The sequence below is a fragment of the Uloborus diversus genome, chromosome 3 (genome assembly GCF_026930045.1).
Source record: "Uloborus diversus isolate 005 chromosome 3, Udiv.v.3.1, whole genome shotgun sequence".
In the NCBI taxonomy this organism is placed as follows: domain Eukaryota; kingdom Metazoa; phylum Arthropoda; class Arachnida; order Araneae; family Uloboridae; genus Uloborus; species Uloborus diversus.
The window spans coordinates 146,027,447-146,171,625 of NC_072733.1; the positions used below are offsets into that span (position 1 = coordinate 146,027,447).

Sequence of the window (144,179 nt, forward strand, 5' to 3'; positions counted from 1 at the left end):
CACATAAATTATCCAAGTATCTTTCTTTCTTTTGTACTTGATTCCAAAACTTCCTCAATAAATTTCAAAGGAAAACTCATTAGTTACGGATATTGCGCCCCCTAGGGGAACGCGCCCCGCTCTCCACAGATTGAGAACTGGTGAATAAACCAAATAACTTTTCTGAATGTCTTTCTTCTAAACTCAATTTCAAAACTTCCCCCTAAATTTGGAGGGAAACTTTTTAAGTTGTGAATATTGCGCTCCTAAGAGGAGCGTGGAAGCGCCCTACTTGAAATTGGTTTAGAATCGGTAAATGAGACAAATACATTTTCTAATTATATTTCTTTCTTTTGTCCTAATTCCAAAACTCCCCCCCCCCTATATTTAGAAGGAAAATTCATTATTTGCAGATATTGTGCCCCAGGGGACGTCCCCTATTCCCCACACATTGAGAACTGGTGAATAAACCAAATAAATTTTCCAAATGTCTTTCTTTTGTACCCAATTCCAAAATTTTCTTACCAAATTCAGAAAGAAAGCTCATAACTGGCCAATATTGTCCCCCGCCCCCCAGAGAGGCAGGGAAGCGCCCCACTTTACACAGGTTGAGAACTGGTGAATGAGACAAATAAAATTTCCAACTATCTTTCGTTCTTTCTTTTTGGTATTTAAATATTCGTTCGGGGACGCCTTCGGCGCCCCCTTCCTACTGGCGCCCTTAATTTTCCCAGGGAGGGGCAATTGCCCCCATTGCCCCCCCCCCTTTGGATCCGCGCCTGATTCAGCTTGAATGAGATGATTTCCGTATGTTGCCTGTACTTCTGCCTTAGCCCTGGCTAAAAGGTGGTAAACTGCTTTATACCCATGCTTTGCTTTCAATTGACGAGTTGAACTGCACCATTGCTGGGGACTCTCGCTGGTGTGTTAATTTTAATTTAGCTACCAGTCTGTTGCACTCTAAACATCAATGAGATGACATCTGCCTCCAGCTTAGTTATTGACTGTTCCAGACTGATGAGTCCATAACAATGACGAAACTGTAGTCTCTGGATGTCATAACCAGGCTGTCGGTATATTGCATATCTACCTTAGCCCAGGATAACTTACTGCTGAATTGTTCCATACATGTTTTTCTACAACAATGTAATTGTCTTTAAAAGTTGTGCTGTAATTAAAGTCACTGAAATAAAGTACTTTTTGAATACATATCTGTGCATGAAAAACTTTTCAAAAACTAATTAAAAAGTGTGGCAAAAATCAAATTATCTTAGGATTCTGATTTTGCTTCATTAGTTTTTTAAAACGAAAACGTGGACACTTTAACAACTTTAATTTGGTTTTAAAAAAGTGGTTCATTATCTACATAGTTTAAAATTAATATGAAGTGTTGATGTTCAATATTTTTCACGGATCATTCTTTTTGAAGACCCTGCATTATGATTAATTAATTTTGTTTATTTAAGGGTGTATTCAGGGGGCTTGTCATTGCTAATCTCCAGCTTTTGGAAATATCGATTTTGAATTTTTTCTCTATAAAATGCAATGGTATGTACCATCCTTCCTGGAGGAACCTTTACTTTCTAAATTCTCACTGCAGGTTTAGTTCAGGGTCATATCTAATGAGTGGGTTTTTGGTGTTTTAAACTCACTCAGAAATTCTTTCTAATACTATTTCAAAACTTGCTTTATTACATTTTTTCTATTTTTTTTTTTTTTCTGCAGAAAAATTAAATTACAATAAACTCTCTATCACCCGCAAGTCATTTAACAAACAGGAACGTGTTTTTGCAGTAAGAAGCAGAAACAACGACTGTTTTTTGTCTAAAAATTGTAAATAAACTCATTTATCTTTGTTTCATTTATTTATTGTACTGTCCGACCATCACGAGAAAAGCCAAAGCCGAAATGTCTGCGCCTGTCTACTGCCCTAGTAACGAGGCGCGTCTCATTTTCCCAAGGGAAGCTTAATGTAGGGAAAACACGTATGACAGCATAAAGACGAGAAGACGAGAGGCGAAATGGCCCCAGAAAGCTTTCCTGCTAACTCTTACAGAAAATGAACTAAGTCTGATTCTATATCAGTAGACGGGCTCAGACTTGACGGTGGGAGCTTTTCTCGTGAAAGACAGACAATACTTTCTACATAGTACATACACTTGTTCTTTATTTATGCAAGTTCTGTTGTGCAAAAATACTAAACTTTTTTACTTTACTGTATAAATTTTCAGTTTGAAGAAAGTATTGACGCATCAATGCAACTATATTTTTGTGGGAGGACAATTTTTACCTTATTGTCCCTCATTTTAGCCTTCTTGGGGTTTATCCGCGATTTTATTATCAGCGGCACTTGTGACAACCGACCCGCTGATAATCAGAAGTTTACTGTATTATTTTTGAAGAATTGTACCACCTCAGTGCTTTAACTGCAGTATTTATTTTTATTGTAGTTATTGCAAACATCATTTATTTCAAAACAATACAGAGTTCCCTACAGATTTTAAATACCTATCACATACAAAATTTTTGAATTTGAAAGTACCAGACTTTTGTAAAACATTTTAAAGGTGTCAAAAAATATTAATTTAATAGGTGCATATATTTGAATGTGCATGCATGAGTACACTCATCTATTCTTTTGATTTTGCTGGGGTATATTACCAATTGGTTTTTTTTTAATTTAATAAATGTCATTTTTTACATTTGCTCATGAGGAGGAGCACTTAAAGCGCAACTTTCTCAATTAAATTAACTATCATTAGAATATACTAGTCGGACCCGTGCGGAACTCCGCACTGTGCTTCGAATCGTTTCATAAGGTATTTCGCTCTTTAAGAATTTCAAAGGAAGAACATTATGAAGAAGAACCGAAAAAAAAGTAAGCGCAGAAGAGAAGGCATGTAATTTAAAGACATCAGTAACAAAACCTCGTTAAATACAATGTTGTGATAATTTGATCATCGCTAACCTTTTGGTAGTACATATTTTCAATTCAAACATAAATATCATTAAAAGTGTGACTGAGTAGTGACTCGTGAAAAAGCAATAATTGTGCATGTAAAAAAACAGGTTGTGGCAAATACAGTCCTGCCCATGTGAGCATCTGACGGGAAAAAAAGAAAAATTAAAGAGATATTTATTGGCACGGATTCGAATTGGCGCCATTCTGATTAACAGCCCGACACCCCAACAAACCTAGCAATTGCGCCTTCCTTTTCGAAAGCTATTCATTGAAGGAATGCGTAGTAAAAAACAGCAAAAAAGCTTTTTGCCAAAAAAAAAAAAAAAATACTAATAATAATAATAATATCATGCTTCTATGTTTTGTCATTAACCAGCATGATACGATTTAAAATTATTCGCAAAACATGGAATTTGATTAAAGAATGACGAAGATCTCACGTAGCGATTGAAATGAACATTCTAGAGAAGTAATAAATTAGATTGAAAATAAGTGTTTTTATCTTTGAATATTGAACTATTTCACATAGAAGGTTGCTTTAACCGTTACGGCTTAAATGCCTGCACATGTTTCTCTTTTAATCGAACACTTAAAATTCAAAACCAAAACCAGTTGAACTGAGTCCGTTTTTTAAGTGCAATTTTTCGAACGTAGACAAAAAATATTTTTTTTCAGCAGAAAGCAGAGGAGTAGAAAAAGATTTCTTGCTAATGAAGTTGATAATAATTTTAATGCTTTATATCGTATTCGCGCGAATAAAAAATTAAAGGTTTACTGGGTAAAACTCGTAGTTTTAATTTGGCGTAGTATTTTTTCATTTGTACAAAAGGTCGAATACTGCTATTAGAAACATCTACATTTCAGCATACAATGAAAATGTTTTTCTGCACAAAAAGGATTTCCTTTAGGTAAATCTAATACCTTTTTATGCTTAAAATATGCTTAGTGGTCTGGATGTAGTCAAAGCCTAAAAAAACGAAAGAACACCCTTCGATTAACAGTCAACTTATCCGAATGATAACTGTAGCCTGCATAAAGGAGTCGAAACACCAAGTAGCATTCCCACTGCATTTATTTTATTACATTTGTATGTTATGAGTACAAGTAATGCGTAATACTAATATAAATTTGATATTATATCGGACAGCCTAAACTTGCCCGAAGTTCAAATAGTTTATAGTCGAACGCTCTATCGAAAAAAACTTATCAATTTAACCGGACAACTAAGTCCAGTGCTTTTAAGCTTTATTAAAATATGAACACACACACAGGCTATTTTTTTTTTTTTTTTTTTTTTTTGCCGAAAGCGACGTAAAAAATGGAAAACTACATTAGAACTTTGCTTTTAAAAAATGCATAAGAACTACAAGCAGCATCAAGGTTTTGAAACAGCAAGGGGCGTTTTCGAAAACTTGATTTTTCGACCGTAAGTCTATTTTTCTTCATTAGCCAGCCTGATAAGTTTTAAAATGAGAAGGGAATAATATATAAGATAAGGTATTGAAAAAACATTTTTTTATTCTTGAAAATTTTTACAATTTGTTACCGCAGGCTGCTTGAACCGTTATGACTTAGATGGCAGCACGTGTTCATCATTTATCCTATTCAGAGTCACAACTGACTACAACTGTATTTATGTCGAGGACTGCATACTAAGTGCCTTGCCTCCATTATTTTATATACCGATAGATGACAGCACCATCACCGGATCGAACAGTTAATGAGAATTTAGAACTAGTCTGGGAGCTAATAACTACCTAGTGCTAGCACCCCCAGAGGTATCGTTTCACTTGGAGAACATTGAGACCACGAGCATATTTAACGTCGCCCAGTCCCCTTTAATGACGACGGTGGATCTTCGACCATCGAGGTTCGAACCCAGGCCCCGAGTCCGACACTCTACCGATCGGGCTACCACGGCCCCATTCATCATTTAACTGCACGGTTAAAATACAAAATAAATTGAACTATGCTCTTCTTTAAGCGTAGCTTTTCGAATGTAGTAAAAACGTGATAAGCTATTTGTTTTTTTTTTTTGCAAAAAGAAGAAAAAATATATATTTTACCCTTCAAATTGAGATAGTAATTTTTTTATTTGTACAAAGAGTCAAAAACTCATTAGATGAATATATATTTCAATATATGATTTATTATTTTTTTCTGAACAAAAAACAATTCTATTGTAGTCTGAAATCTTAAACCTGTTACTTATATTTTCGCTTACATTATGCTTTAATTTTCTTACCAGAGCCAAAGCTTTAAAAAAAAAAAAACGTACAATTCAGAAGTAATTTAGCACAAAGTCGTTTCAAGTTTTCATATCAGCAAGGAGCGTTTCCTTCTCATTTATTCTATTTCTTCATAGTTGTTATACACTTAATTAAGTGTTCATGTAATTCGCGATATTTCTCTAATTTTTTGTTGCAGATCGTCCGGACGTGGGCTCGAACACGCATTCTCCTGGTTACGAAGAGAACGCTCTGCCGATCAAGCTATTCAGCTCTGTCGGTCATAGCGCAAATTAAAGTTATAAGTTTAACCGAAAACCTCATTCTGGTTCTTTAAAACAGGTTTTTCGGCTGAAAAAAACAATTTTTAGACGGTGGGTCTATTTTTCGTCAGTAGCCAGCACCATTAGCTTTAAAATAAGGCGTAAATCAAAGAAATCGATCAAGAATTGAGGAAAATCTGGCGTAGAAACCAAAAACAGGCTACAGAAATAATATATAAGGATGAATGATCTAGAATTTTATTCATTATTTAGATTTCACTAGATATACGTTTGGTAAAACTTTTCCCAAAACAAAAGTCTCGTTACAACACACTTTTGCAAAAGGAATGACTTTTTTTATGGAGAGTTTGCAAAAGGGAAGTGTTCTTGATGCTGTGTTACTTCCATGGCAGTTTCAACTTAACAAAAGACCATTAACTTTCCCTTTTCAATGAACTCCCAAAGCAGAAGTATACTGCCGTGGGCAAGTTATGGATAGCATCTGAAGATTTTTAATGTTTTTGTATTTTTGTCACCTATTGTAGGTTAGCTTTAATTTACAAGCTTGCTTATTTGTTTCATGCTGAGAAAAAGTGCAAAAAAAACGTCTTATTCCAACATTTCCCTATTGTTTGTATTGAATACAAAACAAGTTGCTTCAAATATCTCGAAAACTACTTTCTGCAGATACTGCCAATTACTTGCCCACTGCAGTATAAATGTTTGAAGGTGCACTGAATTTTACTAGTGCTAAACTCATCAGTAAAAACTTGAAATTGAAACAACCATCAATCGATTAATTTTTAGAAATACCTTGTTTTTTTATGTTTATTTTTGAAAGGGGACACGTCTAATATTCTCGATACCATTTGGATGTGTCCAAGTCTTTATGCACAATATTTAGTATTATGTAGCAAAATTCTGAAAAGAGGCCTAAATTTTATGCATAAGGATAACATTAGAAACACTATCACCTCACTACAACCCTTGATTACAAAAGCTTTAGTTTGTAGAAAACCACAATCCAATTTTATTTATTAAATTTATATAGGTCTTGCATATTTATATCCTGATGGCATTGAAACTTCATTGACTCAACAGGCCTTTGTGAGCCCAAGAATCTTTTTTGTACAAAAATATTCTTATTTTCCTATGTCTTATACAAAAAGTGTACATTTTAAGTTGAAAATTTTGACAACTCATTATGCCCTTTTTCAAAATTAATAAATTTGATTCAATTATAATTAGGTTGCCAATGATATAAAATAAGACCCAGATTTCAATTTAAATGGCATGAATTTTTACTATTTAAATTCTGGGACCTTTGGGAGTCACTGTAGACCCCTTGTCAGCTAGGGCTTGCCAGCCCTCCATAAATATATCACTTAGATTCCAAGCTAGGCCCACTATAGTTGGGGCAAACCTAACCTGGGAATATTGTGAAGGCTACGCAAATCCTAATCACAGCATTACAGAGCTGCCGGTTAGGTTTACACCAGGCAGACATGGCCTCTTGTTGACCCCGTCGAAATTTAAACTTCCTATAAGCAGGCCTGTCATTTAGGAGGGTCAATTTCCTCACCCCTAGCTTTGAGAAATTAATGTTACATATAAGGGGTTGCAGTTCCTGCAATAAAATTTGCATTGAGTAAACACCCTCTCCCACCCCTCAAACCCTGGAAAAATTCGAAATGACAAGCCTGCTTATACGAAGTATTAGCAGTTCAGGAATACTAAGAAATTAAGAATTTCTGTACTTATTCATGTCTTGAGCAAACCAATAATGTTATTTTAGCCAATTGTAATAATTACTGTGAATAAGAAACAATTACCTTTTCACAGATTATAGGTGTTCAAGTATTTGGTAAATATTCACTTCAAATTACTTCAGAGTTACCAGAAGATTAGTTTTCAGTGGCTGATTTATGGGTTTAAGAGGCCCATTGAAATATATTTTTGGGGATCCCTTTGTCTGTAATTATCATCATAATTGGCTGGATAGCCGATTGCGAGCCTTGGCCTTTTTCAGGAGATCCCGCCAGGCTGTCCTCCTCTTTGTCGTTGACCTCCAGTTTTTGATTTTAATGAAATCAAAATCAGAGTCCACACAGTCGACCTATCTTGTTTTTGGTCTACCCATTGGTCGCTGTCCAAATGGGACCGCACTAAAGACCGTCAACGCAGCTCTGTCATTTTCCATTCTTGAGAAATGACCAGCCCATCTCATTGTTTAGTTTGGTAAAGTTCAAAGTATTGATAGTTCTAAAAAGTTTATTAAGTCTTTGTCTATCATAGAACTAAGTAAAAAAAAAATTTAAAAAAAGGCTGCAATTTTGAATAATCTTTATAGCCTTATGGTCCTGGGAGCCCCTTACAATTGCAACATGGTAGATCTGCCATTCCATCTTTAGATTTTTTTTTTTTACTTGTCTTGATGCTGTCCTATATATTTTGGTCTAATCACGGATTTTTTTAATGCAAAACCAAAATACATCATAGCTTCAGAACAACAGTAACATACCTAATCACAGATATATTACTAAGATATCTTACTGTTGCTTTGAGGGGACAATATAGGTAAAAGGTAATTTTATATTATATATTATAGGTAATTTTAAAGAAAGACAACTGAGATTTTATTAGTATTTAAAATAAATTGATATGATATTCCGTTATCATTCTTTATTTTCAACTTTAACTTTTTAATCACCAATAGGATTGCAGGAAAGGTAAGAAAAATTCTTAATATTTTTTGACTGTTTCACAACCCAACTAGTTTTTAACTCATAAGTAAAATGCATTTTAATATTTTTCGGAAAATATAAAAGGAATATCGTCTGCAATTTGAATTATGCGTAACTTCAACACACAAAAGAATCAAACGGAAGTATATTTACGAATTAAAATACATTGAATCAATACTGAATTAAAAGAAATGTCAAATATATCCTAAAAAATTCATATATTTTTTACATTATATTAATCAACAACATAACTTTTTAGCAACGCTAACAAAATTCGTGGTTGTTTCACAAAATAAGATTGTATGTGACAAAACATAAGTTTCAAGGATTTTAAATATAATACGAGTTAAAATATGAAAGCCATAACGTATGAAGATGAAGCCAAGCTTTCACGACTGCACAAGTAGCGTTTGTAAACAAAATTTATAAGTCTCAATACAAAATTTAACTAGCGTAATATCCATACACGACTTGCAACATTTAAAAACTTGATACATATTGTGTTCAAATAATTGTTTAATTAGACCAAGATTATCGTTCAGAGTTTTAAAAATACAGAACTTTATGACAATCGCGGTAGAATTACGGTAACCGGGTCGCGGCGATAAATATTTCATTCTGGCAACCCGCTACCTTACCTTGGCGACGGAGCAATTTTGGTAACCCTACACCAAAGCTGATTTGCTATTCGTTTGGCCAATCAGCCATTTCAGAATACGCCTTTACAAAATTGTAATTTATTTGTCCAATACATCTTTCTTTCTTTTTTTTTTTAATTCCATTTAATAATATTTTAAATTTTCTCAAATGTGATTTTTTTCTGAAAATTGGCAACATATTGTATTTTTTCAATTTTTAGATCTTCGAAACATTTTATGAAATTTTACATCGCGAAATGTTTGTCACTTTTAACTTTTTTAAGTTATAGATTTAAAAAGTAGTTATTCGTACCTTTTGGATACGTTTTTGGAATGTGTTCGCAGTAAGTTATTTCCTTTCATGTTTTATTGTTATATCTTAAATTTAAAATTTATTAATTATCGTAATTACTTATTCAGTAAGTTAGAATTATAATTTTAGTTAGGATAACGTTCTCTGAATGGATATTTTGATACGATTAAACTTCTTTAATAGATCGTTTTAAGTCTTAATTAAACAATAAGTATTTTTAATGGCTTTTTCTGAGATTATTTCGGATTAATGTCGTGTTCTACCCAATTTTTACGGTTGTTAAATTTCGGTAAAAATGTATGTCTCATTTTAATGTTCCTTAGGAAATTAAACATGTTGATAGAAAGTGTAACACCATATACGTTATGAAACTTTTCGTTCACATGCATCATATTTTATTTCTTTTCCTATAGAAAAAAAAATGAGTTCAATATTACTGCAATGGGAACGTAAAGAGCAGTATCGGCAAATTTTTATTGAAGTTTTTTTTTCGCATTTTCATCATGGGTTGTACTTCAGCTTTCTTGTACAAGCTTGCTTACTTACTTTCTATTGAAAAAACAAAAAGGTCAAATTCCATCATTTCGCTATTGTTAGTATCGAATCCAAAACACGTTTCTTTTTATGTCTCAAATATTCATCTTTGTAGATACTGCACTTTACCTTCCCACGTTTAAGTTAACGTCTTGAAAAAAGTTACCTCTTATTTGTCTTTTCTGCAAACTTTATTTCAAAGTAAGAAAAATAATATAAGTAGTTCTATGTATAAAAAAAAAAGCTTAATCATTTGTTTCTTTCCATATTTTGCAATATTTTAAAAAGGAAAAAAGAATTTTAATGCTTTTTTTTCTTTCCGGTTGCAATCAGAAAAAGAAAATGGTTAATAAACAGTTGTAGTTACCTAGGTAGTAGTTTGAGCAATCCGAAGCTCCGCCCTTTGTCTTTGGGTCAACTCTCATTTGATAATTTCTTTTGTTTACATTGTAGTACTTTGTTTACATTGAGTCGTAGGTGCCAAATTTGGCAGCTTTTGAAAAAATACGCCAACGTGACCCGGTTACCGTAATTCTACCACAATCGCGACTATTACAATGAACTTAGTTTTCAAACACAGGTTGCCAGCAGAGGCGCTTGAGCAGAGCATAAGCAGCATTGCGCTCCGCAAAGAGCAGCACTGCGAAATTATCGCCAACTATTTTGGGCAGCTTCCGAATTTCGCCAATGCACTGTAATTGAGAGGGTTTCAAAATTCGCTTGCCGGCGTCCAAAGTTCCCGGCGCCTAAAATGCTCGGCACCCAAAATGTTCGGCGCCCAAAGTTCCCGGCGCCCAAAGTGCTCGGCGCCCAAAGTTCCCGGCGCCCAAAACGCTCGGCGCCCAAAGTTCCCGGCGCCCAAAACGCTCGGCGCCCAAAGTTCCCGGCGCCCAAAGTGCTCGGCGCCCAATGTTCCCGGCGCCCAATATGCGGCGCCCAATCTTCCCATTCCGTGTTCGACACCCCGTCCCTACTAGCAAAATTTCTTGCATCAAACTAGACAGATCTTGATATTATACTGACGGCGTTAGTGGCGTAGCCAGGATTCTGATTCAGGGGGGGGGGGGGGCAGGCGATTTTATCAATGTACTACCAAATTAACTATTTTTCGTTAAATCGCGAATTACGTTATTAAAAATAGATTTCATCATGCATTATGTGCATTATAAATGATTATATGGATATTTTCGATGATAAATAACATCAAGATTAATGCACCAGTAATATGCTAAAAAATGTAAATGCTTTTAATTTGTAATCAAAATAATGAAATGTATTTACCATAATGTTAATTAGCTATTTAAAAGTACATAAAAATTATCTTGTATTAAAAATTTAGTCGTCTTTTATTTTTAAAAATTCTTCCGCTATTTCTTCATCTGAAATTTTGAGTTCTCTGTGTATTGACATCAGTGCAAGTCCATTTAGACGTTCTTCGCCAGTAGTGCTCCTTAGATAGGTTTTTACTCTTTTAAGGATCGAAAATGTCCTTTCTACTGCTGCCGTAGAGACGGGAACAGTGGGCAGTATTAAAAGAAGAATATGGACGTTTGGGAAAACTGTTTTCTCACAGTGTGCTAGTGCCTCCACCAGGGCTGTGAAGTCGGAGTCGGACTGATTTTGGGGTAAAGGAGTCGGAGTCGGAGTCTTTAGAAAACATGCCGACTCCGGGCTTCTTTTTATCTTTCCTTTTCACTGACTCTCCTTGCATTTTTTAAAAACTGACTACCAATTGGTTCGATTACATGTATAAAAAGATACCAATGAGAAAATAACTGCCATTATGGCATTCAGCTAGCTTGAATGCTTATCGCTGTAGCCGTACACTAGTTTGCTTGCTTTTTAACTTTACTAATAGCAACTGTCAGCAAACGGTTTTGTTGCCTAACATTTTCAAGTAATCACTTTCAAATAAAAATAGAAATATAGTGTTTTGTTCGATCTCAGTTATAAAATAGTAAAAGAAACGTAACAAATTAGTAAGTCGAGGCCCGTAGCTAAGGTTGAAACGTTTGAGGGTGATCGGCAAATTCAAAGTTCTGGCGCGAAAGCACGAATCCAAAAGATTCGATGAAATAATCTAATGTTTTTATCTTTATTAAGACTATTTCCATAAGCTTGGTTCTCACTAAAAAGTATGGAACAAAATAAGTGTAAATGATTTCTTGTTTACACCAGTCAATAATTGCAGTTAATCTTAAAATCTTCATATTAAGGTTAATTCTAAAGCAGTCAATAAAATTTAAATTAAAAATTTAGTGAACAAGAAATATAGGTATAGTAAAAGCTATTAGTGCAAATTTGTGTGCCGCCCCATTTTGTGTAAAATTAGCTCCTGACGTATATGTGCCCTATTTTCAACGAAATTCAATTTATGAAATACTAGCAGTACCCGCAAAGCGATGCCCACGCTAAAAATTTAATGGTAGTCCGTTGAATAAAAAAAAATGACGCCCCCTCCCCATCTGATGTGAAATGATCGTTTTTCTTTGTATAAAATGCATACACACCTTTTCAAAAAAAAAAAAAAACTATTTAAGTTTCTTTGTAATTTAAAACTTTTCGTCAAATCATTAAATTAGATTTACAGTTGCTTTAAAACTCTATTTAGCGAGTGAAGCGGTTTTTACTGCAATTTAAAATATTTCGCCAAATAAACAAAAAAAAAAAAAAAAGATATCAAATAATATGTTTCAAATGTGAAAATAAAATGGTTGACAACCTGAATCAAAATGACATATTTCGAAACTGATTTAAAAACGCTTGTAACTTTTTTTCCTTTGAAGATAGAAGCTAATTTTTTCGACCATCGGTCGAGATGTTTCTGGAGTAAAAAATGCCGCTTTTTTCAATGGTGTCAAAAAGAAAACTGTGGGACAATTCCTTCACTTTTTATTGATAGATTTAATGAAGAAATTAGTGCCTAAATTTCAGCTAAGCCTAAAAAAGTTCGAGCTAAAAACACATATTGCTCCCGTCGTAATGAAGTTAGAGCATAGAAACAAATTGCTTAGAACGCGGAAAATTCTACCCCTTTCAACGATATATAATATTAATATGTGCAAGTAATTTTTCACCCCCTTTAATAGCCAATAATAAGCAATTTACGTGAAATTTGGGCCTACATTGGTATATAAAAAGAACTATTTATCTGTTTTTTTTTTTCGAATTATAGCCTATGTTACTCATTAAGAAAGTACCTTTCATACATTGAAAGAATTTTTCAAATTGGTGCAGTGGTTCCGGAGATTACCTCGAACATATAAACACACAAAAATCCGTCCTTTCTCTTTATAATATTAGTAAAGATAATTTAAAATATAGTCGCGAAAATTTTCAGAATTAAAATATTTATATTTTTTATAAACTCTGAAATTAATTTTGAGTGTCATCTATCAGATGGGTGTAACCCGGGGCAAACCACCCCCTCTCAAGAACTTGGATTTAGAAAAAAAGCTTTTTTTCCTCTCAAGTTACAGCTTTCAAAAATTTAAAGTACACGATTTGATCAATATCTATCTGTTAAACATTAAAGGGGGGAAAAATTACAGATAATCCTTTTCAAATTTTTTAAAAGGGATTTTTTAAGTCATCTCACTTTTTAACTCGTAACTATTGGAAAATTTGATTTTTAAATTGAATTTCCAACGATGTATGCTTCTTGGGTTTACAATAATAAAAAAAAAAAATTCGAAATTTTCATAAAAAGGAATTAATATTTCCATCTCTGTTTAGAGGTTTTTCCCCCTTTCCCTGAAAGGGGAGAGTGGGTTGAAAAAATACAATTTAAAAAAATTTAAAAAAATTCGGAGTCGGAGTCGGGCGTTTCAAAATCCAGGAGTCGGGGTCGGAGTCGGCCATTTTCCTTCCGACTCCGCAGCCCTGGCCTCCACGGCATATATATATATATATATATATATATATATATATATAGATAGATAGATAGATAGATAGATAGATAGATAGATAGATAGATAGATAGATAGATAGATAGATAGATAGATAGATAGATAGATAGATAGATATAGATATAGATATAGATAGATAGATAGATAGATATAGATAGATAGATAGATAGATAGATAGATAGATAGATAGATAGATATAGATAGATAGATAGATATAGATAGATATAGATAGATAGATATAGATAGATAGATATAGATAGATAGATATATATATTGTGTGTGTGTGTTCCATAAAATTGTTTAAAATCATTTTTCATGATTAGTATGTACCCTTGATCAATTGAAACAAGATTCGGATCAAAATTAAATAGTTTAGTTTACTAAGGAAATATCAAGAAGGCTTCATTCAGAAGTTCATTTTTTTTTTTAAAATTATATATATATATATATATATATATATATATATATATATATATATATATATATATATATATATATATATATATATATATATTATATATATATATATATATATATATATATATATATATATATAGTCTTAGAATCCCGTAAGAGATCTAAAGGAAACTTTAGATTTGATATCTAAATTGAAATCTAAAGAAACTAATCTTTTTAATTATCTCATTAGTTAGAAGAGAGCTGATGAAGAAGGAAGCTACGTAAAATAATATTTGTTTAAAAACTAAAATAAACAGAACAGGAGCTATTATGTACCATTAATTACTTCACTGTTAGTGTAGAATTGGTAAAATATATTTCGAAGAATTTTATGATGCTTAAGAAAAATATTTAGACGATTTTAAATAAAATTTAGGGAAAAGAAACTCACATTTAAACTGAATTATAAGTATTATGTAATACGTTAATGAATTCTTTTGTTCGTCACTACATTGTTTTGTCTGAAGTTTTCTCACTCCACTTCCCCAGTAAAACAAATAACTGTTTGGTCAAATGTGCAGCTCTATTCATTTTTATTTGAATTGTCGTATGGTTTGTAAAAAAAAAAAAAAAATTCTATTTGTTTTTAAATCTGAAAGGTAATTCAATTATTGAATAGTAAAGCTAACTAGAATTATTAGCTAAACCTAATTTTCATTTTTGTTACGTTAAACTATTGTATGGCTTCACATCTGCCAGAAAATACATTTTGTGTCAATCAACCATTTTTTTTTTTACTTATTCTTTTTTTTTTTTTTAATTTACATAAATTTCGAATAATGCTGTATCGGCAGTAGCAAAATTCGTTACTTGTTAAAACGATACTTAAAAAAAAAAAAGTCATTTCGTCGACTATTTGCAAATAAGGAGTACAAAAATTGGGAACTTAGAGGGACAAAACCAAACTCTCATTCTTAAGTATGAAATATCATAAAATAATTAAATTCAAAATAAATAAATAAAAAGCTTAATAATTATAAACAGTCGTTTTTTTTTTTTAAATTAAAGAATCTCTTTCCTTATCCTCAAGCATAAGTACAAAATGTTTTATTCGTGACAATCTTGATGGGATATGCATTTTTCAATGTAAAATTAGCTAAAACAATAAATCTCCTCTCGAAATTTAACATATGATTTTTTCTTGAAACCAAATCCCCCCTACCCCCTTCTCTTTTAAGAATAACAGCAATGAAATCTATACATATAATAAAATAAGATGTGTGTGTGTGTGTGTGTGTGTGTGTGTGTGGCGCGCATCCCGGGAAAACGGTAAGGCCTAGAAAGATGAAATTTGGTATACTGGTGCAGTTTTTTTCGTGTTGATAGCTTTTATTTTCGGATAAAATTTGACAGAACTTACTTACACTTCGCGTTCCGAAATTCGTTCACGTCAAGTCAATTTCTTTGACGAACAAAGTGTACCGAAAAGTACCAACAGAGAAATTGATGAATTTAAATATGACACCAAAGTCCCCCTGCTGGAACCATTCGGGTTTATTCTTCTGTTCTTGCCCTTTTCCAGTTTATAATAAATATAGATACTTAATCAAAATAGGTTACTGATTTTATTTTTAGAGTGTGCGCAAAATGCATTATATATTTTATTTATTAAAACATTGAACTCTATTACATGATTATTCCATTTCATGATTATTCCATTTCATATATATGAGAGTCCCCCCACACCATAAGAGTGATGCTGCACCCATAAAATGATATAAAGCGCCCCCCCCCCCCCCCTTAAAAAAGCAACCCTTGAAAATGTCAATGGCACAGTCTGCGTGGTGAACGCCCCTCGTCTTCTCCCCATATGTGCATTGCATATTTATAACGTAGTATTTAAAAAATGATCACTTTTAAAACGATGACATGAAATAATATTACTTTTTATTTCGGCATGTTAGTGCAGCTGTTCCATTTTTGCCATTGACTCATTCCTCCTGACTGTCCTACATTAAACTAGTATATCCACGAAGGAAATGTTATTTTCGGAACAACTAATGTCAAGGAATTTTTTTTATTGTTAACCACATTTAAAAAAATGAATAAGCAGCTGAATTAATTGCATAACTATGTTCTTACTAATATAACATGGTCATTTTCTAATGGTATAAATATTTTTAAATGAATGAATAAATTATAATAAAAAAAGATAAATAATACTGGCACATTTTTTGTGAAGCATATTACAATACTAGAAAATATTTGCATTATCATATTTTTAATGAATTAAACAATTGATTTTTTTTTTCTTTTTGAACCAAAATGTATGTACATCCAAGTATTTCGAAATAACTTTTCTGTGATTGCTTCTCAAATAGAAATCTTATTTCTTTTGCGTAATTATTCAGTTTCAGTTAGTTACAACAAATAGTACACCGCGCACATAGGTATGTAGGATAACTTTAAATTAATTCGATAAACCCAAAAATAGTTACAATTGGAGCCTCATCAAATGCAAATCAACAAAAATATAAATGTACATAACAACATGTTTTAAAATATTCATTAATACTTACAAGTGAACATGAGCGGAAGAAAATCTAAGTACCTCCATTACAACTGAATAAGTAATCCAAAGGGTTTCGTTTCATTAAGTATAAACACGGGTGTTGAAACTATTCACGCTTGAACACACAATATATATCTAATTATGGTCTCACTGGAAATTGTAAAGAAGCAAATGGTTATTTACTAACTTAATACATGCTGCGTACATCGTCTAAAAATCAAGGGCAGTCCAAAATGCAAAGGCGTAAAATTATTTTCGACACATTTTACTACTCTCTAGACATGAAATAACAAGCAATCCAATGCTAAACAGTTGCTGACTGCAGCAACCATAGATAAGAAAAAAATAAGTTCTCGTTATTTCCGACTCATTGGCGCCCATGTTGGAAGGATGAAATAGGTTTCGAAGCGTTGCGTCATCACTTCCGCTTCTAGATTTCTTGAAATAACAAAAAGCTTTCTGAATAATGAGGAGTTCGCTATTGGATGAAGGATTCCTACTACTTCGGAAACGTTTCCGATATATCCAGAAACGTTTCCGAAATTTGTTACAGTGTACATTAATAAACATGATAGCTTTAGACAGCGCATAGGGGACACAATTATAAAATTGAATCATCAATAAAAAATTCACAGCAAAGTGAAGAAATACATAGGGTGCCGAAATGATAAAAAAAATTAAAATAGAGAGAAAGATTTTATTACAACACAAAGTCCCATTGGTATGTATTTTAAGTGTTTGATTTTGAAACGAACTTCTGAATACACATTTTTCACCATTTCCCCTTTTTCTAGGCTGACGGGTAAAAACCAGGGTTGGCCGGATTGGATCCAATTGGGTTGGACCCAGTGGGTTTTTTTGAAAAAACCCATTTAAAAAAACCATTATTTAGCCCACTTTTGGGTTTTTTAAAATTTTCCGAGAAGTTTTTTTAAAAATTAATTAATTTAAATACTTTCACAATTTAAACTTCTTTTTTATTTGTTCTTCACCACAGACAATGGATATAAAAATGAATTTTGAACTTTAATAGTATTTCTTAACTCTTAACAGCACTAAAAAAAAACTCTTCAAAGATTTTAAATAAATATATTTAACTTTTTTCTTTAACTGGTCAATAAATAACTCAAATTATCTTGACTGAGTCCTGTCACGTCTGGTTTTCTCAATATTTGTAGACTATACAGAGGAAACTACTCTAGCTAGCTAAAAGGCTTTCATGTGAATTATTTTCTGAAAACCAACAAGTCACAAATCTCGAATAAACAATGTATATTTTTTAGAAATTAACAGGTTTTCAAACGGTCGGACAGAAAACAGAAAAGGATGTACAGTATTTTCATTATCTTACGAAAAAGTTTAATATTTGTTACTCTGTACACAGAAATAGAAAAACAGGCAACATAAAATTCAAAGAAATGTCTTGATTAAGCTGGAATTCAGTAAAAAGGGATTTAAACTACTTGAGGTTCTACAGTAGTTTTGCATAACAAAATGAAATACAATAAAGTAAAATGCAAAAAAAAAAGTAGTAATTACAAACGAACAATAGATTTTATCACTCGAGAAGTAACTCTGCCTTAACTGTTGATAATCCATGGAAACTAAAAAAATCAGAAACTTCGCCATTCTTGGGTTTTGTTGTCTTTTTTACTTTTCTTCAGAAAACGCTGAATTTTCCAGCTTTTTTTACCCCAAGACAATTTTTGTGCTTTGTCCATATAGTTACGATACAATATGCTACTACCCCACATTTTCCCTAAAAAAAGACAAAAAAAACCCACATTTCTTTTTAAAAACCCAGCTTTAGTTGGGTTTTTTGGGTTTTATTGAAAAAAACCCAAAAAACCATGGGTCCATGGGCTTTTTTAAAAAAACCCGGGTTTTTGCCAACCCTGGTAAAAACCAAAATAATATTCTACTCGCAGGGGTTATGCCTATTTGTCGACCACACAAGTTTATTGTGTAACTAAAGCAAGACATTTGTCCACCAATTGTAACACTCAGAAATGCCGTCGTGGAGAAGGCGGGGGGTAATCGGGTGCAGGGGTGACATTAGAAACGTCACTGTTAAAAACCTTTCTCTGGAATCTGGAACTAGGAGCTCGAGGAAAAATTAGAGAAGAGTTGGATCAACTGTTGTTGTGTGCTTAGGACGGTCTGTCCGGCCCCTGCTGTGTGAACGTTCTGCCTGAAGAAGGAAAAAGAAGGTTATTGGCGTTGGAGCCTTGAAGAGATAACAAGTGCATTGAGTTTGTCCGGCTCCCGAGTTTGGCAGAAGACTTGAGTGACTATCTTGCATAGTTATGTTATTCATTATGAATTCCAAAAAAAGTCTAGTTAAAGTTTTGAACTTTATTCGCACGTGAATGAACAATAATTCTCATTGTGGCAAGTAAGGAAAAATCTGAAAAAGCATTTTATTTGAATTTGAGGAGGAAAAAAAAAAAAAACGATTATTAAAATGCAGCAGAAAAGGTATGATTATTTTAACGTAATATTTTCAAAGCATTATTTTAATCTTTCTCCATTTATATAAATATATATATCTTCCGTTAAATATTGAAACATAAAAGTTCTAAGTAAGTTCCTGGGATGAAAAAATCGGTGTGAAAAGTTTCAAAAAAGAAAAGAAAAGGAAGGGGGGGGGGGGGGGGGGAATGAATGTTTTTTTTACTGTAAAATTTTAGAAGAAAATGCAATCTTAAAATATTATTTAGGAACATTCAAACATGTACATCATTAAAATTACCATTTACCAAACCAAAGACAGCTGGAATACGTTTCAAACATTTTTTTAACCAATAGAGAAAAAAAAAAAAATAGTCAGAGTGTTATAGAATTACATAACAAGTTTCAATTAAAAAAAAAAAAAAAACTATAGGTAAGAAAACATGATAGCTTCCTAGGGCACACCCGTACAAAAGTAAGGAAAATAAGTTTCAAATAGAGGAAAAGATTCAAAATCATGTCTAGAAAAGTCACATTAGTAACTTTAATGAGTGTTTAAAAAATGAGTTATAAAAAATTAACGTAAAATGAAAGTTATCAAGGAATTCAGGATTCCCCATATTTAAATAAAATAAAAAAAGTTATGTTATTAGGTATCACTAAAAAATACCACCTGTATTCAAAAAATGTTAAACGTTTAACCCTACCTCAATCTAAAATATAAAAGCTTTAAATTATCTTAGTCTGTAAGTTCAAAATGTTAACAGATTGTGTCAAGGTTGCATAATTTTGTACTTTAAACAATTAAAAACATTAGAGTGAAAATTGAAAATTTCGTCGTGAAAAACTAAAACAGCTAAAATGTTTTTTAAAAAGAAAATCTGGAGGAGGATCTCCTACCTTTTTTTTTTTAAATAAATAAAATGATTTAGGGAAGTAACTTAGGAGGGAGGGACGGAGGAATCGCAGAACCTAACCATTTCCTTTTATCTTATAGTAATGAAATGTAATCTAAGTTGCGTTTTTAGAAACTTACTGCAGGAGGGCCCTATGACATCAACGAAGATCGTCTGAAACTTCGTTTTTTGGCATTCAATTTCAGAAAGTTGTCTAGAGAGAGATCCTCTGAACCTCGTTTACCACAAATGGCCTACAATGACACTTTTAAGACCTCAATTTTCAAAACGTTTTCGAGCGAAATCACTTCGTATCACCTTCTCCTAACATCACCAATAGTCGTTTAATGTTTAAAACTATATGTTTAGAACTACAATTCAAAAAACGCTTGGGGAAACACTCCGATCCTCCTTTTTTAAACCCTGTGGTGTAGCAAAGATTCTGTTTCGGAAGAGGCCCAGTTTCTTAGGTTCTTACCTCAAGGAGATTATGAAATTAATTATTTTTCATTGAATTGCTAAATTGGATTCATTATAGATAATGCTAATTATTTATATCTGCTAATTATTAATTCATAGTTGTTTAAAACACCAATACACTCCTATTTGTTAAGTCTGGGTATTTTAAAAAATGATAAATAAACTCAAAATTTTTGCATGAGTTATATTGTTAACTAGAGGATAGAAATGCTGACATGTTTTCTCCTTCAGTATTTCTGAATGTGGTGTTTGGGAGCTGACCCTGCTCAGAACATTGTAAAAGCTATGTTTTGCTAAGTTGGATGAGGGGGAGGAGTGGAAGGTCTTACCTGAAATTGTTTAAAACTTAAGACCCAAGAACCGCATTTTTGAAAACATTACGGAACTGTTTGGGAATCGGGGGCTCGCCCCCGAAAATCTTCCGCAATTAAAAGTCGAAAAACAAGGTTTTAGGCTCCCTTTGATCTCCAAGAAGGATTATGCCCTCGGTCCCTCTTCCTGTGTGCTGGGCCCCTCCCCTGGCTACGCCGCTACCCAAATCCATCAAAGTTGTCTAGAGATTTTTTTTTTCAAGACATACGTTCTTAAAATTTTTCCAGGGGGCAGCCCCCGAACATCATCGCAGATTGCGTAAAAATAGTTTTCGAACATCATTCGCAGAAAATTTCCGGGGAGAGTCTATGAACCCCACTCTTTCCCACAACACTAAAAATATGTCATTCCCCTCTCCTTTCCTTAATATCCCCAATGGTGGTGGTCTATGATTGTCTTTCTGGAACTTTAACTTCACAAAATCGCCTAGGGAGTGCCCCTGAGCCCCAGCGGAACCAAACATGACTTACTATCACCTGTTTAAGTCTTTAGTTTCGAAAAATGTCCTGAGTCTGCTCTCCCCCTAACATCGTCAAAAGTTTCATTTTTAGAATTTTCAGGGGCAGAAACCTCCGAATACCACTTTTTCTAGCCTAATATTACTAGCGTGATATAACTCATTTTGCAAACTATTTCTCCCATACATAGCAATTAATTCTTCCGATTTGTTTAATTAAAATTCCTATTTGTGCGACATGGAAATGTTCAATCAGAATCAGGGTACTCAAAGATATCAAAACGACTGATTACCATGAGGGTCCCCCCCCCAAAAAAAAAAATATATACAACATAATTAATTTACCATTGTATTACAAAACTTTTTGAGTAGAAAATGTTCTTATGTGTTAAATTTGATATGGATAAAATACGTTTTCTTTTTCTTTTTTCCGAATTTCCTCAGAATGTCTCCTCCAAAATTCCTTGTAATTCCTCATTGCCGTTTTCTCTAGCTAATCTGCCACTGTTCACTGTACATCTGTAAATACCTACATTCAGTGCCAGATTTAAGGGGAGGAGGAGACGGGGGTTGCCAAGGGCGGCGACTTCTAGAAGGTGGCGAATTCATACTATTTGTATGTTTTTTTCGTTGAAACTCAATTTTAAAACTTGAAAGATGGATAGGGGCGGCAGTTTCGATATTTGCCCCGCCTCGGAAAAAATGTAGATCCGTTACTGCCTACCCTCTCCCCTAAAGTATCCTTAAATAGCCTAAAACTGTGTTTTTAAAACTTTAATTTCGAAAAAACCTTCGGAGGAGGGCCCCCGAACCCCCTATCCCTTCCTTCGCGTCAATAAAGATGGCATAAAATCTTTGTTTTTAGAAATTTCTATAGAAGAACTCCCGAAAACCACCTTTTCTAGAAAAAGGCCCCAAGACTCCAGCGAAAAAGATGAGAATGAATCCACGATCCTAAATGGTCGACCACTGAGTTGCTAACCGCTGCGTGATCAGTAGATGTCACGTGATCGATTAACCGGTAGCTACCAGTTGAGCTCGGCGAACGCAAGCATTCCTTTCGTTCGACGAACCTCACCGGTCGACCGGTTACTAACCGCAGCGTTCTATGATCAACCGGGTACCATTCTAAGCAGTTGATTGGAGCAGGTGATCATTAGCTCTCACGTGATTAACTAACCGGTAGCTACCGTAACGTAAGCATTGAGAGCGTTTCAAAATTCGCCGCCGGGAACATTGGGCGCCGAGTATTTTGGACGCCGGAAACATTGGGCGCGGAGCATTTTGGACGCCGGAAACATTGGGCGCCGAGCATTTTAGGCGCCGGGAACTTTGGGCGCCGAGCATATTGTGCCCAGTATTCCCGGGGCCTAAAATGCTCGGCGCCCAATGTTTCCGGCGTCCAAAATGCTCGGCGCCCAATGTTCCTGGCGGCGAATTTTGAATGCTTTCAATGCTTACGTTACGGTAGCTACCGGTTAGTTAATCACGTGACAGCTAATGATCACGTGCTCTAATCAACTGCTTAGAATGGTAACCGATTGATCATAGAACGCTGCGGTTAGTAACCGGTCGACCGGTGAGGTTCGTCGAAAGCAAGGAATGCTTGCGTTCGACGAGCTCAACTGGTAGCTACCGGTGATTCGATCACGTGACATCTAATGATCACGTGCTTTAATCAACTAATCAACATATTAATACGGTAACCGGTTCATGATAGAACGCAGCGGTTAGCCACCGGTTACTTAGTGGTCGACCGGTTAGGATCGCCGAACAAAACCAATTACAGTACATTGGCGTAATGAGAAATAAAAACGAGCGCGTTCTATTAAACAGCATGGTAACCTGGATACATTAAAGCAACCCCGAGTAAAATGTAAACAGAGCCGCCCCTTTAAATTGTGAGGTAGAAATTGCAATGCGAAATATTGCTGTTTAAAGTTTTAGTTCGTTTTAATTTCACGATTTACTGTTTTTTGTGTTGTGAAATATTTCCGTTTTCGAAGGGTTTCTTCTGAATCTTAATTTACATCTGTATTGTTGTTATGTTTGGAAAATTCTGCTCGCTGTAAACATTCGCAATAAACTCACATTGAAAGAGACGCAGAACAGATTTTAACATGATAGATATTACATGCTGTTTCAAAATGAGTTTCTTTGACTGTTTTTTTTTTTTTATATTCTTGAGAATAGTAACTGAAATACGATGTGAGTGTGCTACTCTTATGTTGTTGATGTTTTAATTTATTGGTTTTCTCTGAACAATATATTGAAGATTCTGGTTAGTTCATAAAGTTTTTTAACAATAAAAATGTCGTGAGAAAATCTGTAAAAAATACTACCATTTAATGATCTAAGAAATACATTTTATCTCAGGAATATAATCCTTTTCATTTAATTTGTAATTTTACCTTCATCTGTCTCAGTTTTTAGTTTTATAAAAAAAATAAAAAGGGAAAAGGATGGGTGGGAAGATGTTGAGCCACTGCTCCTATGCTCTGTGGGGCTCCTGAGAATTTGGGCGACCTGTGTCAGCCCTTGCACACTCCCCCCCCCCCCATTTCCTAGAAAAAATTGAAATGACACGTTTGGCTACCACCAACTACTCGCAATATGTAGTCATTGGCTCCAGGAACTGTAAGCTGTTCTATTTCGATTGTTTTATGCTCTGCGCTTGTGTCACTCCTTAACTGTACTAAATCATTATAGTCTAATAGGTGTGAGTTCATTTGTATGCTAATGATAATAATATATTCAGAGCTCTAAAAAATTTTTTTTTTTTTTTGACCTTGTTAATTTTGCCTGAATGAACTGATAATTGATAACAATTTGCAGATTGCACCAAAATCTTAATTATATTAAAATGTTCCCTATCAAACGAGTTTACAGCAAATATTGTATAATTGACCTTGAATTCATAGCACCTGTGATAGTTAAGGTAGAGGGGGGGAGGGGAGCCAAAGTGAGTGCCCTTGGCTAGTGCATTCTTGCACCCTTTGAACTTGTTCGTTTCCGTTTTTTCCCTTACATTCATGGCATGTGAAGCAATCCGGAAAACTTGCAGAAGGGGTTGCTATTCGTATTGTATTGTAATTAACTCTGAATTTGGAGTGCTTCATAAGTGATTGGTAGTCGGGGGAAAGGGGGGTAGGCTCTTGAGCCAAAGTAAGCATCCTACAACTTGTGAGCCACCCATGTTTTTCTTTTTTAGGTTCAAAGCAATCCATATAAGTTTGCAGAAGGAGCTTGCAGTTAATTATTCTTGCATTATAATTAATTTTGAATTCATGGCACTGTGGAAGTGGAAGGAAAATTGGGGGAAGGGCCAGATCTGAAGCCTAAGTGAGCACAAGATATGGCACGCTTCTCCATGACATTCAATCGTCTTCTCAACTTCATACTTTGTGCAGAATAGGGAGCTGAATAAGATTCAGTGCAAAGGGTTGTGAGAGCCCATGGTGCCCCTACCAATCCTTACGCCCTTATGAATGAAGAACCTTTCAACAGAAGACATTTTGACAAAACCTTATTCTTTTCAAAGGCAAAGAGTCGGAGTCATTTTTCCTCCAATTCCTCAGCCTTAGTTACCACCTGCTTTCTCGACACTAGCTGGCTTTTTAGTAATGGCAGATAAAATCAATTAAATTACCTGTCTTATTGGTAAAACTTGCTGCTAGTAAGTGTATTTCATTTAATGATAGTTGCTTTGAAATAAAAACTTTTTGCAATTGCTAATTAACAGTGAAATAAGAATCAAACAGATCAAAGTGATATGGCATCAAAAAAAAAAAAAAAAAAAAAACTGAGAAAACTACAAGAAAAGCCCGCATATCTTTCAAGATTCAAGACAGGAACTTAACATTTTGTTTGATTGCTGCTTCCAATTTGAAAGTTAATGATGATTATGAGCAAGATTTGAAGAAAAACATTTTTTTACACATTTGTCAATTATGCATGATGACATCCAGAGACTGCAATTTCATCCTTGTTATGGACTCATCAGTCTGGAATGGCCAATCACCAAGCTGAAGGCAGATGTCATCTCATTGAAGCTAAGAGTGCCAACAAACCGATAACTAAATTTAATTGAGCAAATCACAAGGGTTCACAGCAGGTGTGTGCTTCAACTAAACAATCGATAAGGCAATGCATGGGTATAAAGCAGAAAGTTACCGTCCTTAAGACTGGGCTAGGGCAGAACTACATGCAATATACTGACGTCCCAGTCATGATATCCAGAGACTGCAGTTTCATACTTGTTATGGGCTCATCAGTCTGAAATATTCAAGAACCGAGCTTGAGAGGCAGATACGAGACTCATTCAGCTTGAATGAGATAATTTCCGTATGTTGCCTGTAGTTCTACCTTAGCCCTGGCTAAAAGGTGGTAAACTGCTTTATACCCATGGTTTGCTTTCAATTGACGAGTTGAACTGCACCATTGCTGGGGACTCTCGCTGGTGTGTTAATTTTAATTTAGCTACCAGTCTGTTGGCACTCTAAGCATCAATGAGATGGCATCTGCCTCCAGCTTAGTTATTGACTGTTCCAGACTGATGAGTCCATAACCATGACGAAACTGTAGTCTCTGGATGTCATAACCAGGCTGTCGGTATATTGCATATCTACCTTAGCCCTGGATAACTTACTGCTGAATTGTTCCATACATGTTTTTCTACAACAATGTAATTTTCTTTAAAAGTTGGGAGTCACTGTAGACCCCTAGGCAGCTAGGGCTTGCCAGCCCTCCATAAATATATCACTTGGATTCCAAGCTAGGCCCACTATAACTCGGGCAAACCTAATCTGGGAATATTGTGAAGGCTACGCAAATCCTAATCACAGCATTACAGAGCTGCCGGTTAGGTTTACACCAGGCAGACATGGCCTCTTGTTGACCCCGTCGAAATTTAAACTTCCTATAAGCAGGCCTGTCATTTAGGAGGGTCAATTGTCTCACCCCTAGCTTTGAGAAATTAATGTTACATATAAGGGGTTCAGGGTTCGCGTTTACGCGCTATAGCGGGTTTTTTACGCAAATTCGCGGGAAAGGGACGCAACTTCCGCGAAAAAATCGGGTCCCAGGGACCCAGAAAACCCAAAAGATAAGAACCAGGAAAAAAATGGGAGAAAATGCTAAAGATCTATTTAGTAAATGCTTTTAAGCTTCAAAATGACCAGGAGAATCAACAGAAAGGGACTAAAATGACCCTATCTGTTTATCAGCTATTCAAACACACCCCAATTGTGGACCAGTCAATGGAATTTTAGTGATAAGACTGGAGCTTACAGTGACCTCCTGGGCAGAGCTCAGGGAGCAAGTTCACAAATAGCCCATTGTACTGTATTCTAAGAATAAGCTTTCCCTCAACTTTTATCTTGAGGAAATTCCTAAAAACAGAAATGAAGACTAAAAATGAGAGAGGTTTTCAATGCAATCTTCAGGATTAATATAAGACAATTGTACAGTAAAAATATTGCAATTTGGCATTCATGTAACCAGAATTACTTTTGAAAATCATCATTTTGCATCCCCAATAAAAAGAGGGGAGAAAAAAATGGCGAACATTTTCCATATCGCGCTAAAAACAAAGAGTTCGGAACTTTACATTTTTCTTGTTAAATTGCTTATGAATACTTGAATTTTATACAAAAGCACTTTAACCTTGTTCTTTTTCTAATAATTCATCTCTTTCTGATGGGTTATTTTTATTTGGACTTGCAAAAGTCGGGTATTAATCGATCGCGCCATTTTCAAAATGGCACGATTTTAAAAATACAATAAAAATCAAAACAGATATTTTGAACAAGTCAAAATAAAGTCAAATATACTGATTTAAGATTGCAAATGAGCAATTTTCACACTCATATGAGAAAATGTTTCGTTTTTGCGATCGCGATTTTTGCGTTGGGTTCATTCGCTTGCGATTTATTATTATTATGTAATTGCCAATGATAATTGGGAAGGGGGGGGGGGTCTGTTTGCTTTTTTCACTAAGAAAAATTTCCAGGAAAACAAAAGTTAAGGGAGTGCTTTTTGCTTGATCAATCAGAGGCACTTGTTTTATATTTTATGGTAAAACCCATTTTTAAAGTAAATTTTGAGTTAATCTCATTGTAACTGACCAAATAGTTTCTCACATAACTGAGTCTTGCAAGTGTATTATTTGAAAATAATTTTACAATGATAAAATCACAAAAAAATTAGGGCAAAAATAACCAATTTATTTTATTTCATGCCTCCCCCCCCCCCCAAGTATAAATATTTTTATATTATTCATTTACACACTAAGATTTTCTGTTTAAAATTTAAGGGACTCATTTTTTCCACCAAAGGACCCAAATCTATTTCATTAATGGGTCCCTGGGACCCATGTTACGGATAGTTGAGCGCAAACACTGGGGGTTGTAGTTCCTGCAATAAAATTTGCATTGAGTAAACACCCTCTCCCACCCCTCAAACCCTGGAAGAATTCGAAATGACAAGCCTGCTTATACGAAGTATTAGCAGTTCAGGAATACTAAGAAATTAAGAATTTCTGTACTTATTCATGTCTTGAGCAAACCAATGCGATTTTAGCCAATTTTAATAATTACTGTGAATAAGAAACAATCACCTTTTCACAGATTATAGGTAGTTCAAGTATTTGGTAAATACTCACTTCAAATTACTTCAGAGTTACCAGAAGATTAGTTTTCAGTGGCTGATTTATGGGTTTAAGAGGCCCATTGAAATATATTTTTGGGGACCCCTTTGTCTGTAATTATCATCATAATTGCCTGAATCGCCCATTGCGAGCCTTGGCCTTTTTCAGGAGATCCCGCCAGGCTGTCCTCCTCTTTGTCGTTGACCTCCAGTTTTTGATTTTAAAATGAAATCAAAATCAGAGTCCACACAGTCGACCTATCTTGTTTTTTGGTCTACCCATTGGTCGCTGTCCAAATGGGACCGCTCTAAAGACCGTCAACGCAGCTCTGTCATTTTCCATTCTTGAGAAATGACCAGCCCATCTCATTGTTTAGTTTGGTAAATTTCAAAATATTGATATTTCTAAAAACTTTAAGTCTTTGTCTATCATAGAACTAAGTAAAAAAAATATAAAAAAAGGCAGCAATTTTGAATAATCTTTATAGCCTTATCCCAGACAACCACCTATCTTTAAAAGTTATCTACAAGAGATCCACTAGCCATAGAACTGGATATGAGCCAAATACAAAACATGTGCATGGGATGTCCGAATGTCTAATTGAATATCCACCAGTGGTCGAAAGGTTGAAAATTTTTAACTTCCAGTGACATCCAAAATATCCAGACGTTCTGCGGCGATCTCAGAGATATGAAGGGGATATTCTGGATAGCTCATGCACATGTAGAGGATATTTCTTTCCTATTCATAGGATGTAATGTCCAGAAAGCTTTTGGATGTCTTTATAACTGCTTATAGATATGGATTTTTGATCATATAGATGTATAGGAGATATTAGAATCAATGTTTTATAGATTTCATGTTTTTAAATATATTTTAAAGCTGGAAACAAATTTACAGGTTTAAAACACGCAACTTTTTGTGTATTAAAAAATAAGTTATTTGGAAAATATCTTAAATTTGCTTTCGCAATGCAGTGACGATCCTTTTTACTGATAAATATGAAGTAAAGTGTTATATTTGCAAATAACTTATTTATTGATACACAAAAATTGTGATTTTGAAACCTGTAAACTTGTCTACAGCTTTAAAATATATTTCAGAAAAATTAGTAATAAGTTTTAAATAAAGTTTTCAGTCATAAAAGTCATTTATAAACTTTTCTTCTTTTTTTTCAATCTTCAAAGGATGAATTTTCATTCTATACCTACCTATAAAATATTTTTTTTTGCATACTGTTCTAGATTTTTTTCACCGATTGTCATGAATATAAGTGTTATATTTGCAAATAAATTAATTTATTGATATAAAAAATTGTAATTTTTAAACCTGTAATCTGTTTACAGCTTTAAAATATATTCCACAAAATTTAGTAATAAATGAAGTCTAGATTCATAAGTTATTTACAGACTTTTCATTTTTCAATAATCATCAAAGGATGAGTTTTCATCCTGTGGGTACCTATAAAAGGAGTTTTTACTTTTTTGCATACTGTTTCAGACTTTCCAAGTAATTTGCTTTAACCAATTTTACAAGTTAAAAAGTAGCAACTCTTTGGTGTCGATGAATAAATCACCTAAATTTAGCATCTCTGCTAATAATAATTCGGAAAAATGTTAATAACTGTAGTTAAGTGCGAAAGCTTTAATACTTTAAGTAACTTATTTGGCACCATGAGTAAGATCTGTTCCTGATACTTATGAATAATAGTGTTAATATTTGTAAATAACTTATTTGCTGATAAAAAAAAAAAACAATCTTAAAACGTGTAAGTTTGTCTATAGATTTAAAGTATATACCACAAAAATTTTAATAAAAATAACATTCTATTTACAGGCTTGTTCTATTGACTTGATGATCCTCAAAGGATGAGTTCTTATCACTTGTGCACTATAAAATGTTTTATTGCACAGTGTTACGATTTTTTCCAAATACAGTCAAGCTCGCCTAATGGAATAGCCAGTCTTCCACAAAAATTACTCTAACATGCCGTATATTCTATTAAACAGAATTAAAATAGACATAAATGGTTCTGTACATTGAAAATGTGTTGCATTAAGCAGGATATACAGTTAACCGATATTCTAATAGGCGGGCTCGACTGTATTTCCCCCTCCTTTCTGCAAAACGGTTCCTATTTCCTCTAAAAAATGAATTAAATTTAATCTTAGTTTGCAAATTCTAGTTTTCTGAATTTTGAAATATCATTTTCTTTTTGGAAGTTTTATACTTAATAAAGCATAATACTTAATAAAGTTTAGTTTATTTGATAAGTGTTCAAAAAGAATTAACTATAACACTAAAATATTATGATGCATTGTGATTAATGCATGTATAATCTGGAAAAAAATAATAGACAAATATGAAAATATTTATTTTGTTTCATATCTCTTAAAAGATGTCGAATTTCAAATCTGAAAACTGAACTTCAATAAAATTTTGATATTCCTAGGCAAAATGACCTACCTTTATATGCTCCTTCCTTTACATGAGTTACACGAAGCAATCTCTACTTTTTTTAAGTAATTCTACGTAGTGAAAAAAGCTTTAAGGTCATCAAAATTACTGTAAAATGTTTTTATTGACTAACATTTAAAAAAATGCATACAAACAAAACATCACAATTGCATGAAAATTTGACAGGGACAAAACATCTATGTTTGTTTTCAGCAATCAGGAATTGCTTCTTGTTTTCACTTCACCGGTGAATGATGTTAGTCCTTTGATTTTTGAAAAGGAGCCTCGGGAGTACCACCGTTGACTGGCTCAGGTCCTGCTTCTCCAGCAAGCACGGTCTCCATCAGCAGCACTGACCACCAGAATCCGCTCCTGCTGTGCGGTTGCTTCTGTATCCTACACACACACCTTCAAACATACACACGTCTTTACGCACACACACGCCTTCAAACATTCACATATCTTTACAAATACACACACACAAAAACACACGCACCAGTACATGCACACTCATGATTGCAAAAAGCTTAATTTTAATTCAAGATGTCAAAAATTCAGGTTTATTATTATTATTTATTTAATTTTATCTAGTCAGGTTTTGATGTGCCGCAACTAATTTTTAACCACAACTTTCATGGCAGAACCTGTTGCCCTAATTTTGATTAATACTGGGAGAAAACCAATTTATAAAAATACTTATTTTGGCAATGCCAATGCAACATCTGGAACTTTGTTAATACATATTACAGCAGAAAAAAATACTTAGAATTTAATGCAAAAATTTAGAATTTTAATTATAATAACATCATGACATTTGGAACTATACTTGCCTGCAACTTAAGTGGACAGTGACATCATCACGACACACAGAAGAAAAACCGTGTTAACAGATAAAACGTCACACTTACTAGCTTCCTCACCCTACCTGCTTCACAAATAAGAGGAGATCACCACCTGTGTATGAGCTGCTACTGGCTGGCGTGTTTGATTCAAATGGTTTTAATGTTCCGCGCTGCTTCGCTCGTAAAATTGAAAATATTTAAAGATTGACAGAAATTATGACTAAAAAAGGTAGTATGCATGGGTTTAACGAACAAATCTGATTTCTAAACGGTAGAGCGTAATTTCACCCGAATATCGGAAAAGACACAATGAACTATTTCCTTCATTTGGTCTCATCTTATTTCTCCATTGTCAAGTAAGCTTGCAGTCGAGTATAGAATACTCAAGAAAATTGCAGCCATAACCACAATTGCAGATGTAACTGGCGTGAAGACCTTTTCACCAAAAAGTCCAAACTGTTCCAAAATATTTGAATTAAACATCTCCCTTTTCTAATTTTTGTTCTGAAAAACAGCCAAGAAAACTTTTTAATTCAAAAAATGAGAAAATTGCAAAAATAATGGACTGATGCTGCATAAAGCATGTGTTTTCACATTTGGAATTATTAAATTATAAGATATACTTACCTTATATGTTTGAGTGTTAAAGGATATAATTTTAAAAGATGTCGAAAACACAGAAAACAAACATAAAAGAGAAACTACATTAATTTAAATAGTTCCTCCTGAATGTTTTTCTCCGTAATTTTTCCGCTTGGTTTTTTTCTTCTCTGCTAAAATAAAGAAATAAATATTTGCTATCTTGTTTTTCATAACAATTTATGAATTATATATTTACATACTTAACAAACACAGGATACTGCAATAAAAAAAAAAAAAAAAAACTGGCTTGACAGAGAAGGAACATAAAAAAGAAACTACATCAATTTTATTAGGTAGTCGCAGTAAAATTTTCCTCTCTGGATGTTTCTCATTCTCTATTTTCTCTTTCATACTATAAAATAATTAAATATTTGGAAAAGAATAATTTGTATATTGTATTATGAGTATTTAGTGTCATTCTAAGTGCTCGGTAAAGTGTATGTCAACAAGGTTGATGCTCTGAACTCGAACTAAGAGTTACTTGGTACGGCACTAGTGAAAACTACACATCAAATACATACAACGTGAATTTTGAAGCCAGACTTTTATGAGTAATAGTTGGCTAACTTGGATTCATATTTAATTGTTGCAAAATTTACAGCATTCAGAGACTTATTAAACATTAAGCTAATTTTAATATGTTAGATTTTCCAAAAACTTGATACTTAATAACTCCGTCAAATCCAGAAAACTCATCTACATTCTGGCAGGACGAAAACACCTGAGAGAAAAACTTAACATATGCACTCTCATTAACCTGGCATTTTTAAACAAAACCACTTTTTAGTCAACAGTGGGCTGAGTTTTCAAGCAAATATAATACCATTTGAATTTAAATAAAACAATCGGGAAATTGAAAAAAAAAAATCATGCCAAAAAATGCTTATTATTATGGAGGAGTAAGTGAAACACTTTTAATACATTGGTAAAACCAAAATTCCAGCATATGAGATTTCATAGCTTTTAGGGAGAAATAATATTAATAGTAGTGCTCATCTTGCTAATGTAAAAGATGAGGTGCTAAAACATGAATGCAAATAACAAACCCAGCATTGGCCCTTTTTGTGCCATCCGACAACAAGGGGAAAGACTAAAATGTAATCTTTATCTTTATAATGCAAATACATATTCAAACAATGTGCAATTGTAAAAATTAACAAACTGGATAGATGTTTTGGGGGAATGCATGCTTAAATCGAATGGTTAAACTGAACATTCATGAACATAAAAATTTCTAGAAAATAAGCCTTAAACATTTCCACAAAACAACTTTAGAGTTTTAATTCTTTCAGCAAAGTAACACAACACATGCAAAGAAATCTAAGTTAATACCTAGCCTACTTGCAAGATAGATTTTTATGTTTAAAAAAATGAAAAGTTAACATTGTGGAAGAAATGCAGATCGAATATACACGAACAGAAATCAAAGTTAGGGTACCTGTGAACTTAACTCCTTATTAGTGAAAAAATTATCATTGAGTAAAAAAAAAATACATTTACCAGAAACAAAGAAACATACCAATAAAGAAAAGAAAAACTTCAAAACAGTTTAATACTCCACTAAATTTTTAAAACAGCAAACAAAGTAGCAATGACCGACATTCAAATCAAACGGAAAAGCGGTAGGTAACATACAAACACTTAACTTTTGCTGACCAACAAATGTTCTAAAATGTGAAAAACACAAAATCAGCAGCATCTGAAACACTTATCTGAGAAAAGAAAATAGCTATATTAATTAATGTAGTTACAGCAAAGAAAAGTATCCAGTACAAAATTGTTACCACCGAACTCAAGCCGTATCGCGATCGCGATTTTGTCAATAAACAATGAAAATGAAGTTTAGAAGAAGAAGTGTTAGTTTTCTTAGTTTATCACATTTTAAAAGGAAATGAATTTAAAAAAAACTCACCTCAAATCAACAAAACTTTAAATTAAAAGAATTTTGCCACAGAGACCTGAATATAAACAAATCAAGTAATATCCAAAAGTCAAATATCTAGCAGATATCCATAAATGAGACTTAGATGGATATTTTTTTTAAACATTCAGGTTATTGAACAGCCATCCACAAGCTATCCAAATATCTATATCTAAAACATGTAGAAATCTGGATAGCTAGACGACTTGCGAAAATCCATATCCAAAACCTGGATATCCATAAGCTATCCGAATATCCACATCCAAAACATGTAACCGTTTGGATGTCTTGAAGATATACCAGAAATCCATATCCATAGACATAACCAGATATGGATATCCATCAGCTGTATGGCAAATCCAATGGATATTTGGATATGTCATGGACCTTTTTGGATGTCTAAGAGACATTTGTGGTTGTCTGGGATGGTCCTGGGAGCCCCTTACATTTGCAACATGGTAGATCTGCCATTCCATCTTTAGAATTTTTTTTCTTTTACTTGTCTTGATGCTGTCCTAGATATTTTGGTCTGAACTCGGATTTTTTTTAATGCAAAACTAAAATACATCATAGCTTCAGAACAACAGTAACATACCTAATCGCAGATATAACACTAAGATATCTTATTGTTGCTTTGAGGGGACAATATAGGTTTTTTTTTTTAAAGAAGCACAACCGAGATTTTATTAGTATTTAAAATAAATTGATATGATATTCCGTTATCATTCTTTATTTTCATCTTTAGCTTTTTAATCACCAGTAGGATTGCAGGAAAAATTCTTAATATTTTTTGACTGTTCCACAACCTAACTAGTTTTTAACTCATAAGTAAAATGCATTTTAATATTTTTCGGAAAATATAAAAGGAATATCGTCTGCAATTTGAATTATGCGTAACTTCAACACACAGAAGAATCAAACTGAAGTATATTTACGAATTAAAATACACTGAATCAATACTGAATTAAAAGAAATGTCAAATATATACTAAAAAATTCATATATTTTTTACATTATATTAGTCAACAATATAACAACTTTTTAGTAACGCTAACAAAATTTGTGGTTGTTTCACAAAATAAGATTGTATGTGACAAAACATAAGTTTCAAGGATTTTAAATATAATACGAGTTAAAATATGAAAGCCATAACGTATGAAGATGAAGCCAAGCTCTCACGACTGCACAAGTAGCGTTTGTAAACAAAATTTATAAGTCTCAATACAAAATTTAACTAGCGTAATATCCATACACGACTTGCAACATTTAAAAACTTGATACATATTGTGTTCAAATAATTGTTTAATTAGACCAAGAATATCGTTCAGAGTTTTAAAAATACAGAACTTTATGACAATCGCGACTATTACAACGAACTTTGTTTTCAAACACAGGTTGCAAGCAGAGGCGCTTGAGCAGAGCATAAGGAGCATTGCGCTCCGCAAAGAGCAGCACTGCGAAATTCTCGCCAACCATTTTGGCAGCTTCCGAATTTCGCCAATGCACTGTAATTGAGAGGGTTTCGAAATTCGCTTGCCGGCGCCGAAAGTTCCCGGCGCCCAAAGTGCTCGGCGCCCAATCTTCCCATTTCGCGACTCCTCACCCCGCGTACGAATCTACTGTCTCGGAACCCAGTATTTAACATTTCAGCATCATCGGCACCCAGAGAGCTCCGTACCCAAAAACCCGGCTCCCAATTTTCTCATTTCGTTCTCCGTCAATATTAAGAAAATGCTTTTTTGAAAGGGGGGCGATAATTGCTATATCCGATTATGTTAGAGTTAGGGAGCTTGGGCTTTCCTCCGGGGATTTTTCAAAATTGTAGCTCTAAAATGCAGTTTTAGACGATCTTTGGCTTAGGGGAGGAGAGATTCGGGGGCTCACCCCGGAAGTTTTTCGAAGTGGTGATCCCCCGGCCATTTTTTTTAAATTGAAACTTTAAAAACACAATTCTCCGATTATGTTTTAGGGACAGAGGGGTTCAGGGTTTCACCCCCCAGGAAAACTTTCGACATTGTAGCTCTAAAAACGTAATTTTAGTTGAGCTTTAACGATGTTAGGGGAAGGAGTTTTCGTGGGCTCTTGGATGAAACTTCTTCGAAATATAAGCCCTTAAAACGAAATTTAAGACTAAATTTAATGATGTTGGGAGGAAAGTGTAAACTGCCTCGAAAAATTGCCGAAGTTTTCTTTTAAAACGCAATTTTTAGACGGTTTTTGGTTCCGTCACTGGGAATAGATGTTTAGGAGACCTCCCCAGACAACCACCTATCTTTAAAAGTTATCTACAAGAGATCCACCAGCCATAGAACTGGATATGAGTCAAATACAAAACATGTGCATGGGATGTCCGAATGTCTAATTGAATATCCACCAGTGGTCGAAAGGTTGAAAATTTTTAACTTCCAATGATATCCAAAATATCCAGACGTTCTGCGGCGATCTCAGAGATATGAAGGGGATATTCTGGATAGCTCATGCACATGTAGAGGATATTTCTTTCCTATTCATAGGATGTAATGTCCAGAAAGCTTTTGGATGTCTTTATAACTGCTTATAGATATGGATTTTTGATCATATAGATGTATAGGAGATATTAGAATCGATGTTTTATAGATTTCATGTTTTTAAATATATTTTAAAGCTGGAAACAAATTTACAGGTTTAAAACACGCAACTTTTTGTGTATTAAAAAGTAAGTTATTTGGAAAATATCTTAAATTTGCTTTCTCAATGCAGTGACGATCCTTTTTACTGATAAATATGAATTAAAGTGTTATATTTGCAAATAACTTATTTATTGATACACAAAAATTGTGATTTTGAAACCTGTAAACTTGTCTACAGCTTTAAAATATATTTCAGAAAAATTAGTAATAAGTTTTAAATAAAGTCTTCAGTCATAAAAGTCATTTATAAACTTTTCTTCTTTTTTTTCAATCTTCAAAGGAGGAATTTTCATTCTATACCTACCTATAAAATATTTTTTTTTGCATACTGTTCTAGATTTTTTTCACCGATTGTCATGAATATAAGTGTTATATTTGCAAATAAATTAATTTATTGATATAAAAAATTGTAATTTTTAAACCTGTAATCTGTTTACAGCTTTAAAATATATTCCACAAAATTTAGTAATAAATGAAGTCTAGATTCATAAGTTATTTACAGACTTTTCATTTTTCAATAATCATCAAAGGAAGAGTTTTCATCCTGTGGGTACCTATAAAAGGAGTTTTTACTTTTTCGCATACTGTTTCAGACTTTCCAAGTAATTTGCTTTAACCAATTTTACAAGTTAAAAAGTAGCAACTCTTTGGTGTCGATGAATAAATCACCTAAATTTAGCATCTCTGCTAATAATAATTCGAAAAAATGTTAATAACTGTAGTTAAGTGCGAAAGCTTTAATACTTTAAGTAACTTATTTGGCACCATGAGTAAGATCTGTTCCTGATACTTATGAATAAAAGTGTTAATATTTGTAAATAACTTATTTGCTGATAAAAAAAAAACAATCTTAAAGAGTGTAAGTTTGTCTATAGATTTAAAGTATATGCCACAAAAATTTTAAAAAAAATAACATTCTATTTACAGGCTTGTTCTATTGACTTCATGATCCTCAAAGGATGAGTTCTTATCACTTGTGAACTATAAAATGTTTTATTGCACAGTGTTACGATTTTTTCCAAATACAGTCAAGCTCGCCTAATGGAATAGCCAGTCTTCCACAAAAATTACTCTAATATGCCGGATATTCTATTAAACAGAATTAAAATAGACATAAATGGTTCTGTACATTGAAAATGTATTACATTAAGCAGGATATACAGTTAACCGATACTTTAATAGGCGGGCTCGACTGTATTTCCCCCTCCTTTCCGCAAAAGGGTTCCTATTTCCTCTAAAAAATGAATTAAATTTAATTTTAGTTTGCAAATTCTAGTTTTCTGAATTTTGAAGTATCATTTTCTTTTTGGAAGTTTTATACTTAATAAAGCATAATACTTAATAAAGTTTAGTTTATTTGATAAGTGTTCAAAAAGAATTAACTATAACACTAAAATATTATGATGCATTGTGATTAATGCATGTATAATCTGGAAAAAAAATAATAGACAAATATGAAAATATTTATTTTGTTTCATATCTCTTAAAAGATGTCGAATTTCAAATCTGAAAACTGAACTTCAATAAAATTTTGATATTCCTAGGCAAAATGACCTACCTTTATATGCTCCTTCCCCCCCCCCCCCTTTACATGAGTTACACACAGCAATCTCTACTTTTTTTAACTAAATTCTACCTAGTGAAAAAAGCTTTAATGTCATCAAAATTACTGTAAAATGTTTTTATTGACTAACATTTAAAAAAATGCATACAAACAAAACATCACAATTGCATGAAAATTTGACAGGGACAAAACATCTATGTTTGTTTTCAGCAATCAGGAATTGCTTCTTGTTTTCACTTCACCGGTGAATGATGTTAGTCCTTTGATTTTTGAAAAGGAGCCTCGGGAGTACCACCGTTGACTGGCTCAGGTCCTGCTTCTCCAGCAAGCACGGTCTAAACCAGCAGCACTGACCACCAGAATCCGCTCCTGCTGTGCGGTTGCTTCTGTATCCTACACACACACCTTCAAACATACACACGTCTTTACGCACACACACGCCTTCAAACATTCACATATCTTTACAAATACACATACACAAAAACACACGCACCAGTACATGCACACTCATGATTGCAAAAAGTTTAATTTTAATTCAAGATGTTAAAAATTCAGGTTTATTATTATTATTTATTTAATTTTATCTAGTGAGGTTTTGATGTGCCACAACTAATTTTTAACCACAACTTTCATGGCAGAACCTGTTGCCCTAATTTTGATTAATACTGGGAGAAAACCAATTTATAAAAATACTTATTTTGGCAATGCCAATGCAACATCTGGAACTTTGTTAATACATATTACAGCAGAAAAAAATACTTAGAATTTAATGCAAAAATTTAGAATTTCAATTACAATAACTTCATGACATTTGGAACTATACTTGCCTGCAACTTAAGTGGACAGTGACATCATCACGACACACAGAAGAAAAACGCTGTTAACAGATAAAACGTCACACTTACTAGCTTCCTCACCCTACCTGCTTCACAAATAAGAGGAGATCACCACCTGTGTATGAGCTGCTACTGGCTGGCGTGTTTGATTCAAATGGTTTTAATGTTCCGCGCTGCTTTGCTCGTAAAATTGAAGATATTTAAAGATTGACAGAAATTATGACTAAAAAAGGTAGTATGCGTGGGTTTAACCAACAAATCTGATTTCTAAATGGTAGAGCGTAATTTCACCCGAATATCGGAAAAGACACATTGAACTATTTCCTTCATTTGGTCTCATCTTATTTCTCCATTGTCAAGTAAACTTGCAGTCGAGTATACAATACTCAAGAAAATTGCAGCCATAACCACAATTGCAGATGTAACTGGCATGAAGACCTTTTCACCAAAAAGTCCAAACTGTTCCAAAATATTTGAATTAAGCATCTCCCTTTTCTAATTTTTGTTCTGAAAAACAGCCAAGAAAACTTTTTAATTCAAAAAATGAGAAAATTGCAAAAATAATGGACTGATGCTGCATAAAACATGTGTTTTCACATTTGGAATTATTAAATTATAAGATATACTTACCTTATATGTTTGAGTGTTAAAGGATATAATTTTAAAAGATGTCGAAAACACAGAGAACAAACATAAACGAGAAACTACATTAATTTAAATAGTTCCTCCTGAATGTTTTTCTCAGTAATTTTTCCGCTTGGTTTTTTTCTTCTCTGCTAAAATAAAGAAATAAATATTTGCTATCTTGTTTTTCATAACAATTTATGAATTATATATTTACATACTTGACAAACACAGGATACTGCAATAAAAAAAAATAAAAAAAAACTGGCTTGACAGAGAAGGAACATAAAAAAGAAACTACATCAATTTTATTAGGTAGTCGCGGTAAAATGTTCCTCTCCGGATGTTTCTCATTCTCTATTTTCTCTTTCATACTATAAAATAATTAAATATTTGCAAAAGAATAATTTGTATATTGTATTATGAGTATTTAGTGTCATTCTAAGTGCTCGGTAAAGTGTATGTCAACAAGGTTGATGCTCTGAACTCGAACTAAGAGCTACTTGGTACGGCACTAGTGAAACCTACACATCAAATACATACAATGTGAATTTTGAAGCCAAACTTTTATGAGTAATAGTTGGCTAACTTGGATTCATATTTAATTGTTGCAAAATTTACAGCATTCAGAGACTTATAAAACATTACGCTAATTTTAATATGTTAGATTTTCCAAAAACTTGATACTTAATAACCCCGTCAAATCCAGAAAACTCATCTACATTCTGGCAGGACGAAAACACCTGGGAGAAAAACTTTACATATGCATTCTCATTAACCTGGCATTTTTAAACAAAACCACTTTTTAGTCAACAGTGGGCTGAGTTTTCAAGCAAATATAATACCATTTGAATTTAAATAAAACAATCGGGAAATAGAAAAAAAAAATCATGCCAAAAAATGCTTATTATTATGGAGGAGTAAGTGAGACACTTTTAATACATTGGTAAAACCAAAATTCCAGCATATGAGATTTCATAGCTTTTAGGGAGAAATAATATTAATTGTAGTGCTCATCTTGCTAATGTAAAAGATGAGGTGCTAAAACATGAATGCAAATAATAAACCCAGCATTGGGCCTTTTTGTGCCATCCGACAACAAGGGGAAAGACTAAAATGCAATCTTTATCTTTATAATGCAAACACATATTCAAGCAATGTGCAATTGTAAAAATTAACAAACTGGATAGATGTTTTGGGGGAATGCATGCTTAAATCGAATGGTTAAACTGAACATTCATGAACATAAAAATTTCTAGAAAATAAGCCTTAAACATTTCCACAAAACAACTTTAGAGTTTTAATTCTTTCAGCAAAGTAACACAACACATGCAAAGAAATCTAAGTTAATACCAAGCCTACTTGCAAGATAGATTTTTATGTTTAAAAAAATGAAAAGTTAACATTGTGGAAGAAATGCAGATCGAACATACACGAACAGAAATCAAAGTTAGGGTACCTGTGAACTTAACTCCTCATTAGTGAAAAAATTATCATTGAGTAAAAAAAAAATACATTTACCAGAAACAAAGAAACATACCAATAAAGAAAAGAAAAACTTCAAAACAGTTTAATACTCCACTAAATTTTTAAAACAGCAAACAAAGTAGCAATGGCCGACATTCAAATCAAACGGAAAAGCGGTAGGTAACATACAAACACTTAACTTTTGCTGACCAACAAATGTTCTAAAATGTGAAAAACACAAAATCAGCAGCATCTGAAACACTTATCTGAGAAAAGAAAATAGCTATATTAATTAATGTAGTTACAGCAAAGAAAAGTATCCAGTACAAAATTGTTACCACCGAACTCGCGCCGTATCGCGATCGCGATTTTGTTGATAAACAATGAAGTTTAGAAGAAGAAGTGTTAGTTTTCTCAGTTCATCACATTTTAAAAGGAAATGAATTAAAAAAAAACTCACCTCAAATCAACAAAACTTTAAATTAAAAGAATTTTGCCACAGAGACCTGAATATAAACAAATCAAGTAATATCCAAAAGTCAAATATCTAGGAGATATCCATAAATGAGACTTAGATGGATATTTTTTTTAAACATTAAGGTTATTGAACAGCCATCCACAAGCTATCCAAATATCTATATCCAAAACATGTAGAAATCTGGATAGCTAGACGACTAGCGAAAATCCATATCCAAAACCTGGATATCCATAAGCTATCCGAATATCCACATCCAAAACATGTAACCGTTTGGATGTCTTGAAGATATACCAGAAATCCATATCCATAGACATAACCAGATATGGATATCCATCAGCTGTATGGCAAATCCAATGGATATTTGGATATGTCATGGACCTTTTTGGATGTCTAAGAGACATTTGTGGTTGTCTGGGTCCTTGCCTCCTTCGGTGGAGTGTAAATTGCCTCGAAAAAATTGTCAAAGTTTTCTTTCAAAACGCAGTTTTTAGACGGTTTTTGGTTCTGTCATTGAGAATAGATGTTTAGGAGACCTCCTTGCCTCCTTCGGTAATTTTCCGAAGTTAAAATTCTAGAAACGCAATGGTAGATGATCTTTGATGATGTTATCAGTAATTCTGAGGTTCTCTACCGGAACTTTTCTTGAAATTGACGCCCTCAAAACGAAATGTTAGACGTCCTTTCGTGATATTGGCGGGAGAGGGAGGTTCGCGAGATGGCCGTAACTTTTCTAAATCAAGTCTAAACAACAAAATTGTTTTATGATCTTTAATGATGGGGAGGGGGCCGTGGTAGCCCGATCGGTAGAGTGTCGGATTCAGGGCCGGAGGGTCCTGAGTTCGAACCTCGATGGTCGAAGATCCACCGTCGTCATTAATTCAGCATTGTAATACCATGCTGCTGCTAATGCTATAAAAAATTCGTGCAGACTCTTGTTGTCTTGCAAATAATCCCATTTCTTAACTCTGGGCTCGGGACGTGGCTGTACGATCCATTAAGGATCCACGGGCAAGACAGGGCGGATAAAGAATTATTTTTTGGAGGGTCCACCGGACAGTAAAAGTAAAAAGCACCTCATACAATTTTTCCAGTGACGTGCGGTCCGTCCAGGCAAATACGCAGAACTTAGGCCCTCCAAAAAAAATTTTCTATCTCAACTGTATGCTCGTAATTGACAGGAAAGTATGAATAATAAGCCTTTTCTTATCTTGACTTTCACTTAAAAGCAGTCAAAAAAGGATTTATTAGACACCCAAACGGTGATTTTCCCGGAAAACGTATCCCCAGACAAAGGAAAGAGAAAACCACACTGAACCCGTGCACGAAGAAGTATATAGGTCGCCAAGTTTTACATGTCAGGGGTACATCCAGACAAAATAATCCGGGGGGGGGGGGCTTAAAAACGTGGCTTAAGACCAGATTCGCTGACGTTAGGACATGTAACGGGGCACTGTACGCGATCGATTTACCTCTTTCGAAGTTGCCGAAACGCAATTGTAGACTATCTTCGATGCTGTTAGGAGAGCCCCCTTTTCCCATATCTATGTTGTTTGGGCCCCAAAAAAATGAGGAGGAGGGGGAAGGGAGCCTCAAAACTCCCGTTCTGGGACTCTCCCTGGAAATGTTTTGAAATTGAAGTCTTAAAAGTGAATTGTTGGACTTCAGTTTCTAATTTAGTTTAGTTCAGTTTTTAGATGTTAGGGAAAGGCTCATCCCAACTTATTTTTCAAAATTCTAGTTTTAATAAGGGAATTTTCGTCGCTTTTAATAAAGCGGGAGGTGGTTCGGGGCGCCTCCCCAGAAATTTAAATAGTCTTCAAAATGCGATCGTTGATCATATATTGTTACGTCAGGGCTCCAGAAAAATTTAGACTATCTTTGATTTTATTAAAGTGCGAGGTGTGCAGGGGCTGTCCTCCGAAATTTTTTTAAGAAAGTCAAGTTCTGAAAATAGAATTTTCGAAGCACTGTGATGATTTTAGAGAGGGGGGGGGGGAGGGCTTCGTTGGCGCAGCATTTTAAAGACTTTCTTATTAACAGATAGACTAGAAAAAGGGAGGTAATTAAAAAAAGAGGAGGGTGGAGGAACACATCTTTAAGCTCACCAATAATCAGCAGCTATCGGAAATTCTTAGTTTAAAGATTTCTTTTTGATGTAGAATTAAGATTTTTCTAAACGTTATTTTTCAAGTAACTTCGTTTTCCCAAGATGTATTCTTTTTTTACTCTTCAGTAACAATGTTTTTTAAATAATACTTTATTTTGCATTCTGGAGTGGGCACGTGTCCTGTCCTCCCCCCTCTTCTGGTTGCGTTACTGGGCGCAACTGCCGCCTATTTTACAAGAATGCGTCGAAAATCTAACCATTTGCGTATCACAGCATCATCTTCCTGTCATGTAAATTTGAAATGTGTAGCGGGTTATCTTCGTGTATCAATTTTAATGACCTGGAGTGTAGTTTTAACGAAAAAGCCCCCCATAAAAATAGGGTGAATTTGGCTGCAAAATAGAGTAAGGATAAGTGCCCCGACTTGCCTCGCTTAGATCCGGCACCGACTTCAAAGCTGTCATCTGATGACAGGTCAATCCACCCAGATTCATGAGATGGCTGTGCTTGACCACCCTCTTTTCTATTGATACTCATTAGGGTGGAACGAAAAAAATTAAGTTTTTATTTTCGAACTGTAATAGTGCAGAAAAGTTGCGATTGGTGAAGACTTACAAAACAAAACAAAATTTTTTAAAATCGGATAATATCTTCCGATCCCGCAACGAGCCTAAAAATTTGAAAAAAATGGAAAATTTTATGTGTTCTTAGAGATTTTTTAAAAAATTTTCTCCAACGTTTCTTTTTAATACTCTAAGACGGAAAAGTTACGATTGGTGAAGCCTTCAGAAATTTAAAAAAACATATTGAAATCAAATAATACCTTCTGATCCAGAAACAAGCATGAAAAGTAAAAAAAGGGAGAATTTCACCTTTTCTTAGTGATTAAATATAAAATTGTTCTTGTTTTTTTCCCCGGTGTTACAGGGAAAAGCCTTTTTAAAAACCCTATAGTACACATAAACATTAATTTATTTCTTGACTATGCAAAACTACCATTCTTTACAACAATGAAACATTTTCAAATAATAAAACATTTATAAAATATTTACCAAATTTACAATCCAGTATACAAGTCTTATTGTTTTAAGTGTTAGTTGTTGAAGCTAATTTATAATCAGATTTTTTGGAAAATTCGGGTATTATTGATCTGGATTTCAATGTTGCTCTTAAGTAGCCATCTCTTGATTTAAATCCACACACTTTGAGTGAAGCCTCTGTCACTAGCTTCACACATCTTTCGACAGTTTGCGTATGGCAGGGGAATAGTTTCATATCCCAGTCGGGTATAGTGCCTGTCGCAATAAGATTTTCAATGTCTTTGTTAGGAACTTTTCGAAGAAAAGGTGGAGAAGATAGCTTTGTCGTGTTCCAATTATTAATCTCTGCGTAACCTTCTGCTTCGAAATTTAGAGATGGAATGACAAAGTTTCTAATGTTGTTGTTGTCGTGTCCGTAATAAACAACTACGGAAAGTTTGGTGCCATTGCCTCGAAAGGTTGGACTTCTTTATTAACAGATAAGACAACACAAGAAAGATTTACAGCACATAGAGAGGAAATAACACCCAGGGCACCGGCGGGAATCGAACCCGCAGCCTCCGGCATTTGGAGCGAAGCTTCTACCATAGAGCCACGGAGGCCCCAAAGTTTCTAATGCTTTTGCCTTTAGAAAGATTCTCTGGCTTTTAAGACGTTTTTAAAGTTTTCTTATGTGCCTCCTTTCATCAAACACCATTGCCATTAATAAGTTTTCGGGATGCGCAAAGAAAGAGTTTCTTTCAATGACAGGGTAAATTACTTGTTTTAGATTGTCAGGTAAGTATCGACAGGTTTGAGTTGTTTTGTAAACATGAATGGCACCGTCTGTGAAATTTTTGCGGTTCTTTATTTCGCTAATGGGGCGTATTAGATACTAAGCGGCATAAACAAATATGAGTATCGCGGGATTAAAGGGCCATGTGGACAATTTACAGGCAGGCTCTAATACTTATAATATCACATTTGTTTTATAAACAAACGTTCTTCCATTAGTATTTCATACCGAATTTATGAGGATCGTTAAACTAAAAGAAAAAAAAAAGCTGAAAAAGGGCTTAAAGTTTACATTTTTTCAAACATGTAGGTTCGTTGCGCGATCGGTTGTTTTATTTCAAAAATATATTTTTTTTTTCGCTTTGAAGTCTTTACTAAACGTAACTTCTCCGTTCTGTAGCCTGAAAAAGTACATTGATCAAAAAATGTTAAAAATTCGGAAAAATCCTGAAATTCTCAACTTTTTCGATTTTTTAGGCTTGGTTCTGGATCAGAAGGTATTATTCGATTTCAAATTTTTTTTTTATTTCTGAAGGTTTCACCAATCGTAACTTTTTCGTCTTAGAGCCTTAAAAAGAAACATAAAACAAAATTTTTGAAAAATCACTAAGAAAACACGAAATTTTCCATTTTTTCAAATATTCAGGCTCGTTGCGGGATCGGAAGATATTATCCGATTTTAAAAATCGTTGTTTTGTTTTGTAAGTCTTCACCAATCGCAACTTTTCCGCACTATCACGATTCGAAAATAAAAACTTTGTTTTTTTCGTTCCACCCTAATACTCATATGCCTATAAGCCACACATAAAAGATGTTTGAAACCATTTCAATTTTTTCTTAACTCTTAACTTTTGATTTCATAGAGGTCTTCAAGAGTCGTTTCTCAGTCAAAAAAAGGATTTTTAGACCGTACATTTTGGCTATACTCGATTTAAATGACTTTTATGGCTGCTAATTTTATATTTTGGTATTAAGCTGCATGAGGTAATGGTTCAACACGCTAAGTTATATAACTATAACTTCATAACGACAGTAATTGCAACAGGCCAAACTAAAAGGTCAATTACAAATTTTTCATTAATTTCAATGGTTCTTTTAGGGAACAAAAACAAAATGAAAGATCGAAAAAAGTTAATCACTAGAATCACGCTAATTTAAAAGTCTAAATGTAATTGTGTGGTTTTTTTTTAATCCTTTATAGTTTAAAGCTACTTGAAAATCAGAAAAACTGACAAATTGACCTTTTTAGAGCCCTGTAAATGAAAATGAAAATAAAGTTTCTTTGCCAATTTAAGTATCATGCATGCTATGTAGTTTGTTTTGTTTCACATTTATTAAAAAAAAAAAAAAACAGTTGTTTGAAGTTGTGCAATTACTTAGTGAACACAAATTAAAACAGAAAGAAAAAATATGAAAACATCTTTGCACATATTTCATGTACAAGTATATTAAACACTCGATCAGGCCTGTAAATAGGATTTCACAAAGGAAGGGATTTCAAAGATTTTTTTAAAAATCATTTCTCACACTGCATGAAAACATCCCATGTACCAAATAATTCATTGCTGTTCAATGGTCACACTTAGGAATGCAGCAATGGATTACTTTAGGGGTCAGCGCCACATAGCCCTTGGTTTTGAGGAACGTTACCAATCCTAGGAAGGGATTACATGTATAGTATTATATACATGTATTGACGTGTTTGTGACCCCCCCCCCATTTACCCAGTTAAGCAAATTCAGGCTGCACTAGTGGCTGGGTTGAGCGATTTAAATCAACCCAATTTAAAGTGTTATTTAAATCATAATTTTCAAAGACTAAAATTTTAAAAGTTCAGAAGCATTGACGGCCATGAAGTTCAGAGTAATTTTTTTTGTTAGAAAAAAACTATCAACAAACAAATATTAATTACAAATGATCTTTCCAAAAGAAGAAAAGAATGGTTCCTGTTGTTCAATGAAGTAAATTAAAACTAAAGAAAAATTAAAAAATCATTATAGCAATAAAATTAAAAAGAAAAGAGCTTGTAAAGGATATATGTAACAAGATGTTTCATTTCAATAGCGTAATAAATTATATTGGATATTTATCTGTTAGGAGTTAAACTATTTAATTATTCATTTAAAAATAAACTTATCAACCCAGTGGAAGAAAGTTTTATAGCTGTCTGCAACAAGCTTTTAGAACTTCATAATCTGTCTGCAAAATTTCGAGTGTGGTTTCAATAAAAAAATAATAAATGAGTCTTGTTTTAAATGTTTTTTTTTTTGAAAGTGCCTCCCCCCCTAAAGACGATAGCGCACCTCTCTAAATTCTATGAAGCACTCCCCTCTCAATAACGAGCCCCCCCCCAAACAGAGACCACATTTGTTCTCACATTACCTCCCCCTGAACCTAAAAGTTTCAATGGTGCAACCTGATGACCCCCCCCCCCCACCCCCTATCCTTGGTGGGCACCTGACATTTGCAAACATGTGTTGACCACTGAACAGAGGGGTCTGTTCAGGACTTTTCATTGAGTCCCTTTCTTTTTTGTGAAAAATCAATTCCTTTTGTGAAAAATCACTTCATTTTGCGTGTGAAGGGCAGGGGGGGGGGGGATTGTAAGAACGAAATTTCAAAGTGCGTGCTTTTGAGGTATTTTTTCTTTTTTCCGTTAATATTATTATTTCCGTTCAATAATTGAAACAAAAAATAAAAAATAAAATTCAAGCAGTGGTTGAGAATTTAACTCATTGAAACTCTTAAAAATCTTAGAATTCATTCAACATTCATCTTTTGACATTCATTTAACTTAATATAAAGCATCAATAGCATTTAAATTTTGCATATTTTAGTGCAAAGTAATTTAGTCCACATTTTCAATGTTATTATATTGATTTTTTTTTTTTTTTTTTGAAATCATAGCTATAATTCCATCTAAGACTCCTGAATGTGTTTTTAGCCCAGCATTTTTAACAGATCAGTTTCAGACCATTTCTGTAAAAAGAGTTTTTTTTTTGTGGAAATTTTGGACTTAAGGCTGTTATTTCTTCTAAAAGCTACTTATATTTAAACTATTACATTTTAAACATTCTATTGAGAAATCAATAGAAGATAAATTAGTTTTTGTGTGGGTGTGTTTTCAAATAACATGTCCATTTACACAGAAAAAAAACTCTGACAGAAATTAGAGCCAGAAATATGTATGTCTTGGCCGAAAATTCATAAGTTTACAGTTTCGTCCTGCAGACAACTGTACTTGCAGATTTAAAACTGCCAACGAACTATCAATTTATATAGCAAGAGGCGAGCACAAAATTCTTTAACTTCTCTAAGGAATGCATAAAGCAAAAAATAAATTTGCAAAAATAATGGAGACTGTTACAAATAAAAAAAAATGCTATCCAATTATCAACTCTTCTGAAAGTGCTACTGCATGGAGTAGCTATGCAATGTTTTCAAGTCAGGTTTCACAATATGAATGGGCACAGAAGCCAACCCCCCCCCCCCCAAAAAAAAAGTCACTCGGCTAAATCAAAGTCAAAAGCGATTTCTTCTTAAGTGCTCAACAAAGAGAAAAAAATTAAATAAATGTACAGCTCATAATATTGTAAAAAAGATGAGACGCTTGACTGTTCAGGGTAAGAAAAAGTTCAGCCAAGAAGAATATTTAACACAAGAACAGGTTATGTCTTATTTTAGCAGAATGAAAAGGACAGCTACATATTTTGATGCTGAAATGGATGATGATGATAAACTTTTCATGTCACAATTGAAGAAAATGAAATTGCTGAAAAAGAAAAAATCAGGGGCGAAATCTACCTTTTTGCAGATGCAGAGAAATAATTATTTCTCCATTCATTTTATGACATTGCACCTAAATATAAAAGTTGTGAATGTTAAATGTCATGTGCAAATTTAAATGAATGTTAAATGTGTCAGAGAAAATTAAAATATCAATTTATATTGCAAACTATATTATGAAAATACAGCAGTTTAGGCAAATAATACGAAGAAGCAAAAAACCATGACGACAGAAATAGGCAAAGGTTTTTTTCCTATTTTTTTCTAATTTCTTTTTTTTAAATTTTAAAACATTGGAAATTCAATTTCAGTAGTATGATTGTTCTGATATTTCGGACTTATTTATAATGTAGTGGTAAGAATACAAAAGTCAAGAAACAACGAAAAAAAAAAAAGAATTTCGTTTTGCTGTGAATTATGTTACTAAAGTCAATTTTGATGTAAAGAATTTGAACCAATAATGTTTTAAAATATACTTTGTCAAAAACAAAAACCGATTTATTTTACATTAATTTCTTATTTGAATGTTAATAATGTACAAATAAGTAGCTTTAAGAAGAAAAAACAGCCTTTAGTACAAAATTTTCAAAAAAAAAAAAACGTTTTTTTAATTTTTTTTAGAGAAATTATCTCATACTGATCCGTTTAAAATGCTGTGCTAAAAACACATTCAGGAGTCTTAGATGGAACTATATGTTTGATTTCAAAAAAAAAAAAAAAAAATCAATATAATTCCATTGATATTGTCGACTATATTACTTTGCACTGAAATATGCAAAATTTAAATGTTATTAATGTCTTATGTTAAGTTAAATGAATGTCAAAAATATCATATATATGTCACGGAACAATAAAACATCAATTTATTTTGCAGACTATATTATTAGAATACCAGACATTCTGGCAAATAGTATGAAGAAAGAAAAATTCATGACAACAAAAATAGGAAAAGTTATTATTAAATTTTTTTTTAAAAGCATTTCGCCTCAGTGGAGTTTACTGTTTCGGTAAAACCAATAATAGGGCATGATAAGGGCAAAAAATTATTTCAATATGTTGTTCGCGCAAGGAGTTATGACAGTTTGAATATCTGTAAAATGTGACATTTTTGCTGTATTTGGGCCTAATGTAACTAAAAGCACATTAAACTTGCCTCAGTTAATTATGCATTTGTTCAAAGTGCACATACTTATCTTTCAAGCGACAGTACTTTTACCATGGCAATTAAATGGTGCAATCTGATTTTCAACCTCAAAAATGCTAAAAAATGTCAAAAATGCCACTTTTTTGTGACCTTCATTGACCTTGCGGCAATAACTTGCCACAAATTTTGCATTCATTTTGTGAAGTATGAATCTTCTAGTATGGACTTTTATGATTTTTTTTTTTCAAGAATCCCAATTTATGAGCACTCATTTAATACAATGCTTCAATCGTACTCGTTATAAGCAAATTCGGCTTAAATCTGTTCCGAAGCAAGTCTACTCATTTTGATATAGCTCACACACTAGAACAGTCATAATCCACCTTTTGGGATGAATTTTAGTTTGATGAGAAAAAAATGAAGTTAGTTGTAATTTTAATCAGTAAATTTTCGAAAAATATTAATAAAAATTTATTATTTTTTCAAAAATGTTAAGAACTTTGCCTCAAATAGTAATGCAAAGCTATCCACTACTGTCGCATCAAATAGTGGATAGTGAATGCAATGAAAAGAGCTACACAGAATATGTCACTGAAGATTTGAGGAGTAATGGAAGACAATAACATATTAAATACATAAAAGAATAAAATTACTTCTTATCATACAATGATATTTTCTATAACATTGTCAAATCTCTTAATATAACAATGTAAACATGAAATGTGTATTAAACCACCAACTGCTTAATGTAATCAAATCAATGTTAAGAATTTTTTTTCATACTTCGGTTTTTTAGAAATAAAAATTGATCTTTTAATCTTCTTATTTCAAATGACCAGCCGTGTTTCAGTCTTATCTTTTGAACAATGAATATACAAAAATGAGAGTTTCAGTCCTGACGACGATCTTCTGCAGAAACAAATGTATAAAATATTGTAGGGTCATATACTCGAGTATCACCGTTCCTATTTGCAGGAGTGCTATTAGGGTGTGACGTTGAGGAGTCTTCATAACCATTCCCAGACCGAGATGATGATGCAACCGGATTTCCTTGATTTATGATAAAACTACTGTGTCGCAATAAGGTTGATACATTTCCACCTAATAGAACTGGCAATCTCCTATGCAAAGAAAAAATAGATTTATATGAACAGTGTATAATCTCACTCTTTACAATAAAAATAAGTAGCAGAAGCATTAGAATCAAACAAATATTGTTTTAACCCTAACGTCAATGACCAAACTTTTCCCTTACTTTCAATAACCGGGTACCCGGGTGCCCATTTTCAATTTCGAAGATTTAGAGCAGAAAAATAATTTTTTTCTGACACCTCTTCTATTTAATTGAAACATTTTCTTCCATCATCTGGGGAAGTTTGTGTATCCTGTTTTTATCAAAAAACGAAATGGCTTCTTGTTTTCCAGCGTTTTAAGTTTACGTTTCGTGCTAAGTTGTCTGTTAGAAAAAAAATGTGTTTCTCCAGTTTTTTTCGTATTACTGGATGTATTACATTTTACACTTTGGTATTTGATGGTGAATTCGTAGTATTTTATTTATTTATACCAGTGATGTTCAACTTACGACCCGCGGACCACATGGGGCCCACGAAGCTCATACCATATACACATAGGCCTGTTGCACCGAAAAATATTATCTGTAACTTTTATCCTCAATATCATTCGCTCAACCTTTGCTGTCATGCCGTCTGACATTCGTAGGTACACTCAAAAAAAAAAAGACAGATAATTTTTTCCAACTGAAACATTATTGTCTACATATTGAGAGATACGAAGTTGCTAATTCGGTATCGCTGACGATGTAACAATATGTTCGTGCATCAACAAAAAGAGAAAACACCGTAATATTTTTTTTCCACCTCACATCATAACAAAAACAACTCTGCAGCAACTAAAAGTCACAACTATTTTGTTTTATAACAAAACAAAATCTAGTGTTGACACAATTGATCAAATGTTTTGATAATTTCGGCTTTTGAAGCATTTGATCGAATGGTAAAAACCAACGGATGTAGTGCCCTCTGAAATATAATTATGAGTATACAGTCAAACCTCCATATATCAAACTTCCACATATCGAAATTTTCTATAAATCGAAACCCCAGCAAATTTCTATGTTCATTACATAGAAAAATTGTTTCTATATATCGAAAAAATTTCTATATATCGAATTTTTTTTTGAGACATTCGTAGATTTTTTTTCCTCTTTAAACTGTTTGTCTCATGAAAAATAAAGGTCACGGGGGGAAATGATGTTCACTAAAGGTTGCTACGAAACTCATAAGGAATCTGGGGTCGAAGGGTGTGTAGATAGGTCGTTGTTCAGGGGTCTGGCCAGAGGATATTTGGGTCCGTTAACAGACCCTTCACAAAAATCCGATCAACCAAAACCGACCTTTCACAAAATCTCGATCAAACAAAACAGACCTTTCACAAAATCCCGATCAAACAAAACAGACCCTTCACACAATTCTGATAAACAAGATCGGATCTGTCACAAATTGTTTATTGAAAGAGCAAATCTGAAAGCAAAATAACGCATATTTCTGTGTATAAACCGATAATTTTTGGAACCTTTTTTTAACTCAAATTAGAGGGATCAGCTTATACAAAATAGGCTAATTTTGAAAAGGAAAAAAAAGAAAAAATCGGCACTTTTGCGATGCTCCCGCAAGCGATAAATAATTGCTACTGCCAAATAAATATAATGGTTGTTTGTTTTATCACAGCTAATTAGCAACGGTGTTGTTGTAAACTTTTCTGAAAAGGCATTGGTAAGCACTTTTCTCCGCTCATGATTTAATAAACAATAATAATATATATCTGCGAAATGAACTTAGAACTGCAAAGGGATAGTAAGGGTGAGGAAAAAATATGATCGCTTCAGATAGGGTAACCAACTTCAAAACTATAACCACATGGCGTTGAACCTTTAATAATGACTTGATTAGAAAATATTCTCATCATTTTGTCGGCTTGTCAATATTTGCGTTTTTACGATGCGGTGCGATGTTTAATTGTTATTTTGGGAGAAAATTATATGGGTTTTGATTTTACGATGCTAACAAGGATGATTAACTTTAAATAAACTCTTTTAATTACCGTTTTTTTTCTTTAGATGTCTACATTTTGAAAAATGCAATCTTTTAACATCCGATATGAGAATCATATTTTGTTCTTTTTACAAGCTAACTTCGCTTTAATAGGATTCAAATAAATGAAAAGTCTCTTTATTTCTGTTAGAACTCTCATTTCAAGTTTTTGAAGCAAAATTCCATTTTCTGTTATGAGTCAAAAATTAAAATGCTGAATAGATGGTTTATTTTATTTTTATTATTATTATTATTTTTTTTTGGGGGGGGGGGGGGGGGGTCAACTGTGTCCACAGATATTAATGATATGTTATCATTGGACTCTAAAATGCAATTTTAAAATAATTTTATCAAAAATATTTCTTTTACAAGCCGTTTTTATACTTTTGATGCCTTCACTTTGAGAATTGCGATCTCTTTGCATCCGCTATGGGAATCCGATTTTTCGAATTTTTGATGATTATTACACTTTGTTAAGAGGTAAACAATTGAAATATCTTTTTATTTTTGTTAAAATCACGGAATTTATAAGTTTTAAACGAAATTCTGTGCTTTTTAAGAGTGTCTTGGATCAAAAAGTTGAATGCTGAACCCTATTCTGAATTTTGTTTTATTTATTTATATTTTTGTTACAATTATTTTAAATACTGTACAGAAATATATCTAGTATAACTTAACATAATGCAGAATGGTAGATAAATATTGATACTTGAAAGAGCGATGCCCCCCCCCCCCGCCAAATATCAGAAAAAAAATCCAGAATGATTTTCCCGTCATAGAAGAGTAAAAAACACTCAACTTTAAGTTTAATTGATGCAGTTTGTGCCATCTCTAAATTCTAAAATTTCGTTTTAACATTTTTTTTTTTTTTGCGAAATTTGATTTTTCACAAAATTAATTCACTTTTCACAAAATATTTGATTTTTCACAAAAAACGGACCCTGTGAAAAATCCTGGACAGACCCCTGTTGTTTCGTTCTAGAATTCTTAAATTCCCTCAAGTTTATTTCAAATATCTTAGTTGTAACCAGTAACATTATAAAATCAGTTTCAAGTCATCCCTTTTGTTCATAGGCGGATTTACGGGGGTGCCAGGGGGTGCGCCGCACCCCCAAAATTTTTGGTTGGGTTTTGAAAAAAAAATAGTTTAGTACATTTCACTCACAGAAACACAGTTGGGAGAAAACATTCATAGCTGCTACACTAGTAAATTTACTTGAATCCAGTGTATCACTACACGTCGCTAGTGCAAGAAAAACATAACTGTGCTCATATCAAGAATTAAAGTAATTTTGTCCATTTGGGGAAAAAAACACCTAATAAATAATTTCATGCAAATAAAGAAACTTCTCAAACAATTTATTGTTCAGTGCTGTGGTATTGTATAGAATAATTGCATGTTTTGTAATTGGGTATTTATTCGTACATCAATACCAATTCTTCTATTTTGAATAAACAATGGCTAATAAAGTCCAAAAAAAACATGGCTATTGCAAGAAACTTTATCAATAAAATCTACACCGAAATCAACCGAAAACCAACATTTTTAAGGTAAATTTTTAAAAAATTTTTGAAGGAGGACTTCTGTACATTTTGCTGCAGTGGTGCATCCAAGGGGGAGGGGGACAAAACTGGTGACCCTCCCCACAAAATGCTGAGTATTTCTTTAAAAAAAAATTCTTTATTATTGAAGAGAAGAAAAGATCTCATTTCGGAAAAACGCAGTTATTTTACGAATAAAAAAAGAATGTTCGGGAAAAATCTTAATTTCTTTCTAAAAGAAATATTGACATTTAAATTTTTCAACAGCTTCAGACTAGTGGTTGCGAATTGTAGGCCTCCTCCCCCCTCCTCACACAATCCTCTTTCTTTCATATCTCCCCCCTCCCTTTTTTTTCATTTTTTCTAATTCGTTTCCATCTTTTCTATTAGTCCTCAAAATTTTTCTTCTCCAAAGCCCTTTCTCCACAGCCAAAGTTATTACAGACTACCTCAAATTTCCCTTCTTGGGCTTCACTTTCACAAAATTTCCAAGGAAGATCTTCTAATCACCTAAATACATCGAAAATCGTTTAAAATTGCGTTTTTGGAGCTTCAGTTTTGAAAAACTGCAGTGTCCTTAACGTTACCAAATATGGTCTTACACTCATGTGTTTAAGAGTCATTTTTTTTAAGCTTGGACACTTTTGATAGTTGATGTCTTCGATTTTCGTAAAAATTTCAGGATGTGTTAGTGGTACTATGATAAGAAAAAGTGAAGTTTATTTTTTTAAAAAACTGATTTGTTTGCCCTTGAGTAGAGGTCAAAGTTTAAGAACGTGAGAAAAAAGAGCTTAATATATGATTGCTTTGCTTCAAAACCAATGGGTGTAGCAAGCCAATTTTTTTTATGTGGATACTACTTGATACTAGGTACATGCTAGCCGAAATATTTTGGTCGCTCATTCATGGCTTTGAGGGCAAAGGTCAATTGAAAATGCTATTTTTTAAACTTTTTTTGCCCTGTTTGGGCCCGGATATCTGCTAAAGCCGTGAATAACCCTCGAAAATAAGTATATACCTAACTACTCACCACAGTATAGTACTAAGAAAAACATGAAATAGCATGGGTTACTCTTTGCTTTAGCAGTTAAACGGTCTCAAAGTCGATGATTTTTTAAAAATAGCCAAGTTTAGACGTCAATAACTCTGATCGCGACGCATCAACAACTTTGGGACACAGCTGTAGTTATAGTCCAAGTGGTCTATTTTAAGGTCCAGGTTAGAAACCTATGGCAACTAATAAACTTTTTTAGTTATACGGCCTCAAAGTTGAAAATTTGAGCTATGATTTCAATTTATTTTTTTTTCAATTACTCTATGACTGATGAGTTAGTAACTTCGAGAAACAGTTGTAATCATACCCTAAGTGATGTAGTTGATGTAGATGACGTCAAGACAGCGTGATTTTAAATTTTGTTTCGTTATGGTTAACTGTCGTTTATAAGTATTTAAAAATAGTACTTTATTTTTCTTGAAGCCCAATCTATGTAGTTGAAGAATTAAAAAAACATAAATGCCGCTGTGAACCGTTGCTTTTTCCTTTGATTTTTTAACCTAGAAAAGCATATTTTTGCCCATTAAGGTCATGGTTAGCCTTATCAGCCCAGTGTCCTCACTAGGACACCGGGTGATGGGGTGGAGGATATGATCCTGTCTTGCCTACGCTAAACATATGTCTACGAACAGTGCTGAGTGACCAACAATCATAAAATGCCAATTTATCAGTGTCTTAAATGTGACAATTGTACTTTCACCTTTCCGCTGAAGGAAATTTGATATTTTTTACAAGTTTATTGAACGTGTCAAATGTGTTTTAATATGCTATCCTATTGGCAACAGAGAATGGTTTCTTTTCGGAGGTTTTTTTTTCAGAGTTGGAGACCAATGTTCCTAGTTTAGCCAATTTGCCTTTCTTTTTTAGAACAGTGTAGGAAAACGTAATTGAAAATTATATTTTTTCCATGGAAATATGTTATCTAATGAATGTGCAAAAGTTGGAGTAGTCAATCATAAATGAGGTCACGAACTTAGGATGGCCTTGTTTGGTGCACTAAGCATATTTTTTGTACTTCTCATATGCAACTTAGGGGTAAAGTAAAATATCAGACCTGAACAATAGCGGTCCACTAATACAGTGGTTTTTTTTCTGTTAAAAAAGAAAAAAAGTAAATCAACACGAAAATAGGTCTCAAACATTTTCTACCTTGATTCTTTGCCCACAATTTTCAGAAAATATTTTATTTGACTAACGAGAAAAAAATTATATTGATTATTTTTTGGAACTTGAATCAATTTTTGTCTACCTTACTTTCAATTGAACATATTTTGTTAAACTATATACAGTTTGTTACTAAACCACGTGTTAAGTCTCATTAAAATAGTACAACTATTTGAACACTAGTACTTGTAAACTACTTAAATGAAAAAATAGTTGGTTAACATAAAAAAAAGCAATACCTTACTTTTACACAATATCTGGCCAACATTCTCTCTGCTAAAAATTTTAAAAAAGCTGGTTGTTGATAGATTTTGTTTTGAATGCTCCTTGAATGAAGCCTTTCAAAGCTTCGGTTCAGTGTTGTTTGTTTAAAATGGCTACATCAGCCACTACTATCCGGTTTTATAGGTTTTACATATAATTTAATGCTGCCATCTATAAAATAAAGTACGAAACTTTAAAAAAAATCAGAAATACATTTTGAAAAGGGAGAAAACTCAACACGTGCTATTAACTATATTGAACAAGTAAAAGTTCGAATTAAAAATATATTTTTTTGAAATTTTAAAAGTGTCATGGGTATGAAGCAGATTCTAAAACTACATCACTTGGAGCACAATTACAGCTGTGTCTGAAAGTCTTGTTTTCGTGGATTAGCTTAGTTGAAACTTGACACTTTATGTTAAAATTACCATTTTTGTGAGACCGTTTAATTAAGCAAGATGATTAGATCCCAAAGTTTTCTGGCCTGAGTCTAAAACTATATCACTTTGAATGTAATTACAGATGTTTTTCTAAGTTACTAACTCACCAATCATAGAGTAATTGAAAAAAAAAAAGAAATTATAGCTCAAATTTTCAACTTTGAGGCCGTATAACTAAAAAAGTTTATTAGTTGCCATAGGTTTCTAACCTGGACCTTAAAATAGACCACTTGGACTATAACTACAGCTGTGTCCCAAAGTTGTTGATGCGTCGCGATCAGAGTTATTGACGTCTAAACTTGGCTATTTTTAAAAAATCATCGACTTTGAGACCGTTTAACTACTAAAGCAAAGAGTAACCCATGATATTTCATATTTTTCTTAGTACTATACTGTGGTGAGTAGTTAGGTATATACTTATTTCCGAGGGTTACTCACGGCTTTAGCAGATATCCGGGCCCAAACAAGGCAAAAAAAGTAAAAAAAATAGCATTTTCAATTGACCTTTGCCCTCAAAGCCATGAATGAGCGACCAAAATATTTCGGCTAGCATATACCTAGTATCAAGTAGTATCCACAAAAAAAAAAATTGGCTTGGTACACTCATTGGTTTTGAAGCAAAGGAATCATATCTTAAGCTCTTTTTTCTCACGTCCTTAAACTTTGACCTCCACTGAATTGCCAACAAGTCAAATTTGAGAAGAAAGAAGCTACACTTTGTCTTATCACAATACTAGCAACATATTCTGAAAGTTTCAGGAAAATCGAAGGTGTCAACTATCAGGCTCCCATTCACTTTGTCCAGCTTTAAAAAAAATGACTCTTAAGACTTTAATTTTGAAAAATATTCGAACAAGGGCCTCCGACCCCCTTTCTCTAATATCATCAAAGAGTTAATATTTTGGTTTTGAAAACTACTATTTCGAAATATTTAACTGGGAGAATCCTTTTTTTCAATACCATGGAGTATTGCAGAAGAACTTCATTTTAAGGACATCAATTTCGAAATTTTTCAGGGGAGACCTCCAGAACACCCCTTCCGGTAACAGCATCAAAAATTATCCTCCGTAGTATTTTTGAAACTTCAATTATGATAAGTTAAAGAGGTAGCGTGGGGGGGGGGGAGGGGGTACGTATTTCTATCTGCTTTTCAAAAAATCGATTGGAGATAGTCTAAGAGTCTCATTCCTAACCCAAACTTTAAATATGGACTATAATCACATTTATAAGACTAAAATTTCTAAAAATAGCATTGGAACCACACGTACCTTTTTGCCCCTAAAATATCACCAAGAACTGTTAAACTGCGTTTTCAAAACAACTATTTCAAATTTTTTCTGGGGCTGCTTGAATCCCATTCCAAACAGGTAGCTGGATTCACCCATTGCTTCTAATACCGACTTTCGTTTAAGACTTTTTTTGCAGTTTGAAATGTTAAGAATTGCCCATCCCCTAATCTTAATAAATATGGTTTACATCGCGTTTTTTAGACTTAAAAGTGTGTCCCGCCCTAAAATTATTTTCTGATTTCACCACTGCCTTGTTATTCCGGGAATACCCCCTTCCCCAGATCCCTGTTATTGTTGCACCCCCAAATATTTCGGTAAAAATCCGCCTATGCTTTTGTTCTGTTGATTATCGTTCCTAGTCGTTTTAATTGCAGTAAAAATCATTCAAGTTAAGTAGATTAAGTTTTTACTTTTCTCTCGATTTGTGAAAACGAAAATCCCTCAACGTTGCGGATCAAGTTGAATTGACAAAGAATAAAGATGTATAAAGGCGCAAAAATGTAATTTCTGTTATTTTTTTAATTAACTTTCAATAATTCCGATGCTCGTATAAATTAGAAATTAGGTTTCATACACGAAAATTAGCTTTATTTTTAATGTTTTAGGAGATTTTTTGGATAAAATAAGATCGTTTCTATATATCGAAATTTCTATATATCGAATTTTTTTCCGGCAATTTGCTACTTCGATATATGGAGGTCCGACTGTACTTAATTTCATTTAAAATCTTAATTATATCTGTAAATGTAATTTGAATAAATGTAAGTTATACGGAAACTTTCTTTGCGTCTAAGATCTGCAGTATGACTCGTATGTAATATGCAATGTTTTCAAGTGTTTATTGATTTTTGTTTATTTATTTTTTTTAAAGCACGAAAAAAAATTTCGGGCATGGAAAGTGAGTCTAACTTTTCGGTTTTATACCAAGAAAATAAGTGAAAAAATTGAAAAACGAACCTTTATCGAAAAAAAATCGTTTCTGAGGATTTTTTAGATTTTTTTTTTTTTGGGGGGGGGGAGGGGTACGCACTTGAGTGCTCTCAACTGGCTACAAATGTTCATGCTTTTAAACTATACACTTCTCTACCCCTTCAGAAGAGTATTAATGGTGAATGCAATGCTGCTTTCCCTATCACATATAAATTATTACTATGTAACTGCCGAAAACGTAATACAATTTGGGGGTGCGATGTGTAGGGGGAGGGAGAGTGATGGGGAAAAACAGTGGTCATAATTTGATTCAAGGGCTCATTTTACATGAGAATCATCAAAAATTGGTCTCTGAAGCATTCTGAAGGAGCATTTTTTGACGTGCATTGCAATGGGTACCCGGGTACCTGGTCATTAAACCTAGGTATAAGAATTTTAAATGATAAAAAAAGTCCCCCAAAATTTTTTTTTGAAAACACGGTTAGAACTTTCTTTAGTTCAGATTCATGCAAATCACAAGGATTAAAAGCAATTTCACCATGACCTAGTTACAAAGCGTAAAAATTATGATAAAAGTCGCAAAAAGGTACCCGGGTACCCGTCATTGACGCTAGGGTTAAAGAAATTTAAACCACAAAAAGAAAAACATATACAACCAAAGGTGGTGTGCAACAAGCAACATAAATATTTCAATTTTTAAACAAACTTTGCGAAACTTTTGAACCAGACTACTTCAACCCAGTTAGCAAATCTTCATCAAGCAGGATCAGTATGTTTGATATTTGGGGTTGGGGACCGACTAAGTGAAATCGTGGCACCAGGAGGGCTTTGTCAGCCATAAATGTAAAACATAAAAACTTATGGCATCCCTTATAACACAAGATATCTATTTAAATGAATCAATTTTCATAGTATGAACTACTGAGGCTCAAAATATACAGGGTAGTTATAATTAAAATTACCCTGTTTAGACCCCTCTAGTGACCATTCTACACATCGGATTTCAATGAAACTTGGAATATGGACTATATAGACCATGGGGAGCAGGATTATGCAATAAAAAAAAAGTTCAAAAATCGATGATAGGGGGTGCTCTACACACGTAAAACATCCGGCAACAACCAACGCTGCATTATGCAAATTAAATGAGCTATAAAAAGGTAGAAGTCCACTCATCTTCATCATGATGACTTAGGAAAAGAAAGAGCAAGCCTTACTGATCAAGGACTTCTGTCAGAAGGATAGTAATCTTACTGCCGCACTGCGTGAATATCGAAGGTTGAAAGGCATACGGAAAGGGCCCATGTCAAGGCAATCCTTGAAAGAGATGATAAATAAATTCGAACCAGGGTTCATACCTGTCGTGAACAGCTGCTCCCACGCTCGTCAAGGTCGCTTCTCACACCCCTCTTGACCCCTGACCGGATGTGGGGGCTCTTTTCGAATGGGGTTAGTGGGAACCGGGTGACTGGACGAAAGGGAGAGATGCGGAGAACAGGACGAGAGAAGGAAGGATGCGATTAGAGCTCCGGAGATGTCTTGTCTCTCGTTGACTTTCTTGGACATTTTTGTTTTTCGAGCAATCATACTATACGAGATGTAAATATTTTATGTGAATTGTGATGTGTCCCTTTTTCCTACTTCAATAAAAAAAAACTTGGGACTAAAGTGCTGATTCTCACTTACATATCGGAGCGGCAAACCATCCCAAAAGTATGGAAACTTACCCAACGCGGTACTCCGAATAAAACGACTATACGAAAGAGCAAATTCGCGACATTGGTGGCAGCGGTGAGGGATTGGTTTGGCTGCGACGATGATCTGATGATGAGAAATAGCTCCAACGGAGTGCAGTTTACAGATCTGGTTGCTGGCAAGGACTATAAGACGTGGCTCCGAATAATGACCGTTATTCAAGCCGTCTTCTGATGATGACGCCAAGATGTGGATCTAGTGGACCGTTATTCAAGCCGTCTTCTAATGATGATGCCGATAAGGGTATCCGATTGACTGTCGATTTAACCGTCTTCTGTTGATGACGTCGAGAAGTTGCGCCAGTGGACGACTGATGAGCCTCCATTCCGTTCGTAACGATGAGGACAGAAGAGCCCTTCGACTTGCCGCAAAGTGTTCTTTTTCGTGTTTTGTGGAAGAATTGGTTTCCAGCAGAAATTGTGTGCTGCTAGTGATTCGTGTGTGACCGTCTTCGTGGTGATTAAGTTGAAACTCTCATCTGTGCACGAGTGGTAGTGATGATCCCGAAGTCTTCAATCGAGTGTGGTGAGTGGCATTTGCTTCTTTTCATTTTATTTGCTTTTTGCAGGGATTCTATTCTATCTTTAATTGTGTGTGTGTCAGTAATGTTTAACAATGTATATTTAATAGAATTAGAATGCTCTAAGAGGTGGCAAATTTAAAAAAGAAATTTTAAAGTCATGCTTAAAGTAAAATATATTCTTATCTGTAATTCTGAATGCATTGGATGTTAATGAAATAGCTTTAACGTAAATGTATTTTTGAACATATTTAAATATTGTCACTCGGGAAAGTTTTAGTTGAAGTATATTTCTTTTTGCTGTTGTGTGTTAAAATAAGTAAATGAAATGGCTTTCCTAAAGAAAGGGAGAAAGGTAGATCTAATGGTGTTAGCAGAAGAAATGGGCTTGCAGGTTACACCTAACAGTAAAATTTGTGAGTTGATAAAACTAATTACAGAAAGTGATGATTTTAAAAAAGATGAAGAGGGGATAAAGGATATATATGGGAGTGTGGTGGAGGAAAGATTACGAAGGGAGGAACAGGAAAAAGAAGAGCTGGAGCGCGAACGTGAAAAACGAGAAAGTGAAGAGCGCATTGAATTGGCAAGAATCAATCAGCAGGGGGTATTGAGGGAACGTAGGAATTCTGATAGTGGAGAAAACTACCAGAGAGAGAGGACTTTGGAAGAGATAGTTAGAGCAGTTCGAGTCCTAACTCTTAGAGTCCCGAACAAAGCGGACGGGTGGAACCATTTTTTTCATAGTCTGGAAAGGGCATTCGTAAGCGAAAAGGTAGGGTCAGAACACAAAGCTAAAGTACTTATAAACCTTCTGGGAGAAAAGGCAGCCAATCTCTTAACCTATTTAGTTGACGACAAATATGATGATTATGCCGAATTGAAAAAAATAGTGCTTAAAGAGTATGAACCGTCTCCGCAGGTATGCTTAGAGAATTTTAGAAAGGCCAGACGGAGTGATGGGGAGACTTTTGGTCAATTTTCAACCCGACTGACCGCGTTATGGCAGTATTACTTGCAGTTAAGGGAAGTTAAAGATTTTGATACACTGAATCAGTTGATAATTGCCGACAAAATATACCAAGGGCTGGACGAAGAAACAGCGGTGCACATATGTGTACGACAAGAAAGCGGGTGGTTTAAGCCGGAAAAACTAGGTCGTGAATGCGATGTGTTTTTTTCTGCTAAGGGAAAATCATATGGAATTCAAAAAGGACGGGGGGCCGAATTTTCAAATGGAAAGCCTCGGGACGAAAAGGGCACGGAAAAGAAAAACTTTGCGTCAGTTAAAACCGCGGCGCCTCAGTTTGATCGGAGTAGGAGCAAACCAAATAATTTGGAATGCTATACTTGTGGTTCAAAATTTCACCTGAAGAGAAATTGTCCAAAGGAAAATTCACAAAGGAAAACTGTAACCTCGGAATTTAAATCAAGGGCCAATGTTAATCAGGTTAACACAACAGAAGGGTCTGTGGATGAGGAAGTGGTAGTCGCAAAGGTGGTTTCATTGGATATGCCTATTCGTAACCGAGAAAATCGGTTTTGCAAATTAAAAAGGGTGCCCGTTAGTGTGAATGGGAAGCATGCAAAGGCCTTATTGGATTCCGGGACGGAAATTACCGTCATTAGACGACAACTAGTAGAAAATATCCAAACTAAGGGAAAACCCGCAATATTTTTAAAGGGTATTTTTGGTGCAGCAGTAAAATGTCCGTTGGTGAATGTACCGTTAGGAATAGTAACGGAAGAAGGCATCAGCGCTCATCGAGAAGTGCTCTGCGCGATCGCGGATGAGTTAGCGGAGGAAATTTTGCTACCCCCGGAGATTTTTGAAATGCTTGGCGAGGGAGGGGGGATTTGCTCACCCACCCCAGCGGAGGAGTCGTTCTCAGGAGAAAAAACGAACCCTAGTAGGGCAAGAAAAGAAGAAAGGGAGGAAACTCAGCAGAGTTTGCCACGAAAGGGGCTTTCTGGTCAAGCGGTGGAAGAAGTAGTGGGGGAGGAAGATTTAGAGGTCACCTCGGGAAGAGATACGCGATCGGCGGATGGAGGGAGCCCCGGAAGAGAGCAGAATTCGGGGGAAAATGGGAAGGAAGAATTCGGTGGTCGAACAGCTGACCATTTTCGCCGGAAGCAGGAGCGGTGTGAAGGACTCGCTGAGGGATGGAAAAATGATAGACATAGTATGTCAATCTAAGTGAAGGTTTATTATCATTTTGTATGTTAGATAACATTTTACATATTTGCAGTTTTCATATCATTGTTCCTTAATGAACGCTAGAATCCGTGACGTAACTAGTCTTGGAATAGAGAACGGCACGTGTAGTGGGCGTTGCCCATGACGTGACTAATTTAACGTCGATTCTTCTTGAACATGTGACGTCACGTGCACACGCTTCGGGCTTGGCCACTGAAGATCACGATCAGGTAGCATTGAAGTGAAGATATGCTAATGAGAGTCTGAATATAAGCAAAGCTGTTATCAGTTGATCTCTCTCTCACTTCTTGCACAGCCTAGACGCGTTGGCTCATGTCAGGCAAGCCAACTTGCTGTCTGTTCAGCAAGCTTAGGCTGTTAGCCTTTTTTTTGTTTAATTGAAGTAGTATGATGTTTGTCCATTGAAGACTTCGTTCCTCATGAACGATAGTCGGGTCAATTGATAATACTTATTAGTCTAGGTCAACGGGGTATTTGCAATAACGATATACTTATCCTTATTTACTTTTTGTCAAAGCCATATACTTTGTTTTTTATCTTTTAATAAATTAATTGATGTTTAATGAGCTATTCGTCTTCAATTATACTGGTTTCACGAACTCCAATTTCACTCTGCTAAATGTATTACGTTGTTTGGGCAAGAGTTAGTTTCAATCATACCTTCCCATCCAACAAGGGGTTATGGGCCCAGGTTGCCTTTCCCCTGTAGAGTTCTTTGAAAGTGAATCAGTTGTAAATTTTTTTTGAGAATAAAATGTTATTTTTTTTTCGAGCAAATACCGCTGTGCAAGAAAGTTTTATTCGGGGAGGCCGTAACAAGCGATGTGTAAGAAAATGGTGTTAATCGTTTCCTTTACCGATGTTCTTCAGTCAAATTACGAAATTTCATAGAGATCTCGGACGCTTGTGGAAAAGCTACACTAGTTGATATTTGAAGCGGAAATTTTTTGGAAGTGAACTCTTTTTCTACCTAATGGAACTGTAGGATTTTTTTCATCCAAGACTCTTTTTATCGCGCATGCGAATTTAAAAGTCAAGATTTATAATGGCTACTACTGGGGTTACCATAGAGCCACTTACGAATGAAAATTATACGGAATGGGCAATAAATGCGAAATTCCTTCTTATGGACAGGAATGCGTGGTCCATTGTAGATGGATCGGAAAAAGTGCCCGTTATCAGCAAGGAAGCCGAAATCACCGCTAGAGATGTTCGCGATTATGAAATACGAAGAAGAGCCGCGCTGTCAATTATTTTTTTAAACATCAACCAAAGTTTAAAGAAAATCATTGAAAATATAGAAGATCCTGCGGAGTCATGGAAGAAATTAAGGGATAATTTCTTCCCTAATAATCGATGTGTTCAAATGCAAAATTTTAATCAATTAAATCAGTGCCATCTTGAAAAGGGCGAAAAATTAAATTTATTCGCCGCTCGCCTTCAACGAATTTTTGATAACATAAAATTAGCTTATCCAGAGTTTCCCGAGGATTACCTGACGTTTCACCTTCTCCAAAATTTACCTCGATCATATGACAATATTGTCCAGAACATTCTCACACGTCCTGCACCTGAGTTTAGATTCGATAAGGTTGTCATTGATCTGATAGTAGAAGAGGGTCGCCAGAACCTTAATATGGAGAAAGAAGCCAATTCATACGCTTATATGACAAAGATTATCTGCCACTCGTGCGGCGAACAGGGCCACATTAAGCGTGTATGCCCAAACCGGAAAAAGTGTCATCCACCACGGAACCACCAAACGACTCAACGAGGTTATCCCCGAGAAGTCTCACCCCAGCAGAGGAGTGACAGACCCAATCGATGGAACCGAAGTAGAAACCGAAGTCGAGGTCGCCGATGGAATTCCAAAGGATGGAGACGGTCTTTTTCCAACGACAGACGTGAGTACGAATTATATTTTGTCTCTGAAGCTAATTTAAGTCATTCAGGCACAGGGCGATCTAGGAACCTATTTACCTTTGATACAGCCGCCTCTCATCATTTTTCCTTTAGAAAGGACTGGTTCGTGAATTTTGAGAAAATTCGGGATGTTCGTATGGCGGTAGCAGTAAAGGAGAAAACCTTTCCAATTGTCGGAAAAGGAGATGTTAAAGTTAATTTTGGTGAAAAAACTGTAATTTTACAAAATGTATTGTACTCTCCCCAATTACGTCGTAATATTTTATCTGGTACTAAATTTGACCAGGGAGGTGCAAAATTTGTAGGGGGAGGAGGTTTCGTGGAGGTATCTAGCCAGAAGGGTCTAATTTTTAAAGCAAAACTTGAAAATGGCATGTATATTGTTGAAACTGTGGATAATGAAATCTCTGAGAATAATCATGTAGATAAGAATCCCATTCCTGAAAATAATTCAGTAGATTTGGGAACTTGGCATAAGCGATTTGCTCATGTGAACGTAGATTCTATCAGACAAACCGGTGATTTAAAATCCGTTAATGGTTTACCCAAATTTAAAAGTATAAAACTAAATTGTGACAATTGTAAAATCGGAAAGTTCAAACGCGTTAGTTTTAAGTCTATAGATAATATTCGGTCGAAACGACCGATTGAACTCCTTCACGCTGACGTTTGGGGACCATATAGTGTCAAGGGAAGGAATGGAGAAAGATATTATTTATCCATAATCGATGATTTTTCTCGGAGATGTTCACTTTATCCAATTTGTAATAAAGGCCTAGTGCCTGAAATTTTGAAGTACCATATTTTAAGAGCAGAAAACTTTATTGGTAAAAATGTAAAATTTGTAAGAACAGATAATGGGTCTGAGTTTGTAAACAATGAGTTTGATGATTTTTGTAAAGAAAAGGGCATAAAGCACGAATTAACTGTACCATTTACTCCGATGCAAAATGGAGTAGCGGAAGTCTTTAACAGGGTGGTAGCTAACGCAACTCGCGTAATACTTCAAGAAAGCGGATTACCACAAAATTTCTGGCCTGAAGCCATGTTATATTTTGTCTATACGTGGAATCGCGTCTGCCACAAAAACCAGAAAAAGACACCTTTTGAACTGTACGGAGGCAGAAAACCTTCGGCTCGTCATTTAAGAGCATTTGGCACAGTTGTATTCGTAGCTATACAAAAGAATTTAAGAAATAAACTCGATGCAAAAGCTCAAAAAGGAGTGTTGGTCGGTTATGCTTTTAAACGAAAAGGATATCGTATTTTTGTTCCTGAACTCAATAAAATTATAGAATCCATAGACGTGTCCTTCAAAGAAAACACTTTCTACAAAGATGAATTCGCGAACGTAAAAGAGAAAGAAAAAGTCACCCCAAATTGGCCTCTCACTCAAGTCGAAAGTTCTGACCTTGACGAGACGGCAGAAGAATCTGTTTTCAGTGAGGAGGGGGAAACTAGTCAAAGCGAATTACAATCAGAATCAGAAAGCGAAGTTGACGGGAAAAGTAAACCTTTAAAAAGTGTAACTTGGGTTAGAAAAGTTAGACCCAGGACGGATAGTTCTAGGAATGATATTTATTTTTTTGAGAAAGGGAAAAATACCAGATTAAGATCCATGCATGATGTTCACAAATATTGCAATAAACATAATATCGCGTATGATCCAAATATGTTTAGTTTCGTAGGTAAGGACCTATTTGAAGGTGAAATTTCCGCTAATAGACCAAAGGTAGATTTGAATTCTTCATGACTAGCGGAGGATATTAAAGTTCCGAGTACTTACAAACAGGCATTAAAATCAAAAGAATGGGATCAATGGAAGGCATCAATGAAAGAGGAATATGACGTGATGTTAAATCGCGAGGTGTGGAAATTGTCTGAATTGCCTGAAAATACGGTACCAATAGGATCGAGATGGGTTTATTCGGTAAAGAAAAATGAGGAAGGCCAGGTAGTACGTTTCAAAAGTAGATTATGTGCTCAAGGTCATACTCAGATCAGGGGCCTAAATTTTTGGGAGACCTACTCTCCGGTGGTCCAATTCGGCATAATTAGATTTTTTTTCGCACTATTGGTAGTATGTGAAAAATGGATGCATGTTCAATGTGATATTAAATGCGCGTATTTGTATGCACCTTTAGATGAAACCATATTTATGACACAACCCCCAGGTTTTGAAATTAAAGGTAAAGAACATTTATACTGTAAACTCAAAAGGGCTATATACGGCTTACATCAAAGTGGCCGTTTATGGTATTATGAAATGGAAAAAGTTTTGTGTAAAATTGGTTTTTCTAAATTTTCAAGTTGTAATTGTGTTTATTTCAATGAATATGTAATTTTACTTCTTTATGTCGACGACATTGTTTTATTTGGTAAAAATGAATGTTATATAAATAGCGCAATCAACATGTTGAATGAATACTTCGATCTAAAAGTATTAGGAAAAACACGCAAATTGCTAGGGGTAGATTTCTTAAACGAAGAAAATGATTTGTATTTAAGTCAATTAGAATATATTCAGGAAATTTATGAACGTTTCGAAAATTTTAACATTCCTGTAGCATCTTTACCCATTAGCAAAGGAGTCATTTATTCAAATGTTGATTGTCCTAAAACTGATGATGAAGTAAAAGAAATAACAAAATATCCGTATAGAAATTTAGTAGGTTGCTTAGCATTTGTAGCAAATAGAACTCGTCCAGACATCGCATATGCAGTAAATATTTTTAGTCAATTCCAATCAAATCCTGGTATAATTCATTGGAATGGCCTTGTCAAATTACTCGGATATGTTTGGAAAACGAGAGATTTAAAACTAAAGTTACAATGCAGCAAAATTTAATTGATTACTTTCTCGGATTCTGACTTCGCGTCAAATCGAGACGATCGCACATCCTTAGGCGGACAAATTGTTTTTCTAGACAAATCGCCGATTGAATGGCGTACATTTAAACAGAAAAGTGTAAGCTTATCCACTATGGAGGCTGAATTTGTTGCAATGACAGAATCCGCTAAGGAATTGATGTGGTTTGATAGGGTATTAGATGAATGCATCGAAAATAAAGTAATCAAAAGATCTAAATTTAAATCTATTCTTTTTGTTGACAATCAAGCATCAATTGATTTTGTAAATTCACCTATTGAAAACCATAGAAGCAAACACATAGATGTGAAACTATTTTTTATTAGAGATCTAGTTTGTAAAAATGTTTTTGACATTAAATATATTCGAAGTAAGGAAAATTTGGCAGATATTTTCACGAAATCTCAAACCAGTTTTGAATTGCAAACATTTATTGAAAATATTTATTGTGAACAAAAATAACATTGTTTTTAAGAAATTTTTTTCCAAATTTTGAAAATGTTTTTTGTAACTCTTGACTATTCGTATTTGCACTTACATCATATGATATTTTTCATGTTAAATCTCTTGTAAGGTGAACAATTTGATTGATTGTTATCTTCGTTAAAAGTCAAGTAAAAGCCACTAGATCGTTTTTCAGTGGGGTAATTGATGAAGTGATTAGGGTTAATTAATTTTTGAACGGAAAAATTGTAAAATTGTTAAAATTACTTTTTCGAAATATTTAATTTATTTTTACCTAACAAGTATAAAAATATTAAAACTGGAATTTTAAATGGTCACAACTTTAAGGGTCAAATTTTTAAAGGACCAAAAGTTTATGATAAATTCAAAAAAAAAAAAAAAAAATGTTTGAGTTTCTCTTTGCGATGCAGAATGCCTTATGAGAAGTTTAAAATAGAACTCAAACATAGTATATCAATTTTTTTTTTCAAAAAGTGAATTTTATCATTGATCAATATTAGAAATCCTAGAGTTTTTTTTTATAATGTATTACGTATGCTGATTTGAACAGTTACTTGTGTATTTTTTTTTCATGTTTTTTCAGACAAATGTGTACAAGGAACTTTCAATTGAGAAGAAATTTAAATTGATTTAACAAGATGAACTTTCCTCGAACATGAACTGTTTTTTTGATGTTGTGTTTCTCGGACATTACGGATCTCCGGAATTCCTTTTTGTTAATGTTGAAATAAGTGTTCTAATAATTGTTGTCCTATTAACATTGTTATTGTGTTTTGTAAAAGGATATGGCTAAATTTTTAAAGATTGTTTAATTATACAGTTTTCAAATTTTTTTAGATTATCGAAATGATAATGGGGAGGCCTTGATAGACATAGTATGTCAATCTAAGTGAAGGTTTATTATCATTTTGTATGTTAGATAACATTTTACATATTTGCAGTTTTCATATCATTGTTCCTTAATGAACGCTAGAATCCGTGACGTAACTAGTCTTGGAATAGAGAACGGCACGTGTAGTGGGCGTTGCCCATGACGTGACTAATTTAACGTCGATTCTTCTTGAACATGTGACGTCACGTGCACACGCTTCGGGCTTGGCCACTGAAGATCACGATCAGGTAGCATTGAAGTGAAGATATGCTAATGAGAGTCTGAATATAAGCAAAGCTGTTATCAGTTGATCTCTCTCTCACTTCTTGCACAGCCTAGACGCGTTGGCTCATGTCAGGCAAGCCAACTTGCTGTCTGTTCAGCAAGCTTAGGCTGTTAGCCTTTTTTTTGTTTAATTGAAGTAGTATGATGTTTGTCCATTGAAGACTTCGTTCCTCATGAACGATAGTCGGGTCAATTGATAATACTTATTAGTCTAGGTCAACGGGGTATTTGCAATAACGATATACTTATCCTTATTTACTTTTTGTCAAAGCCATATACTTTGTTTTTTATCTTTTAATAAATTAATTGATGTTTAATGAGCTATTCGTCTTCAATTATACTGGTTTCACGAACTCCAATTTCACTCTGCTAAATGTATTACGTTGTTTGGGCAAGAGTTAGTTTCAATCATACCTTCCCATCCAACAAAAAAAGCCCAAGAAGGAAAGGGAAATTATTACATTGTAGATAACGTTTTATTTCATAGGGATACTGTTTTGGGGGAAAAGGTGGGACAACTGGTGGTTCCAAAGGATTCCAGAGAAGAAGTTATGAGTTTGGCCCATAATTCCGTTTTTGGTGGTCATATGGGGGTGAGGAAAACTCTCGAGAGAATTAAATATTCATTCTTCTGGGAAGGTCTACGCTCCGATGTTCAAAGGTTCATCGCAGCCTGCAAAGAATGGCAATTGAGGAAACCTATTAAAGTGTCAGATAGGGCCCCAATAACTCCTGTTTCGCGTCCAGATTTACCGTTTCAGGTTGAATGTTGATTTAATTGGACCAATTGAGCCAGCCAGCTCACGGGGTCATAAGTATATCTTGTGTTTGGTTGACCAACATACGAGATGGGCAGAAGCCGTACCGCTTACTAGTATTACCGCTAAAGCTACTTGTGAAGCGTTACTAGCAATTTTTCCCCGAACAGGAATTCCAAATGTTATAGCTTCGGATAATGGCCCGAACTTTAATGCAGAGTTAACGAAGGAATTTGAAAAAAGGATCGGGTCGAGTCCTAGATTTTCCACGCCTGCATATCCTTTGAGTAATGGATTAGTGGAGAGATTTAATCAAACTTTAAAAAGGATGTTACACCATGTGATCAGAGAGGAGGGGAGGCGGTGGCACCTGCAAATTCCTTACGTTCTTTGGGCATATAGAGAGGTACCCAATACTATGACGGGAGTTGCGCCTTTTCAACTCATGTATGGCAGGCCACCTCAGGGTCCCTTAGCAATCCAAAAAAATACTTGGACAGGAAAGTTTGATAATTTGCAATTAAACACGACTCCGGTTTCAAGTTATTTGCAACAGTTAAAGACTAGGTTAGAAAATGCGGCAAGAGAAGCGGAAATTACCGCGGAAATCGCTCAAGAAAGAGCTGCGCATTATTACAATTTACGATCATCGGATAGAAAATTTGAGGTAGGAGAAAGTGTCGTGGTTTTAATTCCCGATTCAACAAATAAAATTTACGCGCGTTGGCAGGGGCCGGCGACGATAGTGGAAAAGAGAAACAAGCACTCTTTTATTATCCAAATGCCCGATGGTGCCAAAAGACATGTGCATCAAAATAAAATACGACATTATATATCAAGAGCTAATGCTGTAAACGTGATTTTTGAGGGTGAAGAAGAATTTGGGAAAGTAGAATTAATGCCAACTACAGAGAAAGGCAGTAATTTTCTGAAAGCGGTTAGTGATTTGAAAATGCCTCATTTAACTCCCTCACAAACAAACGAGGTAAAGAACTTGCTTACACAATATGAATATGTTTTTACGAAAACAGTTCAGCCAGCTGGGGTTGGATGTCATAAAATTGAGCTAAAACCCAATTTGGAGTATAAGAAACCGCACTGCTACAGCATCCCTGTTGCTTATAGAAGGGAGGTGGACAGGCAAATCCGGGAATTACTAGAGTTAGACCTAATTGAGCCATCAAAATCAGAAATTGCTCATCCCATTGTTTATGTGGCTAAAAAGGATGCAACTATTAGGATGTGCGTAGATTTTAGGGCATTGAATGCGGTAACGAAAATTCCGGTATTTCCAATGAAAGACATGCAGGAATTAATTTTTGAAGCTGGATCTGCACAATATCTTACAAGCTTAGATTTATTGAGGGGTTATTGGCAGATAAAAATGGACGAACGGAGCAAACATTTAACGGCGTTTGCAACTCATTATGGGGTTTATCAATGGAAAACCATGCCCTTCGGGCTTGCCGGAGCCTCGGGTACGTTCCAAAGAGAGATTAACAGGGCGCTAGCTAAGCATAAAGATTACGCGCAAGCATACATCGACGACGTAATAATTTTCTCAAAAACATTCGAGGAACATATGATACACGTAAAGGTGGTATTAACGCACCTGCAAGCAGGGCCGTCGAGAGAGGGGGGCAAGCCTATGCATTGCACAGGGGCCCGTGAGAGATTGAGGGGCTTGCGAAGCGGGCCTAAGATAAAGATAAATCCCCCTCCCCCTTAAAAAAAACTTTTTAGTTTGAAGGAATTCTTTCTCTTAGAGTTAAGATTAATAGTTAAGATTAATAGTTAAGATTATTAGTTTTCAATCGAAGTGAATTCAGTGAAAGTGATGTGGCTCGAAGTGAGAAATTCTACTTGTCCTTATCTTCATAGCCCACTATCGACGCCTTGAACCAAAAATAAATGTGACTTTTTTTTCTTTTTTTTTTTGCGTGAATTCCAAGGCTAAAAAAAAAAATTGCTTCTTTTTGAAAGCTAAACAGAATTTTAGTGAAATGAAAAAGGGGTAAAGAAATTTAAAAAAAAAAAGACTTATAAATATAAGCGCTTGCATTTTCAGCGTTTGAAATTCAAAACATAGGCAAGCGACGCAGTTCGATGAAAAGATTCAAAATGTGAGTTGATTTAGTTTTGAGTACAGTGATACAAATTGAAACTAGTTCTAGTGTTGTTTCTAGAGTAAAAACGGGAAGGGGGCGATTGGGGGGCACTTTGAAAGATGTTTCCTTATCAAAGTGCATAGAACGCCCTTACATATCTAAAAAGGGCACAGTTATGTCACCATTAATTAGAATCAGTGCTGGATTTACCTATAAGCTAAACAAGCTATAATAACCTAGGTCCGCCGCTTCTTTGGGGGCCCCCAACTCTCGATAAAATTGCATGATTCGATTCTAAAAAAAAGGAAAAATACTTTTAAAAATGAATTTCATTTTCACGTGCTTAAAACCCTAAAGAACTTGGGGCATTTTAAACTTCTTCAAATGCGAGGAGGGGAGAAGGGATGCCAAAATATGCCATATTCAGCTCCACGCTACATTCTGCATCAAAAATGTAAAAAAGTATGATTATGACGTTCCTGCAACATATTACTTGCTTGAGATACATTTTCGTGACTAGCATGTTCACATTTTGCTATTTATTTAAACCTGAATTCCGTATTTTGAAAGTTATTTTGTTATTGCCTGCTTTTGTATTACTTCTACTGCATACTGTCAATCTGTTTCGCATGAGAAAAATTACTACACTACCTCTATTCCTTTTCGTTTTCTGCACCAGTTGTTATTTAAAAATACAAGTAGTGCAGACTAACAGGGGTTTCTTACTAAGTTAGAATATAAAACTATACGATCAAGTATTAAAATATCAGAGATTGGAAAGTACAAATGAACTGCTTTGAAAAATTTTAATTGTTCTAGAGGCCTTGAAAATAATTTAAAAAGCTTCTGATACTGCTTGAAAAGTGCTTCAATTTTATTTCCTATCAGTTGTATAAAGTATGATTTGTCCGAATGGTTAAGCTGTTATTTCCACCATTTCTTTTAAAGCATATCTTAATCTTGATCGTTTTTCAGTTAATTCAGTGTTCCGTTTGTTGGTGAGTTGATAAGGGATGATAGAAAATTAATTATACCGAGAGTCGATGTGAGCAAGTGACAATGCGTCATCGTTTCTCCCTCGTCGCTCTTCCTCTCTATCGATTAATATTAACGATTCGTCGAACCACGAGCAGTTTGTATTTTGTATTGTCTTAGTTTGCAAAAGAGTGTAAAGTTTAAGAAATTTTTGTTTTCCTTTTTTCTTTCCTCATGTTGTAGTTCCTATTATCCCATATAAGGCTTCAAAATGAAGAATTTTTTAGTGTATTTTTCAAAAATTTTCCCGGGGGAGAAACCCCCGGACCCCCTAAAGTTGCAGATATTCTACCCTCAACTCAAAGGAGATCCCTGCATCATTCTCCTGATATCCCTCCTCCTCCAAGGAGGTAAAAAAAACAGACAGCAGAAATATTTTTTATTTATTTAATTATTCATTTCTATTAAGTACACATACACACGTGCGCGCGTAGGAAAAGACACATCGTAAAGAAAAAAATATAAAATGGCCTGCTTTGCTACCGATATAAAGTTGTCCGGGCTGCAAAAAGGGTCCCCCATACCTGAAATCGCAAATCAATTTTAAATATTTATGTGAAAACGGAGCCTAGAAAGAGGAGGTTAAAGATTAAGTAAAAAGTTAGGGGCCCTGAAGAAAGTTGCATAGGGGCCCATAAATCCTGTCGACGGCCCTGCCTGCAAGATTTAGGGTTTGCTGTGCGCTTTGATAAATGTATTTTTTCGGCTAGAAAAATCAAGTATTTGGGTCATACAATAGGGAGTGGAGAGCATGCGCCGGACGAAGAAAAAATAGGGGCGATAAAAAGATTAACCAGGCCCACTACTAAAAAGGGGGTAAGATCGGTGTTAGGACTGATGGGGTTTTATCGAGAATACATACCTCATTACGCTGAGATAGCAGCCCCGCTTACGGAACTAACAAAGAAAAAGGGTCCGAATTTAGTCAGATGGGGAGAGGTGGAAGAGAGAGCCTTCGAAAATTTAAAAACTGCTTTATGTCGGATCACGGCGCTATCCACCCCGAATTTTGAGGAACCATTTCAGGTGCACTGTGATGCGTCAGACTATGCCGTCGGTAGTTGTCTAACACAACTAGATACGGAAGGAAATTTCCGACCTATCGCTTTCGCTAGCCAAAAATTTTCAGGTAGTCAGAGAAATTGGGCTAGCATTGAAAAGGAAGCTTGGGCGGTACTCTTTGGGCTAAATAAATTTGACAAATGGATTTTCGGGTCGCAGGTGGAAATTATCACTGACCATAACCCACTGAAGTATCTTAATGAGACGACTCCTAAGAGTCCTAAATTAACACACTGGGCATTAGCTTTGCAGCGGTGGAGCCATTTTATTACCCACCGTCCTGGGAAACAGCATTTAAGCGCAGATGCACTCTCCAGGCTGGAGTAGAATATAATTTTAAATGCTTGTAAATATGTTTTCCATGGTAATTTGTATCCCTGCAGATTGCAATTAAAATATTGTAAATTGAAGCATTTGTCATTTTGCTGATGTGTTTTGTTCCAGTGTTAGACATTTGTGCTACTATGTGCAGTTAGTGAAATTAAGCCCCTATAAAAAGGAGCTAATTTTCCCTCTTGGTGGGGGCGTGTCGTGAACAGCTGCTCCCACGCTCGTAAAGGTCGCCTCTCACACCCCTCTTGACCCCTGACCCCTGACCGGATGTGGGGGCTCTTTTCGAATGGGGTTGGTGGGAACCGGGTGACTGGACGAAAGGGAGAGATGCGGAGAACAGGAGGAGAGAAGGAAGGATGCGATTAGAGCTCCGGAGATGTCTTGTCTCTCGTTGACTTTCTTGGACATTTTTGTTTTTCGAGCAATCATACTATACGAGATGTAAATATTTTATGTGAATTGTGATGTGTCCCTTTTTCCTACTTCAATAAAAAAAAAAAACTTGGGACTAAAGTGCTGATTCTCACTTACATATCGGAGTGGCAAACCATCCCAAAAGTATGGAAACTTACCCAATGCGGTACTCCGAATAAAACGACTATACGAAAGAGCAAATTCGCGACTACCCTGGTTCGAATTCGCAGAATTTGTGCTTCTTATACGTTGTTGCTTTCCGCATTTTATAGTCTTTCTTCGGTGACATCAGAGAAGAGACGGAGGAAGAGGAAGAGTGGGGGGAGGTGTCAGGGGTTCTGGGGAAGAGGATTGCTCCAAGAAAATTATCGAAATTGGCGTATGAAAAATATTTTTAGTTAATCTTTAGTTGTGTTTGGTTGCAAGGACAAAAGAGACAAGTATATTCAAGGTACATGGAGAAATTTTGATGTCAAATATCGCAATTTTAGGAACGTTTTCGAGACTTTAGGTGAAAGTAATGTTGCAGTTCTTTCCTAAAATTCTTTCAAAATTGAAATCAATTTGAAGCTATTTTTTAAGACCGTAGCTTTTGAAAGGATCGGCGTTCTTCCCAAAAAATCTCCGAAACTGAAATTTTAAAACCGCAATTTTGGGTCACCTTTGTTGACGTTGCAAGAGAAAGGAGATTCAATAGTCTCCCACCGAAAGATTTCGAAATATAAGTTTAAAACACAAATTTAGGCTGTCTTTGGTGACGGTTGGGGATCTGGCAGCTATCCTCTGGTAATTTCTCGGCACTATTTTTTCAAAAACCCGTTTTTGGCTAGATTTGAAATCAGTAGGGGAAACGTGAAAATATCCCGAACCAAAATATTTTTCGGAACTGAAATCCATTATAGGCTATTTTTGGGAAGGAAGGATTTTGGAGCTCTTAAGCGGATATTTCTAAAATCGAAATTTTATATTATCTTTGGTGACATTAACAAAACTGGGAAGCTTCTATGGATCTTTCGGATATTTTTCAACATTAATATCTGAAAAATATAACTATAGACTTTTGTCCACCTCACCTCGACGATTGATGGATCTGCTCCAGTGCCGTAAAAAGTTACATAAGCATGGCAGTTCTCCTCCTGAATTCTTTAGAAATATAAGTCCCAAAATCGTACTTTAAGCATTGTTTGATAACGATGGGACTAAGAGCGGGCGGGGGTTCAGTGTGCCCTCATGAACTGTGTTTTTGAAACTGAAGTCTTCAGGCTAGTTTAGGCAGGAAGCTGTGGCTCCACGTAACTGTCTAAAAACGAAATTTTCAGGTATAGTAATATCGTTGAAGAAAAGGAGGATCCGGGGTCTTTCCCCAAAAGTTCTTGAAACTGATGTTTGAAAAATGCAATTTTAGTTTGTTTTTCAATATGTTAAGTGAGAGGGGGTGGAATTAGGGGCCTCTCTAAAGAAGCTAATTGAGACTTTCTTTGGTAGTAATGTTTGCGAATGGATTTCGGGGTCCTCCACTGCAAAAATTTCGAAAAATGCCAAGGCAATTTTATATGACGTTTGATGATAGGAAGGGCTGTCGTCTGAAAACATGTTTTGGATTTTGGAGCCAACATTTTTAGGCTATGTTTGATTAAGTTAAGGTGGAAGAGGTGAATGAGAGACTTAATTGGGTCCTTAAAATCGATGGTTCAACCAGCGAAATTTTCCGAAAGTAAAGTCCTAGAAACGTAATTTTAAGCTTTCTTTAGTTTCGTCAAGGAGGTCATGTCATCCTTTTGGATCTTTGTTTTGGAACTACATTTAAATTTGCTTCCCGGGGCAAGGGCCCTGTCCTCCTATCTGATCTGAAACCGGGCAGTTCATTCAAGATTTTAATCAGAAAAATTGTCGTAAGGGGGGAAAAGTACAACATTTTAGTTCGTCACTCATGTATGTTACGCTCAAGGGAGTCCCAATTTCCCACTTTCTCTCCATGCATCCACGATTGTTAAACACAGAGTTTTTTACATAGTTTGTTTTTTGAAATGCTTGCGAGAGCACCTAATCAGTATAGCTTTTTTTTTTAAATAATTAAAATATGTCTTCATTGTTTAGGTCTATGAAAACTTGGGGGGTAAACATTAGTGGCCACCCTCGGTGGTCTTTTTAGACGGCACCATTTTATGCTTCAGAAGGGGGCCTTTCCCCTCCCCTGTATCCATGCCTGATTACCGGTTCTGTCACAAACTTTGCAATCAAATGAAGCATATTAATGATAGATATTAATGGACAATGAACCAACACAATGTTCCCTAACATTCTATTTTTCTTAAACTATGCTATGCTGTCGGGAAATCGACACATACTTTGACAATTGAACATTTAAAAATCAGCATATTTATTCTTCTTATTATAAGTTATCTTGTGAGAAATTCCTGAGGAATTTTGCTTGATTATGAGAATTATATGATGCGGCTTGCGGCCGCCCCTTGCTCTGGCCACCCTTGTGCGGCGCACACTCCGCACACCTGCTAGGATCGGCCCTGTTCACAGTCCAGTATCCACACCTCAAAATATACAAAAGCTGCTTAAGAAGTTAAATACTCTGTAAACTTGTGCCTATTCAGCTTTCACTGAATAACTTGTAATAGTCAATAAATGTGCAAGTTCAGGTTGATACAGCCATATTTCAAAATTGGAAAGATTCACAAGAAGTTGACATATATTAGGACAAAAGTAGTTTTATTTTGGGAACAAATGGGTTATTGGTGAAATTAGAATTTAAATTTAGAAAGGTAATAATATTCAGGTGTGATTGTGATTTGTGAGTTCATAAAAAATTACCTGAAGGTTTCAAAGAGCAAATCGGGGTGAAGGGGCAGGGGGAATAGTTTTTAAAACTAATACATCCATTACTTGAATATACATATGTACAACAATAACTTTTGATATGCATACAATTAATTTCTTCTGTTAAAATAGTTTATTAAGTCAAAATATTCTGCACAGAAATACCCAGGCCCAGTGCCTGTTGATAACCAGCAACAGGCACTGGGCCTAGCTAGGCTGGTCCTAGTCAATTTATTAGATCCAAATGAAGATCAATGACCCTCCTTAAGCTATACCCCTTTGCTGATTACAGCCTGTTTCGGTAAGCTGTTCCAAATACCCACAGCCTTACTAAAGTAGAAATTTTTAACATTTGCGGTAAAGAGGAAAATTGGAGATATAGGGAGGTAAAAGCATAACGAACACTACTGGATTTCCAGTGAATGGTCATAACACAACCACTCCTGTTACATACCTTAATTATTTTAGTAGACATAAAGAAAATGATGTACTTATAAATTCAACTTTAAAAGATAATTGAATTCAAAATTGCAAAAATAAATAAGCATATAATTAAACAAGACCAAAGTAATTAATTCTTTAATTCTTGAGTTATTAAAATAAAAAAATAAAATAAGCTAATCTGATGTAGCATGTGTCAAAATAACTTCTAATTGCCAGAAATATAAAAATATTTACAAGATGCAAAAGGATTGAATCTAAGGTAGCATATATGAAAATAACATTCGATTAGTCAATATACAGGGTGTTTCAAAATGAATAGTGGGGTTTCAACATCTTATAATATTTATTGCACCAAACATACAGCCACAAGTGATATATCAAATGAAAGAGAAACTCAAACAGTTTTACATAATAGCCTACAAGTGTTCAATGTGAGCACCATTCGTCACTCGGCACACGTCATAACGATATGCCAGTTCTTCCCAAACTTTGATGAGTGTCTCATTAGTAATTGCTGCAACAGCTGTTTCAATCCTGTTCCTTAATTCAGGAAGGTCGGCTGTCAGTGGAGGCACATACACACGGTCTTTAATAAAACCCCAAAGATAGAAATCACACGGCGTGAGGTCAGGTGACCGTGGAGGCCATGGGAAACAAGCCATGTCATTAGGCCCCTTACGGCCAATCCAGCGGTCGGGCATAGTTAGGTTAAGCCAATCGCGTACTTCATTATGCCAGTGAGGCGGCGCACCATCTTGCTGAAAGATGAAGTTTTCTGGTTCATCTTGTGTCAGTTGAGGGAAGAGCCATAGCTGTAAAGTATCCAGATAAGAAGTACCAGTTACAGATAAGAAGTACCAGTTAGAATGCGCACTGATACCAACAAACAAAACTTTGAGTTTCTCTTTCATTTGATATATCACTTGTGGCTGTAAGTTTGGTGTAATAAATATTATAATATGTTAAAACCCCACCATTCATTTTGAAACACCCTGTATTTAAATATTTGTAAGATGCAAACAGATTGAAATTTCAAACACGAGAAGCAATTTTTTGCGAAGTCTGAGTTTGTTCAACGTTGGCATGTTTAACATAAAATAAATTTATTTGTTTTTTATTAAAATTGATCAAAAAATATACTAATCTGTGGTAGCATATGCGAAAATAACATTTGATTAGCCAAAATATTTAAATATTAACAGGATGCAAAAAGATTGAAATTTCAAACACAAGAGCAACTTTCCGCGAAATCCGAGTAAGTTCAATATTGTCATGGTTTCCAAATTATTCCTTTGTTAATTAATGAAGTTAAACAAAAAATAAATTAATCTAAGGTACCATATGTCAAAACATCTTTCGGTTGTAAAAAACATCAAAATATTTATAAGATGCAAAAGGATTGAAATCCCAAACACGGAAGCAATTTTTCGCGATGTTGCATATTGAACAGATTTTCAGAAAATTGCATTGGGGAAATACTTTTTAAAAACTTTTAAGCACAATCCGATGATTTTTGAGAGAATTTAAGCACTAAGGAACTTTTTCAAGGCTTTAAAACTTTTTCAAGCTTTTCAAGCACTTGAAAATGAACTTTCTTTTTCAAGCACTTTTCAAGGTTTTTCAAGGATGTAAGAACCCTGTAGAACGGATCGGTGAATTGGACGTGCGGCCAAGAAGAGGACTCGTATGATTATGCAACATGAAAAAGATTTCCCGAGAACTTGTTTGACTTAGATTGCTCTTGTCAAAATTAAATTCCTAGTGCAGTTTTGCATTGAATAGAGACCCCCTGTTTTCATTTGCTGGGAAACTGTGTGTCAAAATTGTTGTAATGGCAAAAAAGATGAAGAAAACAAATTTAAAATTTGGATTATGAATATATTAAATAAAGGAAATTTAATAAACAATTGACACTTACTCATGAACGTTAGTATCATAGATTGAGTCACCCATTACTATTACTCTATATTTATGTGATCTAGGCAGCAGAGAAAAAGAATCTCCATCTCTCAATTTATATTGCTTTCCTTGTTTAAGGATCTTGCCCATTCTTTCATGAGTTGGTTTATAACAGCATGGATTTTTATGCATCTGCAAGAGTTTAAAAGCACACAATTTTTATGAGCAAAATATTTCAGATTTTGACAAGGGTAATATTAGATCTATAATACAACTCCTGAAATTCTCATGGAGTTAAATTGCACATCCCTGCCAATCGTTCTTCTCAAAAGTGCAGAAGACTTGAAAGAAGTTTTTTTTTTTTCTTGTTTACAACTTCCAAGAAACATGAACAAATTCATCCTGTAATGAAATAGTTGCAGCTTTTTTGTTCTAAACAAAAACGATTTTAAATGCTCAAGCTCATATCATTATCAAGGTTTCTAGCAAAGAACATTGTTTATTAGGATACACAAAATTGATTTCTTTTAGAAACTAAATCTGAGTCAAAGAAAAGATTTGTGGTTGCAAAGGGACAAGTTAAAGTACAATAAATAAATTTAAAACCATAATGAAAAAAATTTCATGATAAAAAAAATATTAACACTGGGTTAGAACATGTGCTACAAACAACAAACTGGTTAACATTAGAAGAAACGAAAAATATATTAGATAATTCAAAATAAAAATTCACTACTAGCAGTGAACTAGTTCTGTATCACTGAAATAATGACATCACCTTACAGTAGTTAATCCACTGCGATTATCCTTAGATTCATGTAAATTATTCGCACTTTGATGTATTCCACTAAATTATTACAGAGGTAATCGAAAATGGGAAACTTCTTGGAATCAGTCTTCTAGCCAGATCAGCAGACATTATCCACCATACAAGGGTGAATAACTATGAATGAGGAGATTACAATCATTCTATTAAATTCATCTTCATTCTAAGTATAAAAAAACATAAACTTCTCTAATCCTAAATTGACTGATCAAAAGCAAAATAAATCAGGCACTCAGCCAAAGGAGGAATGGCAAAAGTAGTAGAAGAAAGACATTTAAGCGCTAAGTTTCAACTCCATGCTTCCTTTTTACAGCAATGCTTGAACAGATTACGATGTCATCAGGACCGCCGTCATAGGGGGGGGGGGGTGAGGGGGGTGTCTCACCCTCCCAGTGATTTCATCCAGTCGGCAAAATCAGTTCAAAAGTCGGCATTTTCAATGTTTTGGAATTTTAAAGCCTTAATTGACAGAAATTAAACAAAAAAAAGTTAACATATTCATACAAAGTTATACATTTAACCTTTTGTTTCTTAGCGCAAGAGAAAATAATGAGTGGGATCTCCCCGTTTACATATTTTTTTTTTTTGCTCATACTATGTCGATTGCTTAGTTTGCGTCTGCTCATTTTGCCGAGACAATAAGCGTCCACTCAGAAAATTCAGTTAGAGTCGGCATTTTTGCTTTTTCAGTTGATTCTGTGTTCTAAATCTTTGAGTAAAGTAGTATGTAGCTTGACCATGTGCACGTTTTCACCTTTTATTGAAAAAGGAAAAACTAGAAAACATGTATATTTCGCGTACTGACGACTTTCATCTGAAAGCCCACCTGAAAGACATAATCAATTCGCCGACTGCTAATTGCACAGTATTCTCAATTTACCGACATTTACTTGAACAAAGTATCATTTTGCCGCCACTGTATCCAGGGACACCCCGAAATTAATTTTTTGGGGAAAATTCTCAATTTTCCGATTGATAAAATACGAATATGCAATGCACACATGAGAAGGGACATTCAGGAATTTTAAAAAATGCAATAATGTCTTAAAATTTGCCGAATAATCAGACAAATTTAGCCGAATAAGGACTTATGAAGGTCACTGGAACCTCCAATGGGCGCCGCCTTCCTGTACTCAATCGGCAATTTCAGCTACAATCAGCAATTTTTACTTTTAGAATGAATTCTAAGTTCACTATATCTTTGATAAAAGTTAAATGGAAGTGTGCACATTTTTACATTTTCTCATTTTAACAAACTTACAATGCAAATCATGAGTTCTAATAAGTATTTATACTGTAAATTTTAAAAAGATAACTCAATCTTTAAATATTATTTAGAAATATCTGGGAAGCTGTATCACACACGCATGAAGATTACCTGTGAGCAGCAGAGATGTAAGATTCAAATATTTTTTTTCAAAATAGTTATTCAATAAACTATATAGAAACTCACGGAAAGTCTCAGTTTAAAAACACAACTACATTAATAAACATGATAGCTTTGGACAGCGCACAGTGAACACATTTTAAAATTGAATCATCAATAAAAAAAAATCACAGCAAAGTGAAGAAATACATAGGGTGCAAAAATAAAAAAATTAAAATAGAGAGAAAGATTTTTTTACAACACAAAGTCCCATTGGTATGTATTTTAAGTGTTTGATTTTGAAACGAACTTCTGAATACACATTCAGCACCACTTCCCCTTTTTCTAGGCTGACGGGTAAAAACCAAAATAGTATTCTACTCACAGGGGTTATGCCTATTTGTCGACCACACAAGTTTATTGTATAACTAAAGCAAGACATTTGTCCGCCAATTGTAACACTCAGAAATGCCGTCATGGAGACAGCGTGGCGTAATCGCGTGTAGGGGTGACATTAAAAACGTCAGACTTTCAGGGGTCTTTTCTGATAAAAACCTTTCTCTGGAATCTGGAACTAGGAGCTTGAGGGAAAATTAGAGAAGAGTTTGATCAACTGTTGTTGTGTGCTTAGGACGGTTTGTTCGGACCCTGCTGTGTGAACTTTTTGCCTGAAGAAGGAAAAAGAAGGATTGGCGTTGAAGAGATACAAGTGCATTGAGTTTGTCCGGCTCCCGAGTTTGGCAGAAGACTTGAGTGACTATCCTGCATAGTTATTTTATTCATTATGAATTCCAAAAAAAAAAAAAAAGACTAGTCAAAGTTTTGAACTTCATTCGCATATGTGAATGAACAATAATTCTCATTGTGACAAGTAAGGAAAAATCTCAAAAAGCATTTTACTTGAATTTGAGAAAAAAAACGCTTTTGAAATGCAGCAGAAAAGGTATGATTATTTCAACGTAATATTTTCAAAGCATTATTTTAATCTTTCCCCATATATATATATATATATATATATATATATATATATATATATATATATATACATATATATATATATATATATATATATATATATATACATATATATATATACATATATATATATATATATATATATATATATATATATATATATATATATATATATATATATATATATATATATCTTCCGTTAAATATTGAAAAATAAGAGTTCTAAGTAAGTTGCTGGAATGAAAAATCGGTGTTAAAAGTTTCAAAAAAGAAAAGAAAAAGAGGGGGGGGGGCAAATGAATGTTTTTTTTTTTTGCTGTAAAATTTCAGAAGAAAATACAATCTTAAAATATTATTTAGGATCATTCAAACATGTACATCATTAAATTTACCATTTACCAAAACAAAGACAGCTGAAATACGTTTCAAACATTTTTTTAACCAATAGAGGAAAAAAAAATAGCCAGAGCGTTATAGAATTACATAAAAAGGTTCAATTAAAAAAAAAAACGATAGGTAAATAAACATGATAGCTTCCTAGGGCACACCCGTACAAAAATAAAGAAAATATGTTTCAAATAGAGGAAAAGATTCAAAATCTTGTCTAGAAAAGTCACACCAGTAACTCTAATGAGTGTTTAAAAAATGAGTTATGAAAAATTATCATAACATGAAAGTTATTAAGAGATTCAGGATTTCTGATATTTAAATAAAGTAAAAAAAGTTATCTTATTAGGTGTCACTAAAAAATACCACCTGTATTCAAAACGTTAAACGTTTAACCCTACCTCAATCGAAACTATAAAAGCTTTAAATTATCTTAGTCTGTAAGTTCAAAATGTTAACAGATAGTTTTAAGGTTGCATAATTTTGTACTTTAAACAATTAAAAACATTAGAGTGAAAATTGAAAATTTCGTCGTGAAAAACTAAAGCAGCTAAAATGTTTTTTAAAAAGAAAATCTGGAGGAGGATCTCCTACCTTTTTTTCTTTTAATAAATAAAATGATTTAGGGAAGTAACTTAGGAAGAAAGGACGGAGGAATCGCAGAACCTAACCATTTCCTTTTATCTTATGGTAATGAAATGTAATCTAAGTTGCGTTTTTAGAAACTTACTGCAGGAGGGCCCTATGACATCAACAAAGATCGTCTGAAACTTCGTTTTTTGGCATTCAATTTCGGAAAGTTGTCGAGAGAGAGAGAGCATCTGACCACAATCGCCTACAATAGCACTTTTAAGACCTCAATTTTCAAAAAAATTTCGAGCGAAATCACTTTGTATCACCTTCTCCTAACATCACCAATAGTCATTTAACGTTTAAAACTATATGTTTAGAACTACAATTCAAAAAACGCTTGAGGAAACACTCCGATCCTCCTTTCTTAAATCCTGTGGTGTAGCAATAAAGATTCTGTTTCGGAAGAGACCCAGATTCTTAGGTTCTTACCTCAAGGAGATTAAGACATTAAATATTTTTCATTGAACTACTAATTGGTTTCATTATAGATAATGCTAATTATTTATATCTGCTAATTATTAAGTAATAGTAGTTTAAAACACCAATACACTCCTATTTATTAAGTTTGGGTATTTTAAAAAGTGATAAATAACCTCAAAATTTATGCATGAGTTATGGACAGAAATGCTGACATGTTTTCTCCTTCAGTATTTCTGAATTTGGTGTTTGGGAGCTGACCCTGCTAAGAACATTGTAAAGGCTATCTTTTGCTTAGTTGGATGAGGGAGAGGAGTGGAAAGTCTTACCTAAAATTGTTTAAAACTTAAGACCCGAAAACCGCATTTTTGAAAACATTACGTAACTGCTTGGGAATCGGGGGCTCGCCCCCGAAAATCTTCCGAAATTAAAAGCCGAAAAACAAGGTTTTAGGCTCTCTTTGATCTCCAAGTCTCCAAGAAGGGTTATGCCCTTGGACCCTCTCCCTTGGCGCTGGGCCCCTCTCCTGGCTACGCCGGTAGCCAAATCCCCCGAACATCATCGCAGATTGCGTAAAAATACATTTTTCGAACATTATTCGCAGAAAATTTCCGGGGAGAGTCTATGAACCCCACTTTTTCCCACAACAATAAAAATACGCCATTCCCCTCTCCTTTCCTTAATATCACCAATGGTGGTCTATGATAGCATTTTTTGGAACTTAAATTTCACGAAATCGCCTAGGGAGTGCCCCTGAGCCCAAGCGGAACCAAACATTTCTTACTATCACCCGTTTAAGTCTTCAGTTTCGAAAAATTTCCTGAGCCTGCTCTCTCCCTAACATCGTCAAAGACTGTCTAAAGTTTCATTTTTAGAATCTATAGGGCAGAAACCTCCGAACACCACCTTTTCTAGCCTAACATTACTAGCATGATATAACTCATTTTGCAAATATCTCTCCCATACAGAGCAATTCTTCTGATTTGTATACTTGAAATCCTTATTTGTGCGCCCTGGAAACGTTCAGTCAGAATCAAGGTACTCGAAGATACCAAAACAAATGATAACCATGAAGGTCCCCCCTCCCCCCCCCCAACAATTATGTACAACATAATTAATTCACCATTATATTACAAAAAATTTTGAGTAGAAAATGTTCTTATGTGTTAAATTCTTATATGGATAAAATACGTTTTCTTTTTCTTTTTTTCGAATTTCCTCAGAATGTCTCCTCCAAAATTCCTTGTAATTCCTCATTGCCATTTTCTCTAGCTAATCTGCCACTGTCCACTGGACATCTGTAAATACCTACCCTCATTGCCGGAAGGGCGGCGACTTCTAGGAGACGGCAAATTCACACTATTTTTATGTTTTTTTCGTTGGAACTCAATTTTAAAACTTGAAAGATGGATAGGGGAGGCAGTTTCGATATTTGCTCCGCCTCAGAAAAAATGTAGATCCGTTACTGCCTACCCTCTCCCCTAAAGTATCCTTAAATAGCCTAAAACTGTGTTTTTAAAACTTTAATTTCGAAAAACCTTCGGAGGAGGGCCCCCGAACCCCCTATCCCTTCCTTCGCGTCAATAAAGATGGCATAAAATCTGTTTTTAGAAATTTCTATAGAAGAACTCCCGAAAACCACCTTTTCTAGAAAAAAGCCCCATATTGACTCTAGCGAAAAAGATGAAAATCAATCCACGATCCTCTTGCTTCTAATATAAACCAAAGCCTAAAATCATGTTTTTTGTATGCCAATTTCGGAAATTTTCCGGAGGACAGCAGTCTATCTTGACTTTAATCGAAATTAATGCATCCCCTTAGTATCACTGAAGCACTTAAGCTTGTCTACAATTGCATGTTCCAAACTGCAATATGTAACGAATTCTGGTCAAAGGCCCTGAATATATATATATATATATATATATATATATATATATATATATATATATATATATATATATATATATATATATATATATATATATATATATATATATATATATATAATGTGTGTACATATGTATCTGTCAGGTCGGCAAAATGTTACGAGTCAGTCGGCAAAATCAGTTTCAACACCCCCCAAACGAATGTACCTGGTGACGGCCCTGGATGTCATAAATATTTTCTTTAACCTGCAATGTCGTTGATGTATGCTTTCAGCCGCATCTCTCCACTTAGGATATATATATATATATATATATATATATATATATATATATATATATATATATATATATATATATATATATATATATATATATATACACACACACACTATAAGACCAAAAGTATTGGACACTTTCAAAAACTCACATTTTTACGGATTTATCGAGAAATAAAAGACTTATTGCTCTGTATTATTTTTTACATAAAAAGTATACTCTAGCTGTCATTTTCCAATAACAATTAAGTCTGCTATTCTATTTGAGGGACCAGCAACAAATTGAGGAAACAAAAAAGGTTTTTGATCATTTTTCATTGTAAATAGCTATAAATTTCAGAAATAAGTTAAAAACCTATCTAAAATTTATTTTTATATTTTCGTGAAAGTATCTTTTATACCCACGGAGATATAAGCATTTCTTTCAAAAATGCAATTTTTTTTGAACGTTTTCGGTTGTTATCATGCAGAGTTTTCCGTCAAACGTTACTAAACTTTCAGAATATTTGACAGCATATTAGAGAAACATAATAATAAAATTTGAAGTTAAAATTTTGAAAATTTACTGAAATAAGAACATTTAAAGCAATTAATTTTTCACAGCGCACAGGGCCTGATTAACGCACGGTCCGGCGGGTCCGCGGACCTGGGCACCACAAATTTAGGGGCACCAAAATAGCCTAGCCTAAATTCAGTTACTTACTTCCTTTTTTTTTTTTAAAGATCATTTTACTTTCTCTCAACTTTAAGGGAGAGGAGGCTCAATTTTTTTTAAAAATAAGCTCAAAACCTCATAAAGTTAAAAACATTTCGCGTAAAGAAGTCGTTGTCCCTTAGCTCTGGAATTTCAAAATAATTTCTCGGATGACATAGATGAACATTTTCCAGAAGAATTAACACACTTTCAAATTTTTGCAAAAGGTAACCTTCTCCTGGAGAATGTTTTAAAAGGATAAGATCACTAAACATTACACATACATTTCCGAATGTGGATTCACCCCTGCAGCTTCTTCTCTTACCTTGCCTATCAGCAGCTGTTCCAGTGAACGTTAATTTTCATTTTTGAAAAGAATAAAAAATCATTTGAGAAGCTGCGTTTCTCAGGATAATTTACAGGCGTTTTCCTCATTGACCATTGAAAATTCTGTGACATCAAACATAGATTTCAATTATTTGATCGACACATTTGCTTCTGTTAAAGCCAGAAAGAAGCTTTTTTAAAGCTTGATGTCAGAATTAGTAAGATTTTTTTTTTTTTTTTTGCAGTTTTAAATTGTTTTTCAACTCTTTTTTGTCTTAAGAGGCAATTTTAACTGTGATTAGTTTGGTGACTATCAAGTGTTTGGTATTCAAATCCCAGATTTCCTTTCAAATGTAGTAATGTTATTTTAAAATGTAGTTTCTAGTAATTAGGTTTCTAGTATGAAACATTGACTTTAAAATTGTGCAGATTTTCTCATGTGGGGGGGGGGGCACCAACATCTACTTAGGACCTGGGCACCAGTTTGGCTTGATCGGGCCCTGACAGCGCATGCACCAAAGATAGCAATTTATAACCTTCATAATTGGCAGCCCAGACATATCCATCATCTCATAAAAAAATTCCACCTTGATATCTTAAAAATCTAAAAAGTTATCAGTGATCTAATGAGCCGAATTTCTATAGTTCTTGGATAGGTGACGAATGGTAATGGGTTGTTCGCAAACTGGCAACACGAATTATTTGTGAACGATCCCTCACGATTCGTTGTCTAGCCAAGAATTATTAAAATTCGGCTCATTAGATTGCTGACAACTTTTTAGATTTTAAAGATATAAAGGTGGAATTTTTTTATGAGATGAAAGATATGTCTGGGCTGCCGATTACGAAGGTTATAAATTGCTATCTTTCGCGCATGCAAAGTGAAAAATTAAGGTTCATATTTCATTAAATATTCAATCTTTTAACTTCAAATTTTATTATTATGCTTCTCTAATATGCTGTTGATTATTCTAAAAGTTTAGTAACGCTTGATGGAAAACTCTACGTGATATGAACCGAAAACCTTCAAAAAAATTTGCATTTTTGAAAGAAATGCTTATATCTCCATGGGTATGAGAGATACGTTCACAAAAATATAAAAAGAAATTCTAGATAGGTTTTTAACTTATTTCTGAAATTTGTAGCTTATTCCCAACTATTTACAACGAAAAATGATCAAAAATCTTTTCTTGTTTCCTCAATTTGTTGTTCATCCTCTAAATGAATAGTAGACTTAATTTTTGATTCCATGGAACAATCAAAATGACCTACCATTTCTTTTCCATAAGCTTGCGAATAAAATTTTCCATAAGATGCTTCGGATATTGGTTCTCAGTTAGGATTGCAATTAAATTTTGAATTGCTGTCTTTAGATTTGTTTTATTATTGCAGATATTTTTATCTAGTGATTTGTGAGATAATTATATTTTTGAACACTTTTTCACTAAGACAACTGTGAAAATGAATTAAAGAATATAATTTGAAATCAAAATCATTACATTAATCATACAAAGCTATACGGGGATCTTTATTATTTAGTTGAATGTTGAGATCTAGGAAATTAACTGACTCATCCTTATTTGTTTGTTTCAGCAGTAGTTCATTTGGGTAAATTTCTTTATATAAATTGTGAAAATCATTGTTGTTAAAAATGATGATGTCATCAATATATTTAAAAGCTTCTAAACTGTTGTTTATTAAAAAAAATAGACTTGTAATAATGCAAAAAGATATTGGCAAATGCACTAGAAAAAGATGTACCCATTGGAATTCCATTGATCTGTCTGAATCCTAACTTTGACAAATATGAAACATACATCAATCTAGATAAACACTCTTGGATAAACCTAGTTAAATTTTGTATACTTGAGAATTACTTATTCAATGGTTCAAATTTCTACAGACAGATGGTTTTTTCCCTACCCTTGATGAGTAACCCCCGGATGAGGCCCCAGGGTATTTTGGGATTTTTTCAAATTTTCGTTTTTTCTTGTTCAATATTATATTGCTATTAAATTTATCGTCTACCAGTATCATAGAGCTGCCTTTGGCGCCTATTGAACTGAGTTGTAAAGTTCAATTTGATTGAATTGTCTAGATTACAATGACAGTACATGATAGTGTTTCTTGAAAAACATTAAAATAAATATTGGAAAAAAAATACAGGGAGAGATGCATGAAATACACCGCCAGCTCAGTCAATTCCAGACGAGGACTGCAGTTTCGTGCTTATTAGCACTCATCAGCCCGACGTCGAGAGCTTCCATGCAAATTAAGAACTTATTACTCTACTGATCTGCTGCATTATTATTGACTCTAAAATACAATACAATACAAGTATGAAGAGCAGCAACAGGCTCTGGGTCCAGTTAGGATGACCCTAGTCAATTTATTAGTCCCAATAAGATCAATAGCCTTCTTAAAGCTATCTACTCCCTTACGCATCACAGCCTTCTCTGGTAAGCTATTCCAAGTAACCATAACCCTGCTACACTTTTTTACAAATTTCCAGGTTAGCCAGAGATTTCAACCTTGACCCCTTGTCCTGCTTTCCATGCAAAAATTTAACCATTTAACTTCTTTCAGATTGATAAATTTAAACAATTGAATCATGTCCCTTCTGACTTTCTTTTGCTTCAGGCCATATACAGTCGAACCTCGTTAAACCGCCCCCCGAAAAACCGCCACCCTCTTAGTTCGCCAAGAAAGACTGAAAAAACACCTTTCCGTATTGGAATGTAGTACAAATTCCCTCATTAAACCGCCACCTCACTGTCCGCCAACCGCCATTGATTTTCCACGGAAACTATATACTCAAGCATGTTAAAAAAGCTGTTTAAACCGCCATATTGAAAGCAGGACTAGAGAAGATAAGACTATACAATGCCCTCTATTCAAAGAATGTAAGGCAGTTCAAAGTAGGAGATCAACCATTTACTAAAGCGTGACTACGTACACAGAAATCATGCATATGCCATCACTTGCACCTGCCACTTCTTGTTGCCCACAATGTGTTGCCCTTAACAAATTTCCCTAGATTAGTCACCAGGTAATTGTACAGCTTTCTTTCGCTCTCTGTCAACATTCAGCTCCACCTCTACTTTCTGGCCATTTACCCATTAAGCCGTCCCCTGCGAAGCTCAGTTCCCCAAGGAGCGCAGTCCTCAGTTTCAATGTCTCTAAGAATTCTTAACCTGAGCTTATCAGCTCTTCCATGTTTCTACTCTTCATTTTGACATTTCGCCTTTACTCAGCTATTCTACACCCCTTGGATCAGGTTTGGGGCTTGGGGGAGGGAGGGGGTGAGGCTAAACCTTTGACATTTTATGCAGGTTTTGCAAACGAATGTTGTTTTAGGTATCAGCGTTCTATAACATCCCGTTCTCTCATTTCGAAGAGCAAAAATGTCGAAAACTATCTTAAGCGTGCACAAAAAAATTCTAATTTGTGAGTTTAAGGGAAAAAATCAAGCCGCAAGCCAGCAATCTATTGCCAATCATTTCTCCGATATGCTGGGAAAAAAAATTAGCCGAAGAACCGTTGGAGATATTCTGCAGGAGAAACAAAAGTGGTTAGGATTAGAGAAATCATTACATACAGTCAAGAAGATAAAAACTGGGAAGCACGAAAATTTGGAAAATGCTCTACTCATGTGGATAACCCAAGTGAACGAAAATCACGGTGCTGTGACTGATGAAGTTATAAAGGAACAAGCAAAAATTTTTGGCAAAGAACTGAACGTTGAAAACTTTTCGTAAAGTAACGGTTGGCTCGACCGATTTTTGCCACCGAACACCACAGGAATTCTACAACCAATGGATGCTGGCATTATCAAATCGGTTAAGGCCCATTACAGACGGTTTTTGGTAAAGAAAACCGTGGAGGATATAAATGAAAATCGTAAATGTGATGTTACGTTGCAATTTACTTTGCAAAAAAAGCCTGGGATTGTGTAAGTGAGGACACAATCAAAAACTGTTAGAAACATACCGAATTGATAAGAGTCGATGCAAATGTTAACCAACAGATTTTTCAAGACCCTGCAATCACAGCTTTTAAGGAAACATTTCAAGAAGCGAATAAGGTGCTTAGCCTTGAAATGAACGCGGATGAATTTTTAAACATTGACCATGACGAGCCAATATTTGAAGTGTTGACAGATGAAGAAATAGTTAATTTTTTTAAAGCTCCTGAAGTATCAGACCACAGCGAATCGGATTGTGACGAAGAGGAATCAGAACCAAAAATCACCGGGAAAGAAGCACAGGATTACGTCAAAAAACTTACTCTACTTCGAACAAAACGAAAAAACTGACAGAGAAATGATTAACAATGTACTCCGTCTTGAAAAAAATGTGGATGAGTTATGTACCCGACAAAAAAAAAAAAAGGCACTTTAGATAGTTATTTTTCTAAACATTAAACTGGTTCATGCCGGTAAGTTTATCTTTTAAATATTTGTTTGTTTTATTTATTGTCTTAGTATCCTTTTTCTATTATGATTCAAAGATCAATTGGGTAGGGAAATACATATTTTTAACTATATTTTCTTAAAACCATGCATTTATGAAGGATAGGGGAAACCTCGTTAAACCGCCACCCTCGAATTTCCCCAACTTTTGGCCCGTCACTAAGGTTGGCGGTTTAACGAGGTTCGACTGTATATTAAGCTTTTAAGTCTTGTACAGTAAAACCTCTCTGAGCAGCCACCCGTCCGGTCAGAAAAAGGGTGGCCGCTCTTAAGGGTTTTGATTATTGAACTAGAATAAGACAACTAATGATATAACTCAACACTTTAAAATGATTTTTTAAGAAAATAAAGAAAAGAAAATGTTTACTCCATGATCTCTCCTTTTTAGGAAAAAATGATTCAACTCGTGTTTGTTTACAGTTTCCCAGAAACTACTTTTTCTTTTCAAATTTATTTTTAACTTAAAGCAAATCTCAAATTGAATCAGCAGCTATGACTTTGAATTAGGGATGATATCATCAATTTTCTCCAAAATTTGCAGGGTTGAAAACTACTTTTTGTTTTTCAAATAATACGAAAAACTTCATCATCAAACATCACGTGAAGGTCACAATTGTTTTTAAAAAATCATGAATGAATAAGGGAAAAAATTATCAAATACCTTAAAGCGAAAAATTATATTTCTTTTTCAATGAAAAAAAAATACCAGTCCTCATAGATTACCAAAACAGTCAATTAGAGAAACGATAGTTTACACACCTACATGTACCTTAGTCTCAAAATCCCCCTCCCTCCGAACCACATGCACCAAAACCAAGCACCACAAAAACACATAGATAACACCTGGTCGTTTGCTTAACGAAAGGATACATGTCAAAAAAAAAGGGGGGGGGGAAAGAAACCGTAGTAGCCAGTCTATTTCGATGCCCAGGCTGGCAACTACCCCAGCCTAGAGAGGGGTTTGAGTGGCCGATTTTAAGGGTAGATTTAACATTATATGAATAGGCCAAAAAAATCGTGTCTTGGGAAACTGGCCGCTAACAGGGGTTTCCGCCAAACAAGGGTAGCCGTTCGAGAGATTTCACTGTATAATAATCTAAATATGAAAGTCCTTTTACTAGCCTAGTAGCTCTTCTTTGAACTCTTTCTAATAAAGAAATATCTTTCTTGAGATAAGGAGATCAAAACTGAACAAAATACTCCAAATGAGGTATTACCAAACTTCAATATAAAGGCAGAATAATCTCCTTAGATTTGTTTGAAATACATCTATTGATAAACCCGAATATTCTATAGGTTTTGTTACTTGAAATGGTGCAGAGTCATTCCATGTCAAGTGACCTAGGGGTCCCCACTCGACCATCTCCGATTTGGATGAAATTTTATTGAGGTGTCAGTGTTTGCGCTCAACTATCCGTAACCTGGGTCCCAGGGACCCATTAATGAAATAGATTTGGGTCCTTTGGTGGAAAAAAAAGAGTCCCTTTAAATTTTAAACAGAAAATCTTAATATATAAATGAATAATATAAAAATATTTATATTTGGGGGAAAAAAGGCATGAAATAAAATAAATTGGATAATTTTGCCCTAATTTTTTGTGATTATCATTGTAAAATTATTTTCAAACAACACTTGCAAGACTTGGTAATGTGAGAAACTATTTGGTCAGTTACAACAAGTTTAACTCAAAATTTACTTTAAAAATGTATTTTACCATTAAATAAAAAACAAGTGCCTCTGATTGATCAAGAAAAAGAGATTGATCAAGAATTTCTTAGTCAAAAAAGTGAACAGCCTCCCCCCCCCCTCAATTATCATTGACAATTACATAATAATAAACTAAAAACCGCAAGCGAATGAACCCAACGCAAAAGTCGTGATCGCAAAAACGAAACATTTTCTCATATCAGGGTTGGCAGGTTTCTGCCGAGGCGGTAAAAACCACTGGTAGAAACCGGTTAAAACCGGCATGGCAAAAACCCCTTTCTGCCACATTTATGGCAGAAACTGACAGAAACTCAAAAAGTGACATAAATGCAATTCCTGACATACAACAGAAAATGTATAAGAAAAATAATTAAATATTAACCCAAATACAATTTATTTACAACACTCACCATTCAAAATCAAATTTTACATTGTTTTCACACTGCTGCAGCCTGTCACAAAGTTTTGACGCTGTTTCTAAACCTAACCAATTTCTCAATTTGTTGTGCACAATGGAGAAATTTGAAAAGATTCTTTCAATCACAGCAGAACTAGCAGGCATTATCCTCAAAGAACAAGCAAGATTCACAAAACTTTCATCTATAGCATTTTTTGAAACTGGACCACCATGCGGTATTTGGAGTAGTTGTTACAACGTGATTGGGAAAATAGGTTTTGGGAAAAGGGGCCGATTTGTTTTGTAAAGCAATGGTATAAAGTACATAATCAGGGTTAATATTTGTGAGTAAAGTGTGGGCACTTTCTTCTTGATTACATGATAAATTTACTCCCTAATACTTTGGATTGAGCATATAGGCGAGTAAATGATTATCAGTAACTGCTTGATTAAGCTCTTTGAGAATAGCTTTATTCAGTTATATTAAGTGTAAAATGACAAGTTCTTGTATTTTAGAGTTTAATGAAATAAAATAAATCTGTATTTATTTAAATATTTGATATATATATTACACTTTATATTAAATGCAAACAAAATAATTATAAGTAACAAACTGAAAAATTTGTTAGGTTTACAACATTACAAGGCTAAAATTTCTAACACATAGCAATTTCAACTATGATAAATTTTACTTTGCTCTGGAAATGTCAGTCTTGTTGTTTAACATATTTTTACACTAATTATTAAATAACTATTACATTAAGTTTTTGAAATGACAAAATGGAGTTATATTTTTCATTTTACTTAATTGCCTGTCATTAAGTAATTACTAGAGCTATTAAAAACGTTTTCTAGTTTTTGCCAGTTTCTACCAGTTTCTGCCGGTTTTTACCGGTTATAACCAGTTTCTGCCACTGGCAGGGCAAAAACCAGTTTCTGCCGGCAAAAAGCCAACCCTGTCTCATATGCAATTGCTCATTTGCAAAATTAAATCAGTATATTTGACTTTATTTTGACTCGTCCAAAATATCTGTTTCGGCTTTTGTGCTATTTTTAAAATCGCACCATTTTTAAAATGGCGCAATCGATTAATACCCGACTTTTGCAAGTCCAAATAAAAATAGCCCATCAGAAAGAGATGAATTACTAGAAGAGAAACAAGGTTAACGTGCTTTTGTATCAAATTCAAGTACTCATAAGCAATTTAAGAAGAAAAATGTGAAGTTCAGAACTTTGTGTTCAATGTGATCCGGAAAATGTTCCCCATTTTTTTTCTCCCCTCCTTTTATTGGGGATGTAAAATAGTGATTTTCAAAAGTAATTCTGGTTACATGAATGCAAAATAGCTATATTTTTATTGTACAGTTGTCTTGTATTAATCCTGAAGATTGCATTGAAACCACTCTTACTATAGTCTTTATTGCTGTTTTCAGGAATTCCTCAAGATAAATGTTGAGGGAGAGCTTATTTTTAAAATACAGTACAATGGGCTATTTATGAACTTGCAATATTTTGCACCCTGAGCTCTGCCCAGGAGGTCACTGTAAGCTCCAGTCTTATCACTAAAATTCCATTGACTGGTCAACAATAGGGGTGTGTTTGAATAGCTAATAAAGAGATAGGGTCTTTTTAATCCCTTTCTGTTGATTCTCCTGGTCATTGAAGCTTAAAAGCATTTACTAAATATATTTTTAGCATTTTCTCCGAATTTTTTCTGGTTCTTATCTTTTGGGTTTTCTGGGTCCCTGGGACCTGTGTGTGGTTTTTTGCGTAAGTTGAGTCCCTATCCCGCGAATTTGCGTAAAAAACCCGCTATAGCACGTAAATGCGAACCCTGGGTGTAGAGATACTTTTGAAACTTACCTATGCAAATTTTCAGCTTCCGAGATCTAAATCCTGAGGCTCTAGGATCTCCGAAATATATGATCCAAAATGGCAGATCAGTTTTTTATGCCAAATTGCCAAGTGTAGAATAAATTTACAGAACATTTTATCACACTGGAAGCCTGAAATTGTAGGCACTTAAAGTATGTTTGGCTGTTAATACATTTAAGTATCTTTTATGAGTTTCAGCCTGTTAAATTTTGTGTGACATGCGCGTGAACTTGTGAAAAAGCGCGATGGTTAAAAATTTTTCTGGATTTTAAGTTGTCATAAAATCTGAACAAAAGTAATTCAAAAGCTCGTGATATGTGATTCCATAGTAAAAATGCTTGTTTTTAATGGGCTAGAGTTGTAGAGCTTAAATATCTATTTTCTAAAAGATATTATGATTCAAAGTGGCTATAAAAAAACTGTTCAAAAAAAAGCCTATTTTCAAAACACTATATCTCAAGTTTGTCAATTAGGATCTTCTTTTTGTTTATACCACTAGAAAGAACACACTTTTTCCTTTCTAAATAAGTTTTTCTTCGATGGTGTTCCTTCGAATAAGGATAAAAAAGAGCTTGAAATTATGTCTGTCGTAACGAATTGCCATGTTTAATCTCAGATTATGGGACATTTTATAACACTGGAAGTCTAAAATTTTAGGAGCTCAAAGTATTTTTCTTTGTCAATACGTTCTAGTATTTTTGTGAATTTGAGTTCATTAACTTTTGTGTAGCACGTATGCAAAGTCTCGACAAAACGTAGCAGGGAAACTTTTTCCTGGATTTTAGAATCATAAATTCTGAACAAAAATGATTCAAATGCTCAAACTTTGTAATTCTATAGTCAATATGCATGTTTTTAATGGGTTATAGTTGCAGAGCATAAATATTGATTTTCTGAAAGATATTGGCATCCAAAGTGGCTATCAAAATAGTTCACTAGAAAAATAGCCGGTTTTTAATGCCCTGTAGCTCAAGTTAGTCACTTTGTATCAGAGGCATAACTTGGCCACGTAAAGTAGGGGAGGCAACCTTTTTTTTCAAGGGAAATTTTTTTGATTCATATTTTGCCATCCAACTAAAATTCTAAAAAAAATTTACTTTTTCAAAAAATAAATGAATTAAAGAAATCATAATAACTTTTAACGCAATGTACGTTATTCAGTTTAAACAGAATAGAGCTACAGAGAGTAATGCGCACATACATCCGGAGAAGTATCACTCTTTCCCAAAAAAAATGCTGATACTCTTTTGTTGTTGTATTTATAGTTTACATGATCACTGGAGCCAAACAGTTTTGCTTACGTTTTGTAATCCTAAAGTAAGGATATCGTTTTCTAAGTTGCGTTGGTTTTAATTCTTGAATAATTTCATGGACTAATTGGAAAATTCAGGGAATTCTGTACTTTGGAAATGATTTTTCTTTCTTTCCGAAGTTGTTTTCCAGGATCCCAGGAATGAAGAATCTGTACAGTGTATAACACATTGCTATTAGTGACCTATGCCCTGAACCAAAGTAATATTCTACTTCAGTGACGCAATCAGAAATAAATAGGGGGGGGGAGGTGGGGGCACATTTAAAAAGAAAAGAAAAATTTAGAACTGATAGGAAAGTGGGGTTCAGGGGTTATGGAAAAATTTTTTGGAAACTTTTAGCTTCAAAAACGCAATTTTAGACTTTATTCGTTGATGTTAGGGTGACAAAAGGTACAGGCGTCTCAGCGGAATTTCTAGAACTTGAAGCTTTAAAAACGAGATTATAGGCCATATTTTATCGACGTTAGAGTAACGGATGGAGCTCAAGGACTGTCCCTGATAGATTTTTTTTATAGGTTGAAATCAGTTCCTCCTTTCCCTGCTTTCGACATTGAAGTTTAAAAACGCAATTTTAGACAAACGTTGAAGATTTTACAAGAAGGAGGTTCTGAAGCTCTTCCCTGGTAAATTTTTTAAAATTATGGTGCTAAAAACTAAAGCAATGTTTTATAATCAGGGGCTATTCCACTAAAAAATTTTTTTTAAGTATAGTTTAAAAAACCAAACTGCTTATGACATTGGAGGATGGCGGCATAGGGACCCTTGCACGAATATTTTCTGAAATTCAAGTCTTAAAACGCGGTTGTAAGACCATATTTTGTAATACTAGGGCCAGTAATTTTTCGAAATTAAAACTCCAAAAACGTAATTTTAAGCGATTTTTGATGTTGTTCGGTAATTGGGGGCTTTCCCCTGGAAAATTCGCGAAATTGAAACTTGAAAATGAAATGTCAAATGCTCCATAATGCTTCCAGTGTGTGTGTGGGGGAGAGGGGGCTCTTCGGAGGAGCAGCATTTTGATAACTTTCTTATTTTTAGACGAACTAGGAAAAAAAAAGAGAAAAAATAGGACGGAGTGGTGGGGGCGATTGCTGATCAATAAACTGTTACTTTTGAATATTTTTTATTCAAAGATTTATTTTTAAAAGAAATTAAGATTTTCACATAACATTACTATTAATTTCTAAAAATTACTTTGTTTTCGAAAGACGTCTTCTCATCAACAATAAAGAATAGTTTTAAAAAACATTCAACTCAAACATCAGGGGTCTGTCCAAGATTTTTCACAGGGTCCGTTTTTTGTGAAAAATCAAATAATTTTGTGAAAAATGAATTAATTTTGTGAAAAATCAAAAAATTTCGCAAAAAAAAAAAAATTTTTTTTCAAACGAAATTTTAGAATTTAGAGATGGCACAAACTGCATCAATTAAACTTAAAGTTGAGTGTTTTCCTCTTCTACGTCGAGAAAATCATTCTGGATTTTTTTTCCGATATTTGGCGGCGGGGGGGGGGCATCGCTCTTTCAAGTATCAATATTTATCTATCATTCTGCGTTATGTTAAATTATACTAGATATATTTCTGTACAGTACTTAAAATAATTGTATAACAAAAATATAAATAAACAAAATAAAATTCAGAATAGGGTTCAGCATTCAACTTTTTGACCCAAGACACTCTTAAAAAGCACAGAATTTCGTTTAAAACTTATAAATTCCGTGATTTTAACAAAAATAAAAAGATATTTCAATTATTTACCTCTTAACAAAGCGTAATAATCATTAAAAATTCGAAAAATCGGATTCCCATAGCGGATGCAAAGAGATCGCAAATCTCAAAGTGAAGGCATCAAAAGTATAAAAACGGCTTGTAAAAGAAATATTTTTGATAAAATTATTTTAAAATTGCATTTTAGAGTCCTATGATAAACATATCATTAATATCTGTGGCCAAAGTTGACCCAAAAAATAAAATAAAATCAACCATCTATTTAGCATTTTAATTTTTGACTCATAACAGAAAATAGAATTTTGCTTTAAAAATTTGAAATGAGAGTTCTAACAGAAATAAAGAGACTTTTCATTTATTTGAATCCTAATAAAGCGAAGTTAGCTTGAAAAAAGAACAAAATATGATTCTCATATCGGATGTTAAAAGATTGCATTTTTCAAAATGTAGACATCTAAAGAAAAAAAAAAACTGTAATTAAAAGAGTTTATTTAAAGTTAATCATCCTTTTCAGCATCGAAAAATCAAAACCCATATAATTTTCTCCCAAAATAACAATTAAACATCGCACGCACCCACCGCACCCACACAGTAAAAACGCAAATATTGACAAGCTGGCAAAATGATGAGAATATTTTCTAATCAAGTCATTATAAAGGTTCAACGCCAGACGCTAGGTGGTGATAATTTTGAAGTTGGTAACACTATCTGAAGCGATCATATTTTTTCCACACCCTTACTATCCCTTTGCAGTTCTTAGTTCATTTCGCAGATATATATTATTATTGTTTATTAAATCATGAGCGGAGAAAAGTGCTTACCAGAAAAGTTTCAGAAAAGTTTACAAAAACACCGCTGCTAATTAGCTGTGATAAAACAAACAACCATTATATTTATTTGGCAGTAGCAATTATTTATCGCTTGCAGGAGCATCCCAAGAGTGCCGATTTTTTTTTTTTTTTTTCAAAATTAGCCGATTTTGTATAAGCTGATCCCTCTAATTTGACTTAAAAAAAGGTTCCAAAAATTATTGGTTTATACACAGAAATATGCGTTATTTTGCTTTCAGATTTGCTCTTTCAATAAACAATTTGACAGATCCGATCTTGTTTATCAGAATTTTGTGAAGGGTCTGTTTTGTTTGATCGGGATTTTGTGAAAGGTCCGTTTTGGTTGATCAAATTTTTGTGAAGGGTCCGTTATCGGACCCAAATATCCTCTGGCCAGACCCCTGAACATTCTATGGGGCTCAGGCTTTAAGCTTCCTTTCTGGTTGTACCACTGTTCTATTTTGACCCGTCCATTACATGGTTGGTTGTTCATTCATGTGAGCTCCAATTATAGGATTAAAAGTAAATTTCGCTTTAAGAAAAACTTCGGCATTTTGCAGCAACATTTCTGCTCTTTCTCGAAAACAGTTATTTTTTTGGTCATGTAATCCTAGTTTACTACCAAAATTTTGTAAACTAGGATTACATGCCTATATGTATTGTGAGGGGGGGAGATGTTCATCATCACTTCGGGATTAGGCGATCAGGTACACGGGCTTCTTCTGGGCTTCAGTTGCGCCGCCTTGGTGCAGTTTAAAAACAGATTATTTATAGGTTGAAATTATTCTAATATACTACTTATATAATAAATAACTACTTATATAATAAAATCTAATATAATACTTATACTAATTGATGGTTGAAGACAAGGATACATCTTTTGCATATAATTCATGAAAATTGCATTGATAATATGTGAATTACATTTTATTATCATTTGAAAATAATATATAGATCATTTGACAAAAAATTTTAAAATATCCTTTGCTTAAGAACTAGGGAGACAAAATAATACTTTGCCCATAGCTCAAAAAAGAGTAGGGGGGCACTTGCCCCCCTAGTTTACACCAATGCCTTGTATCTTCTTTTCGTTGGTACCATGAGAAAGAACATATTTTTTCCCATTAAAAGTTTTTCTATTCTATGGTGTTCTTTCAGATAAGCGTGAAAAAATGAGCAAGAAATACTTCTGTCGTTAGCCAGAAAATCTCGTTCTACAATAAATAAAGAATGGTGAATGCCGTCACAACCAACTTATAGGGATTATGCAACTGTTATAAGTCAGAAATAGCTTTTTATTAATAATTTAAAAAGACACTTTGCAAATGAAATTGATAAAAAAAGAAAATTATCTTGTTCTGTCTGATGTATCAGTCTGCTTCCTGAACAAAATACTTTTCTGATTCTAACATACTTATTTTTATAGGAAAAAATATGTTCTTTCTCATGGTATCAACACAAAGAAGATACAAAGTGACAAACTTGAGCAAACAGGCTATTTTTCCTGTGAACTATTTTGATAGGCACTTTGGATGTCAATATCTTTCAGAAAATCAATATTTATGCTCTGCAACTATAACCCATTAAAAACATGCATATTGAAAATATAATTACAAAGTTCGAGCATTTGAATCATTTTTGTTGAGAATTTATGACATTCGAAAATCCAGGAAAAAATTTCTCTGCTGCGTTTTGTCAAGACTTTGCATATGTGCTACACAAAAGTTAATGAACTCAAATTCACAAAAATACTAGAACGTATTGACAACCAAGATTACTTTAAGCTCCTAAAATTTCAGGCTTCTAGTGTTAAAAATGTCCCATAATCTGAGATTAAACATGGCAATTTGTTATGACAGGCATAATTTCAAGCTGGTTTTTTATCCTTATTCGAAAGAACACCAGGGTCATTTCACGGTAATTTAGACATTTATGTAGAGTCCGTAATATGACCTTTTTTTGCCATAACTTTTTAATTTACAGTTTTATTAGCATATTATTTTATTTTGAGCTTTTCCTGCCAACACACCAACTCAAATAAACATAATTTGCAAATCAAAACATAAATTAAAAAGTTACGGCAAAAAAAGGTCACATTACGGACTCTACATAAATGTCAAAAATACCGTGAAATGGCCCACCATCGAAAAAAAAAACTTTTTTTGAAAGGAAAAATGTGTTCTTTCTAATGGTATAAATGAAAAGAAGATGAGAGGTGACAAATTTGAGCTATAGCACTTTGAAAATAGGCTATTTTTCACTTGAACGGTTTTCATAGCCACTTTGGATAACAATACCTTTTAGAAAATAGATATTTAAGCTCTGCAACTGTAACTCATTAAAAACAAGCATTTTTGCAATGGAATTATGCAGCATGAGCTTTTAAATTATTTTTGTTCAAATTTTATGACAACCTAAAATACAGGAAAAGTTTTCCCAATCACGCTTTTTCACAAGTTCATGCGCATGTAACACGAAATTTAACGGACCCAAATTCATAAAAAGTACTTGAATATATTGATGGCCAAACGTACTTTAAGCGCCTAAAATTTCAGCCTTCCAGTGTGATAAAATTTTCTGTAAACTTGGTGTAAACTTGGCAATTTGGCACAAAAAGCTAATCCGCCATCTTGGATCACATTTTTCGGAGATCCTTGACCCTCAGGATTTGGATCTAGGAAGTTGAAAATTTGCATAGGCTAGTTTCAAAGGCATCTCTATGCCTCTATAAAATTTTATCCAAATCAGAGATGTTTGAGTGGGGACGGTTTGAAAAATTAGTTCATTTGATGTGGAATGACTCAGCACTGTTGACTACACTTGAAGTCCTGATTTATTAAGACACCCAGGTCAATAACGTTTTCCGCCTGACTAATGACCAAACCCTGTAAATAATAACTTGTACGCTTATTCCCATGGTCTAAATGCAGCACTTGACATTCCTCAACATTAGATGCCATATCCCATTTATTGTCCACTTAGTAATTTAATCTAAATCACCTTGCATCTGTTTTACTTATTCTTCATTTTCTACAAGGCATGGGTGCCCATATAGGGGGCAAGTGGGGGCTCAAGCCCCCCCCCCCTTAGAAATGAGAACTTCCTTGCTTTTAGTACCTCTCTCTTTGCCAGAATGTAAAAACATTTCTTTTCCAGCTATTAATGAATAAGTTATAAAAAATGAAATTTTAATGTCTCTAATCCGTACTAAAATCGGTTTCCATGGGGAAAATATCCTGCTAAACCTTGGAGGAAATATCTGAGCCCTCCCCTTAAAATTTTGTATATGTGTGCTCATGCTACAAGACCCATAATTTTGACTTCATCAGCAAAACGATTCATGTTATCAGAAATATTTTCATGACTCTTTCAAAAAAATAAATAAATAATTAAACAAAAGGTGCCCTGAAGTGATATTTGAGGAACCCCACTAAAAATCTCACTTCATTTAGAATGATCTTCCCTTACAGTTATTCATTGTTTCCTCTCAGTCAGCCACTTTCTAACCTAACATAACAGTAGGGAAGGATGACAAAATTTCTAAGTGTTTTCTACAGACATTTCTGAAACATTTATTTGTTTATACATGCACAGTAAGTAAATTTTTTACATAAAGAATTAGTAAGAGGTCCCTCATTTGGGATTAAAATAAAAAGTAAATCAAAAAAAAAAAAAAAGAACATCCAACAAATATATGAATTAAATTAGTCAATAAATGCAAGTTAATGAAAAAATGAAAAAACATTAAATTTGCACTCAGGAAGAAAGTAAAGAAAATTATAACTTACAGGAGTAAGAATGATATCTCCACTATTTGTAATTTCTAAAGATGCATGATTTCTGGAAACTCGAATGTCGCGACACTAAAATATAAGAGTAATTTTCTCAATATTTTGCAACTAATTAGATGTATTCATAATGCCAAATCTAAAAGTTTTGAATATAAACTTAACAAAATGGCTTACGATAAAAATAATAATGTAACACGAGGGTAAAATACTGGTAGTTCACAAGAACAACTTCTTGCTTATTTTATTGAACTATCATGAGAATAAAAAATCAATTAAAAAATATATGCTAAAAAAAATGTATACCAATACAGTTGCGTCTGCTTATAGCGAAGAAGTCGAAGGAGGCCGAATAAAATTTTTGTTACAGCCAAACTTTTGTGATAAAAAGGATAAAAATAAGCAGTAAAACATGAAGAGAAACTGAAGTTATTATGTAATAAAAAATAAATTCGTTATCTGTGGCTTTGGCTTCGCTATAAACAGGTGCAAGTAGTTAAAAAATCAAAAGCAGCAAAATATTTACTAAAAGGGTTTAGTGGATTGGAATTTCAAACAGATTTTTTTTTTCATTCATTAATATGAGCGTGTGGGTATATGGCAGTTGATTTTACACACATATAAATTAGATAGTATACTGCACATACACATAGTAAACCATGGTTACAGCAACCTCAAAAAGTTAGTGGTGTTTATAATCTTAAGAGATTTTAGAAATTGCAAATCTATTTACTCACAGTAAACAGAAAAAAATCATTACAGTAGACTATAATTTTACATTACACAAGGTTTAAGATTTGACATCTTTATTTTGTTTTATGTGGATGCATTTTGATTCCATGCATAAGTGGCATTGCAAACATAGCAAGTTTTAACCTCCTTCAGAATCTACACTTCTAAGATTGTTGATTGCATACAATTAATAGTTTTTTTTTTTTTGGCATGCTAAGATTTCATTTATTTTCCTTGTGATTGGTTAGAGAACTCTAGAGGAGCTTTTACAAGTGACGAATTAGGACAAAACCAACAACATCGAAGAGACACTACCAAAAAACATTCAAATTGAAAGTTTTGAAACATCCCTTCACAATGGTAACCAGTCTTGCTGATTTGTTGGTGAAAGGAAGATTGCATTATGGTCATGACGTGAGAAATCATAGATCCATTCATTCCCTATAAGGCAGTGATGTACGGTTCACCCACACAGTGAAATCAACAAGCCTAATCCAAGCAGAAATACGAATGAAGGGTTGTTGCCATGACAACCCACGTCACTCTAGCTTCTATCCAGTGAGGGGAGACTGGCGAAAAAGCGCTTTTACAGCACCAATTGCGACAATCCAAACAGGTTTGGTGTGATTGGGCCGACTGCACATCACTGCTATAAAAAACTACAGTGAAAATTGAGTAATGACAGCCAACAAACAGTCATAGTCAACTATTTTTATAAAAAGTTAATTAGTTTTTTTTGATGCACTTTGGGCAAGCATATCAAAATAACTACACTCAGTTATATTTCAATCATAGTGCGCAAAATTACTACTGGTCCATTGGTCCTAGACCAGTCAAACCTGCCTTGGGTCATCATAAAAAATGAATAAGTGGTCCTTATGACCGCCAACCGCTGGCTCTTTTTGAACACACTTGGCAAGAAAAAATTCAAAAGAATTAACCTAGAAGACCTCATGAAATTTCCAAATTTCAATACACAACTAATTATTAGACAAATATACTTCTAATTTTGATCTCAATTCTAGGGTTTATCCTCACTTGAACATTTTTATTTATATAAATTTTCTTTATCCAACATGAAAATTCAATTTTTTAGTAATTAACCGATCACAAATGCACTTTTATGTTAGCAGTCATATAATTAAGGACTTTTTTTAAAACAGAAAATAATATGTAGGATGTGAAATAGAGTATGAGGGTTATTCTGAAACAAGGGTTCAAATCGTCGCAGCTAATGGAATTCGGCGCAAACACTGAAATGCGCAGGCATATAAACCCTCTGTATGCCTTGCTTGTCAAACGACGCCATTTGCATTGGTGTTGTTGCAGTGTGCTAAGTACAATGCTACTTCAAAATGTTTAAAACAATGGATCAGCTTGCCGACTATGAAATAGTCAGTGATTCGGTTTTTGATAGCAAAGAAAGTTTCAGCAGAGAAAATTCATAGACAGATAAGTGACATGGTCTTCCGACATCTAGAGTTTTGTTGCTGCATGACAATGCCAGACCCCATTCTGCCATTCACACACAAAATCTGGTCAGATATTTTGAATTGTAACAAGCTGATCACCCACCTTACCGGCGAGGAGTGATTTTCACTTATTCCGCTACCTAAAAGAGTTTCTTTGGCGGCAAGCGCTTCCCCGCAGATAAGGTAAAAGAAGCAGTTCAAGACTGGTTATCCACACATGCGGCAGACGTCTATGACTTAGGCACGCAGAAGCTTGTAGAACCTTATGACAAATATTTAAACAAATATGGAAGCTATGTAAAAATAGAGACACATGTTGAGGAATTTCAGGGTTGTAAGAGTTTTGGCCAGTGGTGGTTTTAACCATGGATAAAACCGGCTTGGATAAAATCAGTTTTGTCCAGTTTTGGCCATTGGAGGTGGATATAGGAAATTATAAAATTTGAAATAAAAATAAATGAGTTCATATTAAAAGTCATATAAAACATCAATCCCATGATCAGTCACTGATCATTATTTAAGTAAACAGTTCATTTTACACCATAGGCAAGAAACAAATGACGGCATGTTTAAGAAGGTTAGTCACATCCAAGGGCGTATATAAGGGAGGGGCTGAGGGGGTCCGGGCTCCCTCCAAAATTGGTATTTTTTTTTAAAATAAAGGTAGTTATTTTTGGTTTCAGATAGTCTCAAATAACTTCCAAACTTTTCGTTACAAAAAAAAAGAATAAATAACTATGATAGTAATAATTATAATAATAATAATATTTATATAGATTTTTTTAATCATAATACGTTAGATCAGAGATTTCCGAACTGGGTGCCTCAGGAAGAGGTAAGGGGTGCCGCGAAGGAAGGAGGTTGTCCATAGTGACAATAATATGTACATATAAAACTTGACTAGGATGCCATGGGAAAATTCTAATTCTTCAAAGGGTGCCGCGAATCGTTAAAGTTTATGAACCCTGCATTAGATGGCACCAGGCAATGGTGTTCAGCCCAGTGGCAAAAAGTTTTGTAGCTGTCTGCGACAAGCTTTTAGAACTTCATAATGTGTCTGCAAAATTTCGAGCGTGGTTTCAATTAAAAAAAATCATAAACAAGTCTCTTTTTAAATAATTATTTTTGAAATGAGGCAGGACCCCCCCCCCCCCTCCCAAGGATGACACACTCCCCTCTCAAGAAAGAGACCTCCCCGCCGTCCAAAACTGAGACCAAAATCTTTCTCAAATTACCTCCCCCTAAAAGTTTAAATGGTGCAATCTGATGACCCCCTACACCCCTCTGTCCTTGGTGGGCACCTGACATTTGCAAACATGCATTGGCTATTGAACAGGGGTCTGTCCAGGATTTTTCACAGGGTCCATTTTATTTGTGAAAAATCAATTCATTTTGTGAAAAATCAAATAATTTTGCGTTGGGGGGGGGGGGGAGGGCGATTGTAAAACTAAATATCAAAGTGGGTGTTTTTGTGATTATTTTTTTCCATTAATATTAATTTCCGTTGAAAATTGAAACAAAAAATAAAATTCAAGCAGTGGTTGAGCATTTAACTATTGAAACTCTCAGAAAAACGTCTAAACTTCATGATTTCAATAAAAATAAAAGGAGAATTTATTTGTTTACCTCTTAACAATGCATACTAAACATCAAAAATTCGGTTTTCAAAGCGGATACAAAGAGATCGCAATTCTCAAAGTGAAGACTACAAAAGTATAAAAATGACTCATAAAAGAATTAATTTTTTAAATATTATTTTAGAATTGCATTTTAAAAGACTATGATAAACCGATCATTAATATCTATAGACACAGTTGCAGTAAAACTAAAATTCAACCACCTATTCAGCATTTGAGTTTTTGACTCATAAACAAAAACAGAATTTCATTTTAAAATCTTGAAATGATGGTTTTAATAGACTTTTCATTTATTTGCTTCCATATGAAGCGAAGTTAGGTTGAAAAAAAAGAGTAAAATTTCCATTCTCATATCGGATGCAATCAGATTGCATTTCTCAAAATGGAAGCACTAAAAGTATGAAAATGGTAGATAAAAAAGTTTATTTGAATACAATAATTTTAGAATTATCATTTAACAGGGGTGCATATTGAATTTTATTATTATCACTGACATATTCACCGAAAATTCAGAGTCGTGAAAAAAAAAAAAGATGAGTAAAGGTGATACTAGACACTAAACGGCGATAATTTTAAATCTGGTTATCGTATTTGAAGCGATCATCGCATTTCAATGCTGCGCTGATAAATGCTTTTTTTTCTTTTTTTTAAAGTCATTAGCGGGAAGAAAAAGTTATACGATATGATAAAACAAACCAAAATTATTCACTATGTTAGTTATGTATGGCTTGCATCACAGAAATGTGCTGACTTTTTTTTTTTTTGTACACAGAAATATGCATGCGTTATTTTGATTTCAGATTTGCTTTTTCAGTAAACAATTCGAAAAAGATCCTTTTCTTTTCGTTAATGGTTTACAAGTGCCGCAGGCGGGCGAACAAAAACAATCACATTTGCTGCGATGGATCGATCATTCTCTCTCTCCCTGCATCAGCAGTACATTATGTCCCACAGTTGCGGATAGCTTTTTTTTTTTTCTTTTTCTTCACTGTGGACAACCTTTCTTTTTTCTTTTTTTTTGCGGACAACTTATATTTTTTTAGTGCGGACACAATTGTCCGCAATAGGGTTTCGTTGTCCGCGACATCGTCGCCGTGTCGCGGCGTTTCTGCCACTGGGGTGTTCAGAAGGGGTCAGGGGATCCGTACCCCAAACTCAAGAAAAGAACGTGTCTAGGGAAAGCGAAGTTATTTTAAGAAAAAGAAATGCAAATAATGTTGGGGAAAAAATCTCAATTCTTTCAAAAAGAAATCTTTAAATAAAATGTTTTTAACAGATGCAGCTTATTGCTTAGCAAATTAAGTGCCCCTATCTTTCTTTCACCCCCCTCCCTCTCCCTTTTTTCTTCCTAGTCAGTTTAAAAAGAAGAGTCTTCAAAATGTTCCTCTCCCTAACTCTCGTCCCCTGCGAGAAATTCAAAATATGTTTTAGTTGTTCGGTTGGAGTAATAATGGAAATTCATGCATTTATTAAAACGCATTTATGTAGGCATTTTTCGGACATCAATTTCAAAACATTTCTCGAGGAGTGTCTCCGAACCGACAGAGCTCGATCGTTCTGATATTGCACATGGGGCACAGTTCTAATTCAGGGCCCCTCTGGGACCCGACTAAGATTTTTGAAGACACTGGACATGAAATTATTTTGTGCCCCCCCCCCTCTTATTCCCGCCTATTCTATATAATAAAGCTATAAAATATTTCGATAATTGCGTATTAACACAACCATGCTAAATTTGGTATCACAATATAGTATTATACATTTTTAAAAAGTAAAAGAGATATAGTATACGATAATTATATTCGAAGCAAGGGTGCCCATATGGGGGGGGGGGCTCAAGCCCCCCCCCCCTTTGGAAATTGGAACTTCCTTGCTTTTAGTACTTTTTTCTTTGCAAAAATGTAAAGGCATTTCTTCTCCAGCCATTATGAATAAGTTATTAAAAATGTCAAACTTTAATAACTCGAATCTGTAGTGAAATCGGTTTCTAAGGGGAAAGTAACCTGCTAAACCATGGGGAAAAATCTAAGCCCCCCCCCCTTAATATTTTGCATATGGGCAACCATGATTCGATGTGGTTAAACTTTGCCCATTGCAGTTAACTGTAAATATCAAAGTTATCTATGATATAACTTTTAATAGTAAATACAGACTAAACTTGGAGTGGTTTTAGGATTTGCAGAGATCAAGTTTTTAACGGGAATTTTTATCAACAAATAAAAGATTTTTTCTTTGTCTCAGCATTTGCAAAAATATCAATGATATCAACTCTAGGTTCGGAGTGAAATCACTATTTAATTTTAATTAGCATGATAAATTAAGGGGATTTTGGGCCTCTCTGAAATCTAAGAGGAAGGGCCTGTGCCCCGCATGCCCCTGCAGTAATCAGGCTCTGCGAATTAACACCCTTTCACTAAGGTTACCTCCAAAAATAGTCTGATATTGTGCCTTAAAGCTCTCAATTCTGAAAAGTTTCATAGGAATTTCCCTTAAACGGCTCCTTCATAGGCGGATTTGCGGGGGTGCCAGGGGGTGCGCGGCACCCCCAACAATTTTGGTTGGATTTTCAAAGAAAATTTAAAAGAAATATATTTTATCAGGAGGAAATATATATTTCTCCTCAGGAATTGTGTGAAACAACTTATATATTTCTACAGCTAATTGCAAGTTAATTTACATAAAAGCAAACCTAAAAAATACAATAATATGCAGCTTATTGTGTGACCCAGTCACCACTCATCGCCAGTGCGAGAGAAATTGTGCTACGCGAATTAAAAGGAAGTATTTCTCCATTTAAAAAAGAAAGACGATAAATAATTACATAAATCAAATAAAAACATTCTTTTAATTATATTTCAGTGCTGTATTATATAACAACTTTTATACTCTGTAATTGGGTATGTATTGGTATAACACTACAATTTTCTTTTTCTTTAAAACAACCATGGATAATTGAGTCAAAAAATATGGCTATTGTGGGTAAAAATAAAATCATCACATTTTTTCTAGTCGTGAATGTTTTATGACATTTCATTTTCCTACTTTTTAAAACAATTGTTTTCAAAAATTAAACGCGGTAAAACTTTTAATTTTCCCACGGTAGCTAGGGGTCAACTTAAAAAGCGATTTTGCTTTTACTTTTTTTGCATTTTTTTTTCTCCTGGGAGGAAAAAAAACCTAGCTTTTTTATGAATTTTAGTTACACTTACTAAAATAGTCGTCGTATTCTACAACTGATTGCAAAATAGTCGCTTTTGTCGTCAAAATAGTCGAATGTCGTCAAAGTAGCAGCTTTAGTCGCCATTTGCAGTGCTGTATCCCCCCTCCCGATCCCCTATATTGCAATGGCGTAGCTACAGTTTCTGTCGCCCGGGGCGGTTACTCTATTTGCCACCCTTTCAATGAGACATATCTAATACATTAAAGCATTGAAAATTGTCGAACTCAAAATTGAAAACTTAGTTTAAGGAAGCAAAGGTAAACTAATTTAATCCGTATTTTTTCAACAAAAATAAAGGGAGCGGAGTCAGACGCCTATCTCGGAGAAATATTCTGAATTTACATCAAAAATTGCAGTTAAAAGTAACAATTGGGGGATGGGGTTCTCTACCGAATCTTTATCAAAACTGAAGTCAGTTTTACCCTTTGGGGACGATAGAGAGTCAGTTTTTATTCGGTAACAAAGTTCCAACAATTTGTTTTCCCTGCATTAACTCAGCACTGGCAAAGAAACAACTTTTACAGAAATATATTTGATATTATTTGAATATTTTTCTAAATGTAAGTTTTAAAAATACAATTTAAATGTTAAAAAATAATTTAAGGACGTTAAGTGAATGAGGTAGGTTTAAGGGCTCACTTCGGAAATATTTCAACTTTGAACACTGAAATGACCGTTCAGTCATAGCAAAACCTTACATTTCAAAAAGGTTTTTTTTTTCTCATTGAATCCAGTATTAGATTTAAAGTATGATTTCCTTATTTGATTTTTTTCACATCAAAAGTGCTGAATCGCCACCCCGACAAATATGCCGCTCGGGGCGAACCACACCCTCTTTGCCCCACCCTAGCTACGCCACTGCTGTATTGTTGCACCCCCAGAATTCACAGCCTAAATCCGCCTATGGGCTCCTTACCTCTAAATGTCTCCAAAGATGACCTGAAATTGCGTTTTACCTTTCAGGGGAAGATTCTCGAACTCTTCCTTTAAAAATATTGCCTAATGTTGGGAAAAATCTGATTTGCTTTTGAAAAGAACCTTAAAATAAAAAATTTCAAAAGTTACTGACTGTTAATCAAGTGGTCCAACACCTCCTGTTTCTTTTACCTCCGCCCTATTTTTTTCCTAGTCGGTTTAAAAATGAGAAAAATCTTCAAAAGGCTATGCTTTGCAAATCCCCCCCCCCCCTACCCACTAAAATCATAAAAGAGCTTTTCAAGATTTCAATGTCCAAAAATTTCCAGGGAACAATTAGCAATCGCCTTGCATTCTCAAAGCATCGAAAACCGTTTTAAGATTGCTTTTATGGAGCTTCAATTTTGAAAAATAGCCGAACAGCTAACATTACCCAATATTGTCCACAGTAGCGCTTTGAAGACTTCAATTACAAAAAAAATTTCGGACAAGTTCCCAATTGCTCCCGTATGAAATCTGAAAAATGATGGATGGCGCTTAAATTCCCTCACCTAGTATCACTGAATGCCTCTTTAGAACTTTTTTAGGATTTTAATTTCAAAATAGTTTTTGGGGTGAGAGCCAGAACCGCCCTACCGGTAAAACCATCGAAGTTAGTCTAATGGCGTTTTTAAGATTTCAATTTTTAAAATTTCCGCTGAAGACCCCTCGAATTTTTCCTCCCTGTAACATTGCCAGAGATCGTATAAAACAGCGTTTTGAGAAATAACATTTCGAAAAAATCGCGGGAAGAACCCCCGAACCCCCCCCCAGAGGAAAATTTTTTTAAGAGTGCCCTCCTAAAACTATTTTTTGGTTGCGCCACTGGGTGACATTGTGAAGTTCATGGCCCACCTCGAAAAAAACGAGAAGATCAGGGCACTGTTGCTCCTCACCCCTCAAAAAAATGAAGTTAGAAAAAAAGGGGGCGGGGGGCCCCCTCCAAAATAAAAACATATATACGCCACTGGTCCCATTATAGGAGAAATATGTCATAATTCTTTAAAAATATGTTTCAAACAGTAGTTATTTTTTAATTCATTAAATACAAGTAACAAGTTTTCTGAAAAATAGTTATTAGTTTATATTGCAGGCTGTTTCGTATTCCTAATAAATGAGTGTGCTTTGTTGTGGACAATTTTCAATGTTAATAAGAAAAGTTGCATTTAAATAAAAAAATCAGTTTTAAAAATTATTTTAATTATTATAGACATCAGTAATTTTGCATTAAAATGTGCAACATTATGTATATACGTTAGGGTGGTCCTTATTTTTGAAGTTGCAGATATTTTACGCGACGCCCCCTCAATTTGTTCCATTGTACAAATAAATGATCCATGCAAAATTTTAAGTCAATCCATTAATATTAACACGTGCCCCTAGGGCCCCCTTTTTTGAGTTTCGAAGAAAAAATTGCGGATTTTCTCATTTTTATGTAAAAATATTCCTAGGTTTCATATTTAAAGTAATTTTGAACCTCAGTAGATGTTGTTACTTCCAGACCAACCATTCTCTCTCTTTCATTCTGTAAAATTTTACATATTACATAGGGTACATGTACTCCAATGGCCTTGGGACAGGCATACCGCTATTCGCGCTCGTTTCAAACCAAGCTGTAGGGAAACATTTCTTTCCACAAAGATGGACACAAGGGATTCTAAAGGCCATTAATGAATGGCCTAGGCCATTAATGAATGATTTTTGACAACAACAAATTGCCTCCTTCAGGCTTTTGGGGGTGTTGGTTTAGAAAATTTTCCGTGTATATAATAGGTGTGGCAAATAGGGTCACCAGGTTTCCATGTAATAAATATAAGTAATGACAATTATATTTTGATTTGCTGTTCTTTAGTTATATACTTAAATGTTTATGCATTCTTATAATTTAAATTTTGAAAAACCCTCGATTACCCTACCATAAAAATAAACTCTATTTTCCATATCTAAAATATAAATTTGAAAAAATTCCTGATCGGAATAATGTAAAAATCTATACTTTAAAATAAACTCTATTTTCCATATCTAAAATATAAATTTGAAAAAATTCCTGATCGGAATAATGTAAAAATCTATACTTTAAACTGTCTTCTATTTCAGTACATAGTCCTTTATTATCGTCAAATTCCTCTTGCAATTGACAACATTTAGAATCCAAAATGGGTATCTATCCTAACCTGTTGAACCTTTTTTCTATATCTGGTTTACCACAACCCAAAAAAGCTTGACAACTATTGAGATCTGCTCGCATTTCATCAATGTAAGACAAATGCCATATTAGGGACAAAGATGCTGCTCATTTATTAACAGCCTATGTAGATGCAGTAAATTTAAATTCAAATTCAAATAACCTTATAATCAATCGTACATCGCTTAAGAGAGCAAGAGAAAAACTTCGAGAGGTAAAATCCGATTTCATGAATTTAAATTTACATTTTTTAGTTATTCCCTGGGATACAAAGCTACATCCAGATGTAACTGGAAAAAAAACGCCGATAGGCTTACCATGATAGCTTCAGGTTCCAATGTTGAACAGCTACTAAGAATTTCTAAGATAATTCTTCAGTTGTGTATGATATCTTAGATGATTGCTCTTTATTGCTAACTGTTCAAGCTTTAGTGTTTTGTACAGCGGTTTACAATACCGGCCATATAAATTGTGCATGTAATTTTTTAGAGCAAAAGCTGAACGGTGATATATTGCATTTGTATTGCTATCATCATGCACTTGAAATTGTACTGCAGAGTGTTTTTAAAGAAGTTCTTGCCTTTTTTAGTTCTAGACTCGATATTCCATTATTTAAGCGCTTCAAAATTCAAAAAGTACACATACCACTTAGAATTCTAAAAGAAGAATTTGATGACATATTATTGTTTGTAGAAAGCGGAATTAAGAAATATTATAGAGAATTCTCATAATGTGTAATAATATTTCTTGGTGTAGTCCTCCCTCCTACAGGGATATGTTTTCGTCAAACTGGAGCTTATCTGTTAGGCAGATGGGTGGCAAAAGGAATTTATTGTTTGAATATTTATATATTTAGGAAACAATTTAAATTGACTTTACATGAAAAGATTGCCCGTAAATACTGTTTTACAGTTAAATGTTGTATGAAGATATAGTTTTTCGCAGCAACCCATTCTAGGCCTTTTAAATTAATATAAAGTCTAGTGTCTAAAAAACCTGCAGCGTACAAAATGATGACAAACATGCAGCAGAAGCAGTGATTGAAAAACTCATCAATCACTTATGGTACTTAGGGGATGAACTAGTAGCTTTGTCCGTATTGGATGAAGGAATTAACTTGGAAGATAGGAAAAGAGTACTTCAAAAAATGCTTGCTGAATAGGAAGACGTGTCTGATGACTGTATAAAAAATTTCAGATAACAGATGATTTGGAATACTTTCTTAGTAAAGATCTTCCTCTTTATGGAATCAATCACAAGTCAATAAAACTGTTTGATAAGTTACAAACACCAAAAGATGTTTTTCTATTTGATCCTGATTCATGGCAAAATGAAGGAAGCTATTTAAAGGGAAGAGATATCGTTAAAATGCTGAAAGTTGCGAATGATACAACTGAAAGAGGAGCACAATTAATCGAAGAATTTCACAATCAATTTACCAAATATGAGTCACAAAAGCAATTTAGTATTTTACAGACCATCCAAGACTATCGGAAAAAAATGCACACGATTGAGATACATTGAGAAAAATGTACAATTAAGGTAAAGTTTCTAAAGCACTATTTCATTCTTATTCAATGTAAAATCTTTGGACGATATGAAGTAATTAAAAAGATTAATTTTACAGCTACCTCGCTGTAAAAAATATTTTGCAAACCTAGGAGAAAGGATGTACTGGGTCTGAAGTAAAAACTCGAAGATTTGTGAGAAAATTATCAAAAGTGTTAAAGTTCAACGGCCTAGGGGCACGTGTTATTATTGAACGATCGAGTTCAAATTTTGCACCGATTACTTTTTATCATAGTGTCACAAAACTAGGGGGCGTCACTTGTTGAATTCCGAAAAAAAAAATTTCCCATATAAATAAGGACCACCCTAATATACGTACTAGTGTGCTTTTATACAATACAGTTTTGCCCAGCTCCAGGGTGGTTAAATCCAGTTTTGGCTGGTTTTTGCCAGTGGCATGGCCAAAATAGGTTTTTTCCGGCTAAAACTACAACCATGAAAAAATGAAGCTTTTGAAAACATCTGTAATGTTTCATGTTTTATAAGTAAACGGACATTAGTTTTCAAATAACCATCATAATATCGACAAACAGCGCACGATGCTTCATTGTATACGTATATGCAGTGCAATAGACGAAACTCAAAAATGTACATTGCTTAAAGCATCAATTCTCGTAAACATTAAAAAAAAAAATAATAATAAGATGAATGTTAACAATGGAGTAAATATGGTCACAATCACAATGTATTCGTCAATGCAAGTAATTTAAGCTGATGCATGTTTGCATTTAATTATAGATGGCATAGATCAAAAATGCATCATTCAGGTGTGCATAAACTTACGTTTAGTAAAGGGCCTCGTCCTATAATGGTTTTACCCATTGGAATGATGACGGTTTGTAATCTGTCATCAAATGGTTTTAAGATTAATTTCGGCATTTTAAGAGAGCAAGCAAACTTTGACTTGTATCACCAGAGTAAGTATAAACGAGATGAAATAGCACCAAAATATTCAAGACAGAAACACAAACAACGGTTGTAAACAAAAACCATGAAACCTATGTTGCCAGACAAGAAGAAAAAAATAGGAACTCTTTATTTTTCAACAGCGGCTAAACATAGGGCATCCACTTTCACTCATCCGACATTTCATTGGTTTAATTTTAGGTCCTCACACTTCAGTGTATGACGTTGCCAAAAGGTAGAGTCCCTATATGAAAACGTAGTTTTCAGAGTTGCGACAACAGCTACGCTCGGAAAGCGCAACCGGTTACAGGGGGAAAATAGGGTTGCCGCCGAGCTGCAAGATTGGCTCCTTGTTCGCTTTCGAGTTTCATTTAAAAAAATAGTCGCAAACGGGAGCGGTAAGAGTGGCTGAAACGGGTTCTGAAGGATGTAAGAACGCGGATTCGAAAATGCATGCTGTTCAATAAGTGAAACGCTTGATTTTGATTCATACATTAAAAAAAGACAAAATGTCCCTGTGTTAGCAGAATTAACAGCAGATTTTTTTTTTCCTTAAACCGTATTCTCTTTAATACGATAAATTTTAAATTAATCAAAAGATTCCGAGACAACGAAAATTATATTATAATTTTAATTGATTCAAAATGAATGAAAGAATAAAGACTGATTAAGAAAATGAAAATAAATAAATAAGCAGCAAATAAAGAACATAAACAATTGCTTGTTTTTGCTACATTAAATTAAGCTTTATAAAGATTTTTGAACATAAAAATATTTCTTGTATTGATATCAAAAGCATTACTTATTTATTTTTTTTCTATCAAAGAAAAAATATACAATTTTCTGATTTAAATGGAACAAAGTTTAGCATTAGCTTACAAATTCCGAAAGGAAATATATGCCTGGGATGCCCACCTATGGGGGGGGGGGGGTTAGGGGTGTGGCACCCATGTATATGCAAAGGAAAGTTTGAAAGAGCAATACTAGAAATATGTAGAAGCTTAAAACAAGGTATCCTAACCAGGCCAGGATCTATATATACATTTTAGGCCTCCCTGCAACAAAATCTGTATAGCCCCTCCCCAGAGGCCATCAGGGTATATTTGTAACGTTAAATAAGTCTTAGTGCTAGGTTTTTTCAATTTTTTCTTTAATTTCAGGGGCCGTTGGACCCCTTAAGACGTGGGGCACCCCACACTGCGGGGATTCTATCTCGCCCAAACCCACTCCAAAAAAAAAGAGATTAAGAACCTCTGAATATTTTAATGGTTTAGTGGGCACACCTAGTTAATAGATTAATTTGTATAAAGTTGAAAACTGAAATTATATTAATCAGAGGTCATTTTTATTTGAAACTAGATGCAGATAGAAATATTCGGAAATAAATTGGAAAGTTAAGGAGGGGGGGGGGTGCATTTTGACACATTATATTTTTTCAACATTCTTATATGCATAACAAACAGATATCTCCATTATTTTATATTTATTTCTTGAAAGTACACTATCTATTATTTAAAATTTTCAACAACATTTTAGACCAAAACAATACTAGAATGAAAGGTAGTTAGATAGTAGACATCTTTTTAATGAAACAAAATTAAAACAATTCAGAGCACCAAAAAAGGACTTGTACTTATTTTGAATTTTTATGACAAAGCAAAAACTAAAAATTGAAAACAATTTAGCATGAGGAAAACTCATTTATTTCATGCTAAGTTTTCAGACCAATAGCATGTTGTTCAATTTACTTTTTGGTGTTATTGCATCTATAAACTTTATTTAAAACACAAAATTTTCAGCATTTTCATCCGAAAAAGAAAACATTAGTTTAATTAAAAACTTCAGTCACTAATGGGCTAATCTTCAAAAAGTGCAACTTTGCTGTCACATGCCTTTTACAGTTAAAACTAAGGAATAATTTATTATTTTTTAATTTCAGCAAAAATATATCCATTTAAATCTGCCGACAGTTTTTTTTTTTTTGTAATAATTTTTATTTATTTATTTATTTTTTTTTTTTTGGTTCGCAGCATGTGAATTCTCACCTCCATGTGTTAGAATTTGATTGATTCAAAATAAATAAAGAGATAAAAAAAGGTAAGAAAATGAAAATAAATAAATGAACGACAGATAATGCACGTTAGAAATTGCTTGTTTTTGTTTCGGAAAGGCAAACGTTGACAAAACTTTTAAATCTAAAAATATTTCTTGTAACCATCTGAAAAGCAATATCACTAATTAAAATGGTTTGCTATTAAAAAAATGCTAATTAAAATTGCATGTTTAAGTTTACTCTGTACAATTTTCTGATTTAAATGTGATTAAGTTAAACATTAAATTAAAAATTTGAAAGATAAATATGCAAAGGAAAATTTGAAAGTTCAATACTAGAAATAGGTAGCTGGTCAAAACGAGATAACCCCCCCCCCCCCCCAAAAAAAAAGAAGGAAAGAATACCAAGAACCTCTAAATATTTTAGTGGTTCAGTAGGCACTCTTGGTTAAAATATTAATTTGAATAAAGTTGAAAATTATTACTTTAATTTGATGTAGATAGAAATATTCAGAAATAAATTGAGGAGTTGAGGGGGTGTAATTTGAAACATTACTTATTTTCAACTCATATGAATAAGAAACAAATGTATCTATTCTTATTTATTTATTTCTCTGCATCACATCATGCATCCATTACTTACATTTTGAACAATATTTTCAAATCAAAACAATATTATAAAGAAAAGAAAGTAGACACTTTCTTAATGAAGCAAAGAAAAAAATCATTCCCAGCACCAGTAGAGGACTTGCACTTATTTTCAATGTTCGTGGAAAAGCAAAGTTTACATTTAATTTTGACAGAGATTTTAAATACAACTTAGTATGAAGAAAACTCATTCATTCCATACTAACAGTTCAGGTCATTACCACATAAAGATTACAACAAAAGTCTCTAATGTTCAATTTATTTTTTGGTGTTGTTACATCTATAAACTTTATTTCAAACATAGAATTTCTAACATTTTTACACAAAAAAAAAAAAGAAAAAAGAGAAAACAAAGACATTTTTCTCAATGAGGCAATTAAAATTAAATTCAGGGTACCAAAGCAGAATTTGTAGTTTTCATAGATTTTGGGGCAAACTATTATTGTCAATAACTGCTTAAGTAACAAAATAAGCAAAGATTAATCTTTGTGTTTTCTAAAATGCAACGTAACTTTAAAATATTCACATATTCAAAATGTGGTTATTATTACCACATTTTTAAAAATTCTTTACTCCAAAGTATCATTTCCTAAAACTAATAACTATGGACAAAACACAAGTTCAAAATTTCAGTCAAATCAAAAATTTCAGTCACTTATTCACCAAATTCCAAGCCACGCTTACTCTTTTGAACACTAGGTGGCAGGGCTGCACGGGGTCACTCAAAACTTCCGGCGGAAGTCTTATTTGTATTGCTTCTTACGACGAATTGCTCTGTTTACGTATCTGTAATTTGATTGAATTTTTAAAATTAATCATGAATTTCAAAGGCGCAAAATTTTCGTAAAAAGAGGGGATGTTGTTCTGCTTTCGGGTACAGCATGAGGACAGGAGCAAATAAGATGTCAGAAATAAAGATGTTCAAATTTCTAAAGGTCCTGATCGGTCGAATCAAAGCCAATGCTTTAAAGCGAAAGGATTGAATCTTAATGAATATTATGTAGTAAACACACTTTGTGCGAGGTATTTACGAGCTGGAAACATTCAACTTAATTTCATCAGCTTTGTATTTTTACTGTAATGTGTGAAGATCTATATTGATCTATATTAAATTGATTATTAGAAAAACTCAACCTGAACAATTTTTTATTTGCTTCCTGCAAAGTTGAAAGTTTCCAGTGTTTTGACGGGTTTCAAACAGTTTGATTTGTGTGATTAAAATAAAGAACCACTATTCATTACCTCATGAGAAAAAAACTTCCCATAGCTCGAACTATCAATAACTCGAACCATTTAGCCCGTCTCTTGGGACTTCGAGTTATTGACGGTACTTTAATATTAGGCGCTCTAATTGTAAACAAATTTAGATATTCGACAATCGGTAAACAAACACATTAATTAAAGTTATAGTATAGTATCAGAGTACAGCTATTGGTATTACATTCAAAGCATTTTTAACGCAGGAGAAAGCACTCGGAGATTAAATTTAAATTTTGTTATCTTTCAATTTTTTTTATGCCTATCAATCTTGCTACAGAAGCAAGTTGATTAAACAAAACAAAAAAAAAAGTGATGAACAAATATGTAATAAAATATATTAAATATCAAACCTGAAAATTAGGTAGCAACTGTAATAAGTGTGTGTGAACTGAAAAGCTACAACAGGAGAATTGATTGAATATGACACCAAAACTCCCTGTCATAGCCATTCTGTGTGAACACAGTGCAGAAAAGCATCTTTGAAAAAATAGCTTCAACTTAAGAATAGGAATTACAATTCACAATGTACTTGCAATCCAGTAGATTTGTGATTCTTGAAAGCAGACTTTGTATCAACTTTATTTCTGTTTAGGAGGTATTCATAAATGCTTATCATTGAAATCGACGACATGTAATGATCGACAAACGAAGACTCGTTTTTTTTTTTTTTTTTCTTGTTTCTGTATTTAAAGGATCAGGAAAATCAGATCCGTTGATCGACAATTTTTGAGAATAGCAAAGCCTATTATACTCATTTCATGCATTAAAATACGCAAAAGACATGATTCTACCTAGAACTGAAAGAAAACAAAATTGCCTGAAGACTAAACATCAATCGTTAGCAATAGATTCGCCATCCATCTACTAAAGGATCGGTAAGGTCACAGCCATTGAAAGATAATTTTTAACAATAACTAAGTTTGTCTTTCTTATTTAATGCATTGAAATACGCAGAAGACATTATTCTGCTTTTTAAAGAAGCACAACAAAATCGCTTTCCCTATGAACACCTATCTCTAGCAATGGAGATTGGCGCTTAACCGGAAATAAGACTCGCTACTTCCGGTCTACGTCAGTGGTTTGTTTGTTTATTTAGGATATTTGGTGAATAAGCATAAAGAAAATAAATTTTGTTATAGGCTTTACTCTCATCTACTCAATTAGGGAGTTTCGATTAGACAGGGCAAAATATACTGATGCTTGTAATTTATTTTTTTTATACTATTTGTGAAGTGAATGCTTGTGAAAAAAAAAAAAAAAAAAAACCCTTGATTGAAATAAATTGAATTTTTTTTGTTCAGATTTTTCATATAGATTGCAATTCCATTCATTACCCTGTATCATGGATGGATGAACATGACCTATATTCCAACATCCTGAAAAATGCTTCCAGAATTTAGTCAGAAACAGAAGGTGCATTGACAGTCAGAAGTGGACTAAGATAACAGTTGCTACCTATCCCTTCCAAAATTGGAGTTATTTGCAGTTATTCAAATCCTGTCCTGTGATTTAAGTGGGGAGAAAAATCTCTTCTTGAGAGGAGGGGGGGGATTTCTGGAAAACTACACAAAGAGAATAAGCATCAATGAACTGTTCATTTAATGCTGAAATAAACAAACCTAAATATATCTTTCATAATTTTATGTATACCTAGATTTTTTAGCCTTGCATTGAATACCGAAAAATTTATTAAAAATCTAAATTGAAAACAATATTTTTACATGACAAACAAGCATAAACCTTAAAGCATTTGTTTTACAAAACAAATTCAAAACTCTTAATTTAGAGAATCAAAACAGAATTCCAGCTATTTCTCAATTTCTGTTGCAAAGTTATTGTTTGTTTTACCTCTTTACATTTCAATATTATTATACAAATGAATGATAATAAATATGATAATAAGCGTGACAAATCAGAAATACAGCACTGTTTGTATGAAGAAGATCAAAATTTCATTTAATTACACTATTTAGCATTTAAACACAGAATTTTTGTTGGTTTGTATGTCATTGTTGAAAGTCCAAAGACCATTTCGGCAACAAATTTCCTGAAGTCATCAGCATAATAAGAAGCATAACAAACATGAATGGCATATTATGTATGGAAGTTTATTATTTTTTTTAAACAACTTCATTAGTTTTGATAAAGCTGTCAAGCTAAGAAAACTTGGAAAATGATTTCTGGACATCCTTGTAAACTAAATATTGGAGATCATTCTATTATTCAATTCTTTAAGCGAACAGTAAAATACTATCATGAGTTTCCTAGAACATCTGCATCAGGGCTCTAATTTAGCTAGTAGTTGAGCTTTCTTCAAGTTGCAGAATATCTGGAAGAAACTTAAAAAACATTAAAGACAAATAAATTTTAAAGCAGAAGTAAAACTCTTCAAATGTGCTAAATCATCAATACGGCTGAACACAATTGGCAGGAATGTTTTTTTAAACTAGTTCATAAAATTATAAATGGAAAATAAATAAGCAAACTTTAATTGAAATAGAGCTATATTTCAACTACTTTGCATTAAGTGTGTTGCAAAATTTAATTTCAAATAACAGGGTGTGTTTTAAAAACACTTGAAAAAGTAAAACACACATTACAGGGGAATATTTTACCTAATTCATCAATCTCTTTTGACTAGCATAGATTGTTTTTCATTTAATTATGTACATATTTGTTACTGTGCATCATCTTTGCTCTTAAGAAGAGAAATCATCAGTTTATGATGACTAAAACAAGTAATGAACGTTCGTGATTCTAAATTTTTTAGGAACCATGAGAAAACTTGCTTGTTTTTTCTGCACCTCACTTAGGAATATCCACAACAAAATTGTAGGGGGAGGTGGGGCACGTTGGACAGTGGGGCATGTTGTACGGGTTCCAATTATTTGAATAATATTAATATTTTTTATTTTATTTTTTGACCAACAAATAACTCCTATCCTACAAATCCTATAATGAAATCACATGGTACAGTTATATTGAACAAATTTTATTCCAGAAAGTGTTATTTCAGCAGTCCTGAGTACTTTTCAGAAAACTATGAATTAATTTTTTTAACGGTTTTAGTCAAGATTGCGGAAAAAAAAAATGAACTCCTGTCTTAAACTTTTAAGTGAATGCCACTACCTCATCAAAGCGCTTACTTGTGATTGTGATTGAAAAAATGTGAGTGCATACTAAAGAAATTAATTATAAACTGTTTTTGTTTGTTTTTAATATATAAATTTAAGTGAAGTAAAAATATAGAGAATGCAATATACTGATGCTTGAATTTAAATTCTTTAAAATAAAGCCACATTCTTTAGTAAATTCATTTATCTATACCTGATATTTCAGCTGGCCACATGAATCAGTTTTGAAAGCCGTACGTTGGGCACCACTGTTTTAGAGCATTTGAATTCCCCTTTATTTCAATGTTCTATTTCCTGACAAAAGTATTGATTTTCTAAAGACTTCAACAAATTAAGATAAGCTCTGATAAATTGAATATTTATTTATTTATATATTTATTTTTATGAGTGGTTGAAATGAACTTGGATGCAATTGAATTACTTTTTGAGTGGGTGAGGCAAAATCATGAACATGTAATAAATGAATATAAATAATGAAAGAAAAATTACTTTTAAAGTTGATGCATTATAATAATAATATAAGAAAATAAATAACTCTGATTTAAGGAAGCAGTTACTAAACACTTTACTTTGCATTGGTTGAAAACATCGGATAAATATCAAAATATCCAATATACAGTCGACTCCCGCTACAAAGCGGTCCGACTTACGCGAAATGGCTATATAACGAGATTTTTTCAACAGTAAAGAATTTTTGAGCTAGCGCGAATTCCTCGCCCACAACATGAAAATTTACAGAAAGGAACCACAGTGAGTAAGTTGTTTTCGTGAATGGACCTTCATCCCTTTAGAATCACTGAGAGCAGAAGTACCCACACCGTGCTAGTCCTTTATGGCTTATATAAATAACTACTTCTCATTTTCCATTATTTTTTTTCATTCTAAATGCGAAAGTTAACGAAATATAATGACACCTAGGAGCGCTGCTTTATCTGAAGTTGAATCTTCCATACGTACAATTAAAAGTCAAGAAAAGGAAATCCATAAAAGTTCACCGAGTAATAGTATCTAAGCAAAATGCAAAAATTATGAAAATGGAAGCTGTTTCTTATTGTAAATTAAAGAAACCAGGAAGAGGGGTAATGCCATAGATGGAAACTTTAAAAAAGAACCAATGAAGCAACTGTATTTAAAAATATATTAGAATAACTGCAGCATAAATCATCATTTCACTTTTTTTAAGTTACAAATATCATTACTGAATCAACTGTACAGTACAACTATAGGGCATTTGTTCTCCTTACTACATGCCGTACGTACAGTACTGGTTTATTTTATGTCTTTCTTTCCCATTGATCATTGTTTTTGTGCATCATAGCAGTATTTTATGTTGAATAAAACGGCTTTTTTTTTTAAATACAAATAAAAATTCAGTTTTTTATGTAAGAAACAGTAAGGTATGGTTAAGAAAAGGTTTTTAACTGTTTAAGGTTGTGTTTACACGTGTCTAAAATGATTGGTTGTGTTTATAAAAGATTTTACACATACCTTTTTCCACAACGCGAAATTTTGACTTACGCAAGGGGTCTTGGAACGCATCCCTCGCGTAAGTCGGGACTCGACTGTATATCAAAAATATCGGATATTTTCGAACCCTGATCTTTACAGATAATCTCAAAACCCCACGAAGACAGCCTTTATTTTAAAATGCAATTCCACAATAGTTAAAATTTAACTCCACATTAATCGAGATAGGATTATTTAAAAATCATTTTCCCACCAAATATCGAGATTTTTACGAACTTGATGTGGGGTAAGATCTTCATGTACTTTATTTTTCTCCTGATCTAGAAGAGTAGAATTCTTCTAAAGTTTGATTCCAAGAAACAGGTTGTGTCATAATGAACACGATAGACGTGAAACATTTTAACTATTCATCAAACACTTTTGAACAGATTGTGTTTCTTATTCATATTTTTACATAAAATTATATACATGTGTCCACTGATAATGATCATCTTCTTCCTTTTTAAGAAGAGAAATGATCTGTTTACGATAACTAAAGTAAGTAATTACAAATGTACATATTGATCTCCGCGCTGCCTGAACGCAGTACATGCAGCCATACAAAATGAGAAAGGAAGAGAGAAGAGTGTAATGTCTCACTTTTCTCCAATACCTGAAGGCAAGCAAGCCACTGCTTTCCTTCTAACCGACATTGCTTATCCCCACCACTTTTCGTCACACAAAAAGGTTGGATCATAACTTCAAAGCCCTCGCATAAAAAGTTTCACTTAAAAATCTTTGATTCAGCATTTTATCATAAAAGTATTGATATTTCAACCCGCAAAACTTAAAATGTACCTAATTTCTGACAAACAAGAGCTGTGGCTGGGAGGACTTTTACAATCTCAAAAACCCATGATAACGGTCCTGATCTCCAAGGTAATTGAACACTTGTTAAAACTTAATTATGCATCAATCATGGCCATAATTATTTAAAAATTATTTTCTCAATAAAAATAGAAATTTTTACGAATTTGATGTGGGGTGAGAGCTTCATGTACTTTATTTTTCTGCTGATCTAGAAGAGTAGAATTCTTCTAAAGTTTGATTCCAAGAAACAGGTTGTGTCATAATGACACACGATAGACGTGAAACATTTTAACTATTCATCAAACACTTTTGAACAGATTGTGTTTCTTATTCATATTTTTACATAAAATTATATACATGTGTCCACTGATAATGATCATCTTCTTCCTTCTTAAGAAGAGAAATGATCTGTTTATGATAACTAAAGTAAGTAATTACAAATGTACATATTGATCTCCGCGCTGCCTGAACGCAGCACATGCAACCATACAAAATGAGAAAGGAAGCGAGAAGAGTGTAATGTCTCCCTTTTCTCCAATACCTGAAGGCAAGCAAGCCACTGCTTTCCTTCTAACCGACATTGCTTATCCCCACCACTTTTCTTCACACAAAAAGGTTGGATCATAACTTCAAAGCCCTCGCATAAAAAGTTTCATTTAAAAAATCCTTGATTCAGCATTTTATCATAAAAGTATTGATATTTCAACCAGCAAAACTTTAAATGTACCTAATTTCCGACGGACAAGAGCTGTGGCTGGGAGGAATTTTACAATCTCAAAAACCCATGATAACGGTCCTGATCTCAAAGGTAATTCAACACTTGTTAAAACTTAATTATGTATTTTTCACGAACGATAGCATCCAATAAATATCAAAATATAAAATTTCAATTCAGTTAAGTAAGCAAATCAAAATGCTTACCTTCTTTATCTTCTCTATGCCATACGTCGTGTCGGTTCTTTCTTACGTCAATAGGTGAGTTAATTCTATACTGAAACTCTGACTCATAATAAATCAGAGGCCTGAAAAAGGACTAGACAAAACTTCTATTAACTGACTATATTACTATTTTACATTTATGTACAATATTAAGACTATTAGAAAATTCGACAAACATAATCTAGGAGATTCCACCGCACAGCTCGCGGTTCGAAGCATCACTTGAATCTGCTAAAAGTTCGGATGGAAAAGTTCTAAGAGGTCAAACTCAAGTGGATCTCTGAGGGAAAAGGGGGAGAGAAGATCGAGTGTTCGTCACATACTCCCCCCGTTGAGTTTCGCAGGTTGAAACTCAACCCCAGTCGGATGAACAGTTCAAAAGATCCGAACGTCTAGGAGCTCGGACCACTCGTCCAGACCTGGTTATCCTGGGAGGATCATGATCATGTCCATTAGGTCCAGGTTGTGTTTTAGGTTCATCACCGATTGTCTCAGTTTGATGTTGATTCTCAACACAGTCTCTGAAATGACAGCCAGTTTCCCGGTTCACTTCCAATGGATATAATCTCTGTATTGGACGAAGTGTTTCCCCATATCTTGTTCGTAGTTTTATTAGGCGTATTACACCGTCTTTACCCGGAAATAACTCTATAATTTTCCCTAATGGCCAGTTTATTCTTTTTTCATTTGTTTCTATCAACACGATATCACCGATCGACAGTTCTGTGTATTTCCTTCTTCTTGTGGCATGATTTCTCAGCTGTCCTAAATACTCTGTCCGAAACCGTTTTCTTAAATCTTCTCGGACTTTCGTTCGATAAACGTATCTTCTTTGCAAGTATGCAGAATCTATGTGATCCAGATCTGGGACACTGCTTTCTTTCAAGTCTCGAAAAATACAGCAGGTGTAATAGGTTGTAGTTCAAGATCTTCAGATACATAAGTTAAGGGTCGACAGTTCAAAACATTTTCACAATCACAAAGAATTGTATAAAGTTCTTCGTATTTTAATGATGCATTTCCTAAAACTTTCCGGAGAATATTCTTCATTAAGCCTATCATCCTTTCCCAAAATCCTCCCCACCAAGGAGAAGCAGGAGGAATAAATTTCTATTTAATTCTATTAACATTATTGTCTTTGACAACTTTATCCCAATCAATTTTCTTTAAGAAAGAACTTGCACCAATAAAATTACTACCATTGTCAGTATACACAACTTTCGGTCTTCCTCGTCGGGCTATGAATCGACGAAGAGCCAATAAAAAATTATCTGTGGATAATGCAGAAACAAGTTCCGGATGAACAGCACGATACACAGCACAGGTGAATAAAGCAATCCACACCTTTGATCCGTTTTTCAAAATTAAAGGACCAGCTAAATCAGTTCCAGTTACTTCAAAAACTTCAGCATCCTTGACACGATCTTCTGGCAAGGGAGCGTGTTCAGCAGCAAGAGGCTTTGAATCATGCCGTTTGCATATTACGTAACTTCTCAAAATGTTGCGAATAGTTCTACGACTCTTCAAAATCCAAAATCTTTCACGTAATATTGCCATCAAAGTTTGGATCCCACAATGTAGGGACTGTTTATGTTTTTCCATGATTCATTTAGAGACGATTGGGTGTTCAGATGGTAGGATTACAGGTGTTCGAAAATCTTCCAAGTCTTGTCTCATTAATAGCCGCGATTTAACCCTTAGAATTCCTGACGAATCTGCAAATGGCTTTAAATTTCGAATACGTTCATCCTTCTCTGATTTGAAGCAGGTTTTCTGTACGATTTTCCAAACAATGATTTCAGCTGTTTTTATTTCTTCAATTTCTAAATCTTTTGATTTTCTTCTTTTATCTTTCATTCTACAATTGTCAACAAATCTTTTCATCCAAGCCGTGACTCTGATTATTTTCTCGTACGAAGAGATATTGTTATAGAATTCGTCACTCTTCTGATTCAAAGACGATACTATAATCTTCTTCTTTTCAGCACTTATGTTATTTTCATCTGGTGAAAGTGCGAAATTTGGCCATTTATCTCTCGAGTCTCTTAGCCATGCAGGTCCTTCGTGCCATTGTTCCTTCAGTAAGTTTTTTACCGAGCATCATCTTGAGGGTAGATCAGCAATATTTTGTGCTCCTGGAACAAAATTCCATTCAGATGTTTTTGAGAGTCTTCTAATCTCGCTGACTCTGTTGGATACAAAAATCATCCAAGGGCCTTCTTTCGTAATCCAATACAGAGCGTCCATGGAATCACTCCAGAAAAATGATTCAATTCCTTCCAAACTCAAATCTGTCTTCACTGAATTGGCCAATCTAGCTCCAATATTGCATGCTAGCAGTTCCATCCTTGGAAGGGATATCCTTTTCAATGGAGCAACTCTAGATCGAGCTTGAATTAATTGGCAAGTGACTTCACAATCGTTTTCTACTCTTAAAAATACACACGCAGCATATGCCAATTTTGACGCATCACAGAAAGTGTGGAGAGTCAGCTTCAATTCACTTAGATCTAAATGAGAAAGTCTACGTGGAATTTTTAAATATTTCAGTTCGGATAATCCCTTTTTCCATTTTTCAAATTTTTGAATTATTTCTTCCGGTAATTTTGAATCCCAAGAGATTCCTAATTTCCAGCATTCTTGAAGGAGCAATTTTGGCATTAATGTTACTGGGCAAGTGAATCCTATTGGATTGAATATTTGGTGAGCTACAGACAGAATTTTCCTCTTTGTAATTTGTTCATCTTCGTTCCCTGTTTGGATCAGTTGGCAGGATAAGTAATCGTTTTCTCTATCCCATGCTAAACCTAACACTGGTACTTCCTTTTCTTCGTCGGCAATAAAACTATCACTGACCGGTTCTTCTATTTCAGGTAGAAAAGTATTTTTCCATCCACGTAAATCAAATTTAGCTGGTTTTAGAATTTTCTGAGTTTTTGTTCTAAAATGTTCCAATTCAGCGACCGAGTCCACGCTTGCAACGCAATTATCAACGTACAATGAATTTTTTAGTTTCATTGCAACAGTCTTAAATGGCTCTTCTACTTGATCTAAAACATGATTCAAAACTGCTAAGAGTAAAAATGGGGAGCTTGAAATGCCGAACACGACCCGGCAATGCCTATAGGTGACTTCTTTTTGGGGATCTCCTTCCTTCCACCATATGAATCGTAGAACGTCTCTGTCGGAATCATTTAAGGCTATTTGTAGAAAGGCCTGCTTGATATCCGAAATAACTCCGATTTTCCCCCACCTAAATCGGTTTAGAATAGCGGGGATCAGCTCAATAAGGTTGGGACCTTTTTCAACACATTCGTTTATTGATACGGAATTTCTTGTCTTCGCGGATCCATCGAATACAGGACGCACTTTAGTGGTGGAACTATTTTTAAACACTGCTCTATGAGGCAGATAATGTGTACCCAGACCCACAGGATCAGCATTCTTTTGGTCAACTTCCTCAATGATGCCTTCTTTTTCCCACTGGTAAAAAACCTCTTGATACTCTGTTAATCGATTCTGCGATTTTAGGGACCTTACTGTATGCTTGAGTCTTTTCCGAGCTAACTCTTTGTTGTCAAGTAAAGGAGGGTGTTGATCTAACCAGGGTAAATTAACCTTGTATCTTCCTGTACTGTCCCTACTAACTGTTTTTGTGAAATGTTCTAAGGCAAGCTCTTGGGTTTCTATTTGAGTACGTTTCATACAATCATCCTTAATTCCCAAGGTGTCTAAATTCCAGAGATCTGTAATCTTCGCATTGTTTACATGTAGTGACAGTACTAACATTGAACTATTTGTTTCTGTGGTTTCTATATCAGATTTACCCATGATAGTCCACCCTAGTCGAGTTTCTACCGCAACCAAGCTTCCTGAAATATGTTTTATATTTCCTGTTAACAATTTACCAGCGTAATCAGCACCAATAAGCAAATTAATTTCGTTAGGATTCTTTTCATGCAAGCAGGAATCTTCATTTATCGCTGCATCACTAAGTTGAATATTCATATCCTTCAATCGTTTTAAATAATGAGGATCAGTCATTTTAGGCAGAGTAGCACAAATTTTCTTTTGATCTAAAACTTCTAATTCAAAGTCATAGTTTTCATCAATATTTGCCAGATTAATGAGGTATCGTTGATGCGTTTCCGCATGTGTAATTCCCCCAAATAACCCATGACTCACGTATTCCTCTCCTAATGCAGTTAATTTCATTTTTCTTGCAGCAAATTTTGAAATGTAAGACCTTTGGGATCCTAAATCGATAATTAGTCTTAAAAAATGTTTCAAATTATTTTCTTTAATGTACACAACTAAAGTTTGAAGATAAACTTCCCTAGAGCATTCGTTATTCGCAAGTGTTGTGTTCTCATTTATTTCAGAACGTTTGTTTGGTTTATCTTCATTAATGTCGGAGCGTTTATTTTCATCCCAACACATAATGTCAAGATGTCTTTTCCCACAAATATTACATTTAACTTTCGCCTTACATGAAGCACTCAAATGCCCGATGCCCAAACACCGAAAACAAGAGCCCTTTTTAATCAGCATTGATTTCCTTTTTTCAAGTGGCAAGCTTTTTGCAAAACCACAATTAATGCTAGAATGCGATGCTTCCCGGCAAAAAAGGCATAATTTAGATTTTGAGTTGTTATCGTATGCACATAATTCACTAGCAGTAGGAATTTTTATTCTTTCGATTTTAGCTTTATTTCTTGGGCCACTCTCCGATGACCTCCTGTGGTTTACGACTTCATTTCCGCGCGGGGGGGAAGAATTACCACATGGCCGCATTGAACTATAAGTAAGGTGGAATGACTGCTGAGGGAGAAAATGCGGTCCGAAAAAAGCTTTCTTTCCTCCTCACCGTTTGACAGGGGTCTAGACGGCAAGAGAATCTGGTTAGGGGAATCTGCTTTGCTCAAGATGCCAAGGAGTTTATTAATTTGGCACAACTCCAGTATTTAAAATAATATCCCTCTTAGGTTCGCACTAATATGCATCTTGATTTCATAACAAACTATTAGTTTAATGAACCGATTTACTCATTTTTTTTTCTTTTCGAACCATTATTTAAACACCTTAAATAAACAATGGAGAGGAAGGAACAGAAATAAAGTTTTCAATTTTTTATGTTTTAAGAAGATATTTACGTACATAATTACGAAAAAAGTTTGTAAAAAAAAAACGAGCTGAAAAATTCAGAATTTTTGAAAGAAAAAATCTACATAAAATATTCCCGAAAGAGTTTTGTAAAACTGTTTAAATTATTACAAGGCAAGGTATTTACAGTGTCAAAAAGTTTTCATTCTGTTTGGCTTGATAAATAAACTTTACTTTTAAATATGTTCACGTTTTAACTAAAATGAAATATTTTATTTCTTTTAGTAAGCAATTTTAAAAATATGTCTCAATATAGTTCAAAATGTAATATTAAAATATAATTAATTTATACAAAGCACTCCTCATTTTAATCAACAGGTCCGATCCTTTTCTAAAATTTTTCAATATATATCGAATGGGTAAATGGTGTTTTATGCGTTTTATATACTGTTGTCACATTTTTTAAAAAATGTGTAACACACTCCGTGATTGTGAAATTGAACTTTATTACTTTAACAATACGTGAAACAAATAATGAATATTGCCATTCACAATAGAAAATTTCTAAATCCATCTATCTCAGTGTATCACCAAGGACAATATTAGCGAATTTTCTGTTTCCACAAAATTAATTTTTCATATACATGATAGAAATTACAAAAATTTATTCGACATTCAAAGAATTTCACATAAAATTTCACAACATTTTTTTAATTCAATTGGACACTAAATAGGGACTCTGTAGAGTGAAGATATATCAGAGAAATCAGGATGACCATACATTAGGGATGCACCGATTAATCGGCTAATTTGATGACTATTTATAACGGCCAAGTACTGCCAATTAATCGGCGGAAAAAAATTCTTCAAAATGATTTTTTAAGCATACCTTCAACAAGAAACCATGATGAAATCATTTGTTAACCAAAAAAAAAAATGTAATTTTTGCTTACGACGGCGACGTTACTATAAAATGTAGTATGAAAGTTTACAAAACAAGTAATGTACATATTTTCTTAAAAATGAATGAAATGTTAAAGGATCATGCTCTAAGTTTATGTTACGATAGCCTCGCCCCAGCTTTTGATGACACATTTTTTTTTTTTTGCAGTTTTTTTATTTCTTTTTACTTTACATATGATTACATCACACATTTTACAACTTAACTCTTTGAATTATTGATTTTTGATTCAACAAAACATTAGTTATTATTAAATGTCAGTTGATTAAAAATTGTATACATACTTATGTACAATGATATGCAATGATGCAACATTTTTCTCTATAATTTTCCTCATCATCATAAATCTTTCATAGTAAGGGAATGTGGGACAAAGTGAAATAGTCAAGATGCCTGAGCTGTTTTCAAAATGAGCAGATTGAATATTTGATCTCAAAACTACGGTGCATAAAGAAAGAACAATATATTTTGAAAAAAAAACTTCCATTAAAACTTTATTTTGCTATTTTTGGCAGTAAATTTGTACTTCCAAGAAAAGATGGACATTTTTCACCATTTTCTTCCATAGGGCAAAGTGAAAAAAACATTTTCTTTTTCGAATAAAGTATTTTTTATTCGAATATTACAGACAACTTTGATCAAATGTTTCAGTGGGTAAAAGAATGAAAGAATAAATAAAAAGAAAAAGAAACAATAAACGAGTAAATGAATACATTAATTAATATATGAGAAAAAATAGTTGAGTGAATGAATATAGGTATACATACTAGAAGCCCAGAAAAAAAAAAAAAAAAAAAAAACAGACTGATTCTAGTAAGTCTTCATGAAGAATAACCTAACCGTAATGAATGCTTAAACTTAAGGAAAAAGGGGCTTTATCACTCCCCAAAAAGGGCCTGTGGTTAGGTGATAAAAATTTGAAAACGCAAGGACAAGAAGCGTTTACGTTACCTTTTAAAACGAAACAAGAACTGTCTTGATTTTCTTAGGCGTAGAAAATATAAAAGCTTTAGAAAGAAATATTTGTTTTGGTCAAAAATTCTGCTTTGTAAACATAGTTAATAAAAACCGAGAACTAAGTTGCTGTGTACAATTATAATTTGTAAATACATTTCAATGAAATTTGTTTATATGGCATTTTATTAGGTATTTATTCAGTCTACTTAGCCGATTTTAAGTCAAACTGTTTTTCAAAATTTGCTGTTTTCGTCATTTCGAGCATAAAAAGGCAAGGGCGGACTTACACTAGGAGTCTAATTCTTTTTCCTGTAATAATTAATTACGTATACTAAAAGTACAAAAAAAAAAGAGCTGGTATTGGCATCCCTTTGTTATCATAAAAGAAGGCTTGAAATTTGCTTAACGGTGTATCCGGATGCAAATAATTAAAATAATTTATATAAAAAAATTAACAATTTTTGAATAATATCATCTTGTTCAATTTTTGACGCACTGTTGCAGTATTTTTATGGCATTTGTGAATAGTTAAGTATTTAGCATGGGAGTGTAATCTTATATTTATGTAAATTTCAATAATTTTTAAAATCATTTGGGTTTCGTGAAGAAGCTCACACCCAATTTCTTCAGTAATAGGATGAGCAAATTTCAAACCTTCATGTAGGATGTATTCGTGAGCTATTTTTTTTACAGCTATGTTTAAATTATTAGTTAAAAATTTCTGGTCTGATTTTAATATTCGAAAAGATTTTTCTGTTGCACAAATGATTTCAAATACAGGTTTAGAGCACATGAATAAACTACCCTTGGAGACATGGGAAGTGAATGCTTTAGGGTTTCGGCAATCTAAATTGTTATTGTATGGCTCTTTATCAAGTAACATGCGAACACACATAGCACATGTACATTTCTGAATAATTTTAGAAACAACAAAGCCACCTATGTAATGTAAGATGTTATTCTGATAGTTAGATAGTATTGTACTATCTAAACATTCAGAATACATTGAGAAAAGCATGATATCATCATCTGAAAAGTCGGCCTCATCAATAACGGCACGCTTTTTACTGCGATATTCAAAAATTGTGAATAAGCTTGTTTCCTCCAGATTTGCACAATTACCATTATTAGAATGAATGCACCTTGATAGTAATAATTTCCTCAGAGACCACTTAAACTGGAGGGTACTGGGGTTGTTATTAAAACCACCACATGCACGAATGTTGCCAAAAAATAACTCTAAGTGGTCTTGAGAAATTTTATAGGTGAGAAAATATTGCAATGGATTTCTATGCTTTTCAAACAATGTCATGCTCATCTGTCTCACAGATTTGATGCAAATCAAAAAACCTAAAGCAAACATTTTACGGGGGGTTTGCAAAATTGGTATTCCGTCAATTTTTAAACTAAGAATATATTCAACAGCATCATTAAATTTTCTTTCCCACCAATCCCTATTACTTAAAGACAAAGGACTTTTATATGCTGTCCCAAACGGATTTCTACTGTTAAGTAGATCGAACAACATATCGATCATTCGAATAAACTCTATTGTACTGCTAGCTCCAGAAAAAACTACATTACCTGACTTCATTAAATATTCTAAAGCATCAGCAGTACTAGAACTAAGGGTTTGGGCTGCCAGAGACACATTCATTTTTTTGTTTTGATAACCTACATGAGCTCCGGATAATTTGTTGGCAAACTTAAAACCTATATTGTCTTGCAACTCATTCAACTTAACAATATAGTTCCAAGATATGAGTCCTGATCCGGAAGTCAGGTTAATTTTTTCAGCTAGAGTGTTCCTTGCTAATTTCAACATATGGCAAGGATCTAAATATGCATAAATTGGATCACCTGAAATTGGATTTTCAAAGTGTGTTTTCAAACTGTCATAGTCGGTGCAACCTATCAATTTACAACCAAGTAAGTTAAATGATTGCATGTTGCTAGATGCACCATCAGTGGTCAAACTCCAGACACGTATTCCTACGTCGTTCAGCTTTCTTATGCACATTTCTATTAAAGTAGATAATACAGTAGAGTTCATTTTGTCTACAAAAAAATAGCCAACAGGGTACTTGCATCTTTTTGTTAACGACACAAGCATAAACACTAAGGCTTCAGTGGCAAGGCAGTCTTCTTTTCCATCTAAAATGCCACAGCATTCAACGTATCCAGAAAACTTATTTTGGGATTTATCCCATGTAATTTCTTTTCTCAAAGACATTGAATCAGCTACCAAAGCAACATCACGAAGATAGGAGTTTTCTTCTGATGCTAGCTCCTTTTTCAAAAAAGATAGCGCTTGATCCAAAAATCCTGGTTCGCAATTAACGGTTACCATCCAGGATCGAATAACCGCAGGGTGTGGAAGATGGAAACATTTTTTGCGTATGTATCTGTAGCATTTTGGGGAGTAAAAGTACAGAGTAACAGCAAACTCCTTCATCAGTTTAGAGTATCGCCTTCGAGAAGCTGAACAGTTTGAATTTTTAAGTTGGGTCATCAGGAGCTCCAAAGGAAATTTCCCGAACTTCTCATTAAACATGCTCATGATTTCTGGACTCATGTTGCCCTTCTCTTTAATGGTTGATAGAAAATCTTTCAGAGATACTATTTTTGTTTCTTTTCGTTTTAGTTGTTGTTTAAGAATTTTCACTTTTCTTCGAAGTTGCTTTATGATATTTTTTAATCTTTGGGTTGTTTTTAGATACTTTTGAGTTTCTCCATCCTTTTTTAAATCGGATGTATCCACACAGCGATCCGCTGTTTCCACACGGCGATCCGCTGTTTCCACACGGCGATCCGCTGTTTCCACACGGCGATCCGCTGTTTCCACACGGCGATCCGCTGTTTCCACACGGCGATCCGCTGTTTCCATACGGCGATCCGCTGTTTCCATGCAGTGATCCGCTGTTTCCACACAGTGATTCGCTGTTTTGATTGACATAACGTTCCTCTTTTTTTTGGGCATAATTTCCTGTTTCGAAATAAGACGACGTTTCTGAACAGTTTTTTGAAGTCTAGGTGGAAAATTAAATACACTGGGTACAGCAAAGTTCCACAAATACTTTCTAGCTTCCGTTTTATAATCTTCATCCTTAAAATGGGCACCACAAACACGAGAGAATTTTGTAGGTTTGAAATTTTCTCTTCTTAATGCATGAATCCATTTGTCACATAACTCCTTATTCTTCAAAGGAAACCTACCAAATAAATGTTTTTTTAAATAACATATCTACCGTATTGCTAAAAAATTCACAGTTATTGAAATCTGTAAAAAATTGTTTAGCATTTGTTTTCCTTTAAAACTACTAAGGGTTTGTCTATAACTCATGTTATACTTTGAGGGGGGATGAAGTTAGTAAAATTGTGACAGTTTGTGATAAGGTGGAGGAAAATGGTTTGGAGAAGTGTTACATTAAACGTCTTTTTATATGAATATATTTATAAAAACTAGCGTTACATAAGACAAGGGGAGGGGAGGGGGTAAGGTGAAGTGTGACACTTTTTGGCAAAGAGGGGAGGGAATCAAAAATTTGAAGAAAAAAAAATGTTTGACATAATTTATGCACAGCCCCTAAGTCTTGTTAACTTACTGTATCCAACTACGGAAAATCACGTGAAACTAGTTTTAGTTAAATAACTAATAGTTAATATTTTTATCTCATATTACTAAATCCTTAAGAACTTTGAACTTAAATTAATTTCAAATAATAAATGTTACAATTACTGTATTTAAGCTTATTTATGTTATCTTGTTTATTAACTATTCCCGGATACAGTGGCGCAGTGAAGGGAGGGATTTGAGGGTGAACCCCCCCCCCCCCAGAGCCATCGGTTTTAACAGCAAATTCTAATACAGTAGTTTATACATATGAAAAGGCGATTTTGATCAAAAAATACCTTTCTGAAAGTTTTTTTCATCAAAAAAATCCCCCCAGAAGGTATTTCTGGCTGCGCTAGTGCCCGGACACAAAAGGAAGAGTGTGGTTTGAAAATGAAATTCCCATATACATCAAAATGCCTTGTCAAAGTTAATTTTGTTTAATTTATTGTAAAATTTAGTAATAAGAGCCGTTTTGTGCAAAGGAATATACACTAAAGTACTCACATGTAATTATCAAGTTAGCATTGTGTGGAATACCATTCATTGAGGAGCGCAAAAGACAGAAATATATTATGAAGATTATGCCAAGCTCTTGTCTACAAATAAAACTACAAAATTTGGTTACATAAAGAAAGTTTCTTTCAAAGTTGAAGTTTTGTTGAGAAGTTTTTTAAACATAATGGTTTCGTTATTTATAATACATTTTTATAACAACTTTTCGATTAACCACTTTACTCACTTTACTCTATATCATGGTGTTAATTAGCAGTACACAATTACTAGTCGAAAAAATATTTTTCTGAATATTTTAATGATTTTATATAAATAACGAAAAATGAGAGAAAGAGAGAGAGAGAATCTTTGGAACTAGCTCTTAACCTTTTATTATCCACCTAAGTTGAAAAAATCTAGCTTTTTAATGACCACTTCATCCCAAATGACACTTTTTCCATAAACCATACATCCATACGGAACAAACACAAGTTTTAATAATATTTTTTTTGATCGAAACTTCGTTAACTATGTAATGAATCATTAAAAGAAAAAAGAAACTTACGTATGAAATTGCACTTTCACCGAACCATTCTGTCGATTCGTGCAGTTATAAGCACTACAAGAAATAACCATCTTACATTTGGTAGTCAGAGAAATAACTCATCCAAGAAGTCTACAATAGAAGTAAGAAATATATGTATAATAAATAAATGTAAGCAATAAAGTTTAAGCAATATATTACAGAATGTAAAAAAAAATAAAATAATACTAACATTAAGTCTATTGAATAGAAGTTAAATTTATTCAGAAATAAAGATTTATTATTATTGAGATTCGGAATGTTACGCATTTCAATTTTCTGCATTATCAAATGCAATTCTTAATTAAATTAGTTTAATTAATTTTTTTTTAAATCGTATTACCTGATGAGTTGAAAAAAAATACATGCACCTAAAAATTTAAACAATGTTCTTATTATAAAACAGTAATACCAGCAATAACATATTTAACACGATACTGTGATTCCGAAAAAATATTTAAAAAAAAAAAGCTGAATCATAAAGTAATAAGTACACATTTTACATTAAATATTTTTAAAATGAATTCTAATCTGCTCAAATATAACTTACACTACACTGCATTCCTATTCCCATAAAAATTCATATAAAAGCTGACGATAAATAATAATTTTAGGAAAAATCGGAACTTTAAATTAATCTCATGATATCCATAGAAAAAAAAGAAATTTTTAAGAGATAAAAACGTATATTCAGATCTCTATAGAAGAGAAGCCATTATTACTGGAACATAAAGCACAATGAAACAAATGTTATAAAAATCATTCAACTTACCGAATTTAATCGATGATTCTTCTCTCCTTTCATCAAAAATAGATCAGGCAAAACTGCACGAGATAAAATACTTGACTTGCATGTTAATTATAAACTAATTCGGATGAAATCAGCAAGCGTTTTGAATGGATCCCATACGAGAGACGCTATGTTTTGCCGTCTTTTGCCGTCTAGACACCTGTCACCTCTCTAGAACCCCCAAGAACCTGTTTCAAAAGTAGACCACGTCTTTAACAAAAGGGGGAATCGGCAGCAGTCATTCCACCTTACTTATAGTTCAATGCATGGCCGTGAAGATTCGGAAAAAGTTTTGGTTTCATTTGGCTGAGTTATGAGTATCATGCGTTCGCGAGATTCCACTTCTCTCTTTAGAAAATTAATTAGGTCGGTAATTTTATTCTCTTGGGCCTCATGGTTTTTGTGAAAGTCCAAGGCCAAATCGCCTGGAATACTTCGAATTAAAATTGGAAATAATAATGTTCCGTAGCTATCTGGCTCAATTCCTAGACTTTTTAATGCGTTAATTTCAACTTGACATTTATCATACAATCTTCTTAAAGCAAGAACATTTCTAGAGTTTCTACAACTTTCTAAACTAAGTAAATTCGCCATGTGCCTGTCGATAATCAATTCTTTCTTTCCGAAACGCGATTCCAATATTGAAATAGATTTAGAATAATTTTCTTCCGTTATTGATAAACCAGAAATGGCCAATTCCGCATCTTTACATAAATATGACTTTAAATAAGAAAATTTCTCGACATTCGATAGGTTGTAATTTTCATGAACGGCAGTTTTAAACCTTGACCAAAATTCTGGCCACTTACAAATATCACCATCAAAGGTTTCAATAGTGAGCCGCGGAAGTTTTACATATGTCGGCGAAATAGTTAAATCTGGTTTTGGGATGTTAACGCTAGCAGTTGTATTCTCGTTAAATTCTGTATTCAGGTGTTTAGACTGAACAGTCAATTGATTTAAATTCATGTATTTCTTTGCTTTGAATCTCCAGGTTATTATTTTTTCTCGATATTCTTCAGCTGATTCTAGTTCCTTATCTACTTCCGTAGGAGACCATAATTGTTCTAGATCTGAATCCACCAATTTAAGCGATTCAAATTTATCATTCAATTGTTCTAAGAAAAGATCAAGTTCGCTATTTTCCGTTACTTCGGTTTTCTTAATTTCTATTTCAATCTTGTTTAATAGTTTAGTAACTGAAGATCGTAATGTAGTTCTTTTTCTTTTCAGTAATTCAATGTGTTGAGCGTTCTCAATTGATTTTGGTGTCGCGTTCTGAGCCATATTGCAGCCGCTTATCAATTTCAATTTTAATACAATATTCAAATTATTATGCAAAATATATCATATATAATCATTCATCTCAACATTTAAAATATGATATTCCAGTAATGCAATTATATCATATATGATCATATGTCTCAAAATTTAACGTTATGATATTCTGTGCAACTTTAATTAGTTTTGTCGTCAGACCTCTGATAACTGATCGATACTTCTTTAATTCTTCAAGTGTTGACATGTTTAAATAATTAATTTAACTGGTCAAATACAAAATTATACAGAGTTACAAATAATATTCAAAGAGTTATCAATTTTCAAAATATGTATAATGCAAACAATTTTCTAGACTTTCAAACATAATATATGTAATCATTTAACTCCAAGAATTTTATTTTCGAAGACGTGTAATTCTTAAACAGTTGCAATTCAAATTTCAAATATAATATTTTCAAATATTTCAAAATTCAACAATTCAATTATTAACCACCTAAGACGTCCCTGTTCGGGCGCCAATAAATATTTCACGAACGATAGCATCCAATAAATATCAAAATATAAAATTTCAATTCAGTTAAGTAAGCAAATCAAAATGCTTACCTTCTTTATCTTCTCTATGCCATACGTCGTGTCGGTTCTTTCTTACGTCAATAGGTGAGTTAATTCTATACTGAAAACTTAGACTCATAATAAATCAGAGGCCTGAAAAAGGACTAGACAAAACTTCTATTAACTGACTATATTACTATTTTACATTTATGTACAATATTAAGACTATTAGAAAATTCGACAAACATAATCTAGGAGATTCCACCGCACAGCTCGCGGTTTCTAAGCATCACTTGAATCTGCTAAAAGTTCGGATGGAAAAGTTCTAAGAGGTCAAACTCAAGTGGATCTCTGAGGGAAAAGGGGGAGAGAAGATCGAGTGTTCGTCACAGTATCAATCATGGTCATAATTATTAAAAATCATTTTCTCAATAAAAATAGAAATTTTTACTAACCTGAAGTGGGGTGATAGCATGCACTTTATTCTTCAGGTGATAAAGAAAGAGTAGCATATAAAGGAAATAAATAGGCAACCTAAAAATTAGTAAATCCTAATTAGAGCATAATAAAAAGTACCAACACACTACTTGAAACGAACTTAGAACATCTCAGTTTTCTGTTTATGATGGAACACACAGCGACTGATATGCTTGTTGAATAAAAAAAAGAGTAAATTGCCAAAAAAAAAAAAAAAAAATTACCTACAGTTCATTAAATTTTTAATAAAATAGTACATTTTAAATTGGCTCCCTTAACCTAAAAAATTTATAAAAACTGTGCCGTGTGCCAAGCAAGTGTTGTACTTCACAGGCCCGGACTGGCCATAGACTTGACCGGGACTTTTCCCGGTGCGCCCTCTCAAAAGGCGCCCTTCTGTTGTTTACCTAATTTCTAAAACAATTTTTCAATGTGAAAATAAATTATGTGGAAGTAACGAGTGCTTTTGAATGCAAATGTTATTTTGTTACGTAAAACGTTATCTTTTCCACTTTTCCTCTCATAAAGGCAACTTTCGTTTCGTAAACAGTCTACTCCTCTCTCCACACTGCTTCGCCTAAGCCCCTGCTGCTTCGCTCCCTCCGGTCATGCTTCAGTTCTAAGAACAAAAGCGGGTCCACTATGCTTCCTCAATAAAAAGGGGATGTGAG

At 33.9% G+C, this 144,179-nt stretch overlaps 1 protein-coding gene across 1 annotated transcript; it reads right to left on the minus strand.

The window, feature by feature from the left end:
* Positions 1-50,691: 50,691 nt before the first annotated feature.
* Positions 50,692-118,493, minus strand: LOC129218489 (aprataxin and PNK-like factor). The gene is made up of 4 exons (XM_054852772.1): positions 118,225-118,493; positions 105,673-105,747; positions 81,796-81,968; positions 50,692-51,313 (listed from the first exon to the last, which is right to left on the minus strand). The coding sequence occupies exons 1-4, from the start codon at positions 118,318-118,320 to the stop codon at positions 51,082-51,084; spliced, it is 576 nt and encodes a 191-aa protein (XP_054708747.1). The 5' UTR covers positions 118,321-118,493; the 3' UTR covers positions 50,692-51,081.
* Positions 118,494-144,179: the final 25,686 nt, after the last annotated feature.

Excerpts from the sequence above, each read along its gene's own strand:
- LOC129218489 (XM_054852772.1), bottom strand. The coding sequence starts at position 118,320 with ATGCCGAAATTAATCTTAAAACCATTTGATGACAGATTACAAACCGTC. Across the intron at positions 81,969-105,672 it reads GAGATATCATTCTTACTCCT|ATGCATAAAAATCCATGCTG; the intron begins GTAAGTTATAAT and ends AAACTCTTGCAG. Across the intron at positions 51,314-81,795 it reads TATGATACTAACGTTCATGA|GAGATTGCCAGTTCTATTAG; the intron begins GTAAGTGTCAAT and ends TTCTTTGCATAG.